Here is a 121,896-nt window from a genome sequence, read left to right on the forward strand (position 1 = left end):
ATCTTCCGTAATGGCGTCCCTGTTGGTCACCTTCGCCGCGCTGACTACGGATTCTTTATTGACAAGACAATCGGCTATGGATACATCCGCAATCCCGATGGAGGAGTGGTAATTATGTTGTTTTTCTTGCCGTTTAGTTTTTCCCTTCCCTTTGCCACCTGCTTGTTGGTTTTCGCTTTACTTTAAATCCTCTCCTTCTGTAGGTGAGCGCTGATTTCATCAAGAGTGGCGAGTTCACACTGGAGAGGATGGGAGTGACGTACAAGGCCAAGGCCCACCTTAGATCTCCCTTTGACCCCGAGAACAAACGTGTGAAAGGCGTCTACAATTGACATTGACTATACAGGAGTGAACATCTCCTCAACTTGGGGCTGAGAAGAGCCGGCCTCAAATTCTGCCATGCAGGTGCAGGTTTTCAATAGTCTCAGGCAAATGGAGAACTTTTATCCATACTGGGCCTGGACGGGTTTTGATGGACTTGATATTAACTTATATTGAGTGATTTGAATATGAAATGAATTTGGGAGCGATATCACAAAAGACCCTTCCTCTTCTCAGGGTGCTTAGCTCATTATTATATAGTAGGTTATTACCTAAAGTAAGTATCTAAGGCAGGGATCACCGACCTTTTGGAAACTGAGAGCTACTTCCTTGGTACTGAGTAATACAAAGGGCTACCGGTTTATGTGAAGAGCCCAATCATGTTAATGATTTTTCACAATAATTAAGTAACAGTTCTGGTAAATATCTGAATCAAGTCTAACATGAAATGTAGATGTAATACATGTATAATTGTTTGTAAAATTCATAGAAAATCACCAATGTTCTATCACTTGTAAGCTCATTGCAGAACAGGCCCGTGGGCTATCATGTGATCTTTGGGGGCTACCTGGTGCCTGCAGGCACCACGTTGCTGAACCCTGATCTAAATTATATTAATTATCTAAAGTACTAAATTAATAGATTACTTTAATTACATAAGCACGAAGATAACTGATTATTTCAGTGCATGACACATTTAGTGCCTGCCAGTTTTAAACATCTAAATATTTTCCGATATTGGAAAAAAAAATGTGTGTATACATACAGTATATATATATATATATATATATATATATATATATATATATATATATATATATATATATATATATATATATATATATATATATATATATATATATATATAATGTTAATAAATGACAATCTGGGTTTGAATAACTGGACTTTTAAGAAAATGTAAAAAAATATATCCTTGGGAGTGAACCAGTTAATACTGAGTTTTCCCATTGACAGGATTAATCTGAAAGGATCAAATAAGCAGCAAACAATCAAGTTAGACCTTTTTGAAACCATGTCATTAAATATTCAAATCAAGCTAATTAGTTTTTCCTCTAGCCAAATAACCCCAAGTTATAACAGCAGCTCACATTGTTGCCGCAATCACTAATTTGTTGTTAATTTCTTGCATGGGAAGCACTTAATTTCATAGCTTTTAGCTAAAATGATCTTTACATATTTACTTTGATTGAATGCAAAAAAAAATGTGTTTCACCTCAGGACAGCTTTAAATTGCATTTTGTCTTCAAGGTACTGTGGTAAATGCTGAAAAAGTAAAGAACAAGAATGTGATTTATGCATAAGTGCACCTACTAAACTGGAATAGAACTCTGTTAATTTCATGTCTTAAAATGCGTTTGAAATGGTGTTTTTGCCAACACAGCGGCATCCACTCTTATCCACCAATTTAATAAAAAATAAGCTATTAGTACACTCTGTGCCCTTCTCCTTATGACAAGCCCAAATTTAATCAAAATGGTTTTGAAGCTGAAAGTATGACAGCTTGACAATCTCAATACGGAGGCTAAGAACAATATCTGTTCTCAGTCAAATGGTAATTTGCCTTTGTGTGGCAGGATGTTTCAAAAGTATATACAGGATAATATAACCTTGTTTCTGGCTCATCCTGGACGCTCTTCCGGTATTACATTCTCCAGTTACACACTACTATTCCTGCAGGCACTTTTGAGTCACATTACAGATGACTTATGTCTATTATGAGAATCATCACTTAAGAACTAAAAAAAAAAAAAAACATTAAGCCACAGTATGACTTGGATGACATTGAACACAAAGACAAAAGCGTATTTGTTTTGACTTAATTACTTTTTGTTACTGTGCAGCGTTAATAAGAACCACGGCGGACTTTCTGTGAAGGACTTGGTGATGAAGGACCTTCTGGTCTAATTATGTGGAAAAATTGTTAACATAAACAAATTAAATTTTAGCATATTCAAGTTTGATTGAGATGACGGTGTCTGTTTTCACCAATCCATTCTTCTTAGAGGCCATTGGGCTTTGGGCTTTTATTGGTTGAATCTTGCCAGTTTGATCGACTGTGGCTTATTGGGTTTGTGTTGAAGCAAGCTGCTGGTCCAGATAGCTTTTCTGCCTGCTGCTGCTTTGTGTATTATCAACACAGTTTGACACATTATAGATTTAATGTAAGTTACTTGCTGGAACTTGAAAGTTCGAGGCACCATGTGGGTCAATCCCACCAGGGACACAAATCAGAGTTATATATAATCTACTGAAACAAGAAAAAAAAAAATCAGTAGTGTGTTAAATGTGCATGCATGTGAGCAGAAAGATTCAGTATTGTGTGAGAGAGTATTTCAGTGTGTGTGCCTTTGGTTTTTGCAACATATTGGGAACCAAATCCTGGGTTTGACTGTTTTTGTGGGAACTTTGTTCACTTCCGGGGACCATTTTGGTTGACCCCACAAGTTCAGACCTCTTTTTGGGGGTCAAGACTTGCTTCTCGAATTTAGGTTTGAATTGAATTTTGGTTAGGGTAAGGGCTATTCAGTAATTTCTGATGGGATTAGAGGTCTCCACAATGGTAGGAAAAAAAAAACTTTTGTGTATTTGTGTGTGCGTGTGTTCCTGTACGGCTGTACTTGTGAGAACCGTTTTGAGTTAGACATAGTGAGGACATTTTGGAGAAGTGAGGACATTTGGGCCGGTCCTCAATAGTTCAGACCTTTTTTGAAGGGTCAAGACTTGCTTTTAGAGTATAGGTTTTAATTGGGCTACGGTTGAGGTCAGGATAAGAATGAAAGCTACGCAATCATTTCTGATGGTTAGGATAAGGTTAGGGGCCACAAAATTCATTATCTCAATGGATGTCCTCAGTATGAGTATAGCCTTTCAAACCCGTGTGTGTGCATGTGTGTTTTATTTTGGTTGGACTTTAAATTCCTTTAATTCGTTTTTAGAGCAAATATGTTTTTACAGATATTCTGTTTTTGAAAAATTTCCTTTTTTTTTTTTTTTTTTTTTTTACTTTTTTGTAGTATTTCTCAAGTGCAAGATTAAAAAAAAAAAATCACTCAGGTAATTGATTGATTGCAATTAATCTGTTAATCTGACACCCCAAACCAAAACAGATACATTTAAAATGAACCCCAAAAGCTCATGTATAATACTGAAACAGGACAATTTTACTTTAATTATCATTATCTTTGTAAATTTAAAAATGATTCTGCAGGCAATGATGTTAGCATTGCTAGTATGTAAGCATCACAGTACAACCCATTAAAACTATGCAGGTATTCTCAAATGTTTAATAATGACAATAAATTTTCCCATGCTTTTACATGCTGTGTTAAACACAATTATTTGACTATATATAAAAAGAAGAAAATGGAGCAGGGCACACAACAGCAGTAAATACCTCTGTAAACACTAAAAACTCATGAATTTTTCTTCATAGCACTTTTGCTTTCTCGCATCAACACAACACTCCAAGGAACAAGACAGTGTGCATTTACTTATACTGTACGCGTCTAATTAAAATATGAAGTCATCACTGAATTCATGGTACGCAGATATTGGATGCAGTGTAAATTTGCCGCACAAGTGGGGCCCTCTTTTTAGGCTGAAAGTGTCATTAGCCCACTTCCTGGCTTGGCTCAGACTGGGGCTACGTCCGGGCGGCTGCTGGGGCGTGCTCCAACCTCGCACGGGTAAGGGGGCTTTTTGAGTGGTGAGGTTATCACAGGTAGTGTCTGTTTATCCCATTCACCCTGGAGAAAGAAGCATATGAGTTGGACACTCGCACTCCCACTCGTCATGTCAGCGGATAAAGCGTAAATGACAAATATGTGGTCAAAAATTTCCAATTTTGAGATGTATTTAAAAAAATACCATCCTTAAGGTCTCTTTTTTTTCATTTATCAGCAGCAAAAAGGTTAAAATTGTACCTGAAGAGTGATTTCGTCATTGCTAACATGTTCTTATCAGACTAGCTAGCTAGTGCATCATGATACACCAGAGAACTTCACAAATACACAATAATGTTATCCATCAACACAAAATCAAGCATACGGCATGTACAAACCTGTAATATTTTTAACTAGTTCAGCTTTTAATGAAATGGTTTCAAGTTATGCCATAAAAATGATGGCAACGCTCCTTTGTTGCGTTTACATGCAAGCATGCTTCTCCCACTGAAATAGGCAGTATGTTAGACTAGATTTTTTTTTAAGCGTATTTTTCACTTGAACAAAATTAGAAGTGGATTGACCTGAACTCAAGGAGAGAATGAGTATTAGAGAGGTTGCAGTCAGGTATTTTGATAACAAAGGTTGTCCACACTTTGATTTCAACTTACCATAGAAATATAAGAAATAGTAAATGTAGTTAAATATTACTGTAAAAATATACTATATGTACAGTTGTGCTCCTGTACAGTACATGTCTAGATTCTACAGTGCATTTTATTCCAGAAAGACAATTAGGTGCCAGTCTAAAAGTTACATTTACACTTGAATAGTTTACTGTCTTTGCAGTATTTAATTTACTTTCTAATTTTATTGTGTTTAGACTAGGACCATATAAGAATAAAATAAACATGTTTTTTGTAAAGCGTTCTTAAAATTTGCTGTGTAAGTTTACATGGCCTAAGGGTAAGACTGGACAATAAATCAAATTTATTTGAATAATCTGTCTTTTTAAAAAGTGAATATTTGAAAATTATAGCTACATCGCCAAATTCAGGTTTTGTAAAAGTGTTGTGGTGCAAGGTGGTTTACAAGATTATAATAAGAGGTTATAATCGTTTCTCGGGGTTTAAGAGTCTCTGGGTCTTTTTGTTCAAGCTATGAATATGTTTACATCGACACTGATTTCAAATCAGTACACATTATTGTCTGAATATTTTTCACAGATTTTTTTTTTTAAGTAAATCAAACTTAAATGTTTGTTAAATGACTGGAAAAAGTCAAGATTTGATTTTTGACCCTATTTCCCAGGTATGTAAACCTACAAGCACATTTTTTTGCCTGCTAACTATTGGTTCAATGTTGATATATACAGTAGTGTTCAGGTTTACATAGTATTGGGATATAAAGTTGTACGATTAAAGAGTTTTATTGTCATATGCATAGTAATACCAAACAATGAAATTCTCTGTTGACGTTCCCAAGCAGACTACATTTCTTAATCGAGGAAATACTAAGGTAGGCAATAAAACAAAACAAAAATTAAAAAAAACTCATTTTAAAAATCTTTCTTGCAAATTACAAATGGTTCTGGTTCCATCTGTTTGCTAAATTGTCTTACTAGTGCTTACAAAGCTGTACTTGGAACTTAAGAATAAGGAATAAACGCTCAAACAATTTTCCATAGACAAGCACTTTTGAAAATGAAAAATTTGGGGGGGATGTTCCTGATATTCCCATTATACCAGTACCTCTCAAAAAGTGGGGCATGTAGGAAAACGTGTACAGTAATGTGTAAAATGTGTCATTACACATCCACGGCACCAGGTAGTGCAGGTCACTTGATTGGCAAAGTCTTTGTTCGAAACTTTTTCAATGCTGTGGACAACAATTTTTTTTTCTAACTCAAATGAATGATTATTGTGATTTACCTTTTTCTGCGGGTTAAAATATTTTAGGTATTGGTGTTATGTTCCGGATTGAGTTACATTTATCACTATCACACATCTATTATCAGCATCAAATGGTTCATTTGGTCAAAAATATTTCTAGTTCGATTGACATGTTGTTTTGTTTTTGTTTGTCCTTTTCAGGCATTTTAATGCATTTTAAGCTATTGTTTTCAGATTCAGAATAAGTTGAAACCCATATACACTCTGTAAAAAGTAATAATTTGAAAGTTGATGCAAATGGCTTATTGTTCATGCTTTTTCATGTTAAAAAGGTTTTAGGTATGTGTGTGTGTATACATACATTATATATATATATATATATATATATATATATATATATATATATATATATATATATATATACGTACAGTATATACACGTTTTATAGAAAATGATCTCATTTATAGTCACCGCAGCAAATTGGTGGGAGCGCAAATTGTTTTCTCTTTGAGAAGCACTAAACTATACTGATCAGGGAATGTGTTTATGTGCTCATTGCAAATTTCACGACCGTGCAATTGGTCAATTTGTTGTGTGTTTGTGAGACTCACAGGAAAGAGGCGCGCAGTGGATTGGTTGCAATGCATGGAGATAGGCGCCGTGTTGTAAAGCGAGTCCAGCACTTGCGTGGCGAAGCCGTCCCACTGCAATCTGGAATATTGCTCTGTCACACCGTCGTCACCACAAACGCATTGATCCTTTCCTTGGAATCTAAAGGATGACACACGAGTCTGGACCTATTGGGAAATGCAGCAACCCGCAGTGGGAGTGAGATTGCACACTACCTGTTAATGAAGCTGAAATATTTGTGGAGGTGATCCAAGTCCACGTGGCTCTTGCACAGTTCCAGCTGAGTACGAGGGTAGTAGTGGATGTAGTTGACGCACATTTCCTCCATGATGCCAAAACCACCCTGAACACTCGCGGAAAACATACACACTATTTAACTTTGCGTGTGTGTGTTTTGCTAAAGGAATGTCGAGAAATGGCTCGTGTTATTAAAGAAATAAAATGCATGAAAGTCATCAATTACTTCTATTGAGAAGCAGTGCGGGGGGGGATGACCCCATGGAAAAGGTTTGTTTTTGTCATGTGAATTGTAATTGCAATAACAATTTTTTTTAAAAATTATTTCATGCAATTTGATTAACTTTTTTTCTGTTTCAGACTAAACAGTAACCCGTATAAACACTGTAAAAAGTTATTAACTGTTTTTGATTTATGTTGCTCTTTTCTTTTGTTAATGTTAAAAAGGATACAGGTTAGGTATACTTATACATTTTTTATAGATAATAAACTTATTTATAGTCAGTGCGTCGGGGTTGGGGGACACATTTTCTTCTCTTTACTGGGAGGGCTTGGCAAAATTGAGATTGAGAAGCACTGGCTTATTCTCAGCAACAAATCAAGATAATATACTAAAAATAACCATTTATTTTAAAATTGAATTGATTTATGTAATTTGTTGCCTGGAATGAGTATTTTAAGCTTGTCTTTAATATTTAATTGACTTCATTTGTTCCTTACAAAGAGTGTGACTAGATTATTTTAAGACTAATACAAATCGAGCAAATCGATCAGATATGTTCGTCAAATTTTCTTGCTACACCAGCAGGTAATCAGATTTGTTTGAACTTGATTTACATTAAAGAATGTGTGCATTTATCCACCACTAAGAAGGTGTATTTTTCAGCGGTGTTAAATTACTATATTCCTTAATTACCTAAAGTAATTACTTGTTAGCCCCTAGAGTAGTAATCATTCAATTGTATTAGTACCTAAACTAATAGTTTACTTTTTAACTAATTTATCAATGTCTTAATTCTACTAAATTGACCAGCGAAGTACCTGATATTGAATGTCTGAATTGGGAAAAAAGAACAAAAAATGGTAAAAATATGTCTTTTGCGTTGAATTAATTAAGATTTAGGATTTGAAAAACGGATAAAAATGAGTTCTGTATTTACATTTTCAAGGAAGATTAGGTTTAATTTTACAAGATAATCAAAGTTTGAAAAAAAAAATAATTTGAAAAAACGCGACACGACCAGTCTGACATTTTTTGCTGCTTTTTTTTCTTTAAAGGTTGACCCACTTTTTTGTGTCATTTAAAGGTTTGTGGCGAGTAGCAACCCTGCCATGCAGTAAACTATAACCATATCTACCTACATGCAGATTTAAAATATAGCCCCATACGATTGCAAATACAGCTGTGAAGTGGCAATTAAGGCTATTCATACTTGTGAATGTCACATGATATAAATTGTGTTCCCATCCAGCCTACAGCCTTGCATTTCAACCTATGTCAATTACACAGTACAGGAGAGTGCGAGTGGGAGTTTTCACTTGATTACAATGAATATAGTAGATAAAATCCTGAAAAATACTCTGCATTGGCATACAACTTTGCTGAATCACACTAACAGCTTTGATTTACTAAATTAATTAATAAAAGATGTATTTAAAAAAATAATTGCATCTTATATATATATATATATATATATATATATATATATATATATATATAATAATTCCTCCCATGAAGCAACATCTGTAAATAACATTGCAAAGCGGTGGTTTTTTTTCACCACAACCACAATAATCGAATTGTGTCCTGGATATCTAAAAGCAGAATTGCTGATGTAGCCTCACCACCCTGTGCAGTATTAAATAGGAGTTAGCCGCATTTGTCGAAATGCCAATTGCATTTGTGTTCTAAATGGCTACTCACCACAGTGGGCCTTTCCCTCTCTTCTGTGTTATAAGTACACTTTGTTATTAGGACATCACCCTGTCAGAAGAAGCATATCATGTTTTTGTTACTATCTTTTAATACCCCAGAAAACAGTATAGTAAAACTAATAATGTTCTGTTATGCCAAATGAAATCCCATATTGTGAAAATATAATATGGTAATGTAAAAATGTATCTGTATATTCCGGTTTTTTTTTCTTTATGAAAGTAAGCAGTGTCTTCATACTCACCGGTAAAACGTTTACCATCTTCCTCAGAACTCGGATAGTCTAGATGAAAAATAAAACAGGCAGAAAGAACCATGTATGTTTACTTATATCAAAGTGTTTGTCGCACAGCCATGTAACTTCACCTTACCAGTCTCACAGAAAGAGATGTATTTGTTAACTCAGTCAATGCCAGGGACGTATTTTCACATTTTTCAAGAGTCCACACATTTAATCCAAATATTTACGTCTCGATTTAATACTTAAGTATCTGGGATGGTCTTATGTATCAATTTAATCCTTAAATATCTGGGATTAAATGTGTCGACTCTTAAACGTGAAAATACGTCCCTGGCATTGAATGCGTTAACATACACATCTCTTTCACATTTAAGAATCGTTTCAATACTTAAGGATCTGGAATTCAATGTCTGGTCTCTCAAAATAACGTGAAAATAAGTCCCTGGCAATGAATGACTTAATCATAAAATGAAAAATAATAGAATATGGCAGAACAATATTGTACTGCAATATCTTTTGTCTTTTTCTTACAGTACGTTACAAGGAGTACTTGACTTAATAATTCATTAGTAGACCTGATACTGTGTGTTTAAAGTAGACTGTCAGAGCTTTGAAAAATGAATGAGTAAATTCCCCTATTTCCTTGTTTCTCAAATTGCATTTATTCAAGGCTCTGGTGCAGAAGACTAATTTTCAGCAAGCGGCCTTTCCGACCTCGGACGGCGTGCGTAAGCAGCCTTAATTTTCCTAATGAGGCTGATTGCAACGACAGAAACGCCGCTCAGGTGGGTTGAATGACATCAACAATGGCAGGAGATGTTAGAGGCAGAAGCGGATGTGCCTCTGCGTCACGCTCGTATGTGGAATTTATCCTCCTTGCGATGGTGATACAAAGAACGTTTGTAGTGTGTGCTTTTGCTTCTTGTGATGTTGAAAGCTTCAGCATATGTTGTCAGAAAGATTCCCGTGGAGATTGTGCTGACTATGTTTGTAAACAATACGATTCCAAGTACTTCTGGGTGGCAGAATGCAACATGAACTGACAATAACTTTTTTTAACCCAAGTTTTAATAAAAACTAAATTCTATTATTTTACCCCATAATGCTATGTTCAAATGTATTAGTAAATGAATACCTTTTTGACCAGTTGCAATAAAAAAAAAGAACATTAGTGAAATTAACATTGGATGACTTTTAGCAGTACTCCAGATGCTTTCTGATTGACACCCAGAGAGTGCCTGTTGTTTGTTAGTTTTCCAGTCAAATGAGACAACACTCTTTGAGGTACTTGAAAGCTTTAACAGATGCAACCCAAGGAGGTCCTCACCCTTACAGCCATCTTACTGAGCTAAAACCTCACTTTATAGGACAATCACATTAAATTCAATGATGAAGCGTTTTCACAAAATCAGGCTAATGTCTCAGATAAGAAAAATATTGATGCATTCTAATTCTACACTGAATCCACTTTAAAATGATGCATAATACATTCAGAGCATTCATTTTTTCAGTGTACTTGATAATTTTTCAATTTTGGGGAGTGGACAGACGTGGTCACGTGATTGAGACATTAAGAAATTATATATTGATATCGTGTACTTTTCCTTCAAAATGATAAATTGTGACCACACCCCCAGATCTGGTGAAACATAACTCTTGCAAAAGGCTCTTAGTTGTCACTCACTTGGTAGTGTGTGCTGAAGTGCTGGTCCTCCTGCACCACCTCCACCTCGTTGCCCCCCCTGACCAAGACAGTGCGCACCCCACGGCCAGCCAAGTGCGTGTGCAGCTGCGACGCGAATATGAAGATCCCGCCCCGAGGTAAGGCCTATTAAAGCAGGTAAGATGATCGTTTTATCCAGCAATAGATTCTGCCACAGCAGTAAAAAACACAAATTGTACTGCAATAAATGACTGAAAACAAACGAATGTAATAGACAAAACGCAATGAATTAACAAGTTAAATACAACTGAACTCTACTTAAATGTAATGAATTATCACTAGAGTGAGCTTGCATAGCACAAATGTTTGTCAAACCATACTTTGAAAACCACTGTACAGTACAATGGTGTTCTTACAGTGCGTGTACACTTGGAAGTGCAGTAGCCAGTGAGATAGAAGGCGTGTTGTTTCGGCGGGACGGCCATGATGGGCGTGTAGACCAAACCCAACTCCATGATCCCGGCGTCGTACCGCCTCAGACTCGGGGTGTAATGTAACCTTATCCCGGATGAGTCACGTCTGCCTGCACGCAACGACGTCTCCGATCGTTATTGTGCTTTACGTGCGGTCCATTTACCCCCTGCAACATATTCGCATGCTCGCAGGGCAGAATAATTTGAGCAGGATATTCATAAGCATTCATGAGTAAATGATTTAAGGCGGACGTTGTTTCTCTCTCGTAGATTTGTTAGAGGGCGTGCGGCCAGGAATGACAGCAGAGGAATCAAGATGTCATAGACTTGAGGCACAAAAAGATGTCATTATGACTAATTCTACACGGTAAAAAATGTTGATGTAGCTATTTTTTTTATTTTTTATGGTTGCACAGAATAAAATCATGTGGATCCAGATATATATTTTTAGGTGAACGTATATTCTGCATAAATGGGTGGTGTAGAAAGTCCATTTAAAAGAAAAAATCAACATTTCCTCAGCACACATTGAAAATCAATAGACTCTGAACACCAGACTTGGAAACTAAACTCATAGAAAAAACAACTCAGATTTGGGAACAAAATTTGTAAATAAAAACTACGAAGAGAGCTTGACGACACTGTGTGAGCTTGAATTGACGTTCTGATGACATGTAACTGAAAACTCAGGGCGCAAATTCTTTCAGACATCAATCGTATATGACATAATAAAGCACAATTACTGACAATGGCAACTGTATAAAAAAGGTACATCAAGGATCAATGCATTCACAACCAGTAAATAGAAGACCTTAGATGACAGATATCTGTATAAAATTGACGAAAATTACAATTGAAAATGACAAATGCATAATTATTTAGCACTGATATGTTTCTTCCTTAAGGTATCTGCTTTTGTACTTTAGTTTGCTTTATTATGTCATATAGGATCGATGCTTGTATTTTACATCAAATTTCTCGGTGGCACTGAGAAACACATCATTTAGTCAAGATTTCAAAACATCATTTCAATTCATACTGACTTTCTAGTTTATCGATTCCAAGATCAGCTCCCAAATCTGAGTTAAGTTTCTCTCTTCGAAGTTAGTTTCTGAGTCTAGTGTTCCAAGATATGTTCTAGTCACTGTTGTTACATTATCCACTTCAGTGGCCTGACTGCTTCTGGTTTCACATTTTCTGTACTCATGGCTAAGCACCCACAGATTCACTAATTCACAGTTTGTGACTATTTTTACCAGTATTTTTATTTTATTTTTCATTTGTGTTTACTTTTGGCGGGGTTTGCTTTGTTTCGAGGGAACTATTTAATGAGCAAACACCTGTTTTTCACTGGAATGTATATTTGAGATTTACCAGCTTTTTCTTGTTTTGTTTTTGGGGGAAAAAAGATCCCAATGCATTGCATAAGCAATGCAAACCTTTGGCTATCCCAGTACCTATCCTCAAATAGCAGAATTGTATTGTTGTTGTAATACAGCAATTCACCAGAAGTTGGCAGTCCTTTGCTGCTGGATGCCCTTTTTGCCCATGAATGACAAGAAAAAGAAAAAAAAAGAAGACAAACTAAGCAATGATGATAAGAGGGTTTTTGTCCGGCATTTGTCTCTCACCGGCAGAGGTGGTTATGCCACTGGTGCATCATTGACCATGCCCATTTTGGCAACGAACAACGGCCCAATAAAAAAATTTGAGTTGGGCATGAAGTGACAATGGAAGCATGGGTAAAATAAAAAGACGGACTGACCATAACAGTCTGGTTCAGCTTGAAAAATGGCAGATTTCCGATGACGCAAAGTGGCTCAAGATTCCTAAAAATGAGGGACCAGCGATATTTTGTAAAATGCTTCTTGACAACTAGATGTCAAGACATTGTTTTGTTGTGCAAATAGATCCATGAGATGATCGTGGAACACATGAGTTTGTCCGTCACTGTGCTGATTGACATCCTCCCACATTAGGAGACCAGAGTGTGATTATCACCACCACCCAGTACATTTGTTTGTCTGTCAACAACATTCAAACGCCACGTTAATGTTGTTTGTGGAACTGGCTGAAGGGGTTGTAACTTATGCTGAGGCACACCTCCCGGAGGTCTGCATCATCATAACAATTCAATAATATACAGTAGTGGGGAAAAAAAACTTGAGCATTTCAATGTAGCACTGTACATCCATATTCTGTGTGCTTCGGCCTTCACTGTGTTGACTACGGTAATACGGTACAGCTGTGGGAGTCTTCGCTAACAAGGTGGAGAGTCCTAAAATATGAAAAAGACAGAATATGTGAACGTGGCACTGAAGGTCACATGAGGAGAGCACACCGTATAGGCTGTAATGACAAGCAAGTGTGGCCAAGATGAAAAGCGTCATCTGGAAAATTCAAAATGAATTGCTCTGTTGGAAATTAGCCCGCAGCTTCTCAAGAACACTCTCCCGCTGCTTGTTCGTGTGCGTGCCTGTATGTGTGTGTGCGTACCAGATATGAGAAGAGGGTTGTGGTAATGGACTTCCAAGCGAAGGAACCTTGAGGAACCTGGCCCACCAATAGGGAGGCCTGCGTCAGGTGGGTAGTAAAATGCCTGGAAACGCACACATACAGCGCGCGCACACACACGGGACACCTTGTTTGAAAAAGGCATTCACATGTCTTTGCTAAAAGCTGAGTGAAATGTGTTGAGCCATATGTACTGTTATTTTCTAATGTAATTATTGTATTTATTTTCTAGGGACAAGCATTGCAATTTAAAAAGTATTGTTTTCAGATTCATAATAAGTTGTAGCCCGTATACACCCTGTAAAAAGTAATCATTTGTTGAAAGTTGTTTTAAATGGCTTATTGTTCATGCTTTTTCATGCTAAAAAGGTTACAGTTTTAAAAAAACTGAATATACACATACAGTTTTAGGTATATGTGTGTGTATATATGTATATATATATATATATATATATATATATATATATATATATATATATATATATATATATATATATATATATATATATATATATATATATATATATATTTATTTATTTATTTATTTATTTATATATATTTTCATATTTTAACTAAAAATTAAGGCTATAGGCTATATTTGCAAATACTTGCCAGGATGCCATTGGCTTCTTTTCAGTTAAGATGGTAAGAAGCTACCCATAATGTGAACCAGCCCTATTTTTAAACTGTGAGCCTATATTTTTTTATTTGAAAGAGAATAAATAGCCTTTAGACTTCCCATGTCCGTCTTTGAGACAAACAGTGCCAAACACAGATCTTGAACAGCGAAATTAAACACAGAACACCATATTAGGTATGTTCTGTTATACCGTCATGGGAAATGCTGCCTGTTTGGCAAATCAAATATAAAATCCAATTTTTCAAAAGTATAAAAGGCAGAGCCACATTTCGACAACGCAAAATGTGTCTCTGCCCAGTTCTTCATGATGTTCCATGAAAAAAAACAAAAACACAAGCCTTTGGGGTATCCACGTCACTATCGTCGGGAAATCTTGATTCAATCTCAATTCATCATTTAATTTTGCACCAGATGCAACCCACATGCTTTTTGCTGACCCAATTGAAGAGTGTTATTTTTATATATTTTATAATGTTGTTTTCCTTATCGGCAAAGCAAAAGAATTTGAGGACTCGCTGTCTCCTCAGCACGTACACACAAAACTTTGTGTTTATTTTTGCAAGGTCGCATTTCTTTGTGTTGTGCTGCCGGGGAGAATTGAACAACGCTATTACGAGGTGATGAAAGAGGCCTGAATATTTCCCACCTAATCTCGTCTTCGCGGCTCACACAAGGCAAGGGAGGCATCCCGCTTGTTGTTGTTTGGCTGACACATAATCCAATCAGAGAGCAGCTCGGCTGGGGAGCGCAGAAATATGGTGACAGGCTCCCCCCCTTCCCCTGTCCTCTTTGTTTTATGTGACACCCCCCGCTGCTTGCTGGCCCACTCAGCTGGTAGCTCCATAGCTTCAGTTAATTGCACCAAATTTCACCTATTTATTACTTAAACGGGTCGACTGCAACAGTTTTCAATCATTTAGATGTGTCACACCACAATCTTTACACCACTATCTTAAATTCCCTCCAAAAATCTTGCAAGACTTATACAAAGTCGAATAAACATTACAAGAAATTTGTGTAGTGATCCTAAGTAGAACTTTTGTGATGTTAAGTTAACACTGTGAGAGCATAGCAAATCACTCACCACAAGTCTTACAAACCCTACGCACCTTTTTCGGTTCTTCTGCAAGTCTTGTGAGACTTGCCCAACCTTTCAAAGCTTCTGAGACTTTTCATGTATGTCATTTCAAGACACATTTTGATACGCTTCAGTAAATTTTATGAGACTCCAGTATATCTCATGAAAATCTTCCAAGAACCCACCAACTTTTGACAGAATTAGGAAAATCATGTGAGACCTAAACAAGTCTCATGAGATTTCACCAAATGTGAGGCTCAAGTTTTATGAGGCCTTAGAAGGTATTGCGAGATTCCAGCAAATCCTGTGAGATGTGTGCAAAGCTTCCTAGCACACCCTGTGAGACTTCTCCAAATTTTATGAGACTCCAGAAAATCTCAGTGACACAACAGTAAATGTTGCAAGACCACAACAATTTTTGATAGAATTTTTAAAATCTGACATGACCCAAGCCAGTCTCTCGATACTTCAACAAATGTGAGGATCTTTACTTTGATTTGATCTTTCACAACTTTTAACTGTAATTTAATCCAAGATGTTGAGCAAGACCTCTGCAAAATGAAATTCATGGGACTCCCAACAAAACCTGAAGGACCTCAAGTCTTATAACACTTCAGCGTTATTTTTTCTGACCTTAAGAAAGTCTGTCAAAACATTAGCAAATCTCATTAATCCTCACCAAATTTGATGAGCTCTCAATACATCTTCCTAAACTTTTGCAATGCTTGCCAGAAATTTGCAAGCACTGCACTGTGTTCTAAACCAGTCGCAAAGGATCTTAACAAATCTCATAAGACTTCAATAAAGCTTCAGCAAAACCTCTGCTCAGGAAGAGCTAAATCTACATTTGGATAAAAAAAAAAATCAAAACAAATTCAACAGAGGGTCTTTATCAATTGTGTACTGTTGGGTTTATTGCCACTGGAGTCCAAAGCCTATTTTAAACCTGTACCTGTTGTATCTGTTTCAGTTTGTTTTTCTCTTTGTGCGTGCGAGGCTATGCAAGCCTTTGTGTGTGCCTGCTTGCATGTGAATTGTCTTCCCACATACCGACTGGCTGTACACCCTTAATAGACTTTGTGCAGACACATCCAGGCTTTCACATTATTTGAGTAGGAGTCAGTCTCCAATGAATACAGTCGAGGATTGCACCAAAAACAAATCTTACAGAATTCCAAGTTCTCTAATTAGGTACTTGTGTAAAGATGACGCTTCTGTTGTTGGGGGAGTTAGAATTCTGGGATTCTCGTAGCTCTTCAAGGCCCTGCTTTGTAAGTTTCTCCCTATTTACGAGGAACGGTGGAAGATTTTTTATGACGAGATCTCGCGAGATTATAACATCGCCTGATTTCTCGTCCCTGCAGAGCACAATATCTTTTTTGTTTTGGTGTTTTTGGGCAGTGGGGTACACAGGGGAATGCGCTTCCTGTTACTGCTCTGCATGACAGTAAAACATGACTCAGAGCAGGCTAAGAAGGCCAATCAAATTAAAAAATAAACCTTACTTTAAGAAATAATGTATGGCCACGCAGAATGTTGCGACAAAGACTGATTTGACTACTTCTACTGTACAAAGTTTTACTCCTGGAATGAGTCATTATATAAACAACACAACATTGTTCTGAAGTCACATTCAATCGCAAGTTGACTGATGCACACTTTGTTTTTGAAAGCTTGACACAGTTGCCGTTCCTACTGATCACTTTTCAACGAACCAAGCTGACTCAAACAGGTGTCCTGTTGTTCTGATGTACCTTTGTTACCTTGGCCAAAATTAATGTGGAGATGAACATTTTTTAACTGAAAAAGTGGTGAGTATATAAAATAAAAATATAAAAGTTGGTCAATCGTTATTGTGGAAATATTTTCAAATTTGTTTTTCACCGAGGTTTACACTTGCATGCTGTTGCATAGTTGTTTTTTTTAACAGTCTTCTCAGTAAAAAGAAAACATTTTGAAAACAGGGAAATTTATATTAGGCATGTTTTTACAGTATATTAGAAATGTTGTGTCTCATCAGCTCCCTACTATTCAGCATAAGTATATCGACATTTTAATTAATCAAATCACTGCATGCATCAGATCTCATCATACCTCAGCCCCCATGGCCCAGGCGGCCAGAACGTGCCGGCAGAAGTTGAGTTTAGCCGGTACCATCTTGTTATCGCAAGAGCCGCTGTACTGGGGAACGTCGCGGTCGTCCGGGGAGCATTCAAACACTTCGATGTGATGCACAATGGCCTCGTTCCCCGAGGTTATCACCGACTCGTACTGAAACAGGAAAGAAATTGTCACTTTACATAAGCCGTAGAATATTAGCGTCCAATAGTATCGCTGTGAGCCTGTCTTCAGCAAAACTAGCAGTTACAGTATTTGACTGTCAAAGTGTCAATATTGCAAAGCATGTTGTATTCAAGCAGACAGATTTGCCCAGGAATGCAATTTGTGGTGTTTCTGCATTTGCCTTGATGTATGCTCCTTCCTGCCAAGCATGACAGTCCATCTGTTGTTTGCTTCCTCCAGATGCTACCCAAAAAAGCCGCAATAATTGCAGCTTGCGCACTATCTCCACCCCTCGGTACCCCCTCGTACCATGACGATGTGATTCTCAACCATGTTTTCAGGCAGCTTGTGGATGGAGCACCAGTAGGTGGTCTCCTGAGTGGGGATGATGACGTCGGGCGCCAGCACGTCCAGCGTCTGCACGTCAGGGGGCAGCGTGGGGGCCGGCGTGTCGGGGCGCAACATCAAGATGCGCTGAATGCCCGTGTGGATGCGGGACAAGTTCAGCTTCTCCGGTGAGGCGAGCGGTTCATCCAAGAGGCCGTAAATGATGTGCACTGTTCCTTCCTGAGAAAAACAAAACAAAAACATTATTAGACTGCTAGAAAAATGGAATTGTGATTGTTAGCTACAATACTAGTTTTAAATGAATGCTTGATAATAGTCCTTTACTCATGTTTTTTCTAGTACTCATATTGTATTATTTAGAATACTAAACTGATTTTGGATGAGAAATTATTGCATCTGTTTTAATAAACGCAATTTAGAGATAACCATTTTAATTATTATCGTAACTTGGGATTAGATCTTCCTCCAGAAGGCCCACAAGCTAAAATGACCGCAGTTTGACACCCCTGATTTAAGCAGAATAAAACTCAAGTGGATAAGAGTGCATTAAAAAAAAGATGCCATTCCTTATTTTATCAAAATAACACTTCACAAAAACACAAAAACAAAGCATTACCTAGCATTACCTTGCAAACCCCAGTGGGTCGCCGCCCCACAATTTGAGAAACACTGTGTTAAATGAATACAAGTTTTGATATTTCTAGAAAACTGTGATTTTTGTTCTCTTGCAATATTGCAATTTTCATTTGTAAACTTGTTTGTAATGTTACCAAAAATATGCTATAGTGACACAAAAATAGCAGAAGTTACACATAGTTGCAGCTATATTATATAAGTAAAGAGTTGCAGTAAAGCAAAATTTGTCATAGTGTAATGAAAAAAGGCATATTAATTTTTTGGCAAAGTTGAAATGATGCTAGAATATTGTAAAACATAGAGTTGTAATATTTTGAGAAAAATTAATTTTACTGAAAGACAACTTTTTTTTTTTTTTTTTTTAATCATATTATGAGCACTGTAGTAAGGGTTGACGAATAAATGTTGTATGACACCTGAACTCCAGTTATGGGAAGTTAAAAGTTGAGTTCATAAATGTGAGAGTGCGTGCAAAACAAAGCTGTAATATTATTAGAAAATATTGTTAGGCAAAGATAAGAAAAAAATGATGTAATTATTACTTGCATTTTATTTTTCTTGCATAGCATGTTTTCCGTAAGATTGCAACTGATTTCTCATCCTATTCTGGCTTCATCTTAAACAATACCTCAGTGGTTTTCAACCTTTTTTCATAAATGACCATGTTCATCCTTTTTGCAAAGGAGTCACTAAAATTGAATTGAGCAATATCTTGCTTCATGTTTCAGTTGTTTTGCTCTTAACTCGAAAAGAAAATCCTACATTTCCTATCATGGCATTAAAAGCATCAAATTAGATTTGCTGACACCTGCAGAAGACCTATGAAAATCTTAAATACCTCCTGAAGTGCCACATTTCCCCAGCGGCAAACGTAGCCCCATTTGAAAACTGCTCCTTTAGCTAATAGCGTAATTTGGCTGCTGAACTAATGTACATCTCTCTGGAGTTGAGTAATGTCACCTCGATGAGGTAGTCTCTGGGGTCACATGTGCTAAAGGGTCTCTTGAAGAGCAAGTAAAAGCCTCCGGACTTCCATTTGGCTTCTATCAGCTCGTAGTCTTGTTGGCTGTCTAGCGTCACTTTACCCTCGCTGTCGCTCCAAGCATCCTGAAAGGAAACACATGGAAAACAAGTGGAGAACATTAGAAATGACGTCAAAGCGACTTTAATACAGTATACTATAGATTTGAATGACTTTGTACGCCCATGAAGATTTTTTTAAGCAAGTTCATTGAAATGTGCATCTCATTATAGTTATGGCTTTATTAATTCATCATTACAGTGTGTGCTTAGGAGCAGCTGCGTCCGTCCGATTGTGTTAAATTTCGCACATTTTTCCTTCTCATTTTAGTCCGGAATAGCACCCAAGATCTATTGCTATACTTGTCTGTGCTTCTCTTATGTAACTCTGCCCAAATATAACAGCTTGCGTACGTCTCATGATCCAACCTTACCTCTTTTATGTCCATCTAAAAACATGTGCACAAATATAGTTGTGGCAGTCATGCATTGACTGTTCTATTTTATGTTTGGTTACTGCTTCAAATTTTGTCTCTGAGAAAATGTGTAGTCTCCATGATGTGGCATTTGCAAAAATGTTAAAAGGTAGATTTTAGAATCGTCTGAGTTTATATTGCTCTTTTATACAGTATCAATCAAAAGTTTGGAAGCACTTCCATATTCACATGAGATTTAGACTATTAACGCTTGATTATGCAAGGTGTGACCTGAAAGTTGTTCCAGAGCTCACAAAGCATCATACTCATCATAGAGCTGAGAAAACACCAAGATGTGCAAATCTCTAACTGTGCTTACTTTGAAGAATCTCAATTATAAAAGGTTTTGTGTTTTAATTTAGTATTGTTGATTTATTAATCCCGTCAATATTCCTTCATAATCTAGATGACTGAAATCAAATGGGAATAAAGGCACTTTATGAGAGATTTTAACTTGGTTTCTACTTTCTGCCGGTATCAGCAAATCTAATTTAATGTCTAGTAATACCATGGCATGAACAGTAGATCTTAAATTTAAAAGAAAATTAATTGGAACACGTAGCAACCTATTGAAAAACTGTGGAAACCCCTTTGCAGAATAAATGCACAGGTTATCGTATACAAAACAACACATTTTATGAGATTATTTTGTGCAAAACAACCCTGAAATTTGGGTCAAGTTGACTGAAATATTGAATTGGTCCTTTACTCACCCATAGTTTTGCTATTTTTAGCCCAACTGTTTTTAATTGCACATTTTTGGAATTGAATGAGTTAATTCACTATTCAGGAAATTTCAAAATACAGTGGACTCTGTGTTACAGCGTCCCTGGCTTAGGTTTTTTGCATGTTGCGATGTGGAATACTACGGTTTTTCATCCCCTCCCTTTTCGGTATTTTCCCGGCTTTGTGACAAAAACAACTGTCATGACCCTAGGGTATTGGCTGTATTTGTGTTGTTTTGTTTCCCTCAGCAGGTGCTTTTAGGTGATTGCATTTATTTTCTGTTGCCGTCACATGATGGAGATGCTGCTCTGCTATTGGTCAGCCTCACTCATTTCAAAATGGCGGACTTGTAAAGCTTTGTTCTAACGCGAGTGATTACAAAACCCTATTTATAGTGCATTTTACTGCTTAATTCAAAGTTGAAAGGGTTAACCATGGGTCCCAAGATTGCTCGTGATGTTAAAGAGAGGATTAAGAAGATGATTTATAAGGAAAAGACGCTGGAGAGAAATACGAAGAAGGTAGCATAACCTAGGCCAGGCTACCCTCACTAGGGAATATGGGCATAAAAAGCGCCACTCAAAGATAAATAAATCTTTTCTATACTTTTTATTTATGATGTTTTCTGTTTGTATACGTGCATATTATATATACGTAGCACTTACTAGACTATTTTTTAATATGTATAATCAATTTTGATGTTTATACCTGGGGTTCCAAACACATTCGCTTTTTAACATAGGTTTGGCCTGCCCATCATACGGTGAATTCGCCTTACGAGCCCAGCCGTGGAACGGATTAATCTTGCAACACGGTGGCCCATAGTATGTTTTAACTATAATCGTAGGTGTCGTTATCATTAACTTATTTTACGTGGGGGGGGCACTTCTCTGGAGGTTGCCATGTCTGCTATAGCTATGGAGAGCAGGAGGACGAGCGTTTATTGCTGCAGTTACCGTAATGCCCATAAATTACACATACTCCCTGGGAGTATGTGTAATTTTTTTCATGTGCCTGTGGCAGTTTTAGGGGTATTATGGTAAATGCAGTAATAAACACGCCTCCTCCTGCTGTCCGTTGCTAAATCTTACACGTCACTTTGAAACTAAACAATGCGGAGGGTGTTTTTAACAACAACAATACTGCCATGATTAGATTGGATTAAATATAATTCAAGTGTTCTTGTGGCAACACTGAAAAAGAATACAATTAAAAGTTTGGCAACAGAAACAGTAGATTTTTCCTTTATACAGGAGAGCAAATTAATTGGAACATGAAGCAACTCTTTGACTTAAGCCCATCTTGTCCATCAAAAATTATAACTAGTCGAGTATTTGTCTCATTATGCTGAATTTTCTTGCACAATGCTGTATGTCTTTATTTTTGTCTGCCGTTATTTTACACACATACAGTATGTATTTTCATTAGTGATGCAATTTTCCAGCAGAGGAGCCAGAGATAAAATAGATGATGTTACACGACCCATCATCTGCTGAATAAAATACGCCTGGAGGTACCATTAGAAATGTAGCTCCAAAGTGTAATAAATCAGACACTGATGGGATAGCACACATTTTGAAAAATTGTTTGGAATCTCTGGTCCATTATGTCATATAACAATCAACTTATAGTGTATTTGTCTTGCAGGATTGAATGTCAGTATGAATAGCTATTTGTCTATGTATGTCCTCCGATTGACTAATAGACTGATATATGGTCTCAGAAGATAAATAATGAAGATTAAAGGATCTCATTCAATTCCCGACTGATTAAAGCATTGATTATGAGGCACGTACAGTCCAACTGTATAAATCATTTGCACTTGCAGCCGTCCTCTAAACGTGTCTGCGCGTTACCAGCAGCGCTTGAAACTGTGGATGAGCACAAGTGATGACGGCGGCGCTGTGCTGAGACCGACGTCCTCCTCCTTCATTACTAGGGTGTCATTTTATGCTCTCTGATGGCCTCCGGCGGAGAGGTCACGTTTTTTCGCAACTGGCCCCATGAGCGCCTTGATTTGTCTCAAACTATTACACACAGCATGATGGAGGTCTGCTTGCTGCACCAAGCAACCACAATGTGACACTTACTGACAAATAACAATCAACAAACTCATATTGTAAAGCTCATATTAATGAGCCCAACAGCAGAATTATTTACCGCTTAGCTAACATCCCCTTGTCCTAACTGTTACATTCTTTCATTGTTATACACTTCACAAATGAGGTAGTCGCGAGGTAGACTTGATCGGAGAGACTCAATACTGTATGCACAGTACTGAATATGCGCCGTTTCAAACGTGTCATTTATATATATTGGGATAGATAGATAGATAGATAGATAGATAGATAGATGGATAGATAGATAGATAGATAGATAGATGAGCTGATTTTATTAAATAAAGGCAACTGCGCTATGTATATACAATCAGCTCAGTATAATCATGTGACATGGCATCACAAGACAATCAATTTGATCACATTTATTTAAAAATGCTGAACAAGCGATATGGATGTCTTAAATTTTATTTTGACAAAAATTCATATGCTCTTTTTTTTCTGTTTTTACGACTGATAATTGCCTTTGACTTTCCTTTTTCAATTCTGCTATTACATTAACTTGGATTATTGGTTTTTTTTAATTATTAGTTTATAAAACATACATTTATCCATCCATTTTCTATTGCTGCTTTTCCTCACTAGGGTCGCTGGCGTTTTGGTGCCTACCCCAGCTGTCTTTAGGCAGTAGATGGGTGACATCCTGAAACTTGTTGCCAGCCAATCGCAGTATTTAGTATTTTTTTTTCTTTAAGTTTATTTAATGTCAGAAAACATGGCAGTCCAATATCATGAAATGTAAAGATTTTTTGTTTTCTATCTTGTCAATTAACTCACCCCAAAGTAACTTTTGCTTCCAGAGTCCCAAAGCAGCAATAGATCAGCATCAGTCAGCTCCCCTCTGTCGGACATACCCAGCACCACACCGTGCTTCAGCTCGGCCACCTTCAGCTGCATATAGATCTCCTGGCGAGCGTAGCTGATGTTCCACGCCAGCTGGAGCCGACCGAGGGGGTCCAGCAGCACCCTGAAGGGCATCGGCAGCGCGGGCGGTGAAAGGTTTGAGGACTTCGAGTCCGGTGGCGACAGCTCCACCACTGTTACGTGTGAGGGAGCCTGGTAGGAGGCCACCAGGATGACCATGAGGGCGGCCAGAGCGGTGAAGTACATGAGAGTGATGTCCTGGAGGCGGAATTCTCTGCTCAGGATCCTCATGTCCAAAACGAGTGAGTCAAGTCTATCAATATTACACTAAAGTATATGAGATGCAACTTCCAAAAGGTTTTCGCAGGTCACGGAAGCTGAACAGTGTCTCTAACTTGTTGTGAGTATCATTCCTCGCTTCATCTCAACCGCTCGTACCCAATCTGTGCTTTTTAAGAGTCTCCTCCCTCAGCGATTTGTCTGTTTTGATGCAGACTAATGCTATTATTTGTTGAGCGCAATTCAATTGTGTCCCAGAAGGCCTCGGGTCAAACTTGATGGTGCATGTCTGCCATACCCTAATTGGTACAAAACCTACCATGGACACTATCAATGACAATCATCAGCATGAATGCTTTGTTCTCTAAACAAAATTCATATATCACATATTTCCTTTAAGAAAAAAAAAAAAGACCTTTTGGCAATGTTATTTAGTTAGGCACCAAGCATTTGTGATGCCATAAACATCTTAATGCTTTTGTAGCTTTCCTCAAGCTGCCCCCTTGGGCGATAAACAACCTAATTGGCCTGCCAATTACGGGTAGATGGACAATATAAAATTGCCTGAAAAGGTTAGCACATCCTCTGAGGGAGCATGTGTACGTGTGTAACAGGTGACCACGTCCTCCACCTCAAATAAAAATACTTGATAGGAAGCAAAATAACATACTGTACATTTCATTTGAAAATTAAATAAGGTGTGAAAAATGTTCTTATGGGATAAACAATCAACGCGGTGAAAAAAGAATAGTGTGAAAAAAACATTTTTTGTGCATTTTTCACTAGAATGGCACTCAAGTAATATATATGATATAGCACATTTTATGTATAAGAAATATAAATATTTAAAATATAAAAATGTCCAACTAAAGTATTTTATTTTTTCATTTACATTCGTGATCAATAAGTTCAATAATATCTAGATGTTCAATAAATCAAATCTAATGTCAAAAAAATGTCTCGGTTGTGTAAATAGTAAAGAGTTCATATCGTCAATTGCAGGTTACATTTAAATCCAGGACACGTCTTCAAATGTTCGCAATACAGACCTGGACTTTATAAATTTAATTTTGTACATGATAACATTGAATTGTCTTTTCCTGGACGAAGGAATAGACTTTCAGGAAATATTAAAAACCAACGACAGGGTTAGGGTTAGTGTACGTTTTCAATAACACAATCAAAATGAATCATATGTGAGGTTCAAGTGTTTTTCCTTTAACGTGTCCTTCGGCTGTCACATGACGCCACATTCATATACGGTGCTCACGTTTGTGCCGATGTGTCAGCAAACAAGGCCAGATGCCATATTTGGGACATTTTCACCGCAGGAAGCAATGCACATAGTGGGGGGGACGGGGGATGGGCACTGAAGATGGGATTTAGAAGAAGAAGGATGACAGAGCTTTGTGCGCATGTTTGATTATATGCGTGCACGTGCTGATGTTTATATGGAAAGCCTTTAGGTTTTTCTGACATTATATTGCACATGATGACAATCCCTGCAGCCAACATGAGAGCAAAAACACATAAACATATGCAAATCAAATGATGTCGTATTCAAATACTGTATATATATATATATATATATATATATATATATATATATATATATATATATATATATATAAAACACAATATACATTTCAGCAATGATCTCGATCTTGAGATTTATATGAAAGAACCTTCTTAAGGTGTCAACTTTCATTTGATCTGAAGTCAGAAGCCTCAAATAGTAATCAAGGTTCATGGAAATAAGAGATTAGTGGATGTTGCGCATTATTAATAAGGTGTTTTTAATCCGGTAAATTAGCTAGTGCGTCCCTGTGAAGCTGTCTCCAATGAAATGGACTTTCTCATATCAAACGTCATTTAACAAATTGGTTTTATAAACAGACATAGTGACCAATAAAAGTGGAAAAAAAAACATGATGTGACCCTTCAGCACAACAATGAATAGAGGCCAGGCATGTTTGGAATATCACCATGGCTGTATATATGTACTTTGGCCCCAAACCCAAAACAACTTTTCAAATAAGGTTGCAATGCATTACTGAGACATTGTCAGTATAGGTTTAAACTTTTTCACTGTTCTTAAATGAAAGTAGGGATCACAAGAAGGTTGTTTTAGTATAAATCCAAAACATGGATCACCAATAACTCAAAACTACCGGTAAAACCCCCTACATTCCCCTGGTTTGGTCGAAGCACACACATATACACACACACACACACACACACACACACACACACACACACACACACACACACACACATATATATATATATATATATATATATATATATATATATATATATATATATATATATATATATATATATATATATATATATATATATATATATATATTTATGAAAACAAATGAAAATAGAATAAAAGCCAATTTCAACCAAACATCACCAATCCAACCTTTCCAGATTCTCGTATTCCTCTCATATTAAATAATTCAACACTATACACCAAGTGCACTAATCTCCATGTCTTTGAGTGTGAATAATGAATGCAATAAAAACTCACACTCATTGGATGTGGAACGTGGCCGGAGAAAAAGATGGACAGGAGGAAAGAGGAGCTGAAAGGAAGTGGCGAGACATTTCAGGATTGGGAAGGGGGGTTGCCAGCTTTCTCACACCCATAGCTGAATAAATGCCTGATCGATTTTGTCGTGAGGAAGTGAACAACCCCTGGGGGGGACAAAAAAGTGTGAGGACATGAGAGTGAGTAAGACACTTGCGTCATGTCATCCACATGAACTTTAAGGAATATTTTTTTCTTTGTGATTGATTTCTGCTAGTGTGCAAAATTATAAGTATATATATATATATATATATTAAGCACTATGTATTCTTGTCTTTTTTTTCTCTGCAAGCTACAGCTTGCTCATTCTGACATTTTATTACAGGCACCCATCTTTCATTCATTTACTTTCCAGCCACATCCGTCTTCTTACTCAGCATCCAACCATTCACTGCCTGCAGACTCAAAGACTCAAAAGGGACTTGTCCCCCTTTTTTTCTTACTCCCACCTTCTCTCTCTCTCGCTCACTCTCTCACCTCTCATATCCAATGTGAGGCTGTGACTAAAGCGCCATCTCCCAGGCTGCTCGCTCATTGAGCATGCTCACTGGCTCTGCCGCCGCATGTTTTCAGTCGGCTCTGCGGGAATCGGTGTGCATTCCTTTATTCTCTTGGCATAAATCCCCTTATAGAGTTTATTTTTGCTACACGAGGGGTAAAGAGATTGCCGAGCCTGTGCTTTGAGAGCTTCTGGATGCGCACAATCCAAGGAACGAAGCCGGACCTCCTCGGACCGTCGTTTTTTTTTCTTTTTTTTGTGACGATGGAGGTGTGGAGTTTTGCTGTCATGCTGTCTCCTCCTCCATCACATATGCCGCTAAGGCAGAGGGGGGTGTTTGCGTAGGAGGCTTTTATTTTGTCCATCAGCCTCTCGTGTTCATCTATACCCCAAAACAACAACCGGAGTGAATGCAAGTGTGTGTGCAAAACTCTAATTGTTTTTTTTAGATTTATTTCTTTATTTTTTTTTGCGATTGGATTCAACAGTTTTGCATGAGTACAATGTGTTTGGGATGGGATTCTAGAGACTAAGACCTCCTATGCACACTCCCAATTGTTTATTTTTTGTAAGTCCAGCTCTTTGTTCTTAATTTAATCTGATTCTTTTGTTTATTTTCTTTTGCATCTTCATCCTCTTATTTTGTGCCGGGTCAACCTGAAGACTTTCTAGCCAGCAATCAACAGCCACTAGCCTCCATGTGACCTGTTTGATTCATCTTATCTCTGAAGGTAAGGCTTAGTTCTTCAGTCTTTTGACTATTGCGGTTCGGTTTATAATGAATACATCCTCAATGTGATTGTTCTCCGTGTTATTTTACGCCCAAAGTAAAGTTTGCAAGGCGGTGGCGCATCAAATTTCAGGACCACGGGCAGCACCAGTGTCTCTCTCAACCCATAATGGGAGACATCTGCTTTCCATCTCCCTGCACACTCCTCAATTTAATCCATAATTGGTTACAGTCCATCCTCACAGCATTGGATGCAGTGCCATTGTGTGTTGTCAGACATGGAGACGAGCACAAAAGCAAGAAATAGTGTGATTAGAGCGAGAGGGTGAGCGAGAGTTGCCACATGCTGACAAAACAGCAGGACTTGTCGGTCATTGCTACTGTAGACAACTGCTAGTCATCCTCTCTTTCTTTTTAAACATTCACCAAGAAGCCAAAGCTACATTCACAGCAAGGTGGCTTTAAACACATTTTGGAATTTTCATCTTGAAATTTGAACAAGGGGTTTTGTCAAGGAGTTAGCATGGTTTATGTAGTAAACGAAAACTAACAAACTATCTAAAGCTAGTATTGAAAATGCAAAATTTGAAAAAAGAAATGTTACTCTAAATGTCCGCCTTCGTTTTCGTCAGTTGATATCATACGTAAGTGTTCAATGTTAATTTTAAATGTATTCACAAGGACAAATCTGTTGTGTGAGGTAGTGAGTTTTTTTTCTTCGTCTTGCATTTAAATTAAAATTACTACTAAAACTATCACAAAATATAGAAACCAACCACATTTCCTTTTTGTATTGAATAACACTCACTGAATGAAAAAAAAAAAGTTCTAAAACCATTTAAAACCTGACTATAATGAAAAATCCAAAACTGGTCTCAACAAAAATGCACAAAACACCAGTTTAGATATGATAGGAAGAGCAACACCTTATTAAATGTTTACATTTACTTATATGTATATATATATATATATATATATATATATATATATATATATATATATATATATATATTCAAGTTGATATACTATATATCATCATCATCATCAGTCATTTTCATACCACTGCAGTAAATAGACCTCTTTATGATGACACCAACGTTTACAGTCCTTCGCATTTTGCTGCCAGTCGGTCTTTGTCTCGGCACTTTCCAGTAAGGAACTTTTTCTTCTGTCATCTCTATGGGCAATGTGACCTTCCCATTTCCATTTCAAATATTTTACTTTTTCAACTGTGTCCACAATCTTGAAACTGCTGTCCAACTACATTTTTCTTGTCGCGTTTGCTGGCACCTAACATTCTTCGTTCCATGCTTCCTTAGCTGATCAGAGTGTTTGTATTCTTTTAGCATTGGTCGTCCATGTTTCATAGCCATAAGTGAGAACAGGAGGAATACACTTTTTGCTAAACATAAGCATATGGGAAGGCTACTTTGATTATTGTGTCTTTGTCCGTGTCAACTTTTGAACAAGGTGTATGTAGCTGTCGATATGAAGTCGTTCCTCAACTCCTTCCTTGATTACTTGTTTACTCGCAAACTGTTTGAACATTTCGTTTTATTTTTGTTCTTCAGAGCTGACCTTTGGCTTTCATTGTCTCATCCGTTTATACGGCATTCTAGTTCATCACTATCGGTGGAGAAAAGAATAATATCACCAGCAAAGCAAAGGTGCCGAAGATAAGCCCAATTAATTCTAACTATGTCTACGACCCAATTGAGTTATTCGAAGATTTCTTCCAGGTAGGCAGCAAACAGTTTAGGAGAAAGAGTGTTGCCTTGCCATACGCCTTTTTCTAATTCAATCTGAACTTCTTCATCATTGACATTTATCGATGTCATTGTGTCGTTATATCGATTTCATGTTAGCTTTGTCCACTCCTTGGTTTTCAAGCATGGGTAAAATCGATTTGGTACTGACTGCGCCAAAAGCCTTTTTATAGTACAGTATGTATATATATATATATATATATATATATATATATATATATATATATATATATATATATATATATATATATATATATATATATATATATAAATTTTTTATTACTATGTGTTCATTTGTACAGTACATATTGGAAATTAAATAATGTTTTGTATTTACAATATTATCTAATGGCTGATCAAATATTGTTTCTTTATTATGAATTTTAAAAAAAATGTCCAAGAAATGTTTTTTTTTTCAACGTCAAATTGTCCACCAGCGATCATTGTCCCTTTTAAGAGGTTGTCCAGCTGCTGGAGAAAAGGCGGGGCTTTTGTTCCCATGGCGACATGCACCAGTGACCCTCTGAATAACCTTGGCCCCCTGGGAGATCAGTCATACCACACACACACACACACACACACACACACACACACACACACACACACACACATTGAACTCCCCCCACGGAGCGTGACTGTGTGTTTTTAATGCTGATGTTTCAGCACAAAACCCTCGGCCATTAGAGAGCTGGACGGAAGATGGGGAGATGAAGGGCGAGGAGGAGGAGGAAGATTGGAGATATCAAAAGAGCTTGATGAAAAAACATGAGGAAAGGTTCAGTGAGAGGAGGAGGAGGAGGGTAACTGAAATATGAAAGAGGTGGGGTGGGGGGTGTAGAACAGTGGTAGAAAAGCAAAGACGTAAATGCAATTACATGTCCACTTGAGTGCTCACACAGCAGCCTTAATTACCTTTAAAACGCACCACAGGGAACGAGCATCATTGCAGACCCACTGTGGACCACATAAAGAAGGGGAAGGATGTGATCATGTTAAACAGCCGCCACCCTGCTACACCCTTCCTCCAAAGCCTGCACCCCCAACCCCCACTCGGCTCCACCCTGCTGTGCTCTCTGATGGAGAGTCCTCATGCGCCTGCCGCTGGTCAGCTGACCTCATCCTACTGAGTGATTGGGGGGCATGGATGTGAGGGATGGGGTGGATAACAGGAAGTAGTGGGAGAGAAGCCGCCGCATTAAATTAGAGCTACAGCGAACATGCACTACATTGTGGTTTATCCTAAGCAACCCTGCTGTAGTCCAAAGTGTTTTTTTTTTTAAAGATGGGCTTTTACAGGATTTTGCAGGATTAGTAGTAGAGAATCTTGAGAAGTCTGCTGAAGGTTTATTATTACCATAACATCTGTCTCTGGTCTTCCATGTTTGACTATGTTACAATATGTTTTTTTAGAACTATGCGAGCGAGTATTATACAGTATTAGTGCTTCAAAGTCATATAATACAATGGTGACCGGGAGAGAGAAAAGGTGTTAAGGTAGACGTTTAAAACTGTCTTTTAATGCTCTAAGCCAGTAGTTTTCAACCTCTTTTCAACGATGTATCCCCTGTGAAATATATTTGCAGTGAGGAATCCTCTAACCAGCGCTGTACACAAGTTGCTTCATGTTCCAATTACCAGGTAATTTATTCTTAATTTGAAAAGGAAAATTGTTTTGTTTGGTTTACCAACGTAATATTGCAGTCAAATGTGTCAATTAAACATATAAGCAAAAACATGTTTAAGTTAGATTTGATAACTGCAGAACCCCTTTTTTGAGGATTTATCTAAACCAGGTAAAATGTAAAACATTCACAAGATATTCATGTATTTCTTATTTGTAATATTATTTTAGTATCTGGCAGGGTTACTTCTCACATTTTTGATGAGTAAGCCCTGAGGGGAACAGGAACATGCAATTTCAGATATTTATATATACTGTATATATGAATTCATTTAGCACCAGTCATTTTTAGACCCTTCTTTAACGAAACACATGAATGTAAATTATAAAAATAAATAGTAAAATAGGTTCTTATGAGAATAAGTAGTATGGAAAATAAGCAACTTTTGAATCAATCAATCACACAATTCAAATGTAGAGTCCTACCACACATGTAATTGAAGTCCCTGTGAAGTTGTTGTGTTTATATTACTTTGTTTACATGACTTTTCAATTATTCCTACTCGTCTTGCCCATTTTGCTGATTTTCCCCATAATGGTCTTTTAAAAAAAAAAAAACTCAACTTTCACTTGACAATCAGTTGTAATACAGCAGTACAGCAACACACACACATGCACGCACACCGGGAAATTACACTGACATATTTCAAAAGCCATACACTTGAACACAGAAAGAACATAAGACACTTACTCTTAAATATTTCTGAGTGGCAGACCGGCGTATGCATTTCAGATGTTGTCATGGTGACTCAAGGCTACTTACTTGCTCATGGACATGTCTACACAGCTATCATTTAACGCTAGTGGTATTTATCTCAGTGTGAACAAATGCAGCAGTATCCATTAGTATTGAATTAATAGTCCAAGTACTACAGAGTGACCAATTTAGGGTGCATCATGACTTTTTCCAGTTGTATGCTAAAAAGGCTCCAGCTAACCTCTGACCCTTAATGAGGGCAAAATAGATGAATAGCATGCGGAGAGTCATCCTGGAGCAAAACAAATAGGAAAAAAAACGCCTTTCGGTTGCTCTAATTTTTAAAGTAGTTGCTGTAACATGCTGCTTTATTTTTATTTTTTTATATTAAATATTTTGAGAGAGGGTTTTTTCCTATAAAAGCACCTGCATTATTCAGTTTAGAAGAAAGGGTTTTAAAAAATACATATTTTGTGTTAACACCTTGAAAAAAGCAATTTGTTTGGACAAAAACAACATAGAAGGTCAATTTTTTTTTTTTTTGCAAGCTTGATATCTGACAGATGTTATTGAAAATTCATTTTTAGATTTAACTTGACCATTTTACATGTGTTCCACTGTGCCAAATGCATATTTAGATATGATTATCTTTGTTTTAGCTTTAATTGTCCCTATCATATTTGACATGCCTGAAAAGTTGCTTCAAGTGCAAAACAGACTCAAAGTTTTTTGAGCAAAGCGCCCACTCAAATAACAAAACAGCAATGGTAAGTCAATCCAGTCGTCATAGTAACACAAGCATCCTTAAGGGTTGTTTTTTTTCCTTGACTTTTTCTTCCTCTAAGCTGTACACTATATATATTTGTTAAGAACGTGTGAACATCCTTCCACTCCATGAAATTCTCTCATTGTGTGTTTTCTTCTTAGAAACACTAAGCCTTGTCCAATTTGTCGAGCAATATTGTATTTGTTATGTTTTTTCATAAGCTTGAGTTGAAATCCTCTCTTAAGCCATTTTACCAACACTGTGATATAATTTAAAACATGTTGCATTGCAATGAGCTATTAAGTAATTGTATACTTTGTGTGTTGTTACTAGTTCGCTTCCTGATGAGAGTACACATGAAAAATAATCCAATAGAATTGGGACATGCATGGAAAGGTTGTAAACAAGCAATTTTTCATCTTTTGGTCAAAATATCGTTGAGATAAACAATTACAGTTTACTTTACACATCCTCTTGCTGAAATCAGTTCAATTTGGTCTCTTTGAAGTCATATAAGTCCATTGGCAGTATGTGCAGTTTATCAGAGGCTAATGCTAATCTCAAAACTCAATGCACCGCTGCTTATTCCTTTTGGTATGGAAATAATAGCAGGAGCATCACACTCATGAATCATGTTTCAAACGCTGTAATTTCTCAGGTGCACTTTGGCCTTAGCTTGCAACTGTCTCTGGATCTCATCTCGCCAAGCTGCTGTTACCATGGGTGAAGAAAACTCCTTCCAATAGACAACTGTTTGCGTCTTTTGAAGCATCTATGATTTTGTTTCATATATCCTTGTCTAGTGGCTTGTATTAGCGTGGCTCAGGCTTATGCTGCAAATAATACGGTGTCATTTTAGCTGTGGTCATAACTATCTGTGCTGATGTCAAGTGTTGTGGTCATCGTGGTGTCAAGAAATAATGTTCTGTGACATGCAGTACTAAGAAGAGTGGCTGTGCGAGTTTATGCATTTGATTATGAAAGAGAAGATTGAAGAAATGAGACACCTGTGCTCATCTGGCCAGTCACTGAGTGTGAAAGCAATGTGAGACCTCTGTGTTCCCACTTTGAAAAGAATCCCATCCATGAAAAATGCTCTCCTACTCTGTTGAATTATTCTGTTTCATTTTTAGTCAGTCGTCACCAAGCTCTGAAAATGTGTAGGCTTTTGTTGGTAAACTATCAAACCGAGCAGGGTTTTGCATTTCAAGTAGCATTATTGTGCAGAAGCTGTATCGTGCGTGTTATTTTTTAAATTCAGTTCCATTGCCAGATTTTTGTGAGTCACCATGTTTTATAGTTAGAGAAGGAGGATGGGAGTTGTTAGCGATTTTCAGATTATGTCAGTAGTCACCTTCATTCCTCGGCCTTCAATTCCTCAGCATCTAAAAAAGAACAAGTCCTTATCATAATATGAGCACATGCTAGTGGTAAGAAAAAAAAAATACTTGAAGCAGTTTTCTTGCCCCTGATACTCTCTTGTCGACACTTTAGAAAAATCATGACAAGAGTATTGTAGCAATTATTGTTAATGCACTGCATGGCAGTAAAGCACATTTTCAGAAGACCAATTAAAACAAACAAACCTTATTTTACTAAAAAAAATATTTAGACATGAATTCGTTGGTCATGCTTTTATTTTCAAAGTTATTTCTGGGAGCATGTTGAAGCATAACAGCTTGACTAGTCTTTCTCTTGCAACATAGCAAATGTCTCGATACAAAGAACACGACATTGTTCTGTAATCACGTTTTAAATCGCCAATTCAGGTCTCTAACAAATGCCTTAATGCATTGATGTTGCTACAAAGACATTGCTTGCCAATGCTGGTGGCCCAAGCTCCATGAGCGCTGCATCTAGCGTAAATTAGCCAGCAGCTAGAAGCGAATTAGCGCTAGTACTCCATATTGGCTGGTGTGATCGATCGATCAATCAATCAATCAATCAATCAACTTATTTAAAGTGCAAAATCACCATACTGCATGGTTTCAACACATTTTATAACATATTACAGATAGAACACTTAATTAAAGAATCAAATGCAGAGAAAAAAAACACAGGTAAGTGGCAATGAAACATAAGAAAAAGATAATGATAAAAATGTTACTGGCTAACTGGGTTATAGTACTGACTAAAAAGATGTGTTTTAAGATGAGATTTAAAAATTGCAATGGGGGAAGCTTTCCTAATATTCAATGGGAAACTATTCCATGAAAAAGGGGCATGGTTGGTAAAAGCCCTATGACGAATTGACATTGAAGGGGTGGCGAGAAGATGTAAGTTTGAAGCTGGGTTATGAATGAGCTGAAGGATTATAATTGGGATGACCAGAAAAAGGGCATTATAGTAGTCCGGCCTCGAGGACACAAGCGCGTATAGAAAAACCTCAGCATTATGAAATGATGAAACAGGGCGAATTTTAGCTACATTACGCCGATGGAAAATTGCTATCTGAGTAATTTACTGGATTTTGAGGCCGAAAGGTCAGAGTAGGATCAAAAATAAATCCAGGGTTTCTTACATGAGTACTCGCAGAAATCCTGGAGTCATCAACATTGAGACAGAGGTTTTCAGACAGAATATTGTGACTTGAAGGCTTAATTATAATCGGTTCTGTTTTTGACGACTTTAACATAAGAAAATTATGACGCAACAAACATTTAATATGGGAAACATATTTGAATTTTGGAGGGGTCATTTGGTTGTAGTGGCATGTAATGGTGCACATCATCAGCATAACAGTGATAATCAAAAACAAATTCTGATATAATCTTACCCAGAGGATGCATGTAATTCCAAAAAATAAGGGGGGCAAGGACAGATCCTTGTGGCACACCCAAAATGTTTGCAAAATATTCAGAGAAACAGGTACTAAGACCAACACCCTGGAACCTATTCGATAGATAAGACCTAGCAGTGTTTTAGCCAATCCAAAAGTATTCTGTGGTCCACAGTAACTGTATAAATAAGAGGAAGATTTGATGCTGACAGCATGACAAACTTGCTGTTCCTCCTGATCATGTTTTAGCAAACTATGCTGACTCAAATGTGCTATTCCAGCCAGCAAATTCAAATCCCTAAATTAATCGGGACATAATTGTCTAAAATAATATGTTTCTATCAAGGAAAATAATGTGCCACTAAACAAGTTTAAATTTAAGTAAAAAATGTTCATCCTCAAATAATTATAAAAGCTCTATAAATTACACACACGTGACTATCACCATTGTCGTTTGACTAATGACCGTGCATTCCCTTATGTCTAAATGATGACTAAACTTTAGAAAGCATGCTCCAACTTGACAGACTTTGACTCACACTCGACGTTACGCGCACTCTTGTGTTGCATCTCCACCTGCGCATCACAGGCATTGTCTTTCGTGGCTGTTCAAAGTCATATGGAAACAGATGCCTGGCGGCGCTTCCCGGGGCGCGGACGCCTCGCATCAGCCGAGGAAAGGGATGCATGGGAGAGGGAAGAGGTTAAACACATAAGAACCACCTGCTTAACGTGTGTGCATTGGAAACACTATTCCCAGCGGGAAGTCATAACTGCGCTGGCGCTATCACAACAAAGGCCTCCTACAATATGTCAGCACAATTTCTCAGAGGCACATTTGACTGATGCTGAACTTATGGACCAATCCTGTTATAGAATACATCAACAATTCACGCATATCGCATTAATATTATTTCCCTTTACGAAATTGTTATATTTATGCAGAAATTCAACCGTATTCATTACTTGGAATAAAAATATGCTGTCTGTAATTAATTTGATAACTAACTTATTTTGAATTTACAAAATTAAAAAGACATTTTTATCATTGCTGTGGACTAAAAATGACTTCACATGTGCTCAGGGCTCAGGTAACTATCAATCACGGCTGAGTTTGTCACATGACCACGGCTGAGCCATAACCTGATCCCTGACAACATTTTCAGCTGACAGCAAATGGAAGAGGATATTTTTAAAGGTATTAATTTTATATGAGATATAATTTGTAATCAAATTAAAGATAGAAAAAATATTACGAACATGGATAAAGAATGTAATGTTTAATAATGTTGAGTTTGAAGAGATCGTAAACTATGTTAGAATGGATCATCATAGCTATATAAATAAAAATGACTTGAGTTGGTGGGATATTGACAATTTGATTTATTAATATAGGCAATCAAGTATATTTCAGTGTTTATGCTCACAAGTTTTCCACTCTGTGGCAGACTGCAAACTGTGTGGTATTAGTACAGTAAAATAAATAAACAAAATGTATAATTTATCCTCATCTAAAAAAATAATTCATCAGCATCACAAGCTTAAATGGATATCAAACATTTCATTTCATTCATTTTCAGCAGAAAATAATATATTTTATCTACAATAAATTTGATAACAAAATTATTTTTCACGTACTGTTAATAACTTTACAAACACGTTTTTCCACTAGCTGTCGATTGAAAATGACATCGGGATATAATTGTGATGAATTGATCAGTGATCATGTCAGGACCTATCATGGCTCAGCTTGCAAAAGTCACATGACCGAACCCAGAAAAAATAATGTTGGGGTTGTTATCTAAGCTTTGGGTATGTTCTTTTCAGTTGACAGAAAGTGAGAAAGTGTCATTTTCAGTCAAGACCAAGTGTCAAAATGTATTTTTAAAGGTATAATTATTCATGGAAAATGATTTTGCTATCAATGAAATGTTGACACAATATTTAATTTCACTGCTGTAAATCCTTTTAAAATTAGATTATTAAGTCCACTTTCTTCACTTTGAACATTAGTAGCAACCTCATTTCTGTCACTGTTCTGTATTCACTGCGCAGTGTAGGAAACAGCATGTACAGGTGACAGAATGTAATTACACGCAATTATATTCCAGTCACTGGAAAATGAAAGGTCATTTGTTTCTGAGAGGTTTCTTATGTGTGCTTTGCATTTTTTTTTCCCGACCAACACTCGTATCAAGAAAAAACAATTTGTGTTTAACTGCCGCAGATAATTTATGAATTTATGAAACATGGGATGGAATAGGCAAAATGAGCTTGCTTATAATTGTGAACAAGTTGCACAATTGTGCAGAAATGAATGTTGATTACTTAACTTACTTTAATTTATTATTTGAAGAAGAAATACTATAATTTGGTGGGACGGTTAGCGCGTCCACCTTCCACTTCAAAAGTCCTGGGTTCATTCCAGCTTCAGCCCCCCTTTAGATGTTCTCCCCTTGTTCACGTGGATTTTCTCTGGGTACTCCAGTTTCCTCCCACAACCCCAAAAATATGCATGATAGGTGAATTAGACACTCCAAATTTCTCCTAGGTGTGTTTGTAAGTGTGAGTGGTCGTTCTTCTCTGTGTGCCATGTGATTGGCTGTAACCAGTTCAATTGCAAGTTGAGGCAGTTGAGGTGAAATGTAATGCAGTGCTTGGTCATGACCAGCAGAGGAGCTGTTAATTCAGTCACGACATTTTTTCTGCTGTATCTAATGAAGTCAGAGTAAAATGATGTCAACCATTTTATGGCACAAGCAAGTGCAGACGATAGAGACTATGAAGTGTGTGACGTCATTCCATCTTGACTTACGATTGGTTGGCAGTCCCAAGGCAGACACTCTGTGAGTGGTTTGAATTAATCTAAATATCTGAGCGTGTTAGAGATCTCGTCTTTGCTCGCAAAACATCCTGGATCTTTTCTCCCGTCTCCCTGTGAGATGTACGACCGCCATTTTTCAGCCTACCATTGTGAATCTTTCACCTGGGATGGCCCAAATCGTACATTTCAGCACAGGCTTAAAAGGCAGCATTAAACTTGGATGTTTATGACCCTGACAAGATTGACTTTTAGGCTCGCCAAAGAGCGGTACTGTACTGTAAAACCTTGGTGCATAGATTTGTCATTATCAGACTCTGTTCAAACCAAAGCATGTTAAAAGTAAAATTACAGCAAAGTAATGAATCCGCATCAATACTATAAATGAACACACATGGACTTATGTACTTAACAAAACAGGTGAAATCGCTGAAAACGATTTATCTTATAGCTTCTTGGCCGAATTGGCCAATTTTTTTTTTTTTTTTTTGCCTTATCAGTGGAGTTGGGACCAGCAATTTTGATGTGCAGAATTTAGATTACTACACAACCGACAGCCCTAATGGACAACTATCAATATTCATATAATGAACAACTGTTAAAACTCATATTTTGTGAAGAGACAATCAGCTATGCAACTAAAGAAAATCATTATTTCATCATTACTTTAAAAGACTGAATGAGAAGGTGTTTCCAAACGTTTGCCTGTATACTATGTAGGTTTTAAAGGGATTTGCTGTACATATATTGGCTCTTTGATCCAGTGCTTCTCAATTATTTTTCGCACTCCCCCAAGAAAAGAAGAAACATTTTGATTAAACACATGGGTCTGTTACCTTTCACAAAGAAATGGACAGGAATTTGACCAGATGCCATACAATACATTGTAAGAGAAAAGTCACTCAAGGAAAGCAGACAGGTGATGTTCTATATACGTCTATATATGTCTTTTTCTGTGGTCATTACATCGCAGGGTGACTGCAGTGCTAGAATGAGTGTCAAATGTGAAATGTGACACCAAGGCAGACTGAATCAGGTGAGGCTGCAGTTGTGCGGACAGGGCACTGTGTCACAGTGCAAAGGTGTCCCTTTGAATCAATTTGTTTCTCTATAATTCACGTTTAATTGAAATCAGTCATCCTGCTGTGCATTTGGCAATTAATCACTAGTTTGCTATTCACACATTTCGCACATCTTGCTGGGTATTATATATGCAGATTTTTTCATCGTCCGAGGATTGCCTTTCCGATAAGGGTTAAGCCCTTTGAACTTTGCCTAGAATTTGTTACCATGATGACCTGGGCAACAGACTGAACACTGACTTCTTCTAAAAGACAAGAATAACTTTTACACAGGTAGAGGCAGCAGTTTGTACACTACACTGTTTGTATGTGGCAGTCAGCCCCAACGTTGCACTAGAACTGATACAACTACAACACTAACTCTTGAATATCAAGCAATCAAGTGTGTTCCATTCATCAGAAGCTAATACTAAACTATGCATCCAACGAAACTCATTGAATGAGGTTTTGGGTTTCAGAACTAGACAAATTCAGAACTAGAGAAGGAAAAAAAAGATTTAGTTCGCTGTTTAGTTTTGCGAACTGCAAAGTAGCTTGATTGAATGATCACTTGTAGATTGAATGAATAATCAGGGGGAAAAAAGAGTCTTGATGGACACGCTCTTTGTAGGAATAGATTGCTTATCTATTCTAAGAAATCACTGAAGAAAAATAGAACAGAGCGGCGGAAGTTCTTCACACAACACTGCTGAACACACATGCATTTGTGCATATGTGTGTTGACAGCCTAAACTTGTAACCGTGCCAGTCTCATTGTTCAGCACCTCGCAAATGTTCCCGCCCCGCTCCGGCTGAGAGCTTGTCAGCGGCCATTATTTCCAGCAAGACCTCCTCTGTGATCTCTGCCATGTTCCATCAAAGCATGGCGCTTTATTCCCGTGTTGTTGTCGGAGTGCGTTAGCGGCGACCGAGGATTGCCGCTAACCTCGTGTCACGACGGTGGCCCAACACCAGCCAAAGAGGAGCTATTAGACATTGTGGATGTGTATGCATGTGTGTGGTATGTGTGCGCTACAATAATGAACTCGGCGGTAACGCGCTGATCAAGTTAAGGAGGCCTCGAGAGAGATGCGTATTGCTGGCCTACTGTGCACAATGACTAATTGCCACATGCATGTTGACATTTTCAATGTGCTTACATGTATGTGGGTTGAAAAATTGTCCCAAAGAGTAAAAGGTTAAACACTTGAAGAAACATCCAAATTCCTACCATGTAGCACCCGTACCTGAGGTGGGTCCACAATGAGGAAACATTTGCCTAAGTAACACTCTAAGCCTTAGAGCAGGGGTGGGCAATTCCAGGCCTCGGGGGCCGGTGTCCTGCATGTTTTCCTGTTTTCTCTCTCAAACGCACCTGATTCAAATGATTAGGATTATTCTCAAGCTCCAGCAGAGCTTGTTGATGAGCTAATGGTTTAAATCAGGTGTGTTAGGGAGAGAAAACTGGAAAACATGCAGGACACCGGCCCTCGAGGGCTGGAGTTGCCCACCCCTGCCTTAGAGTGTTACTTAGGCAAATTTTGAGTGTGTCCTCTTTTTGTTGTTGAGAGGACACACTCAACCATTTAGGTTATTTATTTAGAATGTAACATAATTGTCGTTTTGTTTTGTTAAAAACCACCTTTTGGGGGTTTGTGGGTATTTAATTTGATCTGGCTTTTTGAGTTAGATCAGTGCATCTCAAATATATGATGACAAGCTTCCCCTGGGAAAGACCCCTGGGGCCCCGCCCCACTATTTGAGAAACACTGTTAGATCATCCACCCCAAAATTTGCCGTGATATCCTTTTGACCCAATTTTGGACATTTTTTAACAAAATGTTTTTAAGATTGTGAATTAGCTATTTCTTTCAATTTGGGTTGCTTTTGACACAAAACTCAAAAAACATGTATGTCCAAACTGACCAAAAGTGGGTCGAAAAAGGCACCAACTCAACTTTAAGAAACTTATTCAACCCCAAAATCATTTTGGATCTACCTATTTTGGTGAGGTATTTTGCCCAACTTGGATTACTTCTGAGCGAACATTCTAAAAGCGATTGAATAAAAAAATAATCCAATTTCGATTGTAGAGGCACTGACTGACCCAACTATTTGGGCTTTTTGTTCATGTAATACAACACAATTTGGGTGTCGTTATGATAGAAACACAGTTTTGTTGGGTTGTTTTGAAGGTTGTTCATTTGACCTAATTTTTGGGTTGAATATTTGACTCAAAAGACTCCCAGAAAGGAATTTATTTGAAATGAATCTCTAAGAATTTGGGTCTGTTTTGTCTAAAACAACCCAAAAAATTGGGTAGTTTTAAACAAAACAACCGCCGGAATAGAAAATGGCATCAAATTTACCCAAGCAGTAGATTTCTTGAGTTCAATTGAGTTATTTTCATTTCAATTGTTTGAGTATGTGCAAAAGGTACATATTTGGCTGTCTGGGCAGAAAGGACACAAAGCAACTGTTTGGAAATGTGCTTATGTTCTACAATGTACCTTCTGCTTTAATTTGATCAGTGACCTTCTTGCTGATATTGTAGTTGTGAAATATTCCCTTGTGATTTTTTTTTCAATTGTAGCATTTGCCTGAAAAAATATCAATGCTTTCATCGGCTACGAGACAATGTTGACTTAACTTGCTTGCATTAGTGTTGACTCACAATAATAATCTAACTCTTACCGTATTGTTTGTGGATATGCATATTAGCTCATTATTATTCTATAGCCAAATACAGTTCAGCAGTATTAAAAAGTTTTAGTAACCCATTTGGGAAACAAAGTTGTGACCATTAATTGGCTGCATTATTATCATTTTGTATTCGGTTTTGCCTGTTAACCGTTTCATGTGTTTTTTTTTTTTTTTAATTCTTCATACTCCGGTTGACCAAATGAAAGCACAATACTCTCAACTGATATGACGGAATAAATGTTTGACATCAGTTCCAATGTAAATCATAAGCAAACAGTATGTGTTCTTTGCTGGTTCCTCATACTGGTCTGATTGGTCCACAGTCCGGCTTAGAATCCAGCTGCCTGGGGGGGATATCAGATTTGTCGTGTTAGTGGCCGATTGCATTGCTTCGTGGCCTGAGCCTTGTTATAGAGCAGTATGGAGAGGAATATACAATACAAGGCAGTAAAATCAATGCAAACTGTGTATGCACAGTTAGCTAAAAATATACCGTACAGTATGTTGATGAACTTTGCCTGTTTGCATCCAAAGTGGATATAAAAAGTCGACAAACCCCTGTATTAATGGCAGCTGCTTGTGACTTTTAAATTGACACAGATAAATTGAGTAAAAATGTATCCACCATACGGTGCCTTATAACTTGCACAACTTCATCCCTCAAATATTAATCTTAAATAAAAATAAACCCCTCACCCTTTTATAACATTTGTGCCACTTAATAGTGGCTTCTAAAATTATGTCTGCCTTCCTAAAAAGATGAATTTTAATGTGTTTTTACATTTTTTGCTTCTTTGAAAATCGAAGCAAACACTTTTCAAACACTTGTGAAACCACATTATATCATTTATTTTTACTCTATAAAGATTTTTAAAATGTTGGACTGACTTATAGGCAATCACCTGCCATTTTAACCAGGAGTGTAGTTCACTTATATCCACTTTATGAGGGTGTGTCCTTGTGAAATTATGGTAGCTGCAGATGTTTGCTTGCAGATGAACTCATAGCTTAGCAACAAGCTCACTGTAAGCCACCCACCCACCACAGACACACACACACCCACCACACACACCCCTATTCTTGAAGATCGACTTTTTCCTTAGCAAATATGGATTTTTAACACTTCATGCTCAGTGAGGATCATGTTTTCAGATCTTATTCCCTATGTTTTCCCTTAGCAGAGTTGTAGTTGAAACAAGTTTTTTTTTTTTATTGTTCTTGTTTATTGCACACTATGAGTAGTTTTTCATTTTCATATTTGACCAGCAAACAATCTTTCCCATTTGAAAGAAAGCAGCAAGTCACACCTTGTATTGATTTCTGAGAATGTGCCTTGCAACTGCAATGTGCTGCAATTAATGTTGGATAGCAGTCAGAATGGAAACGTGTCTTGTCATGTCCAATTTAGGATACTAAACTGATTTAGCCATTTTGAGCAGAAATTAATTTGATAAATTATTATTCGTGTTAATTAATATCCTTAAAACACGTTTTTTTCGCTTCTTTTCAACTGAAAATGATACGTGAATCACATGCTGAAGGCTCTGGTTTGGTCATTTGATGACAAGTTGATCTGTGATTGGTCGGAATACATGTGATGTCATTTTCAGTCGACAGCAATTGGAAAAAAGTGTTTTTAAAGGTATTGGATGTGTAAATAAATAATGATGTGTAGTGAATATCATTAAATAAGCTATAGTATCCCTTTCATGGGATATTTATTTTTATACCACAGGTGTTTTTCTGATAATTATGATTATTTGTTGTGATAGTTGTAGTCTACTGCACCTTCATAGGAGCGAAACTGAAATTTCACCGCGATGGTGAAAACATCTCACAGTTAAAAATGACAATTTGCCACTTAGTTATCACACAACCAGGAGTGTGCCATGCATTGGCTAAAATACTGTGAGAATGAATGATATGGATGAAAATGACCCCCCCAAAATGATCAAAATACTATACAAAGGTTAAAGGTTAATTGCAGAGCTAGTAAAAATAATGTGTTGTGTTTATTTTATGGTCTTGTTTTCAGGCCGTAATAGCACTGTTTTAGTGTTTTATCAGCATCCCAACGCGGCATTTTATCTCCCTCTATCCTGTTTCACTTCCTCCCAGCCTCTGCATCCCCTTCAGTCTCTTGTCTTCATTTCATCTCCACTCATCATATCTGTCTCTCATCCTGACCTTCCTTTTTCTCTCTCGCTTTCTCTCCCTCTCTCACGCTTGTTTTTTTTTCTCTTGTTTTTTCCTCTTTTACAGTTGGGTCTCTTTTCTGCTTATCATCTTGCCTGCTTGTAATCAAGCATTCCCCAACAACTTTTATTTCCTCCCCAAACACTTTCAAGTCTGAGCTGACACAGCGAGCAGCACTTGCCAGATGATTCTATTACTTTTATTTGTAACAGCTGGATAATTCAATAAGCGGTGCTGAGATGACACGCTGGTGTAATCTACTTGATGGTGCCTCTCCATTGGGAGCCTTCTGCGCTCTTGTTATTGGCGTCCTGAGCCTCATCTCTATTTTTCTTCTTTCTCTTTGCTTTGTGTAGGCAGTTGATGGAGAGCCATTCGAATGACAGCCGGGACAGTGGTCATCACAGGTGGAATTCTTGCTACGGTCATATTACTCCTTATCATCGCAGTACTGTGTTACTGCAGACTGCAGGTGAGTGTGCATGTATTACAGTCATCAAGGAGAATTTAGTTTGTTTTCATTTTAGTTGCACAAAGGGAAGTTGAGGTTGAATAATTACACAAACGTTTGGCTACATTTTTATGATTTAGCAAGGAAAGAATGCACTGTGTACTTATGTGATTTGCAAAATATGGCACTCACAACCAACTAATGCAGGAGTGGGCAATTCCAGGCCTCGGGGGCCGGTGTCCTGCATGTTTTCCTGTTTTCTCTCTCAAACACACCTGATTCAAATGATTAGGATTATTCTCAAGCTCCAGCAGAGCTTGTTGATGAGCTAATGGTTTAAATCAGGTGTGTTAGGGAGAGAAAACTGGAAAACATGCAGGACACCGGCCCTCGAGGGCTGAAGTTGCCCACCCATGAACTAATGTGATTAGCTGTGAACAAAAGGGTCTTTGTGTCAAGATCTGAAAAAAAAAAAAAAAGTTTTTTACATGTTCTAATCCTACACATAAATCCCTTAAAAATAATATCTAATGACTGGTTAGCACATTCACCTCACATGGGAAAGTCGTGGTTTCGGTTCTGGCTTTGGCTCTCCTGTTTGGAGTTTGCGTGTTCTCCCCATGCCCACGTGGGTTTTTTTCCAGGTACTTCGTTTTCCTCCCACATTCCCCAAAACATGCACGCTAGGTATATTAGACAGTCCAAATTGCCCCTTGGTGTGATTGTGAATGGGAATGGTTGTTTATCTCTGTGTGCTGTGCAATTGGCTGGCAACCAATGAGGCCAGCTGCCCAAAATCAGCTGGGATAGGCAAGCCTCTGACACTTGTGAGGACAAGTGGATGGATGGATGGCTGATATCTAATACATCGAGGTATCTCAAAAATGTATAAAGTTACAGCAGTTTGATTGTTGTTACTGCTGGTTGAAATCCCTATTTTTTTCCCACTATATCTAATATACTGTCAATCGCCTTCAGTAGGAGGAGCATGTTCGCATGTGAAGAGGGGCGTCACCCTCGTGTTTGGGAGATAAGTCACTTTAAATAGATTGAATAAAAACTAAAAATATACTTGTTACAGAAAGAGATTCTGGTACTAAAGATTAACTATATTTTGTGGAAAAAAGCAGTTTAGATGATGGATTACTTTTGCTGCTTTCCAGATCTCATGATGACAACACTGTAAACAACACAGCTGTACGCAAGTCTGTCTTCTGTTTGATTTTGTGCTGGTATCGCAGGCTTATTTGGAGGCAGCTTTACAGGGGCACGCAAACTAGATAGTTGAATAAAAACATGTTAGCAAGAATGTGACTATTAATCCCCAATTTTTTCATGCACTTTGACTCCTATTTTAATCTTTTGGCTGCTTGGAAACAAAAATAGAGACATTAAGGAGAGTATTTTAGATGAAATCTCCAAATTTATATATTTGTCCATACTATCTATACTCACCATTCATGTACTGCCGCCAACGTTGACATTTTTGCCTGAGTGAGTCACTAATACCAAATTACACCAATCTTCTAAAAAAGTTAATGCAAAAAAATCTAACAACTTCTGATTTCTATGCAACAATATTTTACATATCAAAACAAGAAACCTATTGATGAAATTGTGACAAATTTCACTACATTGAACAGGTGTAGAAGTTAAACATCAATTGTACCTGAGGGCGACCTGTCAGCGAATAAGTTCTAATAATGTACAGCACAGGAAGGCAGATTCCTTTTGTCATTTCTGCCACTCACAAAATCGACCAATCTCCATCACGCCCACTAATCATATTTCAATGCCAAAACAAGACACTAATTGAGTTTTAGTAATACAATGCCTGTCCTAAACAGACATTACTTTGTTTCTTGATCACCAGCTCCGGCCTCTTGGACAAAACAATAAAGACGCCCTTAATGTTGATGTCAACATTTTTATTGAACAATAAACTCGAGTACCACAAGAGTGAACAGGCAGAAATGCATCCAAATACGGTTTGACCCAAAGTAACACCAAGCAAACATTATCCAGACCGACCAAAGACATTTTACATTATGAAGCTGTTATAAAGAGAGCTGGACGCCGTGACCCTCTAGAATGGAAAATTAACTTCCAAGATTAGTTGAGGAGAGCGTGGACTAAAACTCATACCTGCACTCAACAAAGTGTGTTTGCATAGTTTTCATTTCACGCCACCCGCATGAAGAAAGGAACATGCGCTGTGAATTACATCAGCCATTCTGCTTCGGTGACTCTCCTGTCTGAGCCTGTGGTAAATCATTCATGAGATTTTTTTTTTTTTCCCGAATTCCCCCCTCACTTGTCATTGTATGTCAGTCTCATTTCCCAGTGAGTAAGTATCCTCTTTTTAACAGTGTCTGATTTCATATGAAACAAACCTCATCTTGTTATGTCATTCTAGTGGGAAGTAGTTTGAGGAAAAAAAAAAAAAAAAAAAGAGTCCTAGAATCATTTTGATAGTGGTTTCCTAATCACACATACAAAACAAAAGCCACTCACTCTCTACTGTGAAATAAAATTTCAAATATTTTCTATAATCAAGGGTAGCATTGATTGAGTGTAAATGAAAATAATCTTTCTATTTAAGGCACATTTTGATTTTTTTAATTGCCAGGCAAATTAACGAGATCTCTTTATTGGCGTCTGATATTATCTGGAAGGATGCCCGGGATTAATCTGCAAGCTAAATTTTGTGAGTCACAAGTAGCAGCCGCAAATGCTTCGCATTGTTTCAAGTGCACTTAAGACCTCAAAATCTAGTCTGTGTATGAATACTGAGAGCTGTTGTCTCTGGGCTGGATATAAAAGAACCCTTGTTGGTTTTTACTAATAAAATATGTGTTTGCAAGTTTAGTTATCTTTGTACATCAAAGTACTTGATCTCATTCAATACATTTACGTTTACAGTACAATAAGGCGTGATGTAGGAGAGTGACATGAAAAAAAAAATGTGTGGATGTGGCTCTCTAGGAACGGGAGTGCCAGGCCTCATCATAAATGTACTGAGAAATATAAATCTTTTTCATTTGTGCAACAGATTTTCATATATATAGGTAGTGCAATTTCCCGTGAAATTACAATGCATCTTGTTCCACTTTTTTACTATGCCGATGCACTATTTTGTTTCATCTTATTCTGTACTATAAAAGCTTTGATTTATAGCTAGCTTCAAAGAGTAGCAGTTGTCCACATGCTGTTTTTTTGTGGAAAAAGGCATATTCCTTAGAAATCAAAACTTAACAAATGTTAAAAAAAAAAAAGCTGTGTCTTGCAAAGCAGACTGAAGTAGTAGGATGTTTCTTTGCAAATCTATGGATTGAAGTGGAAATCATTTTAACAGAATCGAAATCCAATTGTTTTGACACGGCAATTGTTTTGAAATAAAAATGGATTCTGAATCGAAGATTCTCATCCCTATCAATTACCTATTCACATGGTGACTCAAATTGCATGAATCTCCCTTTGTTCCCTGAGAGACGGCGGGGTCCCAAGCTTTAAAACATCCCCAGCCTCCAGATGTCTGTTCCACTGGGCATTAAAAAAAGACCACCTTTTATGAGATCAAGACCTTCTCACACCAACGGAATCCACACAAGTTTTAAATTACTCCTTTGAATGCAAACTATCAATCACTCTGCTCTTAACGGATAAAACTAATACAATAAATTAGAGAGTAAATAAAAGTTTAGCTTTTCTCTATTACAAAATACTTCACTGTCATCTAAACTTAATTGCCAAATTGTAATATTGCTACGATGCTAAAAGCGTAAAAAACTCTCGTTTTCAGTTCCTTCTTTAGTGTTCTTTTGAACACTGGCCTCCTCGTTCCCGTGTATGCATGTAAAATGGTCCAATTATTCTCTCACACCATCTTGTCCCTTGTTCTTGTCTGCAGTATTATTGCTGTAAGAAGGAGGAGTCCGAGTCGGAGGAGGAGGAGCCGGACTTTGCCGTCACGTCGCGCCTGCCGCCGGTCCACTCCAACCACAACATTGTGGCGGCCACGGCCGCCGCCTCCTCCATTCCCAATGGCCCCGCCCTCTTCCCCACCCCACCGCTGGCCAGGAAACTGACGCGTTCGCAGACCTTCTGCCCATCGTGCACCCACTATGAGCTGCCCTTCTACCTGCAGCCCCCTGCTCCCCCGCCGATCCACCACCAAGCCGATGGTCTGAGGAACGGCGGCGAGCGGGTCAGCTACCGCAGCATGCCGCCGCCCCCTCAGCAGCCAGACATGGAACTGCCTGTCCCCGTCAACATTTCCAACTACCGTAAGCCGCACTTGGCCCGCTCGGTCACCATGAGGGACATGTTCACTCGCAGCTGCAGCATCAGCACTGATGTTTAGCCCGGCCCGATGGCTGTGTTCATTGTCATTGTGATCCCTATAGTCCAACCTGGTATCATCTGATGTGGTATGCTTTGGACACGCGACTGGCTCTCAGGACTCAATTTTCTGCGTTCAGGTCGACAAACTCACATCTGGAACGCAAAACACTGAGTTTGCGACTTTAACCGTTGAAGTATTCCAGTTGTTATATAACTTCTTGGCTTGATAACGCTTTTGTAAAAGATTACAAAATGTAATTTATATAGTCAGGCCCCTCTTCTCCGGGATGACATCGCGGTCAGGGATTTTCTCTCTGCCATAGCTGCTACGAAATAAAACAAAGCAAAATATGATTAGGAGCTGTGTTTCCCTGCCATGGAAGGATCTGTCTGCTCCTCCATGCACAGATTATGGAGATTATGAAACATAATTCAGCGCCTGTGGGACGGGGGTGCCTTGTTTTTTGCAGATAGATTTAACTTTGGCTGTGATGTCAAAATGACATAAAGGGCTCGCAGAAGATAAAATTCCTCTATTTATTTTCTCCCAAATCTTTTCAGTGTGCTTCGTAGATGGATGTCCACAGCAGTAGTATAAATCTGTCAGTTATACGCTCACATGACTGTGAATGTCTTATCTATTTAATCTTTCAACACGTTCTCGCAAGAATTTAGTAGAAGATCGTTCAAAACGCTGCACCAAAAAATGTTCATCCACTCAAAACTATATTATAAAATGTATTTTTGCCATAAAAAAATTATTTTGCCACCGCAGCATCGTTGTTTTAGTAATATCATTAGAATTTTGCATTTTATAGCTCTTTATAAGATATGGAACCGCAGTTGGTGACTAATTAAGGCAAGGATCTCTCTTTGGCAATTTCTTAGTGCAACCGCTAACTACAAACCATTTTTAGTGACATCTTAGAATAAAAAATAATTGCTTGATAATGTTGCAGCGCTAGGAACCGTATTTGAGAACTAAATGGGTAAAGGACCAACACTTGGTAACTTCTTTAGGACTAGCAACCCTATTTAAAGTCTTTATAGAGGAAAGAAACCCAATTTAGTACCTGTGTAAAGGTATGCAATCACATTTGGTAACTTTATAAAAAGGATCCATGGCTGTGACAGAGTGACGAATTATACTTGGTGTATCTATAGGCCAACTGACCTTTTCGGTATTTTCACTTTTGAGATTAAGGAATCAGATTTGGTAACATTATGGAGAAAATTAGACATATTTGGCAATATTTTGGACAAAATACCAAAGCTGGTAATTTTATAGCTCAAGGAACCCGATTTGTTTACCATATCGGGCATGGTCTCTGAATTGGTAGCTTAATAGGAGAAGGAACAATATTTGGCACTTTTTGGGAAAACTAACGATATGGGTAATTTCATTTAGTAAAGCACCCAAATAAACACAGATGAATGCACAAAATCATATTTGAAAACCTTTTCTTACCTACAACTACATTTGGCAACCTCACAGTGAAATTAACTTTTCGGTGAAAGTATAAGGCAGGGAACCATAGTTGAGACAAATTAACGCGCATATCCCATTGATTAATTTTATAGGGAGTGGAACGGTATATGGAAACTTAGTTCACTACTTTTTCAGGTAATGATTATACCGTGAAAATAGGCAGCCTATTGCTTTCAACAACAAAGAAACAATGTCAACAAAGTATAGAATAGTATTTGGCTTTTAGAAGGCTGATGAACAAAAAGCATATTACACTTTTACTGATCATGTTTAATTATTTAGAAAATGTTCCTGAAGATGCAACGGAAAGGAATATATTTTCTTGGTTTAGAAATGACGCATATATATATATATATATATATATATATATATATATATATATATATATATATATATATATATATATATATATATATATATATATATATATATATATATATATATATATATATATATATATATATATATATATATATATATATATATATATATACATTTTGTATGAGATCCTCCAGGAAATCCTTCTAAATTCTCATGGGAAGGTAGTTTTTTTTTTTTGTTTTTTTTTTAATGTCACTCATGTGCGAAATCTGCAGCAATAATGCGGAATATATACAATAGTTTTATTTAAAGGATGACAGCATAAACTGGTTTCTGTCACAACCAGGACTGACAAGACATGTTTTACCGCCTAATTATGGATTATTCCTAAAAAACAAACAAACAAAGAGACTCCACTATCCTCTCCCCTATGCCGAAGCTTCGTGAACTCTTCTGACATTTCTTCTTTCTCTTGTCTTTGATTTGTTCATCGACGCTGAAGATTAATTATGTTTGGAAGGCACTTCTCTGAATATTAAACAGGCCAATTTCTCTCTTCTCCTACAACATGTCAGATGAGGAGTATCCCCACTCCACTGACCGGTCTGGCTTGAGGGCTGCCGCTTGGACTAAGATGCAATGGCTTTTGAATTTTGACGGTCTTAATGAATGGAATTAATTATGGCTTGAGAACAAGAGGAAGTGAAAGTGAACGTGACTACACTGGACACACTTCCCTCTTTAAGTGGATGCTATTGCACATCATCTTTCTTTCTCTCTCTCTCGCTCTCTCTCTTTCTCAGTCTCTGTTTATCCTATTTGAGGGAAAGCTATATATGGATTGATTGACGTACTTTCTTGCAAAGACACACACACACACATACAATGCTATGTTTTCCTTGTTAGTGAAGGGATGAGACGGTTGCACAGGGAACCTGGTGCCATAATGAAGGACACAAACTCTATTCTTGTGTTTATTATTCAGATTATTACAGATATGTATTCAAATGCAGTGTTGCTTTTATGTCAGAAGTATTTGAATTACTCTATTCATGAACCAGCTGTACAACTGACATGTTTATGTCCTTGTTTTTAATGGATAACTGATGAACAGAAACGATGTTGATAATAAAATCGTGTTAAAATACATATGATGTCTATGGAGCCGTGAGAATTATTCCATCAAAGTCCAATCGGCAATCATTTAATGATGGCTGATGAATCCAGACACAAATGTAATTTTCTAGCACATTTTTACCTCACAGTAAATGTGAATTCAAAAATACCATATAAAAGGTTTTTTTTCTGTCTGAATGTAGCCTGTTGCAAAAAATGTCATCACAAAGCGGCTATTCATGAGTGTGCCAGGGAGGCTCCTCACACGCCTCCATCTGTCACAGTCTTCTGTGCTATTTCTCATTCATTTTCTCTGACTCACTTGTCTAATAAGTGCATCTATTTCCTCTCCTGGATAGTTATACTTTATATATAAATATATCGTCTGCTTTCTCCTATGACTCAGTCACCTCATAGTTGAAATTACCATATGACATCCAATACATGTTATGGTTATCATTTCCTCATCTTGCTGTTGGTTCATTATCACTCTCATGCATCTTGGTCAAAGCTAGCAATCTTCTCAAACAGGCGTCTTCACCTCAGGGCTGACTGAAGCTGTGCGCAAACTTGCTTCCATCACTGCTGATCTGATCGGAGCTTTGACAGTCCACACTGGGCTCCCATGGTAACATTTAGCTCTCGGCCGTGTCTGCCGTTTGACTTCAAACTCAAAACACTCCCCGGATCACTGGTTTCTGTGTTTAAATATCTCGCGCGGAATAAACAGCTTGTCGCGGACAGCTGTGAAACAAACCAAAATATAGTTTGTTTGTATTGTTTCCTTTGTGAGTAGCGAGGAGGAGCAGATGTGGTCTTGTTAGGAACAAACAGTGACCAGGAAGCAGAAGACAACAATAATCAGACACTAGTTTCAAAAACAGCTGCAGGATGGTGGTTTTAGATCATGATTTATGCACTGATATAACAGGAATGTCACATTTTTTCTCAAAATATTGGCAGGTTTGTTGGTGACAGGTTCACTCTTGAACGTTGACCACTACGTTACCGTGCTGACTAATGTTTAATCCAATTCAAATGATAAAATAGTTTAAAAAAATCAATTCCAATATAAAAGACTGATACTTGGGTCAATTTAACACCACTTTCTTGGCTGCACAAAACAAACCTAGAAATTTAAAACAACCCCAAAAAAAGTAGATCAAATTGTTCCAAGTGGTAAATGGGTCCCTTTAGGGCCCAAATTGGTTTGTTTGTGACCCAACGTGGACTCATGTTTACACCTGTGAATAACTTTGAAGCCTAAAATAACCTATAATCTAAAAACATTTGGGTAAAAATAAAACAAAAAATATTTATGCGTCAAAAAAAAACAACAAAAAAAAACACCCTGAGCGCTCCCAGTCTCCTACACGTACTTTATGGCTAAACATTTGCGGTGACGTCTATGTGGCATGTACAATTTTTTTCCAGGCTTATGGAACATGGTTTTATTTTTTTATTTTTTTCTCCCTGTATTCATTGGATTTTCCTTTCCTCATCTAAATTCTCAGAGTGATTCTTCATCAGAGATTGTGGGTTTGCTTCCAGCTTGGGCATTCCTTTGTGAAGTTTGCCTGTTCTCCCCATTCCTGTGTGGGATATCTTTGATAGTCTGTTTTTTTCTTGTATTTGAGAAATGTGCATGGTAGGTAAATTGGACACTCTAATTTATCCTTAGGTGTGTTTGTGAGAGTGAATGTGTATTTGTCTTTGTGTGCTCTGTGATTGTATGACAACCAATTCAGGGTGTACACTGCCCGATGCACAAACACAGCTGCTATGGACTTCACCACGCAAGCAAATTTATTTACGATTTATGGTTATGATAATGGTTGGATCGGTCACATTGCCTGTGAGGTCACTCCCATTTTGAGCAATAATTGGGTAATTTTCTTAGTGAAATGTTAGGTATAAAGGGGTTCCATTTATTCTATTTAAGATTTCTGCGGTGCATGGATTTGTATTAGCTTTATTTTCCTCCAACATTCCAAAAACACGTTAAGTCTCTTGAAGACTCTAAATTTTGTAGACACTGTAATGTGCACGAAGAGTTGTTTTTGTCGATATGTGCGTTGCAGTCGATTGGCGCCCAGTCCAGTTCCAGACAAGTACTTTCTACTCGCTGTGTTGCAGCGGCGTTTTTACGAGCAATAACATTCAATGTGAGCTCCTCTTTTTAGCTGACAGCTGTCTCAGTTAGTTGTCTAACCAAAGCCTTAAAAAAATCTTTTGAAAATGTTTTGCTCTCATTTCACTGAATTAAAGAAGAGCAATTCGACAGTTTGTATGTATGCAGATAAAATAATTGCTATCATTTATAGACACTACACGTCTTGCGTATGCTGTTTGTGTCGTACTTGTGTAAATAAACATTAACCATTTAGATGCAAATTCATCAGTATAGTGAGCAAAAAGTGCTGTGCTACTTACATTTAGATTTTTTTGAGTATCAACATGTGCCCATCGTTTGTTCACCATTTCTCCAGCAGCAGAATTTAGATGCAACAGCAGAGTAGCTGGGATGCCCATGAATTATGAAAATGATAGATATGAGGCTTGCCAACAAACACAAAACATGTTGCCTTCCCTATAACTACCGTTTTGCAAACGTACAAAGTGCACATACTTTAGGCCTACATGTTTTTTTTTATCACAATTGCAGTAACTTTGGATTTCACTTACAATGACTTTCAACTTATTGTCATTGTGTTTTATTTTAAGTATTTTCCCAGGCTTTTATCCCTGACTTGCTAAAAATCTGTTTAAATTATATAAACTGCAATGGGGCGAAAAACAAAAAAACAAAACAATCTCTCAACGTCAGATATAGTTCTAATTACATTTAGAAAGTGAACCTAATGTTCTGTCCAGTGGGTGTACACTTGAGCATAAACAAACACAGCTGCGCCATACGTATTTGTTGGGAATGTTGTGGAGCAGAACTTTGGTTTAATCTCAGTACTGTTCTCTCAACTGGAGGGGGGCAGGTCTCAGTTCTCCATCCCTCTCACACACACACACACACACACACATACACACACACAAACACACACGATGCCATGCATGAGCCATTAGCAGCCGGTGTGTGTGATCTTTCTAAATGGAGGAAAAGGCCATATCTCCTGTCTGAATTTTTCATCCCCACCCTCTCTGTCTTTGTACATACTGATAAATAAGCAATGAATCTTGCGGACATAAAACTGAATGGACTTGATTTTATGTCCTCCATTGCCAGAAGCGGCACATTTTCTCCATCTTTCCTTCTCGCTCAGTGAAGCTTTTCCTCTTTCTGTGTTTTAGAAGCTAAATCTTTCACCATGTTTCCTTACCCTCCACTTACCCAGTGAACCGTGGTGACAATCTCCAGCTTCCGATGTGCGTTGCAAAAGTCTTATATGTGCTCATGCAAGTGTCTGTTGCATATGCCACTTGACCTTTTGCTTTGTTAATCCACCACAAGTGATTTAGAGTTAGAGCACTGTTGGTGGTGAATCAGTCTGCGAGGCAGCCTTGGAATTCGAGATCTCCGGAGAGGCCTGGGTGAAGATTAACACATGAGTATAAGTCAAAGTGTCGCTCCCGGATAATGCAATATTCGTCTTATTGGGGATAGGCTGCTGTAGGGGCAAAAGAAAGAGAGACATATACGTCAGGGTTTAATAAAATGGTCATTTGTTGCCATCTGGTGGTTGGATTTACACCTCTAATTTACTTTAGCATGATCGCATAAAGATTGTCTCTTTTTTTAACAGTGGCGCATGTTTCTTTTTTCCAAATATAGTCGCAATTTATCATTTTGAAGTTTTATTTATGTCGGCTGCCGTAGTTACTAATCAACTAAGCACCGCCTTTTACGTTTGCTAACCAATCAAATATCAGTGTGTCCATAGCCCGCCAGACATAAACTTCCTGTTTCTCTTTATACGTCTTAAAGCAGGCACGCGAACTCGAATCTTAATGTTAGAGCAAATATGAATTCAGAGCAAGTGTCTGAAAATATCGGGGACCAAAATATGTCAGCAAGCCCGATTTCGACACCAGAAGGGAATGACCAAAAGAGAGCACCGTTGAAAAGGTCAATTTTACGGACGTTCGATGAATGCACAATGAAGTTAGCCTTGAGACGGACATCTGTGTTTTTAAACGATATCGTTAACACGTTTTCTCAATACATCCTCTTTTCTTCGCTGATAAAATATGAAATAGCCATTTAATGTTTTCATCAAAGAATGCTTGCCTAATACGAATAAATTATTTAATTACCATTACAATCACTTGTCATTGTCATTTATTTTGATAATATTTTAAATTAGGAGCCATAAATATGCCAACTATAAAATAAATAAATAAAAATCTGTTGTTCTTGTAGAACTCCTTTCTCAAACTTGAAGAAAGTACACTCCAACTTCAAATCACCGGTAAGCTCCCACCTCAAAGGATTATGATATTATTATTGTTGTTGTTGTCATTATTATTATCTTTTTTTTTTTTTTTGGTCGGTGGGGGATCAAAGGGTCAAGTAACCAACCCTTCTACACTGAGTCCTGAAGAAGAGGTGGAGGAGCTGGAAAAGAGGAGAATGCAACTGGATGCAGAGATTACTCTGCTGGAGTTGGAGTGAGCACAGCTGCTTTAGTTCCTTTAAAATTGAATGTGCATATAATGCATGCACCTTACTTCAGGGGACTGCTCAAAAACAAGCCCCATTAAATTTATCTTCATTCTTCTTCATGGATAAAATAAAGTTGTGTTTTCTCAGAGGGTACAAAGTGGAGGAGCTGGACTGTCACATTGATATGCTGCATGAGTACAACGATATCAAGGACGTTGGACAGTCTCTCCTGGGCAGAATAGGTATGAAAAATGATCATATACACACACTACAGATCAATACTTTGATGAATGTACCTGTAGGTATGAAATGACAATGTACTTTGTGCAGAGGCATTTATATGAATCTGATAAATGGCTCTAAATTATTACATTACACACATTTAAAAACTAAATGCAAGTACCTGAATATTGGAAAATAGAATAGAAATATGAAAAATGGTAATATACACACATTACAGATCAATACTGCATTTGAATATGCAGCTGTATTTAACAGAGATTTTAAGTTGTGAGGGGCGAATTGACCTTTTGGCAACATTAAAAACAAACATAACTCTGGGATTGTGAACATTTGGGACAGCTATTAAGAAAAAACACACTCTTCCTGAAAGTGGTTTGTGAGCCTGGTAGCATTATCATTACCCATCTACTGTAAATGTCATTTTCCAAAAGGTTCATGTCATTTCATGGCCTCACTGAAAAATTGTCATTTAAAAAAAAACACAAAAGACATCCCTTGCATATCCTGTTTCTTAGGGACACAAGTAATTAAATTTAAAAAAATTGTCTGTTAAAAGAAAATACCAAAGATTGTAGTTTTTCCATCTAAATAATGACCAAAATCAAAATCAAGTATTGTTTCTCTTTTTTCACCATGTTTGCTAATAATGTTCAGTGTTTCACAATACAGTATATTACAATAGGACAAAAAAACACAACCCAGCCTTTGAAGACCTAAGCAGTATATGTTAGTAGTGAACATGCACCAACAAAAATTGAACATGAGACATCTTGTCCTGAGTTGGTACTTCCTTTGCAGCCACAATGGGAATCAGGTTGCCCTAGTTTAGTACAAGTGCTATGATATTATACTAAGTTAGTACACTTTGTATAATATATTTTATGTAAAAATAGAGATTTGTTTAGATTTGTGTTGTTCTGGAGTCAGCCAGTAGATGCCACCAGAGTGTTGTTTTCCTCCAGAGGATTCAAATGAAGCCCAAGCACTTACCTATGTACTGTACAACAGAGGTCTCCAACCACCGGTCTGTGGATCAACTGGCACCAAGCCATGTGGGCCGCACCCGAAATAATGTTTTGGAACTGATTTTGTGAAACAGTTCATTCATTTGTGCTTTGTTTGGCTTGATCTTTGTTTGTTGATGCCGCCTCTGGCCGCTGTTGGTATTACATTTTGTAGTGAGAAAGATGGTGTGGTTTAAAGAGCAGCCTGTCAGTGACACACACGTTTAGTCTCTGTGAAATCTGGCCCACAATGTCTCTAAGTTGTACTTTCTTTGAAAGAATGTTGATGTATGATAATATGGCCAACATGTGTTTGTTTGTTGATCCGGCAACTTGTAACTGCCAGGTGTTTCCCTTGAAATTAATAGCTTTTGTAATTCAGTTTGATGATTGACTTAATGTAATTTGTGTACATTTTTGTACATTTTGACCTTACATTTGACTTCACCTCTCTATTTTCCCTCCTCTTTTTTCCTTCCTCTTTTTTTCTTCCCTGTGCACTAGATAGTTTGGGTAATTTTGACATGTTCATACAATTCTTTGGGGTCACGTGATTAGATTTGCCCTACTCCCACAGAAAGCAAGCAGTAAACCAATCAGTCATAGACTGAGTATATGGTATGCTTTTTTTTTAACAGTAATATTAATTATATGCCTTCTAATTGGCTTTACATTTTAATGTTAGCTGTTTCAAGTTCATTGTTAGTTTTCAAGTCATTGTAAATTTGATAACTTCCCTACCTGAAAGAAGTTTGTTTGCCCATGGAAGATTTGATCTCTATTTCATAATCAAGTCATATCTTTATTGTTTCTTTTTTGTAAATGCTACCATAGTTTGACTGTTTATCATGTTTTCCTCAAGAGTTTCAATCCTCACATTAGTTCCTGGCAATGGGTTGTACCAAGTACATTGGCATATGCATTAGCTATAGGATAAAGAAAAATGTACAAACACAAGACAATGTTAATGTAAATCAGTGAAAGTTGTAACATACACAGTTTTACCTTTTGAACAGCCTTAGTTTTGCTCAGGTTTCATTTTCCCCACAGTAAATTAGCTTGTCATAGTTATTTATTTTATCTTTTTAGTTTAACAATAAATAATGTACAGTATTTGTACATGTTCTTCTGGAACTAAAATTTGATTATTTCAAATTATGATACTCAATAATGAAATCCTTTTGTTTTTATACACCACTCCAAGTGCAAGTAACCTAATAATACATTTAGAAAGCTACAATATCTCGCCCGGTGACACAAGACTTCATACAAGGCAGTTGATGCACAGTTTGTCAGCCGCTGTTTTGCTTTGGTTGGAATGCTGATTTCAAATGAATTCCTTCTGTTCCTCTTCAATAATTTCATTGTTTGTAGTAACTTCAATATTTACCTCCTCTTTCCTTTTCACGTGAAATTGAGTCGGAACTGCAGAAACACGTCAGTTTAATATACTGTATTGTAATTACGGTTTACTACTGGTGAATTCTCACTGGAGTTATGGCGCCCCCCAGAGTGCATAGTGCCCTTGCATCTGTTATACTGTATTATCTGATGTGAAGTGTTTAACATTCCAGTGCTGCTTTTATTTAGCCCCGCACTCCACAATAAATAGCTCTTATTATTAATGATGTTGTACTTTTTTTCTCAAATAGGATGATGTAAACCTTTCACTGAATCTGGTTTTATGAGGCAGTGTATGCGTAGATAAGTCATCTTAACTCAAGGTTGTATTCAGATGATTGTGTGGTAAAATGTTTAGAAATAACAAGGTTCAAACGCCTGCTTGAAAATGCGGAAGTTTGTCTAATTTAAGCCTATGTGAGGAAAGCTTGGATGAATCACAGCCAATATCATAGGCGAAGGACTTTTTACCCACTTTTACACTCATGACAAGGTGACCTTTTAACTTGTTCTCTTCATTTCACACGTTTATTTATTTAGTTATATCTTGACACATTACAGTTTTTTGTTAAAGCTTGCTTCTCTCGCAGTGCACTCCAGTCACATCAATAATGAGTCCTTTGTAAATAGAGGTAGCATTTCCCTTTCTGCACAATGACCATCATTTACAACACTTAGACACAATCACCACCTCTGTCCACCATTTACACACATGAGTTCAGTCTAATACAAACACGCAGAAACTTCCTCCCATTTTAAACACACTTTCACAAAGAACCCACGCTTGGACGACGGAGTTTGACGCGCTACACGCCGTCACGCTGGGGGCGCACACGGGTGGGCAGCATGTCGCGAGAGAATGGTGATGTGAGGAGATGCTCTGCAGTACTCGAGACAACTGGCACTTTGTTTCGCAACATGTTCATCTGTCAGCCACGCCATTGTACATCTCGACGGGTGCCCTTTATTTATTTATATATTTTACTACCATAGAATACATGGATGTACTGTAGATGATGATGAAAATGTCCCTGTGGATATCCCTAGGATTTTAAGAGAATCATTTAACATTAGTAATATTATTTACTATATTTAAGTACACATTAATCTTAAGTAGGCATTAAAAGAGATAAAATGCAAACGCATAAAAGATATCTCTATTGATTGTAAATTGAGTAAAATGTATTTTATTTCTAATTGCAGATTAAAGATAACCACAAAACAGGACAAGTCCAAGAAAAATAATTTTGCCTGAAAACAATCCGTTGTGAAATTTTCACTTCCATAATAATTACAAGCAAATTCCAGGATAGAGCCTCCATCCATCTCGTTTCTTTCATCGCTTGTTGCTCAATAGGGTCCTCAAAAGCTTGCTGGTGCCTATCCCAGCCGTCTTCAGGCAGTAGGTGGTTGCCAACCAATCGCGGGGCACACAGACAAACAACCACTCACACTCACAATCACACCGACAGGCAATTTGGAGTGTCCGACATACCTACCATGCATGTTTTTGGAATGTGGGAGGAGACCAGAGTGCTCGAAGAAGCACAGACTGAACATGCAACTCGGCACTGGAAGGCTGGGGTGAGCTGGAATTGAATTCGGGACCTCTGGACTGCGACGCAAACGTGCTAACCAGTCTTCCACCGTGCCGCCCCAGTGAATAACAATAGGTTGAAAATGAACTAAATAAAGCATACATGGGTATGTTGCCTCATTTGCTTTCAGCTATGAAAACATGATGGGGCATAGACAAAGCGTCATCATTGTCTTGTTCCAAATACAATCATTTACCAATGTATGTGTACTGCACATTTAAAAGACAACAAAATGTTGACACCAAATATGCTTTAAAGGCACCCAAAAATACAAAAAGATAAATACTAATTACATTTTTTGTTAAAAATTAGTCATTAGGTTTTTGAACACCAAAGATGTGAGCCTGGTCATTGTTTTGTAGTTTGTTTTAAAAAGACGATGAGTGTTGGGACTTGGAAGGAGAGAGGGGGTGACCCTGCCATGAGGTTTAACCCCTCCTGCTTTTCTATTTCTTGCAGCTGCTCTACGCGGGACCACCACACGAGACCTCTACAGCCACTTTGGACTGGAACTGGAGGACTAACAGTAAAATAATAGTTTGGAACATGCTTAAAAAGTTGAGCAAACGGTTCGCTTTAATTTACTAGGACATGTATTACAACCAGAGTGCATGAGTTACTTAATAATTTATTTAATAATAGTAATATTTAAGATGTTAAGTTATGTGTACCACTGTCACCAACCATTCATTAGGAATTTCAGTTAACACCATCCCACAATGCATCCCACAATTCAAAGTTTGAAGCAAAAATGTATTCTTTGCTTCAAATTAATTTCCGGCATCAATCGAAAAAGCTGTGCAGACAGTACAGATCCCTGGCGCCGTAAGTTACGTCACCGATTCAGTTTGGTTTGCCTGACATGAGTAAAGACAGAGTAGGGTGTGTCCTTATCTGTCTTGAAACAGTTTGTGGGTTTTCACACAGAAATTCAGTGGCTTTTAGTGATGCTGTGTCTACCCCCTTCCACCCACCGAAAGAATAACTATATATAACTAATTTTTTAACTATAACTATATATAATAACTATAGATTTGTCTGTCCGATTGTAAAAGATAACATTGAATCAAGCTTTTAGATTTTATCTTTTAGACTTTGATATTGGTGAAAACACCAGCAACTATTGATAAGGTATAGCAAGAACATCTCACAAGAATGAGTTTGTTCAAGGGCACAAAATGAGTGTAGCGTAAGGTAAACATTCATGTAAATTACTCATTATAAAATCAGTTCACCTGAGGTGGTTATCGATTTTGATTTCTTTGCTACCATTGCTCTCACTGCAGTTAACTGATTTTCTATGGAAGCAACCTGTGGGGTACCACAGGTATGTTATGAAGGGCAGGGCTCAAAATAATTTTTGGGGGGAACGGTTTTGCTGATCAATGATATCAGAAAAGCAAAATTGTCATTTTTAGGAAAACAATTAATCCAAGTATGCAAGGATTCATTAAAACAAAACTAAGACAACAAACAAATGAACAAATGGTTACCTTTTTATTTAAATGATCAACTTTTTATTCTAAAATTAACATGAATAGCATCAAATATTTTTTGTCACTAAACTTTTTCATATAGTTTTCAAACAAATATAAATTTGAGCTCAAAATTATTTCTGTTACAGTATGGTTATTTAGTAAAGCTACTTTGATTAAAGAAGGGTGAGATGCACTCTAATGTAATTTTGACGCATTTATTATGCAGATCTCAAAGAAAAAAAAAATGACTTCCCTGCCATGTTGTTCATTTTCTACATTGTGGAAATAATTATTCTGATTGACATGGAGTTTTAGATGTGCACATTTTTTATTTTATTTAGTTTTACTTCAGACTGGGGATGGGCGAGTAATGCAACCAAGTGTTGTTGTTGGGCGCATACAAGATCTTATTTCAAGGTATCGGTACGCACGATGTGAGTTGATACTGGCTTTGCACACTTTTTTGGAGAAATTTACAATCATGAATTACAAATGACAAATTACAAGAAAATTGAGTCATTTAATCAAATTTAATGGAAAATACATTGTTAGCATAGCTCGGTCTTAGTTTAAATGTTGTGTTTGGGGGACATTTTGTATATCAAAAATACTCTGTGACTTCTCGTGTTGAGAACTCGTACTGATACTGGTCTGAAAAAAGTGGCATTGAACATCCCGACTTCCGACAGATTTGTTTAAATAAATTGCATATTTACTCTTTAAAAATGCACTAGATACAAAAGGCTTGTGGCAGAGTATCAAGAGGTCTAAGAATACTGCATCCATGCTAAAAAGAAAAAAAATCCCTTTGTGTGGGATGGCCAAAGACAAGAGATTGGTCAAATGGAAAAGTAAGTGCAGCATTTTCAAATTTACTCTCTGGCACCTATGAAAAAAGAAGAAGAAAAAAAAAAAACAAGGCTCCAGAAGTTATATTTCTGTTTGCAAAAATGGTGAAAACAGTTGAAAAGACATCGTGCGTACACTTGAACTTGGTTTCATTCGGGCACTTATTTAAAAACATCAACATGCCTAGTTTATCATTGTTTTGAGAGACACTGCAACCTTCTCATGCCATCGACCGTGTCATCTTCTTACTGTGCATGTGCGTACTTGATTCAGGTAGTGGGTAGAAAAACAAAGATTGAATTCCACCTTTTATCATAATTACCAAAAGTTTTAGCCGTTTTCAATGCGACACCTAATATGCCTAACTGACAACATCACATTTACTTTTTGTTAATGCATTTCTTAGATTATTTTTTAATCACTTGTGACCTGCAAGCTGATTTTGAAGAACGTCTGGGTTATTAAGAGTCTCGTTTAAATAATACTCACAAAATGCCAAGCATAGTAAAATTTAATTAACAATATTGCTTGCAATCTCATTTTAACAGAGTGCTGTAAATAGGATTTTTTTTTTTTACATTAGCTAAGTAGAGATTATTTGCTGTTCATTATAGTGTATTGTGGCGGATATTGTAAAATGCATTAAATTGAATCTAAATTCTTGATAATGATTATTATACGTGTTTAAAATAATGGTACTCAAGATTTTTAACAACTTTGACTCAGGGAAGAGAATTTTCTCAAATTGTAAAAGCGCACATGCGCACTAGTGAGCCCAGCGATTCGAAAGCATGCGCAGTTGGCTGCGCTCTTTAAACTCCCTCTCGGTTGCGCGTCAGGGCCTTTTTTACTACCGGGTACAGCACACAAATGCAGCGTGTCATCGAAGAGCAGCGGCGGGTGGCAGCAAGCAAGCAAGCAGGCAAGCAGGCAGGCCGCGCCGCATTTTCCTTCCTGTCAGGCTCCCGTTCCGCCCAACCGTGACGTCGACAGAAATACAAGACCTCGATTGGTCGAGGCCCCTGTCGATCACGCCTTCATTTGCGTTGGGTTCGCGACAAGCTGCCGGCGTTGGGCGGGCGCTTGTTGAGCAAACGGTAAGGTCATTTGAATTACGCCACTTCGAGGGCTTCATCAGTCACAATGAAGCTTGAAAACATATCTCGAGTCGGCACAATGGAAGGATGATGCTTGCCGGGTCAAAGTCGACACGCTCAGCCAGGCCAATCGGAACGGAGACGCTGAGCGATTAACAACGAGAAGAGGGAGGGCGATCCCCGGTGCCCGTATCAGTCTCCGTGCGTCTCTTAGCGCCGCTATCAAGCCGATTCGAGTGGTCGTGTTGCGAGGCGGAGAGGAGGCGACCAGCAGGCTGGCCTGTAAGCCGATCAGGAAGCTTCGCGTCTAGGATTTCCTCATTCGATCATTACATGCTGTGACTGGGCCAGGTGAGAGGCGTTTGTGTGTGTGTGCGTGTAACAAAAGGTTGACGTGATGATGACCGGGGCGCTTGTCCTCTGTCAACCTTCTGGGCGATCATTGCGCTAAACCCATTTGATTGAGAGCGCATTCGGCCGCTCCACCACTCAGGCAGCAAACGGCACATCCGCTGTGTCTTTTCACGCTGCTAAGATTCACCGCAGCCCCACCAAGCATATACCCATCCATTCATCCATCTATCCATCCGTAGCCTTTGCGTCTAAATACCGCATGGCACCACCTCTAGGCTGGACCTGCCCGTCCACACGGTCTCCAGGGGCCCTGTGTAAAAGCGCACATGGCACATTCGGTGCCATCCCACAACTGCAATATGATGCTTCTTTATACGCGCATTTTAGATTTCCTGGTGTACCATCAGCAATAACTGCAGCTGCTCTGTCCGAAACTCTTCGCTTTGCTCATTATTCACTTTGAATGTTCGTGTGTTTGAAAAGAAAGGAGGATGTTTTTTTTTTATGTCATCTCCCTGACTAATATCATAAGAATGCACATTTTCACGGGGTTACAACAGATGCTGCTGCTTTTTCTTTCTGTCGTTGGATGACTGCAGAATAAAAGCTTAACTTCATCCTGCTGTGTTACTGGACACCATCACAACTGTCACTACACGCCTCTGACAGAGAAGAAGTCCATAGTTTCCACATTGCATGCTGGGGACACAAGCTGTTTTCAAAATTAGTCAGGTTATTTCAGATCAAATCCAATTTAATATTTCTAAAAAGCCTCATATTTTAGATGCGTAAACCATCACATTTCATCAGAGCAGGTTGTAATTAGTGTTTTGTGACTTTTCATGACCTTATATTCATTTGGATACAGAATAAGTTTGTTTGTTGTCCCACTGCTTGGTGCCATTTTAGCAGTTGACTATTCTAAATCCGTTTTCCCATTGGAAATACCTTAGTGTGAATTATCTGTCCCAGGGGTCAGACTGTCCTCGCCATAAAATATTTCCTTAACAATTTTAACATTGTTAACAGACAAGTGTAAAAAAAAAAAAAAAAAAAACCCAACCTAAAGTCACTGTATTATGCTGCGTGTAACATTTAATTTGCTTTTGTGAAATATGCATTAGGCAACAAAATACCCCTATTATTATGCACCTCAAGTTGAGCAACCTTTTTGCCACTTGTTGACTGCAAATGACACCATGGTTGCTCAGGTAATGACCAATTAAAACCTTACAAATTTTACAAATATCACATTACCAAACACACAACACAGGTGAGCAATGATTGGTTGGTACCTGACTTACTGTGATGTCATTAACTGTGATATTATTTTTCAGTTTGGCAAAATGGCCGCCCCCGTGAGATAGATCACTATAGATGGATTTTGCTGAATAATTCATATTATATGAATTCAATATCAAGCGGAATACAATGTTTAAACCCCTGAGTGCATAGACTCATTGTAAAGAAAATATTTGACCTGACTTTCCTTTTAGGAGTTTCAGGGTTGGGCCTTAGCTGTGACCTTCAGGTGTGGAGTTGACAACTCCACATACCAAAGCATAAATTTGAGGTTGATTGAAAATTCTAAATTACCAGTCACTGTCAATGCAAAATGATGGCTGTCTGTATTTGGCCTGCATTTCTTTGTGCTGGTTGTCGGCATGTAGCGTGGCCACTTCAGCGGTCCCATTCACAGAACGAAATGTTGACATCACGTCTGGTCATCTGACATAGCAAGAGAAAGTCTTGCCTGAGCTCTTGCCAATATCAGCCTATCAATGATTTGATAAGCTAATTTTTAAGCTATCTCCGTTTTTATGATTGTGCAGGTCCTCCACTTTCCTTTAGTTGAGGTCAGCCTCAAGTTAGTGTGTAACTGAGGCGTATTCCTCTCGAGCAAATTCTAGACTCAAATTTCAAACCAACTGCTGCCAAGTCATTGTTTCAGAATGTGAATGTGTGTGTTTTGCTCAAATAGTGCACAATAAAGAATCGTTATCTCTCATGTAACCTTTCCTCTACTGAGGTGTTTGCTACAAGATGCTTGTCACAGCCTTGACCCTTTCCCGCGCGTATGTTGTTGCAGAATGCTGCGTTTAGCTTGTTGCACTGCCCTGCTGTTCGTCTTGAGGCTGCTGACGGGCCTGCCCTGGTTCCAGGTCCTGCCTGCCATCCTGATCTTCTACCTGGGTAGCGGAGGATGGCGCTCCCTGCGGATTTTCGTCAAAACAATCGGCAGAGACCTGCAGTAAGTTTTGCTTGTGTTGGTTCAGATGTGTGTGAGAAAGCTGTTGAATTTTGTGAGCGTGAGATGAAACGTCACGAGGGAGGAGTATCTCTGTCATGGGCTGCCCAAAAGGATCGGATTAGCTTTTTTCGTAGTTGGTTGTTGTAAAATGGCAGTTGAAAAGTTGGCACCAATAGCCAACATGCTTCAGTATAAAGCTGGGATAGTATTTACCGTTGTCATCAATCATGTTTGTAAAGAATAAAGGATTTTGTGGTTAAACCAGAGTGAACTAACCAGTTGTAATTAACTGAAAGAAATTTTTATACTGCCCACTTTCGATTTGGTACAGTCAGAGAGCTATTCATTTAGCAATGTGCTTATTGTGCTTTAAGTGGTGTTTTAAGATAACATATGATCATCCTTTTATTGATTCCATGGAATTTGAAAGGTCATAGCAGGGCAGGGTAAGACAGCACACAGCAGATTGTTTAAAATGTGGGAAAAAAAAGCATAAAAATAGAAAATTCAAAAGGCATTAAAGATTATGTGACCACAATTTGCACTCAAATGGCCAGATGGAATTCTGTAAAGAATAAAGGGAACGAAATACAACTGAATGGAATGTAAAATGTATTTGTTGCTTAAAGTTAATAAATCAATGAATAACTTATTCAAGTTGAAAATTTAAATAGGAGTAACTAATAATATTTTTTTCTACTGTTGTTATATCCTCCTGAGACCCAGACTATTAATATGTGACCACTGTAGGTCTATATCTTTTGACCAACTAGATCTACCCTACAAAGTTCTATTGTACTCAGCAGAGGACATCCTGGCAATGATGTCCAATGTTTTTGAGTGGAGTTTATTTAACCTTGGTGTCTTGTTAGGACAAAAATGGAAAATGCAACAAAACATATAAAATGGCTGGGTCTCAAGAGGACATGGATCAGATTGTTTTTTTTCCAGGCAATTCGAACTGTGCAATTCATTTTTTTCCCCCGTTTCTTTTTTTTTTTTTTTAAATCCGATCCAAGCCGCTTTGTATGTGGATATACAGTAAATATTTGTCAGCATTATGGACACTCATGTCACGCTCATCCGACCTATACAATGCGTGAATAAGGCCAAAAAATTAATGGACAAAATAAGATTGTAGCAAGAGGTTTGCACTTGCAAACTGTGTGGCGACGTAAATTTTTACATAGGCTGTTATTGTAGACTTATTTGCTCAGGTACACACAGTAAATAGCGCCGATAGAGCGATCATCTGCCAGGCAGATAATTGAAGCCAAAATTTGACATTTTGATAAACATCAGCATTGGCCTTTTTTTAAATATCTGATGGCCGATAATAGACCAAAACTGCTTGCAGTTAACTTTATAAGAGATTCCACTGACCCAGAAAATATTCAGTACCTTCTTTGTTTGAAGGAAAAGTGAAATTTTATTAATATTTTGTCAGTTTGAATTTGTGTTTTATTTCCAGTTGAATAATATTGAAGAGAGTCAGGCGATCCAATAGATTCATTGTCATGTATAGTTGTCCTACACAATAAAATTCTTATTCTGTTTCACTTCCCCGAGCAGCAGACTACATTCCATAATCCAGCAATAAATAAATAGCAATAAATATAGAGAGCTATTTACTTGTTTGAGATTTCATTTAACCCTCTAAGACACACTGGTACCGTGGGAGCTCCCTGAACTTTACATCAAACATATACTTTGTCTAAAATGTATTTTCTAAAAATCAACATTTGCAAAGCTGAAAAGTCTCAATACCTATAGGCTTAAAGACGCGGGGCGGAATATTTAGTGTCCATTTACTGGTGTTATACAAACGCAGCACGCTCAGTACGGCGTCAGAGAGAGACCATACTTTGTAAGCATGCTCCTAGGGAGGAAAAGTGTTAGCAAATACAAATACAATTTGCCATTGGTTTCAGTGCATAATAGCGCAGAACATACAAAGCTTGGGTATATATGCCGGTCTAAATATTACATATTGTCACTTTAAATACATTTTAACATACATTTAACATACATTTTTACTTGACTACAAGTAATCAATATTGGGATCAGCGATGGGGAAAAAATACATATATATGAAAAAATACATATTGTCTATGTCTATCTAATAAATACATCTCGCTGATGTATCAGTAATTGTTTAGGACACTGTCTAATTTCTCTATCTCATTTACACTATTATTCGGCCCTTTGCACTTTTGCTTTGTACATGAAATATCGACTGCAACGTTTCCAGTTTGCCCCTCGAACCGACCCTTTCCTTTTCCACCTGCGCCATAACATTTTATGGTAGGTGTCATTATCGTCGCTATCCTTGGTAACAGATGACCTTTGTGTTTAAAACAGAGATGGAAGTAAGACTTGTCACTCTTGTGCTACATAATCTCACCGTCATTATCATTTCACAACTGTATTGTTTTTATAATACTTCCAAGCGCGCGCACACACACACAAATACAAAATGCAAATTTATGTTTTGAGTTTCAGTTGTTGTCAATTGTGGGGATTTACGTATATATTTATGTATATTGGGCATTGCATGTGGCATGTTTTAAGGTTTCATTCACTATCACTATTGTTATAATATTTTTCTTCAATCATCAACCCCAAAGTTTTGGTTTTATTGGATTGTTAAAAAGTTCCCATTTTTTGTGTCACCCTGTGTGTTTTTGTGTGCATATGTGTGTGCGTGTGTGTATGTATATATGTATATACATGAATATAAATGAACACTGAAATAGTAGTGGTACTGTAGTGCTCTAATAACTAAATTCTGTAAGGAAAGCTTTTCTTTTTTTTTAAATGCAGGTAGTCAGTCATGAAAATAAAATTTAGTGCAGGATAAAGCAACATTCACAATTTTACATATTTGGTTATCGCAATATTTTAGTCAAAACTGTAATGTTACACCTTACCCATTCGTTTTCTTTCTCTATGGTACAACCCTCCGTTTTCTGTATTGGGATACCTTTTAAAAAGTGTCATCGACTGTCAAATATCGCAATTAAGCTCTTGTCGTTCTTTTCAGTGCGGCAGCAGTGCTGTTGCGGGTCAAGATGAACGTCAAACGGCACCTCCGAGAGAAGAACACTATTCCCGCCATTTTTGCTGAGACCGTGCGTCGCCATGCAGATAAAACGGCGTTGATCTTCGAAGGCACCGGCGAAACATGGACCTTCAGAGAGTTAGACGAGTACTCCAACCGAGTGGGCAACCTGCTGCTCCAGCGTGGTTTTAAAGTAAGACAAATCTGTAATTGTTATCTCCCAGCGGTTTTGACATTGCACTCATCTTTTTGTGTCTTCAACCGCAGGAGGGCGATGTGGTGGCCATTTTCATGGAGAACAGGTCTCAGTACGTGGGACTCTGGCTTGGCATGGCCAAGATTGGGGTGGAGGCCGCTCTCATCAATTTCAACTTGAGACTTGAGGCCTTGGTGCACTGTGTAACCATTTCCGATGCCAAAGCTGTGGTGTTTGGATCTGAGCTGACTGATGGTAACGAGAATTTGCGATCTATCATATCAGAAAAGTTAGTAGAGACGCCTCTGCATCCCTTTTTAAAGGCGCCATTCACAATGTGCACTGTATTGATGTCCATTTCTGTGTACGGCTGAGATGTGCAGTATAGAAGAATGAGAGATTTGCCCGAATTAGTTTTTTAACTAACGTTTACTTAACGTAACTTAACTCACGTTTTTCTGGACTCAAAATGCAGGTTACAGTTTTGTTTAAATATCTAAAAGAGATACAGGTGTTGTAAAATGTCTTTGTTCTTTGGCTAAATGCAAATGATAAAATAAGCAAGTAAGCTAATACACAACCTGTCACCTTGTACTCCTGAGCCCATGTTGAGTAATGGTTTAATTAATCGTAATTGTTGGGGGGCGGGGCTTGGACGTTGTGCTTACCCAAGTGGATACAATAAGCAGTATGATTGGACATTTTGTTTCAGTATGATTTAAAGTAATATTTAAATTGTATAATACAATTCATGTGTTTATCATTTTTGTGTTAAAAATAAAATATTTGTTAAAAATAAAAGATGACCATGAAAAACACAAACGCATTAATTAGGAGAAAAAATGCATATTTTAATTATTTCTCAAAAATGTGTCGCACTTCTTAAAGGCTTACTTTAGTAATTTAATCATTTTCAGCAGTAACAACTTAGTATTATGTCTACAATGAACTCATTCATTCCCAAAGACATGTTTTTATATATTTTTAAGAGGTCAGACAATCAATCCCAGGTATCTAAAAAAAAAAAAAAAAAAAACTATAGTACTAAAGTAATGTATTACACACTTGATTAATATATAATATGCCGGTAATCAAATTTAGTTTTTAATTACCTTAAATAAGCAAATGCTTTAGCTCTTAATTTAGTAGCACCCATTTTTAGACATTCCTTTAGCTTAAAAAATACATTGAAAAAGATGTAGATAAGTAACAGATTGAATGGCTGGACTCTTAAAAATGTAAAAAATATGTCTTGGATTGAATGAGCTAACGTCGTTATAGTTTTTTTGAATTCTAATACATTCAAAAACACATTTTGCCCTTTGCTGTCAGCTAAAAATGACATCAAATGTACTTTGGGGCTTAGGTAGCAACAGCAAGGGGTAAAATAAGTTTTTAAGTGTATTAATTGTATGAAAAAATGAATGAAGTTATCAAAAATATTACGTTTTTACTGCTGAAAGTAGCCTAAAAAAATTATGTATTCGTTTAATGCTAGTCTTGACTTCATACCAAATGTCTATTTTCTAATTGCTAATAGAGTATTAAGCATGAGAAACTGTACAGAACTACGTAATCACCAACCAAAAAAAAATCTGAAATATAATGTCATTACCATACCAGCAGTATTTTTACTTTTAAACATTAGATGTCGTAGTAGAGTTGGGAAAACTGCAGCCCAGCATTGCAAAGTGCTCATAAATCAATCTTTGAGTGCCGTCATGGTGCTTTTTGGATGACTGCCTAACGTTAAAATGAAAAAGGTGCTGATTCTCAGCATCCTTGAAGAGTGATTTAAGATGACTCTTCTGGATCGAATCCTCCATTCCGTTTCTTAATGTTTGGATGTATTTTAAAAGGTAATTGTAAAGAACGCTCAAGCCAAGGAAGGAAGGAAGGAAGGAAGATCTTGCTGCACGTGATTGAGCTACTAAATAAATATTGGGTTCCTCGAGTAAGATATTAAACGTGCCTTGTGTCCTCCAGCTGTTTCCGAGATCCACATTTCAATGGGGAAAAGAGTGCAGTTGTTGTGCTCCGGAGACTGGGACCCCAAAAGGGTACCGCTGGGTACCGAGTGGCTCGAGCCGCTGCTGGCCGCTGCTCCTTCCCACCTGCCCAGTCGACCACAACGCTGCTTCACAGGTGAGACTGACACTTCTGGGAAATCTTCCACAGCAGCTCCAACTATCGTTACAAAGTTTGAAAGGTGACATACAATTGAAGATTGACTAAAAAAAATAAATAAATAAAAATGAAAAAGTGAAATAAGTAGAGTTTTTGTTGATAGCTATTTACAAAAATGTTGTCTGTTAGCAAGAGACAATTCAGATTTTTTACATAATACTGCCTTCATACCAAATTTGTGTTTTCCGGCTATTCTGGGCTAATTTCTCTCATTTTTCTCACCTATCATGTCAAAACCAAAAGGAGAGCTGCAGATTAGCGTATTAGCATTAGCTTCTGATAATGCACACATACAGTCTGTGGACGCTAAAATTATCTACACTAGCCATAGACCTTGCGTTGTTACAATTACATAGCATTTGTAAATACATGTAACTAGACAGTCTAAGACAGTGGTTCTCAACCTTTTTTGCAGTGATATGCCCCTTGCAAAATGTCTTTTCAGCCAAGTACCCCTTAACCAGTGCAAAACATGGAGTAAAAACAAAAAACAAACTTAAAATGCCATCGGTTTATGATTTATTGACTATAGAACCTTTCAAACGTCATTTGTATTGGTCCACAAAAAAAATAATTTACAAATAGTTTTCTCTATTGGATCATAGAAGAGGTGTGTAATCAGAAAGAGATCACTTTAGTCATATTTAATCAATATAGTGTCAGGCCTGTTCTCTAAAAGAAATAATTATAAATAAATATTTGTCCACAGAAAAATAATAAACATCAAGCGTCCTCTTTTGGGATAACAGTAGAGATCTCTGCACAAAAATAAATCATTACCTAAATTATTAATAAAAAAATGCCCACAAATATTAATCAACGAGGTGTCAGATCTGTTCTCAAAAAGTAATAACTGTAAAATATTTGTCCACAAAAAATATTCAACTTTGTCATTTTGTGATCACAGTCGAGATCTGTTCACAAAAATAAATAATTAACTTGACAGGTAACGAGAGGAGGCAGTTACAAGTTGGGTCAAACCATTCTAGCGTGGGGGAGAATTTCCTTTTTTTTTTTTAAATAATGAAATTGAATATCCTACCGAACATAAAAATTGTTTTATGAACTTATATTTTCCCTGAAATATTTAATTAATTCAATAATAATTTGTACATGATTTTTTTTTTCTTGTTTGTTTGATTCAAAATCTTGAGTACCCCCAGGAGTTTCTTCAAGTACCCCCAGGGGTACTTATACCCCCATTTGAGAACCACTGGTCCACGCAATGTGACAAACTGCTTCTGCAGTTGAATTATAACCAAAGGCACGCAATGAATTTTAAATTACTTATATAAAATAGTCCCTATTTTACATAACACATCTAGCAGGAAGAAAAAAAACATAGCAACTCTTATCATCCAGGGCAGGGAGAAAAATTATTAAATATAAATATAAATAATATTATGCTAATATTATGCTTTCTTTTGTGACTAATTATGTTTTTTTTTTAATCCAAAGGAGACTTAGGTTAAAGTTCTACCTAAATTATATGAATAAAGAATATAATCAATGTATTACTCACATACTCCTCATCTGCCCTCTTAAACTCCCCTTGTGTAATCAGTGATGACAACAATGCTATTGCAGTGGCAATAAAACATATGACCTTCGCCCATGTTCATACTTGGCACATAATGGTTGGCCCAATAGAATAGAGGTGAAAGTTTGGATCCGTCACTTGAGGGTTTGATCAGAGTGTTTTGCAAATATAAATATATGTGGCGTGTTTTTGGTCTTGGGGCAGCTTTGAATAGACAAAACTTTTTTTTCCAATATAACTGTTGCCTCAAGTAATGATTGAATTTGTAATCAACTGATTTAACTTGGTTAAGTGGTTGCAAAATGGTGGAAAATATGTTCATCTGGACACATGACTGTTGGGCCACTCAAAGTTCACTGACGCTGGCCCAAGCAGTCCAGGACAAATTTAGATTTTTGGCAGAAAAAAAGTACAGACTAACAATTAATCAACCAATTCATGTTCAAAATTTTCATGGATGAAATAGCATTTGTTTAGTCTTTATGTATTTCAATAGGTGTCATTTATATGCAGATTTTTACTATTCATGGGCAGCCTGGCCCGCTATTTGCAAGGATCAACAGTAAATACATTGTTCAAAAAAAAAAAAAAAGCTTTTCCCTTACACTTCATAAGAGGCTATGCATGGCAACACTGAAGTTATAAGGACATAATTCTTGTCATATTTTTTCTTGTCACATTATTTGTTTTACCAGTAGTTAATGGGTGTCCTATTTAACACATTTATTGTTAATTTATGTTGCATTGTGTATTTTATTTTATGTTTTAACTAACTGTGATGCTAGGTTTTGTGTAAAGTAGTGACATCTAGGTCCATTCTTTCCACAAGTTACTTGCATTGCTCACCGAATCATTGCTTGTAAAAAAAAAAATCACAGTTGCTTTTTTTTTTTTTCTTAATGACACTTGCTAGAACTCGAGCCCCTTTATGCTTAATTGTTTTTATTTTATGTTGCTGTAAACACAGGTCAAAAGTAAAAATGAACGGCACATCTCGGTCATTCGTCCAATTATTTATGTACGATTTTTGAAGGGCCAGAATGGGTTAATGAATCAGTCGGGCCCTAATATTCAATATTGAATATATTTTTGTGGCATGTATTCACTCTATAATAGGCATAAAAGTTGCTTGAACTTGAGCCCCTTTATGCTGAATTATTTTGAATGATTCAGAATTTCCAGTTAAAAGACTTGCTGTGTTACTGTATGTCTAATTTAGAAGATATTTTCATTTTACAGGAACTTTACCATGCAACTTGTATCTGTAGAATTTTTCAGCCAGAGTACTGTACTTGAAAACCTAGGACAAGACTAGCATTAAAACATTAAATTACATTGTGATGCCTATTATGTAGTATCTCTCACATACAAAAAAAAACAAAACATGTAAGCCTATTCATGCGAAAAAAAATAACCCCTCTGATCTCACTTTTCCTTTTCCAGATCGCCTCTTCTACATCTACACATCAGGAACCACCGGGATGCCTAAAGCGGCCATTGTTGTGCACAGCAGGTAGAAAACAAATATGCCGCTAAGATAGTGCTGTAAAATCCAAACCAATGTGGCTTTTTATGTGTGACGCACTAAGAGTGTTGTACCAAACACAGTTTTGACTCGACTTGGTCTTTCTCTGGTCAAAGGTATTACCGCATGGCTGCTCTTGTCTATTACGGCTTTAGGATGACACCAAATGACGTCTTGTATGACTGCCTTCCTCTCTACCACTCTGCAGGTAAACAAACTACTGTAGTAGTAGTAGTAAACTAGAGTTTGTGGGGCACTTAACTTTTTGACGGGAAAATGTAAGAAAACAAAGACAAAAAAAACACAAACCTATTAATACATACATTATACACATTATATACATAATACAAACCTATTAATACATATCGTAGTGAGGATATAATATAAATAATATTTTTATATATACAGTTCATACTGGGGTGGGAATCTTTCAATTGCAAAGAATCACGATACTACTACTACTGTATCTTTTTTTTTTTTCAATTTGTGCCGTTGTGGGTGTAACCATAGCCGACTTGCTTCCCTTTTAATGGGAGTAGTTCCTCTCGTTTCTTTTAAATTCAGGTGAAACCATTTTAAAGCATAAGCTGAACATATCACTATTGTGGTAACGCCTTTCAACGCGATTATTTGTTCTGTTGTGCGTCCAATGTTTGCAAACGTGTCAAATAATGCAAATTTGTTGCCAGGTAACATTGTGGGAGTGGGCCAGTGTATAATCCACGGCATGAGTGTCGTCATCAGGAAGAAGTTTTCTGCCTCCCGTTTCTGGGATGATTGCGTCAAGTACAACTGCACAGTAAGCAAGCACACAAATGATTTTTTTTCTATCTTCGTAATGTTAGTCATCGTCTTGCACACTTGACTTCTCACCTCGTCCTTTTCCATCAGATTGTGCAGTACATAGGTGAGATTTGCCGCTACCTGTTGAACCAGCCAGTTCGGGACTCAGAAAGACAGCATCGAGTGCGCATGGCGCTCGGTAACGGCCTGCGTCAATCCATATGGGAGGAATTCATGACGCGCTACAATATTCCACAAATAGCAGAATTCTACGGAGCAACTGAATGCAACTGCAGCCTAGGAAACTTTGACAACAAGGTAGGGCACGAGACGCGCAAGTAACTTCACCATTTGACATGTGGGGAATGGATGTGTCACTTTTGGACCCCGGCTGTCCAGATGGACAAAATGTAGCATGTTTCGTATACATGAATAGTTCGAATTATGAATTGAAACGATATCATGTCTGAATGATGGACCAGAAAAATAGCTTTGATAAACAACTGAAAAAATAATTGGATCAGAAATATTCTCATTCAGATGGACCTGAAGGTCTTGTTCTGATGGTATCAACCCTGTTTCATTTTTGTGGGCAGGGTGTTTATTTGGGAAGCAATATATGTGAAAACACCTTCTAAAATGGGCTATAGCAAACAGGAAAAGGACAGATATTATTGTATTTACACTTGGACTGTCACTATTGAATATTTATGGAATCAATTATGCTATTGATTTTGTAATTGATTAATTGAAAAATTGGATAATTCTATTTTGCATTAAAGTGTGTTGCCAAACATTTATTCAACTGTATATTTAGTATTATTTAGTGAAAAAAAAAAAAAAAATTAAGTAATGCCACACGAGCAATTGATGTTATACAGACCATTTGAAACTGAATTAGTCACTGGTTCAGTCATAGTTTTCCAAAGTACAATCAGATGTTTGTCTTATGATTAAACACAAGATATCATCAGGCTGCTTTCAAGAAAGACTACAGAAATCATAGAATATTTTCTGGCAGGTGAAACCAGAAGATTTGGACCATTTTAGGTTAAACAAGGTCTCTAAACTATTACTGGATTTTTAAAATACAATAAGCAATGTTTTATTTGAAAATTTATATCTTGAGCAATTCATTTTGAAAGCTCAAATTTGCATTCTAGAATCCAGTAAAGTGAGCTGTTAGGCATTTGTATATGCAAATAAAAGACTGATCTGAATGTTATCTCATTGGATAAGTCAAATACCTTCTTAAAGGCTATGAATACCACTTCAGGTGTTTTTTTTTTCCCCCAGCCTTGAGGGCATTAAATACACTAGAGTCTGGAGTATTTAATGCCCTCGAGGGCAGTGACTAGACGGATTTCTCTGAATTCACTAAAGAAAACATTAAGGGTTGAAAAGTTGTAGCTTTCCTGCTGGATGAATATCAGAAGTTAAAACATCAAATCAGTTCTTGCCAAGTCAACGCTGTTTGATACGGAGTCCCTGAACCTTGTGTGAAATGAGAAGTTGAAAATTAAATAAACCTGAAAAGACTTTTTATAGATCCAAAGTCAAAATATCGAGAAAAATTCTCTGACTAAGGCTATCCAATTTAAAATGTCTTTATTATTAGGACAAGTCTTACATCGACACAGAATTTGGAATGCTGCTAAAATTACCCAATTAACCCTTTGTTTTCTCTCAAGTCCCCGTAGGGGCTCTGTTCAAGACGTCATTTCATCTAGCTATTATTCTTAGAATGAGGAAAACAGGTTTTGCACCTTTTAAAGAATTTCCTCACCATTTGATGTTCTAATGTCCTGCAGGTGGGAGCGTGCGGCTTCAACAGTCAAATCCTACCCTTCATCTACCCCATCCGACTAGTGAGGGTAGATGAAGAGACCATGGAGCTTATCCGAGGGCCCGACGGTGTCTGCATCCCCTGTAAACCCGGTGGGTGGCTTTGCTATTTCTGGATGTGGGTGTATGAAAGTTGCGCCTTGCTTGGTCCTGACTTTCCAAATGTTCACCTGTTTAGGCGAGCCTGGTCAACTAGTGGGCAGGATCATTCAGAATGACCCTCTACGCAGATTTGATGGTTATGTCAATCAATCAGCAACCAGCAAGAAGATTGCTCATAGTGTCTTTAAGAAAGGAGACAGCGCATATCTATCTGGTAAGTGTGTAGTGTACTGTAGTATACCATACATGTCCAGTATTGCATATTTAATGTTTCCTCCCCTCACCAGGTGACGTGTTAATCATGGATGAGTGCGGCCACATGTACTTCAAAGACAGGACAGGAGACACGTTCCGCTGGAAAGGAGAGAACGTCTCCACCACTGAGGTGGAAGGGACCCTCAGCAGGCTGCTCGATATGAAAGACGTCGTCGTCTACGGGGTTGAAGTACCTGGTAAAATGTTCACTACTCATACATTTTGTATACCCTCTTCTTGTCTATTAGTTGATGAGAAAGAAGATGGTTCATTTGTTCATACGAGTTCACACAACAGGTTAAAAAACGATTGCTTCCACAGCCCAAAAACTAGCTCTAAAGAATAATAATGCCCAATAATGATATCCCCGAAGTCAGCTGAGATAGGCACCAGCCAGCCCGCGACCCTAGTGAGAATAAGCGGCTATAGAAAACGGGTGGATGGATGGATATTCTATTGATTCTATCGATTTCATCAGTTAATCTTGTGATTGGATAAAATGTATTGCAGAACCATCCTCCCCTATTACTGTTTATTAACCAGTTACTCAGTATTTAGTATTGTTTAGTGTAAAAGGAAAAAAAAAAAGACAAAACTAAGCCACAACTAAGCAATGCTGCATGAGAGAGATTCATGTTGTACTCACCAAACTTTTTGAAAAGAATTCTTAATGGTTCGGTCATTGTTTTTAAAGAAGATCATTTCTCATTTTGACTAAACACAATAACATTAGTCTGCTTTCATCAAAGACCACGGAAATGGGGGAATAATTACAGCTTGAAAGGCCGAAATGGGCAATTTGCACAATAGCTCTAAATTGTTACTCAGTTGTTAAAGTAGCCGTCGATTAATTTGACAATTGATTACTTGTTGATTAATGAATTTGGACAGACGTGTGTGTTTTTCAAATGTAATTTTGATATGAATTGCCTTTGATTCTTCAAATTTGGTGAAATATCAAATCCTCAAAATATTTACTAAAAAGTGTTGGCTGGAATAAAAAAAAAAAAAACACCAAATTTGACCAGTGTGAGGGCACCAGGAATATATGTATCCCTCAAGTATGCTATAAGCTAAGTTAGAAAAAGCTGTACTTTTTTTTTAACAGCTTGGAGTTCCACCATTGGCGAGTAAGACACTGAAAGAATAGTTCAACAGTCTTAACTCATTTAGCCATCATTGCACACATTATATAAATCCAGCTAATACTACAGTCAACGCCAGTGGTTCCCAGGAACAATGCTCTGCTTTTTTGTAGGCGCTGAAGGAAAGGCCGGGATGGCTGCCATTGCTGATCCAAATCACTCCTCTGACCTGGAGAAGTTTGTGAAGGATCTGGAAAAGGCTCTTCCTCCGTACGCCAGGCCGGTCTTCCTCCGCTTTCTTCCTGAAGTCAACAAGACTGGTAAATGCACTCTCACTTGTGAGATTATATCCATCCAACCACCCATCCAGTATCTTGAGCGCTTATTCTCGCGAGGTTGCGGGGGCGCTGGAGCCTATCCCAGCTATCTCGGCCAGCGGGCGGGGTACACCTAAAAACTGGTTACCAGCCCATTGCAGGACGCATCAAGCCAAACAATCATTCACACTCTCAATAACACCTAAGGGCAATTTGGAGTGTCCAATATACCCACCATGCATGTTTTGGGGAATGTGGGAGGAAACTGGAGTACCCACAGAAGGGTTTGGGAAGAACCTGCAAACCCAACACAGAAAAGCCGGAATCGAATTCACGACCTCTGAACCGTGAGGCGAGCAAGCTAAGCAGTCTTCCACCCTGCCGTCTGGAGATGATATATTGGCTTCAATTACTTGCAAAGAAAGAAGTCATACAGATGGACCGTTTAGAAATATTATTTTCCTGAAATAACAATACAAACTTTTTTTGCCTACGAGGCTGAACGCATAAAGAAGCATCCCACAGCCTTTCTCTTGCTCTCAAATTTTCAAAAATCGTCACAACGCAGATGCAACCTTGCATTGCCAGTGTGGTGGGAGTCACTCTGGAAATAGAAAGATGAGGGTGGCACTGCATGGATGGCTGTTTTCATGCCACTAATTCCCCATGTTTATTAAACTCAACTCAAGATGCTTTTATTGCTCAGATTTGCCCTTAAAGGGATAGTGTGTAAGATTTAGACTGTTTGTTATTACAGACAGCAGGAGATGCTGCAGATACTGCATTTACCATTGTCGGTAGCTGTAGCAAACATGGCCTCTCTTCTCATAGCTAATGTGTAAAATGCTCCAAAAAAAAAAAAAAAAATCCTGATTTGATATCAAGCATGAACATTTTTTTTAAGTAATGGAAATACAGTAGTTACTGTGCCTCATAGCAAATTTCTTTTATTTTGAAGTAATTAGTTACTAACTCAGTTACTTTATAAAAGTACAGAGTAATTTATTAACTATTAACTTTTTTTTTAATCCTAACGTTCCAATCTGCATTTGCCTGAAAATGAAAGCCATTACCATTGCTCACTTAATGTGACATTTACAAGCCTGATTCCTGAGCAACTGCGGTGTCCTTTTCAGATGAAAACAAGTGGCAAATCGTTTGTGAAATGGGTGGATTTTGTTCCTTAATTCTAATTGCGCAAACAACATTAATCAGAAAACGACTTTTGATACGGCATAGAAAATATTATTGTAGAAAAAAATAAATGTTTGCCTGGACTTTCCCTTTTGGGAGACTGTAGTGGCCAATGCAGACCAGATACCAAGTACAATTGAATTAAAATGTACAGTGTCATGTGACGTCATTTTTATCTGCTAAAACATAATCAAATAGTGAAATGACTTGTCAATATATGAAAAATAAGGAAAATAAAACACAAAAGTAACACTGTAAGTTGCCTCTGCCCTCAACTGATTTACAGTACGCCTTCCAAACGAAATAGGAAGAAATATTAATCCTCGCACTTAATCTTTGCTCGCTCTCGTGGTTTTCGTGGTTAGCACGTTTGACTTGGAGTTGAAAGGTATCGGGTTACAGTCTAAAATTAAAAGACATCTTTTTTCTGTATACTTTATGATGTATCCTCATTTTTGTGGATTCGTATTGACTTTTTAAAATGCATTTCCTGTCATCCCAGGAACGTTTAAGTTCCAGAAAACAGAGCTTCGACGAGAGGGATTTGACCCCAGAGTGGTATCAGACAGTCTGTACTTCCTGGATTCCAGCAGAGGGCGCTACGTGCAGCTGGACGAGGAGCTGTACCTCTCCATACGTTCAGGGAAACATAAATTGTGATAACCACATCTCCACGTGTATGTATACACACGCTCACACACAAATGGATACAAAAATGAAGAGATTATTTGCGATCAAGAAGGAAATGAAATAGCCACACACATTCCCACATCCCCAGAGCCCTTTTTGGATCGCTACAACACACACAGCAGCGCTCCCTTCATCCTTGCTCAAGTCTCCCTGGCAACCCCTCAGGCTACCTCAGTTAAAACACACACACAGCAACATAAACCCAGTAACCAGATATCTCTGGTGTCTTGAAACCAACCATCAGAACCACACTGAGTCTGTACTGGATCATGAAAGCCTGTTTTTGCTGGAAGCTGTCCGGGACCGCCCAAAAAGTACAAAGAACTTGACGGATGCTGAGAAGGACTGTGACCGAGTGAAGCTGTCTGTTTTCTTGTTTTTTTTTTTTTTTTGTCAAGAGGCGCCAACAAAGCTATTGTAGCGCACTTTGTACATTTTCAACTTTGGCCAACACCAGACAACATGTGGAAAAGACATCAAGGGTTGAAGGCTGAGTGGAGTGCAATAGCCATAAAACACCCCACTGAAGCTGACATGTATCCAGGCTTTCTATTCAAATACGTTGCACCAAATATTTTTTTTTGTTTGCGTAATTAATGACAATGAAAGTTATTTATTTTTGTCATAGCCATGAAAACCTTTTTGTTTGACACCTCAAGCTTTATTTTTAGGCGGAGTTGCGCTGCACGAAGTACTTTTTTCCCATAGATAAAAAGGAATCATGGAGATACACTGAAAACAAAAATAATGAGGATGAATGCTTCATAATCCAATGAACTCAATAAACATGTTGTAATTACAAGGAACAAATACCGTATTTTCCAGACAATAAGCCGCAACAGTATAAAAGCCGCTGAATCAAAAATTAAGCAAAAAATAATAATTTTTATCACGGATAAGCCACACTGGACTATAAGCTGCAGGTCATAACATCAGATATTTGTGCATAGATGGTCCATGGAAGTTGTTTTTTTTTTAATTTATTTTTTAAAAACTTTTTAAAATTGTCTGCTTACAGATACATCCCATCTTCAACAGACTGAACATGCATGTTTAGCACTTACATACTTATATAAAATGGACAAATGTATACATATTTTCAACATAACACAGACAGAATACTGCAGAGTTAAGTAACAGTTCAAAATCAATAATCGATATCGTCTTCTTCTGTCTCCCTTTGTTTAAATTATTATTTTAGTGAACATATAAACACATTGCACATAATTCATATATATCAAATGTACATGTTACAAACATGTATACAGGAACCTATTCAATTTAAAAAAATTTTTTTCATATTTTTAATAATAGGTTTTAAAACTTTTTCCCATAGCCATTGAGTAACATCTTTTCAGTTCCATTTCATAGTTTTCCCTTAAATTGATACCTTGAACATATACACACATTTGTTTTACCAGTGGGTTTGTCTGCTGGTGGCTAGCAAAAAAAAAAAAAAAAGCCGCACCGGACTATAAGTCGCAGGTCTCAAATCATGAGAAAAAAGTTGCATTTTACGGTCCGAAAAATACGGTAATTACCTTTAGGGCTTTTTTTTTTGCGATAAGGTTGCTATTATATTAATACAAATTAACATGCTTACAAATATTCTCAGTTATGTTACCAGCCAAAAGGTGAAAACACCTTTAAGTGTATTCATTTACCCCACAGCCTTGTAGAAATTGGATCTTTGACGTGCCGTAAAATGGCAGATTAAATCAGTCATTTACTGCAAGTCATTCATATATATATCAATGTATATCTTTTTATATATATATATATATATATATATATATGGACAGCTATAGCTATCATTGGCAGTGAATGAGTTAAAATGGTCTCAAACACAGTACAGGGTGAAGAAATTCAAGCCATTAACGCTTAATTGATAATGCACAGCTCTAAAATGATCATAGAACTGAGAAAATACCAAGATGTCCAAAGCTGTTATCTGGACAAAAGAAGTTTTAAAGAATCGCAATTACAAACCTTTTTTTTTTTTAATTAACAATTTTTTGTCTAACAAATAATCCCACCATGTTTTCTTCATATAATAATGAGATAATCCACATCTCCCAAGAACGCCTCTCCCTGCTGCTGAAAAAAGAATCAAAGAAGAAGTACGGAACTAGCTGCAAGTTGATGTTTCATCAAAAGAGTTCAATAATGTCGCTTTAATTGTCGTAACATTACAACACATTTACACAACAACTTATTTTCATATTTTGAGTGTGGTCCTTACATTCCTTTGTGCATAACTGACTTGGGCAATGCAGTTGTTTTGGTCGACTGATCCGTCTCTGTGTGATGATTTAAGTGACGAAAAAGACATGTATGAGCACCTTCAATAGAGCCGAAAAAAAAATCCAAAGGAATTCGGTTCGAGTAGGTAAAACTGGGAAATCCTAAATGTCTGTTTTTATTTATATTTATATTTTATTTGTGTTTGCTGTCTGTCCTCAGAATTTTCATCGTTAACCATTAGCAGAGCACTGTGCCTTACTGTGACTCACAGGCCCGAAACCACTCGAATACGTAGGGTAAAAATATGTTGTGTGGTTGTCAATGTCGCGTCTGTCTTCAAACATTTTGTCCCTTCGTCTTCAAATTGCAATCTTGTGATCCCCTGGGTTTTACTTGTGAGACTCCATCCAACCCACCTTCTTCCTGTTTACATTCTTGCAACCATTAAAAAAAAAAAAAAAGAGTAGAGCCCATGCGGTAAAGTGTGATGCATTTTTAAACATGTGACAAGAAAGTTGTGAAATCACTCTTCAAGACATTTTTTCATCTGCTTAATCACTGAAAAAAAGAAATTCATGGCATCCTCATATTGTGAGGAACCAACACTACTGTACAGCCAAGGGCAAATTTGTCAGCATGAACCCCATTGGCTGCCTTGTTGTCCATATATGTTCTTTCATAAGAGGGACTAAGAATGTACTTGAACAGCAAAAAGTGAAAATCAGACTGATGTATGTCACTGTTGATCTCATGGGAAGGCTTTGAGTGAGGGCTGTAATGATGCTTCCAAAGAGGCGCATGACTAAACAGTCTCACAGGAGAAGCACACTGAAATGGATGGTTTCTTTTTTTAGTTTTTTATGTTCCTAAATTGTTATTTTGAGCAACTGTGTTAATTATATTTTGATTGTTCTATCAATGTGTATTTTGTATTTTCCATTCTTTGTGTTTTTTTTTAATTGGTGCAAAAAGGAAGACAATCCACCACAACCTTAGGATTTGTTTAAGATCTCTGAAATTGTCTCATTTTAAACCATATGCACGTTTTGAAGAGTGTATGGCAGCCCATACTTGTCCATCTTTTAAACCAAAATAGAATCCTGCATTACAAGGGAACGAGTGTGGATTATTTCACAAAAATAATGAATTCTAGCACACTTGATAGGCACCTTTGGTTGAAACCAAGCTGGTTTTGGTTCCGCTTTTGTCTCATGCAAATGCTGAGTTTTAAACGAGGTGAAGAGCTTGCTCCCAACTCCGACACAAACAATACAACGTTGTTTAGAAATTACATTCAATTGCCAATTCAGGGCGCTAAAAAACAGCTTAATTACATTGACATACTGTTTTCACCCAGTGGCTCATGCTTCCTTATAGTTGCGTCTTGCAAAAATTAGCCAGCGCTCACATGCTCCATATAGGCTGCTGTAATAGACGTAAATGGCTTAGCATCTGACTTCCTGTCATTGTTGCCATTCCTACGGATCACTTTTTCACAAAACGCGCTGACTCAAATGTGCTGTTGTATATGGAGAATGATTTGTCCACACTGAAATGTTTCTACAGGTGAAAGTAGCACAGTAAGCACAGTCCAAAGTAAAAAAAAAAAAAAAAAAGATGATAAATGTGTAAAAGTTGGTCATTCAGAATTCAGTGGAAAGGTGCTATTTGGTCTTCTGTGTTTATTTATTTTTAACCAAATACTCGATATTTGATTTGAAATTTTTTGTTAGGATTTACGATTACCGAAAAAAATCTTCAGCATCTGCAGCCCAAATGCGCAACCGTTTTGGTGTTACCTGAGATTTGTGGATTTGATGTTAAGCCCTCCACATCCCGATTTCCATACAGTGCACCATACAGTGTTTTTTGCATACATATTTTTACATTTGAAGGGTGGGCACACTGAGCTGGCATTGCATATATCAAGCGATTTATTAAAGGCCATTATTAAAGGCCAATTGTTGTAACCTAACAGGTTAACCTAATTTTAGTGATTGAGAACAATTTTCAAGACTTCCGGTGAAACTGAACCCAAATTCTGAAGAGCTACTGTATAATGTAGCACTGTTGTCTCCCTACTCACTCACAGCTCTCTTCAACTTGTCCGTGTTTGATTTTTGCACTTTTTTTTTCCTCTGTACCCAAACACATGAAGCCACAAGCAAAAAAAAAACAAACGTGTACACGAGTGCTTTAAAGCTTATTTTTTGTTTAGTTTTGAATTTCCATGTCCCTGCACAGGTGGCAGCTCTCAGCTCATGAAGAGTGTGTGGAATATAAGCGAGTGGAGGTGTGTGAGGTGTGCTGTGTGTGTCAGCACACACACTGAAGTCCTCTTGCTCATCATATTGTCGCATATGTGAATTTCAAGCAAATGAGAAAAGATGTGCTGAAAATGAAAAATGGTGAAATAAAACTATTTAAATTGTTGGTGTGGACTCTAGTACAATATGAGGCTATTTACTACTACTACAGTATTTGCTATTTATTCCTATATTCCATATGGAGCATTTTTATAGGTCTGCATCGGCCATCACAGTCTTTTGCAAACAGCATGTACTATTTGAGGGGCAAAAAAAATACAGTGACACAAAATGATCTACATTTTAATGTAGATGTGTAGACTACATAAAAACTGGATAAAAACATAAAAATAAATGAAAGATCAAGTAGAATCCATGCACAGTTTGTTTCAGGGTAGCATTTACTGATAGGGAAAAAAAAAGTCTGTTAAAATGGTTATTCCTCCTAAGGACATAACATTTATTCCCTGCATTGAATTTCGACTTCCACAGATGCAGTAAATATGTAAATGATACAATTCAAAGTTTATACACCCCATTTTATTTTCTTTTTTTGGTGTGCAATTTAAAAATGGGAACAAGGCACAATGCAATGTTTTTTTTTTTCTTTTCAAGAGATAAAGTAACAATTAAGTTGTTAACATAAATATGCACAACCTTTTAAAACTGGGTGTGTGTTCAGAATTAACCAATCGCGTTCAAACTCATCCTCAGCACACACCTGTCGTCATTTAGCATTTTCACTTTTGATTAAACCTAAATAAAATTCAGATGCCAGTTTAGGCTTTTCTAAAGTTTGTTTTCTTTTCTTGGAATAGCCTGAATGCTCTTTTTTTTCCCCCTTGCGCTACCACTGAAGGCTTTTTCAGACTGTTGATGTTGTTAATTCCTTCCACCTGTCTAAAGACCCCACTTCCTGCCAAAGAAAAACAGCCCCAAAACATCAGCATCATTCACTTGTGTTTGGAAGTTTGGACACTGCTTTCAAAAAATCATCAGAAAATCTCTCAAATACTTGCAAAAATGTTCCAATTCTGATTCATTGACTTATTATCTTTGCCATCATAATTGAGACCCCCCCCAAAAAAAAAAAAAAAAAAAAAAACCACACACACACACACACACTTGTGCGATTTTACTTACTTCGTGTAACATTTTAAATGTTTTACATTCACATTCAAGTTTTCAAACGCTGCAAGCTTTAAGGTGGTGACACTTAGAGGTTCCATATAAAATGCTAGCTTACTTTTCATAACACTGGGCTTCCTGTGTTCACTATGAATGTGGCCCTTTTTTTACAAACTCCACTCCATGGCTAATTATCAACACTCATTTACTGAAAAATAAACATGAGCATTCAGTCACCTAGTTTCATTATATTCTGGTTCCTGGTTAATGTATCTTCACACTTGTATGACAAACAGGAATGTTAAACGCAGCATGTGCTGTTATCGCTTCAGTTTGAATCATGGTGACCGTTTGCTTAACTTCCTGACCACTGGTAAGTAAACCTGTTTTACAGTGGAGTCCTTGATTTGATTTTTCAAATGAACCTATTAGCAAAATCATTAGATGAGTTGGACAAAAAACAAACAAAAAATAAACAAAAACAAAAAAACACAATTGAATGCATGTGTTTACAAAGAAAAAAAATAAAGTTGACTAGTATTAGTAACAAACCCCGCCGCAAAAACCAGTAAGTGATGTCATACCCCAAAACTTTTCCAATTGCCCGTAGCACTGCAAGATATTTCTCATTTTAATACACATGTACATCCTTTCCACCAAGATACCACAAGGTGGCGCCAAATCAATACTTGCAGGGCTTTTTCGTGAGCAATAAAGAAAAGCTTATATTTACTAGCCAATAATTAAACAAAGTAAGAGTAAATGAATCTGCAAATGTGCACAGGACTGTATGTACAACTAAGTTAATTCAAATAAGTTGAGGTGTGCCAAAAAAAAACTATCATATCGGTAACAAGATTCATATTTATTGCAATTCAGAATCGATATAAAATGTCCCCAAATAGGTTTTATTTATAAGTCCACTTCCCGTCCTTTTCCACGCAACCATGCCAGATGCGTCACATGCCAATTGTGTGTTGTGCAGGCCAACTTCAGTATAAATGCACCAAATATAGGGACGTCAAAGTCCATGGCTGTAGTATCACTTTTATTTTGAATTTGGCCTTTGCATTTCTGGTTGCTAGCAGTTAATGCCCCCAAATCTCATCCCTAACTAAATCAAACCAGAGCAATTACAAAAAAAAATCACATTCATCCATCCATCCATCTTCTACCACATTCAATCCTTGTATAATCATGATACAATACGACAAAAATCTCCAGGTTAGCCACTAACCATGTTGTGCACTTGAATGTGGTTGGACATTTTAAACTTGGAATAAAAGTTCCATTTATGCATTAAACATTGATATCTGCAAATATCTAAGCAATGTGGGCTTTATATCAATATAATAAAGTTTATATATTTCAAGAAGAATGATGGGATGATATTACTTTGATATTTTAAATCATTACAACAAAATGCATCAAGTTTCTTAGGTTTACAATAACACATCAAATAGCAACACTCCCATTTTCCATTCTAGTGGTTGGTATATAAGTAAAACAAGAATTGTAAAAGTAGCATTTGTAGTATACCTAATGGTTTTGTGGAGAACGGCACTTTGCTTACAAATCTAAATGTAATAAAAGTTTAAACACACAACAACCACAAAAGACAGGTAATATCTCCATTTGTCATTCTGTCTTGCAAAGCAGACTGGGGAAGAGCATGATGATTCTTTGCACATGTACAGTATAGATTGATTGAATTAAAAATCGTTTTGAAATGAAAATCCACCCTGAATCGAATCGTTGTCCCAAAAATCAAACTTGAATTGCGAGAAAGTCAAACATATCCACTTGTGGAATTTACAAATGATCTAACTATAGATGTATGTAAAGAAACAAGCCACTTTTTTTTTTTAACTCATCAAAGTGCCAGAAAAAAAAGCCAATCCTTATTTTATGACAATTAAACTTCACATGGCAAAAACAAATTCTTTTCCCTGGGGCCATCAACGCCCCCCCTGGCATCGCCTCACGCCCCCCACTATTTGAGAAACACTGGGTTAAGCAGATGTGTGTGGCCTCCAGGGCCATACTTTGCCCACCCCTGTCAGCTACAATAGAAACTCTGAAGGAGAAGTTAGCAGTGTGACCCCAAGTCTCGTGGAACCAAAGCGTTGTGCTTGTGAGGTCCCCACATGAACCTCAGCTGATGCTCCAAACCACAAAGCTCTGATTTATTCCCCCACTGAATTTATCAGAGCCAGACGCTTGTTTGGCTCCCGCAACACTTGGCCCCTGTTTCCTGCTCCCCGCTGCTGCTCAACCGTGATTGGCTGACCACTAGGTGGGTGGATCGTACAGAATAAACAAATATCCACACGGGCACGATTCAAGTCCACTTGGAGCTCACTCGCTCGCTTGACTGTCCTTGCAGCTTGTCCGGCTCCGTCCTTTATTTGGCCCCCTCCCCTGCACGCCACCATGAGTACCGCAGCGGTGGCTGTTGTCATGGTGATGTTGTGTACATCAATGGCGCACAGTGACGTCAGGCCGCAACGAGATTTCAACTTGCAGAGGGTACGTTTCACTTTGTTTTGTTTTGTTTTTTTTCTGTTAACCTTCGACCTGCACCCTGTTGTTTACTCTACTGGCCTTCAGTTGTTTCCTAAAAACAAACAGCTGCTAAGCTACGTTGATATTTTCGATTATTGCCAGTAGTTTACGTCGTAAACTGTCATAAACATACTTAGGAAAAGCATGTTGTTGTCTTTTTTTAAACTTGGTGCTTTTTCGCTCATGTGCAAAGGAAACAACATCTTATAGCAGACTTGTTAAGTGTTTTAAAAGTACTCAAACGACTTCAAGCAAGTTTAAAGTTCTTTCAAAAGTTCTGTTAATGATAACAACATAGAAAAGGCTTATTCAGCAAGTCACTTGTGGGTTCAGGTTTAATCATTGATGTTGATAAATCAATAAATTGGGATAAAATAGTATTTTTAAGTCATTTTATTGAAAATAAAAAAAATCAAGTGGAGAGCTGATGATGATTCAGGTGCTGGTTTTAACATGTCAGAGAAACGATGGGAAAATGTTGATCATTTGGCTCCAAAAAAAAAGCAGTGAAATAAAGATAAACACTTTTTTTTGCATGGAGCTGATAAAAAAAAAAAAAGATGACTCTAAACATTGTCAAAAATTTGGTCACCGATTACTAGTGGATAAAACTTTAAAATATATTTTAAAACAAATTGAACTGAAGTGCCTTATTAAAAACGTAAATTGGATAATTATTATCAGCTAACAATGCTGACTAGCAACCCTGCTAACTAATATTAACCGATGTAGAGAAAAAAATAATTTCTTTCAAATTATTTTGAAGACTTTTTTTTGTACAGTTTTTGCTTAAAAAAAAAGAGAAATAAAATAAATAAAAAAAATATCCTGAAGTCCAGCAGGAGGCTGACTTATTGCTAAATATATTCAGTGTTTCAGAAGCACTGTAAACTGTATACAACAGGAAGCATACTGTATTCCTGTGAATACAGGAACCATCAAAATTATATTTTAAATAATTCTTTGGAATATTTCCTCATAAATTCAATTGTAATTTGTTTTTTATAGCTTGATGTAATGTCTTGATGAAACGTCTATTTATTGTGGAACTCATGTGTTTGCTTAGCATGTTACTAAATTAGCATATTGAAAGGCTTTAAAGGGATAGTGTGTAAGATTTAGACCGTTTTACATTACGGCCAGCAGGAGGTGCTGCAGGTGCAGCATTTACCATTGTCGATAGCTATAACAAACATGGCCACCTATGGAGAAGTGCCACTCCCCATGTAATATAATTTAATGATAACTAGACCTATGATTATATTTAAAACATACTGTTGGTCATCAAGAACACATTCATTTGCAAGTTTCTGAAATTTACAATCATTTAATTCATTCCTTTCTAATGTTAAACGGTCAAAATCTTACACCCCCTCCCTTTAATTGTTTTACTTAGCATATTTAGTACTTTGCTATTTCCTCGAATGTAATGTTGATGATTTTTGTTCATGTGTTAATAATGACGTTTGATTATTTTTGTTTCGTTTGTGGCAAGCATTTTGATGGTTGGCATTTTTGCCAAATGTTGTTAATGTAGTTTGATGACATTTGTTTAGCGGGTTGCTAATTTTAGCTGCCAAAAACTGCTGATACCTCAAATGACCTTGGGTGTTATCTTAAAAGATAACTGCAACATTTGAGAAGAAATGGATAGTATAAACCTATTGATTTTTTTTAATGTTGTCCACTAATGGCCTTTTGAGAATATTTTCCCTGCACGTTTGTGGAATTTTTCAGTCAACAAATGACTCATTATGTGTATGTTTAGTTCGCAGGTAGGTGGTACCGCGTAGGCCTGGCGTATGACTCGGTGAGCTTTGTCCCATACAGAGACAAACTGAGGGTTTCCCTGGGTGTTGTCACAGCCCAGGCGAATGGCAACGTTAACCTCACAATGTGGGACGCCACGTAAGTGTGTCCCACTATGTCTTCTCAGTGAGGCCAGCATTAGTATTACTGAAGATATTTCTTAATATATGATGCTAACTTGACAACGTGGTCTTTACATAGTGTCTGTGCTTGTGTACTAGGCCTGCAGGGTGTCGTAGTAAAATGTACTACTATGAGAAAACAAATATTCCAGGACAGTTCACCTACTTCAGCACACGTAAGTCACCTGACTTTGTATGTATGTATATATGTATATATATACGGTGGGCCCCTGTGTTACGAGATTAATCCGTTTCGCGGTTGTGCTTGTAAGGCGAATTCACCGTATGACGGGCAATCCAAACCTATAATAATTAGGTGGTGCATTTAGAACCCCAGGTAAAAACATCAAACTTGTACGTACATATTAAAAATTGGTACCAAAATAGTATAGTAAGTGCTATGTATATATAATATACATGTATGCAATCAGAAAACATCAATAAATAATATAGAAAGGATTTATTTACCTTTGAGTGGCGCTGGTAAGGGTAGCCTAGGCCTAGGCTAGCTTTGTATTTCTTGATTATCTCCAGCTTCGTTTCCATATAAATCATCTTACTTCTCTCTTTAACATCACTAGCAATCATGGGACCCATGGAGGGGACGAAAAAACTCAATATTTCACATGGCAACATGAAAATAAAGTAAGCCATGGACGCTGTACCACAGTGGTCCACTGTATATGTATATATATATATATATATATATATATATATATATATATATATATATATATATATATATATATATATATATATATATATATATATATATATATATATGTATCCTTCGATACTTTGTACTTCATCTTTCAATAGTGGTTTTTTTTTTAATTCATAAAAAAAGATAGATCTCAGAAACATGCCAAACAAGCAAGTTTGACGAGCCCGTAGCTGACCAAGCATGAAAATAGAGAAGCAGAGTTTACACTCGCGATTCCAAATTTTTACAAGAGCATTTGTAGCATCTTCCCAACGTTCTCTTTCGTCCTCACCTTACTCCTTCACCCGCGCATTCTCACTTGTGTGTGAGATTAATTTGGAGAGACAACAGCTTGGACAAGACTGGCGAGCCAATCAGTCAATCAGCTTACGGGCGCTCTTACAAGACACGTGTTTAACAATGACAGTTTAACTACAACAGCTCAACAAAACAATGTTATAGCAAGGTAAATGACACAGATAACAAGGGAATCAGCGTCATTGATGAAACCCAAAATGTGAGTCATTATCTATGCTTAGGTCACAACATTGTGAAGGACATCACTGTTGTTGAGACGAACTACAACGAATATGCACTGGTGCTCAAACACAAAGTGTTTCACAGAGAGTACACCCAGGTGGCCCTTTACGGTGAGACACACACACGTTGTTAAGTCATTTTGTTCTTTATCGTCGCAATGAATGCACATGTGCTTTTAGGTCGCAATCAGAGGGTGAGAGTCGACGTTCTTCAGAAGTTCAAAGCCCTTGCTTTATCCCGAGGATTTCCAAGAGAATCAATTCTCACCCCGCCACCAGCAGGTAGGAAATGGATGGCGGGGAGGATTGAAGCTACTGAAAATCTTATCAATATGGAGGAAATAGTTAGTAGGGTGTCTTTATACGGTTACCTTTTTCTTTGCCTTTTTGTGGCTTTTTTGTGGCACATTCAAAAGGAGGCACAATTTGAAAAGCAAAAATTCAAATTTACAGAATTAATCATAAGCATACAAAACATATTTTGGGTAGCTTGTTTCTATTGTTTTCTATTGTCTATAGTTTTGGGGCCTTTATCAAGTGTTATTATTGTACTGTACAAAAAAGGGATTTCTTACAAGAATTTTTTTTTTTTTCTTGCAGCTTCTAATTGCAGCACATTTCAAACGTTTGGTATGCTGGGGTAGCTCATAGAAATTTACTTTAAAAAAAGAAAATAGTCAAACTTTAACCCAAAAATATGTTTTTATGTTGATGAAGTCCTTTTTTAAAGCACCACCTTAATGGATTTTGTTGTGTCTTTAAAATTCAGAAAAAAAAAACAGAAAAAAGTTCCGTTTTTAAATGGAGGCCTTTTTTTTTTTTTTACTTTTTTTTCATCACTCACTTCAATAAGAGGGCCATGCCAGACAGATAAAAGAAAAAAACAAATTCCTTGGAAAACAAATGAAAATTATAATATAAAATATTTTAATGTATGTAAAGCATTTTCTACTTTTCTTCTTTTTGGGACTGTTTAACAAAATGATTAAAAAAAAAAAAAAACAATGGGATATGCGATACAATTAAATAAATAAATAAATGATTGGCCAAAAATGATGCCTTGTTTTTCTTTGGCTTTTTGCAACTTTCAGGAAATTTAAATGATTCAAATTGTGACAAAATAATTATGGTACAAGTAATGGTTAGATGAATTCTTTGCTTTGTTTGTTTGATGAGGGCTAAAGCATGTCTTTTTCTTTACTGTTTCCATAAGATTTTATGTGGCATTATTTTTTCAAGAGGGCCAGTAGTTTTCTTAGGACAATAAAAATGTACCTTTTTATTGTAATGTAGAAATAGTGCATTAAAGACACAACACACATGTAAACATGTACAGTATTACAGTTACTGCATTTATAATCGTGTTTTTTTTTCTGACCACCAGAAAACTGCCCCCCATCGCCATCTGGATAAGTGAGTTCATTCATAAACAAATATTGAACGACACATTCCTTTATAGTGTTTCCAGAACCTCTTAATGATAAAGTGGTGTTATATTTTGCAGGTCTTGTGTTGCTTCTCCAATCAATTCAATTGGCATTATACCTGTCGTCTGTTACTGTAAACACCTGTCTTTCAACAATAATCTGATTTATGAGGATGACAATGTAACAAATCTGCTGTTTCATCTTTCTATATATAAATCATGTACAAATGATAACTTTCAAACTGTGTGAGTTGTTATTCTTGTTTCCTACTCGGTGAGGACCATATGACCCAGGACAAGTGGTTTACATGTACGCCTCACGGTTCGCAGATTCGATTCTGACAAGAGCCTTCCTGTACGGAAGTTGCATGTTCACCCCATGCCCGCATGGGTACTTCATTTTCACCCCACTTTCCCCAAAACGTAGATAGAAGATATATTGGACAATCCAAATTGCCCATAGATGTGTTTGTGAGACTGAATTATTGTTTGCCTATGTGTGCCCTGCGGTTCAGATCAGGGTGTCACAGACTGTACAAATCGGCGAGGCTCAATATGCACCACTAGTCGTACGTGCGCGTCCTCTAGTGGTAAGTGAGAGCATTAATTTAAACCTCCCAATCAGTTTTCAATTAGTTCCTTGTAACTTTAGGTACAATAGGTTTGCATTAGTTATTCTAGACCATTTTGTCAAGAGTATACGTTCGTAATTTTAATTTAATTTCTATGTGCAACAAACTGCTAAAATTATGAAGTACAGCTTTATTTTCCTTTTATTTTATTTCCTTTATTTTCCTTTATTTTCATCAGTTTTAACTGTGGATAATGAAGAGACTTACAGTAATAATAACATACTTAAAAATAATACACTTTTTAAGAATAACATCTCACGCCCCCCATCATAAAAAAATTAAAACGTGCATATGAAGTCTGCAAGCAAATGCATAAAGGTTTTTTGGTTGTTTAAATGTTCTAATTTGAATCGTAATTTCCCTAACCTGTAGGCCTACTTTACATGGTCGTTTAGAAAAAAGGCCTAACTGTTTACAAGCCATGCATTGTGTGTGTGTGTGTTTTGTTCATGATCATGTACTTTAATGAAACAATCATAAATTTTACAGACTTTTTTTTTTTTTTTTTTTTTTTTTTAGAAAACGCCTAACTAATCTTCCATATAACTCTACATGGTCATTTAAAATGAAATTTAAAGCCATGGTCATTAAAAATGCATGCGGCCTTTTAACGACGTTGTTTTTTAAAGTCTTGATATGCATGTGTGTTTTTTTTAATCAACTTACTTTACATAGTGTTTTTAATGCCATACCATAGATGACCGTTTTTTCTTGCTAAACATGATTGTTGTTTCATAACAACCTTACATGGTCTTTTTAATGCCTTACTGTATGTACATCACCTTACAATGTAGTCATTAAAAATACTTTAATTGTTCTCATGAATAAAAAAAAACAAAAAACAAAAAAAAGCGATATTACATCATTATATCGTTTTTTTTAATCCTTTAATATACATGAGTATATGTATATATATATATATATATATATATATATATATATATATATATATATATATATATATATATACGTGTTAAAATATTAACGTTACTTGACTAGACAAAAAACCTTTAACTATGTCGTGGGAAAGAATGACATACAATTATTGGTCTTTTTTTTCTTTTTTTTTTTCAGAGAATAGAAGACAATTCTGCATTTGGTCTTTTTTTTCCTCCCCCAAAATATTGGCCTACTATACAAAAACGCCAAAACTGAAATACGGCTTGATTTTCTAATCGTCTGAAAGGCCTAAGAAGTGTAATCACAGTTGATAAAAATATATGTATATTTATAACACGAAAATAGAATAGAGTAAAGTGCGAGACAGTAGTAACTATAGATTTGTTTGCCATTCATTTGTCATCTACTGCAGTTCTTACACTGACCACAAGATGGAAACAGTGTGGCGCCTGAAGAAGACTCCATCTCCAGCCTCAGTTCATTTTTATTTTTTTACAAGCAAACAGAAGTTTGACTTGGTTTGTTGGACGACATGCTTGCCTGCAGGTCATTGAGGACAGGTGCAACGCAAGAGCTTGTGTTCATGTCATTCGCTTTCATTCTTATGGCCTGAAATGGCATGATATTGAAGCGACAATTTGCTCATACACCTTGAAACGTTCATGATAGGTCACCAATCACTTTATTGGGAATCAAACGTTTCCTACTTGAAAACAAACAATGCTGCCATGAATAAAGACTTCCAGTGATGATAACAACCATCATAAATATTCATTCCAACTGCTGCTCATTCTCATGGCTTTTTTTTTTTTTTTTTGTAAAGACCTGCTTGGGTTCTTTCACAATGTACAAAAGCAACTGAGTGTGTTATTGTGAAAATCCAGTTCCACAAAAAAAACACCTGCCATATTTACAAGTTGGCTTCACATAGACATACAAACACAAGCGGAAAAGAGGGCGCAACCGTTGGACATCATGTCATCAGGACAGTACAGCAGATATTCAAACATAACATGACAAGGATGCTTTAGGTTTTTTTTTTTTTCAGATAAGGTTACATTTTCTGAACGACACAGCAGTCCTTGAAAACAATGTGCCAAGTAATACTTGAAATACAGCACGGAATACACAGCTTCAAACATTATCAATGGTAGGTTACGTGACAATACCGATTACATTTCATTATGGGTTGTCTTAGGGCCACTCTGAAAAGAAAATAAGAAAAATACACTGAGCGATTTTATAAGTAAAGATATTGTATTTGTGGGGCAAATTTCATATTTTCCAAAATACTCCTGAAAGCCGAGAAGTTGGATATTTGGGGAAAAAAAGTGTATTTAAAAGTAAGAGAGTAGAATGTATAGTAATTTTACAATTATGAAACTTGAAGATTATATAAACTCATGTTTAAGGTAAACTGGGTTTAACATAGGTATATTTAAATAACTATACATTGTTTTATAGTTACAAGAAATGTTGATTTTTTTTTAGATAAGGTCATTTTTTAAGTCAATTTCTTGAGTATTTGGTGTATTTTTCAAATATATTATGAGCAAAGATTTTACATAAAAAGCAGTATGTATATTCCTGTATAAATGGTATATTACTGTATTTTTGTGATGGTACATACTTATTTTCAGATTACAATGGATTATTTATTTATTTTTACAAAAACTTCCCTTTACAATCTTATTTGACAAGAAAAATATGTCAGAGTGGTCTTTTGTAATGGCTTAATGGAGGTGTAAATTGGGAACAAAATACAGTAAGGGGGTCTTGCATCTTGGTTATATAGTTGAGAAAAATAGTTACACATTGAAGATTAAAATGGACATTTTACTCAACAATGTCCTTTTTAAGTTTAAACTTTTCATAAGAAAGTTGTTTGTTGATTAAAATCTTTATTTACACGGTAAAATGTGGCTAATAATGGCTTAATTGAGGCATGAATCAGAAAAAAATAACAAAGTTGTCTTGCACCTTGTAGCATCTTGGTGGGGAAGCAATAAAATGTACAGTACTTTTTCTTATCTTTTTAGTTTGGCCCTAATTCTCCTTAGTAATTTCAACCATATGAGTGTGAAAGAGTGGCAGGGTAAAAGTTCCAAAAATGGACGGTTGGTTACACTAACAAGGAAGTTGCATTCACAGTGTCTCCTTTTGAAGTAGAAAAGCACCACATGATCTGGAAGTTTGACAGACTTCAAGACAAATGTAATGGGGCACACATCCAATACTTAAAAAAAAAAAAAAAAAAACAGTGAATGAACACAAGTGGGGACTGAAAACAGACCCTTGAGGGACTCCACTTTGGGACATTTTGTGTTCCACTGTTTTTTTTGTCCAAACAGTGTCTGACATCATCAGTTTGTTCGCTTAGCACCTACGGGGCATCACTTGAGGGAGTAAAGCAACTCGGCGGTGTGACAAAGCGCCAGAGGGTGCGCCGACGAGAAATACTGGCAGCACAGCCAGTCCTCCAGCTCGGCGTTGCGCTCGGGCTCCAGCGACCGCTCGGCGAACTTCATCATGAGCAGCGCCCGCTTCACGTCCAGCCAGTTGAGGAGGCCCTCGTGCCGGGCCCCGTCGGCCCTGGGGACGCTGCCGCTCGGCCCGCGCCTCTCCCACTGCTGATCCATCAGGTCCTTCCTGGGGCCCCACAGGAGGCTCTGCAGGATGCGCTTGGCGTCCTGGATGTGGATGCGCTTGATGGGATCCGGTTGGAGCAAGAGCCGAGCCAGCCTCTGGAGGCCGCTGGAGTACAGTGACACGGCCGGGATGGCCGGCAGGTCCTCGCAGAGGTAGTCCTGCTCCTTCAGGGCTGGACTCACCTTCGACAGGAAAACAAATACAATACTGTAGTTACACTCAAGTTTCAAATCTGAATTCCATCATTGGAGAGAAAAAAAGTCAGTTTCCCTCCATCCATATATACAGTATATATACAGTATATATACTGTATATACACAGTATATATACTGTATATATACTTTTCAAGAAAAAGGTTAAGAGAATAAATTATATTCCCAGGTAAGAAATCATTTATCTAAAGTATTCTATAAAAAAAAGTTAAAAAATAAATAAATAATGTCTAATAGCTCCAGTGTCAAACAGGTGTCAAATTCAAGGCCCGGGTGCCAGATCTGGCCCGCCACATCTTTTTATGATGCAAATGCTGATGTAAGTTCAAGTTTCTGGTTAAAATATGAAATTCGCATGATGTCTCCAAGCTTTCCCAAAAAAATTGAGGAAAAAACAAACTATTTAGTTCCCAATCTGTCTTTTGAACAGTTTTCACCGGCCTCTGATTTCAAAAGAATACAAACTTAATATTTCTTATGGGCCTTTGACAGAAACTATAACTACAATGTGGCCCACCGTATGAATTGAGTTCGACACCCCTGATATAGTCGGACATTCCCAGTCTTTATATTCCAGACCAGAGTGACATATTGTCAAGCGATAGTGGTTTTCCTCCGGGGCTCACCTCAAAAGGGTTGGGCTGATGGAGAAGCTCGTAGATCAGAATGCCAGTCTGAAACTCGTCAAATTTGCGGTACTGAGCGGCAGAAACGATCTCGGGCGCCAGGCGCGCGTGGTCCCGCTTGACGCGGGGGTCGGCGCTGGCGGATGCGGCGTCCTCGGCGGAGCGCCGCTTGGCCTTGGCGAAGTTGCTGATGAGGAGGCGGGGGAGCTGCCGCTGATTAAAAGCGCCGCTGGTTTCCGTCTGCGGGGGCGACGGGGCGGGAGGGTGGGGAACCAGGAGGAGGTTCTCCAGGCACAGGTGGCGGTGCGTCACCCCGTGCTCCTTCAGGTGCTCCAGGCCGTGACACAGCTGCAGCAGCAGGAAGCAGACGCGGCGCTCGTAAACCTCCGGTTGGCTTTTGTGGAAGGACTCGAACTCGCGGGCGAAGTCGGCCGCCGTCTGCCGGGGGATCTCGGGCGCGATGACCACCACCCGCTCCCGCTCCGCCTGCCGTCCGCCGGGCTGGGGCGGGGAATCCGACTCTGGCGATGTCGCCGCCCGGTCGGCGGGCAGCATGCTCTGGGGGACGCACGCGAGGAAGTGGCCGCAATCCTGTTGGAGGTTGAAGTGCGGGGGCATACTCTGCTGCACCGACAGGCCGTACAGGTGGCCCTGCTTGGCCTCCGCAGACGGACTCTTGCAGATCTGACCAGGCGGGATGAGGGCGAGGCACAGATGGGAGGGAGAAGAAAAGAAACGAAAGAAAGAAATGTCATTTTTGGTCAATATCTATCGGCTCAAATCCTTCATCAGAGCCATTTTTCCCGATTGCTGAAAAACTTCCACTAAGCAAACGTTAATTACGATATTGTTGATCTTGTCACAGAGATTTACTGGAGTGATTATCTTGTGGTGTGTGCTACAAGACTGTTTATTTTTCTTCCCTTGTGCAGAATTTTGATCATTTTTAGGCAACATCAGGCTACGTCATTTTCACACTCCTGATAGTGTGTTTACTAAGCGGTTGTGCCATGTTGAACTTTGACATGCACCGTCACCATTTGGGTGAAATTTCAGCTCCCAAGTGTGGGTGAAATTTTAGCTCCCAAGTGTATTATTTTAATGCCTTCCCTTTAATGTGAAGTGACTTTGACGTATGGATCAAAGGATTGGACAAAATACCGCACAAGGGTTAACACACAAAGAGCTCTTTTGACTGTCTCCCACCAAAAACAAAAACGCCGGGAGCCAAAAATGACATCTAACAATAAGAAGATAACACTGCATATAAGTAATGATAATAACATTTTAAGTAATAACCCTATGTTGGTCAAGTGAAACTTGCAGACCCCCATAAAAAAATATTACTGTGCCATTATTTTTTTCCTGATTTTCTCACGTGGATCATGCAGTCAGGTGTTGAATTAAGGATAGTTTCACTTAATATAAAATATATATTTGCAAAATACTAGCAAATTAAAATGTTTACAGTATGAGCCAAAAGTTTGGAAAAACCTTTCAAACGACATGGTCAAATCATAGTTGAAAATATACGGTTGTGGACTAAAAGTCATTCCAGGTCAAAAAGTAAAATCCACATCGTAAAGCTCAATGAGAAAATACCAATGGGCGAGTACTGGTACAAAGTGTTGTATGTAAACGAAACTTGGTCTTATTTCAAAGTATTGGTACTTGCTAGTAGCGTCAGTGGTTTTCAGATCATAAAATAGAAATGACTAATGATAAGAATGAAAAATTGCAATTACTTTCATACAATTGGAAGAAAAAAAGTGCTCTCTTGGGAAAGGTAAACCTTTCTTTAAAATGATCCATTGTTTTTTGGGGAAGCTTTGGCATATGAAAAACATTTGGTGAATACTCAGAAGTGGAGTATGAGTCTGAAAAAAATGTGGTATTTCAATTTTGTTTGAATTACTCATTATTTTCCACAGTCATTGAAAGCCACAGCAAAAGGACGAAAGGGCCACATGCGACTCTGGAGCCGCGGGTTGCAGACCTTGGCTTGTAATGGGGAATCTTGTAATCTTATAGTCGGAAAACTGTTTGATATTTATGCGAACGGTCAACAACAAGTCTGTCTGAGCCCAGATTTAAGTCACCACGGGAGGATTGGCAGCAGTCTTATACGCCTTCTTGGAAAGTGGGAGACACAACAAAAGGAGTTGGCCTATGGTTTTAGTTGTTTTTTTTCTTTCCCAGAATTTATTTGATGATAAATTCCACCCGAAGATGAATGAGTGAGCCTTCGGGCATCCAGACCGCAGCTTCAAAAGAGTCACTAACAACTGAGTACACACCCCTCCTCCGGTTGTGTTTACTTTGCGCACCCTCGCGGGACCAACCCATCTGAAGTCTCAAAAACAAATAAAACCGACACCAGATTTTAATCTACAGACCATTCTTAACTTGAAAAATCCCGAATAAAAAATGGGCTGTCCTACAAGAATATTTAATCGGACGTTACAGAGTATTCGGATGAAAACGTTTTTTGTTTGGTGTAAAAACATTAATAAACAGAGCACAATTATGAATGATCAATTGTTACAAATATTTTTTTAAAACTAATAAACTTTGCAGTTTATTACTTTCGAGACAAATTTGCCATTTGAAAATGCACATTTGAGTTAGCATGGTTGAAAAATGACCAGTAGGAACAGCAACTGAGTCAGATTGCCAGCATCAAAGTGTGCTGAGACATTAAAGTTTATCACACCAGTCTATATGGAGCATTCGAGCGCTGCTATCTAGCGGCTAATTAATGTTAGATGTGGTTATAACGGAGGGTTAGGGTAGCAACAAACAAACACTGGCAAAAGCTGTAGGTCACGTTCAATGTCAATGTCAGAATCGGCATAGTTAATTGTTTGTTAAAACCCTGAATATTGAATGTGATTTCAAAATAACGCTGTGCTGTTTATTTCGAAAATTGGGAGCAACAAGTGCAATTGAAAAAACGGTCAAGCTGTTGCGTTGCAACGTGCTACTAGGAACAACTTCAGGAAAAAGCTTTCGAAGACATTTGTGTCCATACTATATTTGGTAAATTAAGGTTTATTTTGAAGTTGGCTTTCTCAACACACTTCTGGCATGTTTTACATTGTTTCTATGGTTGGGTTGACATATTTTACTTGATGTATACACTATGAACATAGTGGGAATCCGGGGCAAGAAAAAACACCTCTAGCAGTTTATTTAACCCAATTGCTCAAGTTATCAAGGACTTGTTTTGGTCGTTGTTTTGAAGTGCTTTCTCTCAGCCCTGAGACAAAACCTAAACAAGAGAACATATACATTACCTTTACGGCGTAGGAGTTGCTGGGGTCAGAAGCACAGGCGGCAGAATAGTAGACAGCGTCCCCCGCATTGCAGCTTGGCTTGTTGGACGTGAGCCTGAACAACGACCAGTTGCTCTCCTCAAACCTCAGCCGGTTCCTCTGCGAGCCCGTGAAGTGCTCCTCGCATTTGAGAGCCAAGCGTCGCAGGGACTCCGCGTACAAGCCGCCTAGCTTGGAGTACACGCCCTCCCGGCTGTCTATGTTGCTCAGGAGGGTCTGCAGCTGCAAACTGGAACCCAGGTTGGGTGTGGGCCCCGCTTCTGAGGTTGTAAAGGGCGCGCTGAGCTGAGGGGAGGAGGAGCAGGTGATGCTACTTCGGCAGTGGACACCTAATCGTCCATGATTCTTGAAAGGATCGTCCAATGCCCGAGATCTGGAGGTTCGGGAGAGTGGGGCATGACAGCGCTCCAGAGACTCATTGGAAGAGAAAACAGGTCTCGGGTCGACTGGACTGGAGGGTAAACTGGCCCGGCAGCTGGAGTCATTGGGTCTGCACACGTTGTTTTCCGAGCCGGTGAACGGGAGGCGTGGGTAGGCTCGGACAAAAGCTTTGGAAGCCGCACTATCGGGGGCTGACACGGTGCGGTTGACCACTTTTTTTTCCGGCAGTGGGGGTGGCTGGTTAGCCGTGATGCTAAAAGTTGGAAGGCGCGGAGAACCTGCCGGCGCCGCCGCTGGACTTTTCAGGAACGGAGAAGAGCAGGACAAGCGCGATCCATCCCGTGAACCTGGGGAGAGATGGAAGATCAAACTTTCAGTCAAGCATCCGTAAGATTTCAGCATCCACTTCCTGCAGACAATATTTTTCTTCCTAATTCATCTCAGTTAAAATCCAGTTACCTCTTGCCTGTTGAAGAACCGGAAACTTCCACAGACCAGGACTCATATTGACGTCCCAAACTCCGTCTTCCGAACACGCTTGAGACATTGGTAAATTGAGACTACGTGGTGACTTTTAGCGCCGGAGGAGTCAGATACTGAGATAATTGTGTGGTGCGGCCTCCAGTAACTGCGCGGAGGATGTAGCCAATCCCTTTTTCCCCCTCGTTATCGGACTCCATAATTATCTCTTCAAACAAGGCTGGAAGCCAGGAAGTCACAGGATAGCACAAGACTTTTTTTTTTAATCTAAAAAACATATGTGACATTCTGGTTGTTCCCTGTCTCAGGTCTTTGGCGAGGTAATAAAAATGGTTTCTGGCGGCTTGTCTCAGTCACAACATTGTGTGAAAGAGGAAGCGATAAGATGACAGACAGCCGCAATAAAACCTTGGGAGTTCCTCTACTTGTCTGTGTGCAGTTGCTCTGGACAAAGTGCATCGGGACAGTCAAACATAGTCGCAAATACTTCCTTATTGGCACTTGGACACTAACTAGTTACAAATGTATGAATTAAAAGTATGAATTAAAAAGGAACTCACCAATTTGCAAAACGTTCAGTTACATGGAGAAGTGCGTATTTTATCTGATGATATTAACTTAAATTTGCAGTGTTTATTCTGCAAAATATTCAAATACCACTTCAACTTGTCTATGAGAACTGCAATAAAGTATTTATGTCATTAGATGTTTAATGTCACTAGAATCTGACGCCTCTCAGCCATTTCAGCCCACCTTATTTACTGACATTTTGATACAGTTGAAAAATATTTAGTTTGGTCATGTGGCGTTCATATGTTGACCTTTGGGCCCTTGGGAGGTCAATTTCAGTCGATAGTAAGAAGCAAAATGGCCACCCCTGATATGAATAAAAACCAAGCAGTAAAATCTACCCGGTTTGATCGATCTAAGGGGGCTTCCATTTTGTCACTTGCCTGTTTTGTTTGTTTCCATGTTGTGTTGACATGATGGTACCAGAAGAGTTTTTTAAGTAATGTTTTGTTTTGTTTTTTTTAAGAGAGAAGACTTGAAAGATTAATATAGGGCTGTCAGTATCACATATTTTCAAAATATTTTCTTTGTTTTATAATCTACTGAGGTTGAACATAATTTGGAGTGTATACAACTACAGTACTCATTTATAATCTTCTATACAAATTTATAGATAATATTTTTAGATAGCACCATCCAAGGTCATCAAAGATTAACTATAATTTATTTAACAAATGCATGCTGTTATATGTACTGTAAATTGTTTTTAAAGTCATTCACTGATCATGTTTCAAAAATATAACCTGAGTAAAATTGAGAGTGAAACTGCCTGTTATGGGGTCAATAATTTCCTCTTCTTTGTAGTCTTCTTGATGAGCAGATTGGCTGGGCATGTTTTGTGCTTGACTGCCCCCTACTGGTTAAAATTTAATTTAAAATGAAACTCCTAAATCAGTATTTTTAAGCACACAAACGTCACCAGCCATTTGGCCACTAGGTGGTGCATCCAAACAAGCAATGGAGCCATATGTCAAGACAGTCTTTGCATATGTCTTCTTTTTCCTTTGCCAAGTTCCAGTGCAGTATGCCTGTTCCACTTTGCAATTACTGAAAAAAATTGAGAATGATCCCAAACTTTTGTCTCTCACTTTCTGCCATAACAACAATGCATACCTCTGCAAGAATGGTCTGTCATTATTATTATTAAGACTATTATTAGTACTAGTATTGTTAGTATAAGTTGTATTAGTTAAGGTCTATCCAGGATATTTTAGTCAATCATTTTAAAGTCCTCACCTGACCTGGTCAACTTCTTTTCACAGCCCGAAAAATAAATTGTTTATATATTCACAAATATAACTTTTAAAAGCATCCGCTGAAACATTATTTGGGGGCTTGCAAGTAACGACATACACTCATTTATATAAGAAAAACTGGTTGATATCACCGAGGGTTCAAAAAAAGAGTGCAAAAGGTATGTGTTAAGCAACTTTACACATTTCCTTGTATTTATTAGACTATAAAAAGCTTTGACTTCAGTAGAAATTTGTGTGCATGCCTGACCTTGTTTTTCATTATGACTCCAGAGTTCACTTCTTCTTTGTCTGTTGTCTAACCGCAAAAGCAAAGATGACCATGTAGTTTCACTTTAATAGCCACTTTTCACCACTGCACTGGCTTTAGTTCTCTCAGGTCGGGGCTTTAAGCTTTTCACCTTAAAATTGTACTGCAGGGAAACTGCAGAAACCATTGAATGCATCGGTTGTAATGAGAAGCTATAACCTATATTTACTTCTCGATGAATTTTATTGGAGAGGAAACAACAAAAAGACAACAAGAAATTGCTGCAGCTAAGTGAAGACGTGGAACATATACAGTATAACAAACCAACAGTCCTCAGCCCGGTACAGATCCGTGGATCAACTGGCACTGGGTTGCATGGGCCGCACCCGAAATAATGAATTATTTCTGTGTTATGCATTTTCCGAGTCTGAAAACTGGCTGAATTCTCTTGTATTCGGCACTTGAGTGCCAAAATTGCACTCACAAAGAAGTAAAATGAGTAAGAATCAGACGTCTTTGGAAAGGGGAACCGACCCAGCCAAGAGACAGGAGACGAGTTGACAATTTTGAAGAAAAAGAAAGCATTTCACAGGCAATACCAGGAGTCCTACTTGAAATAATGATTTCTCATTGTAAGGACTTCCAACCGCTACTTCCCAGCCAAAAAGGACCGACAAACTGACAAAGAATGGAACTCGACCTATTTGTTAACAAACCAGGTGAATCAAGCATGGCTGTGCAAGATGATGAGCTTGCGAGTGAAGGCAACCTTAAAAGTATCTGTGTGAAAAGAGAAACAAGCTAATCGCTGCTATTACTTTGGGGCTAATGGTGAGTTTATATTTTATGTGCACTTTATATTTACCACTAAAATTCTCAAGCGTTGACCGGTCCATGGTGACAAAAAGGTTGGGGACCCTTGCTGTAGAACATCTATTAGCATCAGGCGCTTATGCACAGCCAACAGGTTAAGCTAACATCTGCTTGTTCATTTCAGGTGACCTCAAATGTTAAACTAAAAAACAAAACAACAACAAATGCACTTTTGAGCCTTGGCAAATGATAAAACTTGTAAATAAATGACCTGAGTTTCAAATGTTCAAGTCCAACAACTGATTACAAACACTTACACATGGTTTACATTACCTACTACTCATCACTAAGTAATAAAACAATCGGTTGAGTGGAAACCATATAATGGAAAAAGGCGACTCACCTGCATCAGAAATCAGACTGTCGGTGGAGGCAGTGGGTAGGCCGGCGCTGCCCAAGTCTCGAGGGGACGTGGCGGCACTCTCAAGCGAGCCGAGCTGGACGCAGCGGTTCAGCTCCATGTTGCTGCTGCTCAAGTGGCCAGACACTCTGTGGCAAAGACAGACAAGAAGAAGGCTCAAAACCACAGCACAATCACATTTTATTTTTTCATATTCACTTCCTGATTCCGCACAATAATTGTATCCTCCAACTTCCCACCAGCGCTTCTGAAAAAGGCGCACGTGCCCATTTTCCAATCAAGGCGACCAATTAAGGAGAGTGACAGCCACTCACGTGTGTAATCAGTGGCGCTAATGGCTGGAGCAAACAGCATTCCATCCCAGCCCTCCCTTGCCTCTATTACAAAACGACTCATGCCTCCATCAATCTCACGGCCTTTGCCTTCATTTCTGTCATAAATCAGTGGACAAAGATGACGAAATTAAGGTACAGTTTCTCAAAGGTTTCTGCTGTTATTTTAGACTCCAAAGAAGTCGCCGTGAAGGCGTATAAAGCAAAGGCATGTCTGTGCACGCCTGTGGACGATGTGTTTCCAAAACATCAGATTTTCAATGTGGAAAGAATGTCTGACGCCGCCCGGTAGCCGTGAGAGGATGAGCATGGCCCTGCAAGTCTCCAACAAGGTTTGGTTTTGGTTTAAGACAATAAAATGACAGTTTTCAAAAATGACAGAAAACTATGAAAAAATGTTATGTATTTTTTTTTTCCGACTGCCAGGTACTGGGTATTTACTACAGTGGTTCTCAAACTTTTTTCACTTATCTTTTCAGCCATGTACCACGAGGCAGTGCAAAGCATTTTTACATGAAGAAAAAAAGGAATTAAAACAGTGCTGTCCCATTCATGCCTGCCTTATTAATTTTTGGAACTACTTTTGTCGTGATATTTCTAAGCATAACTAATCCAGAAGACAGATTTTGTCATGTCATCAGTCTGATTTCCTTCATCTGCTGGGAAATTGTGTCACAAATGACATTGTGTATCAGTAATAAAACAAAAAAAAAAAGCTAAAGGCATGGAACATTACCGTAATAGAATTAGGCAGCAAGTTGCATATTCTAATTAATTTGCTCATAATTTGAAAAGAAACATGCACTACAGTATGTCTCTTTACATAATTTAAAACCATTAATTAAATTGCTGATTGCAGCTGAAATCCTTTTCAAATCACACACATCCTCTGAGGTACCTTTATGTATCCCCATTTGAGAATCACTCGTCTTTTAAATACAAGAGTTTACTTGTACTCAAATATATTATTTCATTATATTTGGAGTTATTTCATTATTTTTTTACTATAGTCTTAGCATTTTAATTTCTTTAAATTAGCTGTAATTTATTGTACAGATGCATTTTTGAAACGTTAAATTGTATGGATGCATTTTAATAAAGGCAAATAATTATTTTATGCACATTCGCCATTGTTTTCCAACAAAAATCAATTATAAAATATAACGTAAAAATTATTTAGGCAATAATGCATGATGTCAACATAAGTCCAACGTGTGGAAAGAAGAGTATTCACATATTTGATAAATTAGCATGGCTGTAACAATTTGTTTACAGGCATGATTTTTTTAATGATACTTTATAATGTATCAGATAAAATAACAAAAGAAATAAAACTGCAATGGATGCATAAGAAGTTTGATTTTGAAAAATAACAGAAATTAGCTTCATTTTTTTAAATGTCATTTTTCAAGTACAAAAACTAAAAGGCAACATGTCACAACACAAAAATGCACAAGTCACCAGGATGTTTGTGGCAGTTATTTTTGGGATGTCTGCTTTTAGCCCAAACAGCACTTAATCAACATCCTAATTGCACATTTCCTCCTAACAGATCTCAACACTTCCCTTTGCTATAAAAAGATGCCACACAAGCTTGTCATTTACAATTCTATGACCGCGCTGACCCGATTTTACAGCTATGAATTCCCCATTACTTACTACACACTGCGGAAAAGTGATAGGAACGGAAAGACCGTGCGATTACATGGAACTGTTGTACAACACTGAATCATAACCAAAGAAAGAGGAGTGTGTGAAAGGTTATCTTGCCTGACATTAAAAACATGACACATTGTATGGAGATTTGAGCAAGGTGGAGCTTGGAAAGAATTTGGGCTTACATAGAATTTCAGAGGAGGGCCACAATGTGATGCAACACCTTGATACAAATGTGCAAGCTTTATAAAAGTTATAAGACTAGGCTCCACCAGGGGATGTTGTTCTTGGGAAAAGTTATGATTGTAGGACTGCACTGAATGATCCTAAGATTCTGTTTTTATTATTTTGGCCCTTTATCTAAAGTGAATCATGTGAATCTGAATCTGTTAACTTTATTATTTTAAAATAAGTCATGCAAAAAAAAAAAAAAAAAAGCTAAACCTGAGTTAAAGATTTGATGCTATAGTTAGTGCTTGGCAGAAATCATGTCTGACAACATGTAAGACACTACCTTGAACTCCTACATTTTGTCGAGCTTCAGATGTTTATTTTCCATAACATGTTGCAATAAATATGAAATCTCCAATCTTAGGAGCCTTTCTGATAATGTGTGACAGAAAGTCCTCCAAGAGTAAACTTGGCATTAGTATCCCCCTTGGTTTTTGTGGTTCCGCAGCTCTTTCTTTTGGAATGAGTCATGAAAAATGAGCTTGAACTTCCTGATGCTCTTTGAGCTTAGGTCTTGTGTTAGATCACGCATAACATGCTTTGTTTGAAATAAATAGTTCATCTTTATTTGGAGAAGTAGAAAAATGGAAGAAAAAAACTGTAAAATAACAATCCCCCCCCCCTCCCAAAAAAAAAGTCAGAATCAGCAAAGCAGTTCATTAAAAAAAAAAAAAAAATGCTCAAAAAGGTTTGGCAAGGGGTCTCATTCAAATCGCTTTAATTGCTTTAATTTTTAAGCCCATTATTAAGCCATTTAATAATACACCCACTGAATAGCCCACTGACCGAAACTCTGAGAAGAGTTGCTGAAGCCTCGAATGACAAAACAAAACATATCCAGATAGTTTGCCTTTTAATTCTCACAAATTTAGAAGAATCATTTTTGGTTTGTTGCAATTTAATTGCACAAATATAGGAAAAGATAGCGATTGTCTGTCTTGGAAGTAAGTTAAAAAAAAAAGGAATAAGCTGTTTAAAGATTTTTAATTTAATGGAGGTCTGGTTATATCCTGCATTTTTAAATTGCAAAATTGCGTGCAACTTTATCTGGAAAATCACAACTCTTGCCAATAGAATTCCGAATTGTACAAACCTTGTTAAAAACACCCTCTTCTCATTTTCTCATTTCTCATTTCTTGTCTTGGATTTCCCCGAAGCATGCAGATGTACCTTGTGGTTGGGCAAGTGAAGATTTTAAACACAATTCAGGCAACATCCCTAAACCAAAAGACAAAGCGTCCTACCTCATGATGAAGAGACTGGACTGGCAGGCTCCACCCCAAAATAAACAACAAGCTTCAGGATCAGCCTTTTAGCTGTCTAAAGCCCCCACCGAAGATGTAACCTAACCCAGGCACCACCCTTGCCATTGCTGTATTTAAAGCTTCCAAATCAAGCGCTCCTATACGCCAGCGCTCAAATGGCGAGTGATGAATTCCTGATCTATTAATTCGACTTCTATTGATGGACGCTGTCACTGCCAGTTTGGGACAGTTTGGGTGTTGCCCCGGGCAACAATCTGTTCAGCAGATCCCCCCTCCCTTTGGCAATCTTCAGCTGATTTGCTCTTGAAGCGTTTTACGATCTTTTACAACCTCACGCACTGAGTATACACACACCTACAGATGACTGAAGAGTTAGAAGCCAGGACTAATGCAAAGGCACAATTGACAAAAAAAGTGCACTTTTACGGTGTAACCAAAGCCCCATTTCCTACTCCTCAAACCATCTGTGGCTTTTAAATGATTCAACACATCATCATGCGTCAAAGGGCACATGCAAATGCATCAACTTGTTGGGTAAAGACTATAAAAAATACTCAAATAAATACAAACGAAAGTACACAACCAACAGATGCTCGGTGGTATAACGAGCATTCCACAAGCAATGTTAACCGGCAAAAAAATATTGTCATTAAATTTTCACATACGATTGGCAACACTGTCAAAACATTTGCAATGACCAATCACAGCTTGCCTGTTTTCTGAATTTGGACATGTTATGCTCGCAAGATGAACAGTGATTGGTCTGAGCCCTGAGCAACTGCAATGTCATTTTTATTTGATAGCAAGTGGCAAAATAACAGACATTGCTGCTGACAAGTGTTGGGGATCAAAAAAGTCTACCAAGTCAGGTAAGTTAACTTTAAAAATAAATTAAACAAAAAAATAATAAAGATCTCTCTTATAGCATGTTTGCACCATCATTTTCTCCGCGGACCTCTCTTACTGACATATGTGATGTGGCAATGGTGGCAGAAATAGACTCCACCCCAAAAAAAATCATCATTTTCATTTAAAAAAAAAAAGTGACCAAAATGAAGTCACATTACTTAACCCTAACCCTAACCCTAACCCAAAGTAAACTTGTATATCACAACAGGAACCACCTCGCTGTAGGTTACTCGACTCAGTACTCATGGAATAATATTGAAGCATCGTCTGTAAGTGAGCCTGAATTAAGACACTATTATATGTACGATGTATATATAACTTAATGTTTGTTGACCTTATATGGTAATTGCTAGCATGCTAAGGCTTTTTACAATTGCTAAACGTTTAGCACAGGAAAATGTTTTTGCTGTAAAAGATAATAAATTCAAGATTAGTAAATTATTATGAAACAAATGTATATACTTTTTTCATTGTGGGAATCATCCGATTTTCAAAAATTTGAAAGAAATCAAGAGCTGTGCAAAGGTTAAAATGTCTTTTCAAAACACACTTTGTGTTCTGAGAGAATTTCTTTTTTTTGACAATGTTTTCAAATAGGTCTTGTTTAAAATCAATAATCATTATCATTGACAAGAAAGAACCGTATTCCCACAATGCCATTATTAATAAATCTGTTTCAGTCTTGTCTAGTTAATTAGCAGATAAATTATGAGAATCATGTAAACTGCTAATTTAAATTGAGCGAAACCAAATAACCCTCTCTGATACTAACTTCAAAATATGGTTGTACGTTTTTTTTTTTTTTTTTTTCCTTACTTCGTCAGCATAATTTAAATTACGCTCCAAATTCTAAGCACTTCAACTTGACGAAATTGCACGATTTAACTTTGTTCTCCCTCTTTTTTTTTTTAACACCTCAGTGTATCAAGCTGCAGCCAAAACAAAGGTCACCATTTAACAGTGAGTTAATCAAATTGAAAAAACAATAACTCACATTACGATCATGAATAGAACAAGGCGTGCATTGAGGAGGGATGATGTGTTTGAATGGAGACAAAATGAAGCTGCCACAGTGAGTGTCGCACAGTTGACCGCGGTCAGCTACTGTATATATGCGGCATCAACACTATCCACGTCCTATCAGCGAGCAAAATGTATTTACGCTGTCAGGATTAAGTGCCCGTCGTGAGCGCTAAATTATGTAGTATGCGCAAAGCAGAGCGGTGTCACGAATGAATCACAGCGCCATTAATGCTAATGCACAGTCGCAAGTAGGGACAGTGAAGGACAGGAATGTCAATTCCCGTTAATAAGACGCTCCTGCATTTGGTTTACAGTATGTTTACAGTAGAGAAGAATGTCATTCACTCACTAGTGAAATGGTGTCACCTTCAGAAGTAAGATTGTTTCTCGACCCCATTCGTCCGAGAACACCAGATTTTATCTGCTCCCTTGAGCAAAGTAAGATCAAGCTCTGGATGACAGACCATTTTAGTGTGATTTTATCTTCCAAATGTTGGTAGATGCTGGATTATTGATTATCTGATGTACCGTAAAAATCGCCATGTATAATATTCCCTCGCCCCAAAATTATAAAGCATCTTTCTTTTCTCTTGACTTATGATATACCCCGATTTGCTGGCAAATACCAATAAAATAAATACATGAATCCAGTTTTTAAAAAATGCTCTTTTCGTATAGCTACTATTGAGCCTTTCAAAGTATTTTTTATAATCGTTTTTGAAATCATTGAGTCTTTTCGAATCTTTTCATAATTTTAGCAGTGCCAGACAAATAAGGATTTTTTTTAATGTAATTTATTACATATATTAAATAAAACATTTTTTTAAATTAATTAATTAATTTTTTAACAAAAAGACATTAGTTTGGGTGCAAGAATTTAGAATAATTCTTTGCATGGGTCTCCAATCATTGCAAGCAAAAATAAATATTAACTTTGTTTGGAATGACATGTCCAAGAAATTAAGTCAAATTTCAGAACAATGAAAACAAATTTCATTAAACATATTTCAAGATGCAAAGTTATGGTATAGATTTCTGTGCAATAAATAATGACACCATTGTTACTTGTACACACCTGCTGTAAATGATTAAAGTACATGAAGGTAAAAGTTAAAGTAATAGGCAAATATCAGCCATTTGGCTGATTATTTTAAGGACAAAATCGATCAGACTGTAAATTTAGGTATTATTTGAAATTTCTCTAATCTTTTTTTAAATGTATCTCCATTTGTAACTACATTTAAATGTAAGTTTATTTACAGTATGTGAAGTATATAGAGTTACGTTGCTTATGAAATGTGCTGCATATCAGTTTCTATTTCTTTTTTTTCCCCCCAACAACACCTAGGTACAGTTTAGATGGTGGGAAATGTCTAAACTATAGGAACATTTTCTTATTATAATATTCATGCCCCTATGCAAGTTTTATGGGTTTGAGAATTTTACAGAAAGTGGAATCTAAAACTACAACACAGCAGTCAAGGCAACATAGTCCAAAACTCCACTAGGAATCCTTAACCCTTTTATTTTACAACCACAGGAGTTATGAGTACAACTGTATTTTTATACCCTGGGCACTCAGGCATTGGAAAAGGTGCAGATTTTACCTCAAGGGAACAGACTGATCCTATGCTGCCTTCAGAAGTCAAATTGCGGTTCTTACGATAGTACAATATAACATTGAAAGGTTGATTCTTACCTGTGCTGTTTCTTGGGTGGAGGCGGCGGAGGCGGTTGATTGGCCTCATGGCTGACCGATCCTTGCCTCCCAGCTGCCAGAGGCTCCGCTGAGCTCTCGTGTTGCTTGGCCGGCATGCTCCCGCTCCGCTTGGCCTCTTCCACTGCGACGGCAGGCTCGCCATCCCCCTGACAGGCACCGTTGTTAGGCAGGGGAGGGGGGGCCGTGCCTGGCTCTGTGGTCGGAGGGGGGCTGCTCGGGGCCTTGTTGCAGACTCTGGACTCCTTCCAAACAGCAGCGCCATTGACCGGGCTTGTCACACGAGATGTTGTCCGGGGATTAGTAGTCAGCGTCTTCTTTTCAGCTTCTTTCCGCTCTCTATCCTCCTCCTCCTCCTCTTCCTCATCAATACGACAGTTCCAGGCGGAGCTGTGGTGGTGTTGCTTGTGCCAACGCTCAGATGCTGCGGGGCCGGGGTTTTCGGGTTGGACCTTGACGTGTCCCTCTTTGGAAGTAACCACGAAAAGCATAGAGAGTTCGGGAAGGGGAACGGGAGACGATAGGGACGGAGACAGGCTAGAGGCGCCCAGTCTGGGAAGGTCCGGAAGGGGAACCGGCGAAGAGATGGATGGTGACAGACTGGAAGTGCCCAGTTTGGGTGAGCGGGTGGTCCTTTTGGGCGGAATAGGTGGGCTAGATTGAGGCCTGGGGTGTAGCGAGGGGGCGAGGTTGGGTTCTGTAACCAAGGAGGGGGCACTGCGGCTGGGGCTGGGCCAGCGGAAGGCAGTGCTGCTGGGGTCCTGCTGTACTGTGGGGCTTAAGTGGCACTGGGTGCCGATGGCTGAATCGGGGCTGCTCAGGTAGAACATCCTGTTGTTCTCCCCTGTGTGAGTAGCCATCACAGTGATGGTTGCCCGGTGGCTTTCTCCTGAGTGTTCCGAGTTGTTAGTCTGGTCTGGGGACCCCAACTGGGATTGGGCTCCATGTCCCTGGGGTCGGCGCTTTTTCTTTGTGCTCTCTGCGTAAATGGGCTCAGAGTCTGGGGGAGAAGTCAGACACACCGCTTGCGGGCTTTGGGGGCTCCCAACAGAAGCCTCTGTCACAGGCAGTGAATCTGTGCTGCTTCCAAAGGAGGAGGAGGAGGAATCTAATGGACTGTTTTGTTTGGACAAGACAGGAGGTGAGTGGATGGATGTCCGACTGTTATTTAGAGTGTCCAGAGATAAAGCTGAGGTTAGGGAAGTGGCGGAAGTGCTGGATGTCTTGGCGGGTAGCACAGTAGTGCTCCTATAGCTGATGCCGTTGCTATATGATTTGGCAGGACTGGTTGGACCAACATCCGCAGAATTCCGATGAAAAAAATTTGCTCTTTTTGCTGCACTACCTGGGTTATAAGTGCTCATGGTGCTAGGAGAGGTGGTATTATTCTGCTCCCTGCAGGTGTCTTCATTGACCTGAGTAAAATTGCCTTCATCTTGGGTGACCAACATGTTGCTAATGATCATGGAGTCTTTGGACAAGGAAGCAAAGCAAAAGTCAGTCTTGGCGGCAGGACTTTGAAGAGTTGACTCTTTCAGGCCCTTACTACAGTTACTACTATTAATGTAAAGGGAGGATAGATCCAGGATCTTTTTCAGGCCTAAATGCTCCACTGGACTCTTTGTGTTTTTCTGTCAAACACAAACAAATGTTAAAGAAAATCAACATACAGTATGACAGACATTTACATTAAAAAAAAATAAATAAAAATCACCTGTTCTATGTTCATGTTGACATCGGGCATTGAGTCGCCTTTGTCCATGCTCATCATGGTGGGCTTGACGGCGATAGTGGGCTTGCTGTAGGGTGAAGGCGCCGTCACTGCGTCGTCGTCATCGCCTCCGCTCTTCGGACACGCGGCGGCGGGCACGTCGCCTGCCGGGTGGCCTGCGCTTTCGTGGGCGCTGAGCTGGTGGAAGCAGTTCTTGCAGGAGCCGGGTTTCCACACGTGTTCTGCAAAGTCGCTGCACACTGACATCTTCGGCTTCGCTCGATCAGCGGAAGGTCAGAAGCGGCGGTGGAGCGTTGCGGCATGGATGGGACATTCTCTCATTGCTGCCAAGGTTGTGGTGGATTAGGGAGGAAGGGGAAAAAGAGATCACCAGTTTAAAATAAGTAGTTATATTTTGATCAACCTACAAGTACAATCGTGTCGTCATCCGATTCTTCCGAGCAACACGGTTATTTTTGAGCAAAGCATCAAAGAGGTGCTATTTTTTGCTATGGCGTGGTCATATGATGTGTCACATCAAAGCCTGTCATTTAGTCTTACAAAAAATATTTAGTCATTTTATGAAGCGCTTTAGTCTAATGAAATATATTAGTAGTATGTGGGCTTTCAACTGAAGCCTGATACATAATTATAACTAGAGCTATAAAATGGTCGTCGCATCAAGGGCCAAACTGGGGTACTGGGATTAGGCATGGGCCAATAACCATCTTGACGATTTAGCATTATGTTAAAAAGCCATGGTTCCAAATACTGTCTAATACCAGTAAACAGTATGTTTTCTTTTCATGTTTTAATAAAACAAAGGGGGCAATTAAATAGGGCAAAATATGATTGGCTGATTGCAGAGTTGACTCAACAAGCTTCCTCCTTGAAAATAATTAGATAGCAATTACTTTCTTGGTATGCATGGAGGATAAGGAGGTCTTTGTCTTAACCCATTCGAACATTAGCATCACGGTGGAGAACATAACACCTTTGTATGTCTAAACCAAGAAATACACTGCATTTTGATGACGTTGCCATTTCTGGGAGATGACTGAACGCAACTATCAATCAAAATCATGTTGTGACGCCAGGCACGCACTTTGTGGCTTTTTTGGATTTTACAGGATGGCTCTTAAACGCAATTTCAAAAAGGCCTACCAAAGTGCTCATTTTTCACCCAAAACACATATTTATTCTCAAGCTATTGGTAGCCAATTGGTAGCCAGGATTATGCTAAAAGTAAGTGTCATATGATCAGAATTTTGAAGACAATCATTGAGTCCACAAAAAAAATCAGTGATCTGTCAGAAGATGAATCACCATATTTATTTCAACAACTTAGTTATTTACTGTTCAGTCAACTCCCATTATTCACAGGAGACTAGGATTAGACTGTCCCACAAAGAACTATATTTTGTATACAGTATTTGGAAATGTATGGGGGGGGGGGGGGGCAATAAAAGCCTGAAATGTTTCTCAAAAACACTGATTAGCATTTTTTTGGGGGGGGGATTTTCAATCTATAGAAATATGAACTCTTGAATTATTGCCGCTGGAAGCTCAGAACGTCCCTGAAGTGAACAGGACTGCATCTGCTGTAATGTTTTATTTTGCAGGTGCAATCATTTGCGACAGTCAACAAATTATGACATCATAGCCAATCACCAATTTTGCAGAAATGCAAAGTATCTGACGAAAAAATCCATCTGATCAAATCTGTGCGGTCCAGCCAAAACAACTCAAGTTTGCGGACCACGAGAAAATGCGATAAGAAAGACCCTATTAGATTTGGTGCGGATCCAGAAGAACTCAGTAGATAATGCATCATCCTCATGCCAAACATTCAGAGGAGGGTATTTATGAAGGTGTACTATTTGATGCCAAGTGCTACTGTAACCGGAATCTGTTATTGGAGATGAAAACTATCCATCATCTCTTCCAGAGTAAAAACAGCAACAAGGGAGCTTGATCGCAGACATCCATTAGGATATAAATGTCATCTGCGGATGTAACCTAAGAAGTGCTGGCATTTCTTGTTCCCATGGCTTACTAAATTAGAGGCCATGCGCTGCTTGTTGAAGCAAAAAAAATAAAAAATTGCTTGTTGTGAACCCTGGTGACATAAAAGCCCTCCCGGGTCGTCGGCAGCCCCCGACAAGCTGCAAGAAGGACGAGGCTCAAACATCCCGGAGGTTGGAATGTAAGGAATGTCCAAAGGGCGCAAGTCTCACCAGGGTGAATCTCACACTCTGAAAAAAAAAAAAACCTCCTCCTCTTCTAAACACACTCAAGAGTCAGAGCACATGTGTGAGTGTCCTTGCACAAACAAAGGCTACCTCCTTCCGCCTGTTGAACAGGAGCGACAGCGACAGGATCAACATCACTTCACAAGGAGCATTTGTTGCCTGGCATCTCTCTTTATTTTTCCTTAGCCTGCTTTAATTACCTTTCAACAAGGTGTTGCACTCACACACGCGCACAATTAGAAGAGCCCTCAAAACACTCCCAAACATGTTTTTGAATTCAAGACGGATATCCAAAGGACTCCTGAGAAAACACAATTGTGTAGATTTAGGAAGTAGGCGTTTTCCTTTTGGTTTAAAAAATACAAAGTAATTAATTGATGTTTACATTTGACTTTTTTCCATCTGACTCACTTAAAGTTTGCCATGTTTATTTAGTTGTGTTTGTGATGACAGGGAGAACATCGCCTATCAACCTCGCTTTACGCAGTCCAACCCAAACGATGACTGATCAGACGCTAACGTTTGGTTTTGCCATTCCTTTGGCTGTGGTTTTAAAATGGTTTTTACTGTCTTCAGCTCACCGCTATAAAAGTTGACTTGACGTTCGCTTGTATGACAAACATGCAAAACAACAACAACAACAAAACAGTACAAGAGTACCAGAATCACTTGAAGTAATGGACTCAGCAGTCAAAATATCATTTTTGGTCATTTCAAACCTAATTTATTCCATTTTTTGCCAATCACTCTCACAGTGGTGCTGATGAGAGACCGCTGAAAGTACCAGAATCGCTCAAAGTGAGTATGGAGAGATCAGATTTTTTTACACGGGTTACAGCTTAGTCTAAAACAGAAAAAAATAACCAAGTGCATCAAAATGCCTGCAATTAAGTAAAAAGATAAATTAATTGATGAAAAAAAACCAATGTAAATTCTCATTTTACTGCAATGACGCTTCACATGACAAAAACAAAGCCTTTTCCCTTGGGTTATCCACACCCCCCCTGGCATCAACTCAAATCTTGATGCAGGTGAACTTAGTAGCATTCTAAAGGAGTTCTGCAGCATTGTCATTAACTTGGTGGATCTGTCATTTCCCTTTTTCAACAGCCAATCAAACAACAGAGCAAGATAAAGACGAGAGTATCGCCCAACATTTTTGTGCGCTGTCTGTTCTTTTCCCTCCAAAGAAAAACTCCCACTACGTCTCTATTTGGGTCATTCGGACATCTGCCAGCATGTTCAAGGATGTTTGTTTGATGACAGCTAGACCCTACTGCCGACATTCCTCACACTTCCTCAAGCTCAAGGTCCAATATTTCTCACTTCCTCTTACAAAAAAGCAGCAGACGGTCAATCACATGACAACGTCCAAAATAACAGAAATATGAATGTGTTAAGACGTCACCAGGAGGCACACTTGCTAACCAGAAAATTGCACGAGAATGCTGAGTGATGCTGCCACTCAGTCAAAATGCAAAATCAAGACTAAAAAGTATGACTGGAACACTCATTGGTATAATCACACCATACCTGAGCATTCCTGACTGAACGTGACATTGATGTAAATGGAATGGATTTCTAATGGGGCTACTTTGCGGCACGTCAAAAGAAATATGCAAAACCCAAAGCTTAGTTCACCCATTCTAACAACAAGGAAGACAAAATAGTAGCATTCACACCTGCTGTTATCTCAACAATTTCTGAAAAAAAGACATGGCTCACAACTCACGACTGACCCTTGACAAGTCACGGTGACTCAAAGTGCATTTCCAGAAAGCAACCACAATTCTGATTGGGGTCTTAAGATGGGAAAAAAAGTGCCATATATATCACTTTTAAAAAGACGCCTGAGCCAACAATTAATTACAACAAACATGCTGGCTGATGGGGTGCAATAAAAAGGTAGAAAGAGCTCGAGGGGCTTATCAACACACAACAGCTGCTCAAACTGCACTTGGTTGGTTGTTTAGTCACTTACCGTACTAAAAATAATTTGAAGTCTATATTAGATATATGAGGTGGGAAATAGGATTAAACAAACGTTAACTATATTCACTGGACATTTGAGAATGAGAATTCGCCAAATATAGCCCAGCAGTGAGGAGTTGCCCACTCCCGCTACAAAGTGCAGCACAATACAGTTTGAATGGAGCGCTCGAATAAATTATTCAAGTTGTTTTGTTTTTCAAACAGTGGGCAAACGCATTGGTGGCGTTATCAATTGTCGGCAAAAAAACGGTTTGTAAAGTGTTGACAACGTGAATTCAACTTTACCCACTAGGCGTTTATGCATCACCCATGCTTGATTAGGAAAAAAGGGGAAAAGAGAGGTAAAGCCACACACCTATGTTACAAACGTCTTTTCAAATTGACCAAGACACTTGAGTGCAGAAGTACATTATCTATGAATTATTAGCTAGAATTGACCGGAAGCTTACCTGCTCGGACTTTCTTGGTTTTGCCTGGCAACAAGAAATCAAGCACACTAAACCCCCCAAACTAGCCCACAGAATAAAAGTCGCGTGTTAGAATTCCTCCTGGTCCTGGAGCACTGCTAAATCCGTCTTGAGTCTTGGTGACTGTCCTATCCCGAAGGCGACAGGTTCTAAAGGCGCTGGACTGCTTGTTCTTGTGGTTGCGGGCGTGCACGTTGCTGCTGTTTGCTTGAATGACTGTGAATCAATGTGAGTGTGCTGTGCAGAGGTGCAGCACCAATCCTCTGCAGCAGTTTGAAGGGAGGACGGAAGGATGGAGGGAGGGAGGGAGGGAGGGAGGGAGTGGGAGGAGCCCACAGCAGCCATGCTGTCTCACCACTGGTGGCTTTTTATTACCTCCACCAAGGAAAGGGTTGTGTTAATTCCCTGCCTCTTTCTTCATGTTGATTTGGTAACACACCCCAAAAAGTTTTATTCGCATGATGAATTGGCGTGTACAAGAGCTGCACTAATTATTAATCAAATATGCAGAACCGACCAATCTATTATTTATCAAATTAAATACTCTCAAATTCCACGACTTAGTCAAATCCAAAACGGCAGAAATATTGTATGAACAAATCAACTTTGTCGCAGTATTCAGAAGCGATTAAAAATTCGACAGGTTTGCTCTTATAGATAAAGGGGCACATGTGTCTTTAAAAATAGACAAGAACAAACATAAAGCAAGCGTGTGTCTCTGTTAAAGGTTTTCACATATGGAATAACTTTGAAGCTGAATTGAAAAGATGTGGATCACTCACTTGTGTTCAAAAACAGATTTAGTAAATATAAAAATCTGTACACTTATAAACGTTTTTTTTCCCAATATGTTTGCATATTTGAAAATATTTAATAAGACACGCTAATACTGGCATTAATTTATTTCTACATCTATTGAGGAGGGTTTGTTTGAGATACGAATACTGTAATCTACTACAGTATTCACATCACATGAGATGAGAAGTTTTTGTACGTGCATGCATTTGCATGACACATTTGTCCACCCGGGCAGTCAATATTTTTTCTTATTTATTTATTTATTATATATTTTTATTTATTTATTAAATTTACATTAAATATTAATTTGAAAACTAATACTGGTACAAAAGATGTAATTTTCCATATTATTTTATGAACCTAAAACCACCAGTGTGTACTTGGTAACGATCAGTACCAAAATCTCAAGAATCACATGACTCCAGTAGTTTCATTC

At 37.9% G+C, this 121,896-nt stretch overlaps 7 protein-coding genes across 13 annotated transcripts in view; 5 read left to right on the forward strand and 2 right to left on the reverse strand.

The window, feature by feature from the left end:
* The window catches only part of sardh (sarcosine dehydrogenase), a 45,054-nt gene extending 43,945 nt beyond the window's left edge, over positions 1-1,109 (forward strand). The window contains exons 21-22 of the mRNA XM_088435887.1: positions 1-108; positions 204-1,109. The exon at positions 1-108 is cut by the window's left edge and continues 28 nt beyond it. Of these exons, the coding sequence (XP_088292013.1) occupies positions 1-108; positions 204-332 (237 nt within the window). The 3' untranslated portion in view covers positions 333-1,109. The remainder of the gene's footprint in view (positions 109-203) is intronic.
* A 2,391-nt stretch (positions 1,110-3,500) lies between these two features.
* dbh (dopamine beta-hydroxylase (dopamine beta-monooxygenase)) lies at positions 3,501-24,087 on the reverse strand. The gene is made up of 12 exons (XM_088434177.1): positions 23,689-24,087; positions 19,533-19,679; positions 17,898-18,155; positions 17,400-17,576; positions 13,570-13,672; positions 11,017-11,183; positions 10,622-10,765; positions 8,941-8,979; positions 8,688-8,747; positions 6,742-6,869; positions 6,508-6,667; positions 3,501-4,088 (listed from the first exon to the last, which is right to left on the reverse strand). The coding sequence occupies exons 1-12, from the start codon at positions 24,064-24,066 to the stop codon at positions 3,975-3,977; spliced, it is 1,875 nt and encodes a 624-aa protein (XP_088290303.1). The 5' UTR covers positions 24,067-24,087; the 3' UTR covers positions 3,501-3,974.
* A 3,080-nt stretch (positions 24,088-27,167) lies between these two features.
* Positions 27,168-51,010, forward strand: fam163ba (family with sequence similarity 163 member B, genome duplicate a). 6 transcript variants are annotated; one of them, XM_088434111.1, is made up of 5 exons: positions 27,168-27,568; positions 27,816-27,883; positions 31,232-31,286; positions 44,709-44,824; positions 48,714-51,010. In XM_088434111.1, exons 4-5 carry the CDS (start codon positions 44,732-44,734, stop codon positions 49,164-49,166), a joined length of 546 nt encoding a protein of 181 aa, XP_088290237.1. In that variant the 5' UTR covers positions 27,168-27,568; positions 27,816-27,883; positions 31,232-31,286; positions 44,709-44,731; the 3' UTR covers positions 49,167-51,010. The 6 variants fall into 6 exon arrangements, with proteins under 6 accessions (XP_088290237.1, XP_088290239.1, XP_088290236.1 ...); XM_088434113.1 differs by having other exon boundaries at positions 27,168-27,422; XM_088434110.1 differs by lacking the exon at positions 31,232-31,286 and having other exon boundaries at positions 27,168-27,570.
* A 4,687-nt stretch (positions 51,011-55,697) lies between these two features.
* On the forward strand, positions 55,698-62,181 carry swi5 (SWI5 homologous recombination repair protein). The gene is made up of 5 exons (XM_088435505.1): positions 55,698-56,151; positions 56,446-56,494; positions 56,590-56,693; positions 56,836-56,930; positions 61,394-62,181. Exons 1-5 carry the CDS (start codon positions 56,048-56,050, stop codon positions 61,456-61,458), a joined length of 417 nt encoding a protein of 138 aa, XP_088291631.1. The 5' UTR covers positions 55,698-56,047; the 3' UTR covers positions 61,459-62,181.
* A 2,128-nt stretch (positions 62,182-64,309) lies between these two features.
* slc27a4 (solute carrier family 27 member 4) lies at positions 64,310-86,420 on the forward strand. The gene is made up of 14 exons (XM_088435434.1): positions 64,310-64,709; positions 66,802-66,963; positions 70,007-70,217; positions 70,292-70,475; positions 72,207-72,365; positions 75,391-75,460; positions 75,589-75,680; positions 76,162-76,271; positions 76,364-76,573; positions 78,067-78,193; positions 78,279-78,416; positions 78,490-78,654; positions 79,716-79,862; positions 81,556-86,420. Exons 2-14 carry the CDS (start codon positions 66,803-66,805, stop codon positions 81,711-81,713), a joined length of 1,932 nt encoding a protein of 643 aa, XP_088291560.1. The 5' UTR covers positions 64,310-64,709; position 66,802; the 3' UTR covers positions 81,714-86,420.
* A 3,339-nt stretch (positions 86,421-89,759) lies between these two features.
* On the forward strand, positions 89,760-94,827 carry ptgdsa (prostaglandin D2 synthase a). The gene is made up of 7 exons (XM_088435274.1): positions 89,760-89,950; positions 91,755-91,894; positions 92,017-92,093; positions 93,160-93,270; positions 93,340-93,441; positions 94,544-94,572; positions 94,664-94,827. Exons 1-6 carry the CDS (start codon positions 89,855-89,857, stop codon positions 94,570-94,572), a joined length of 555 nt encoding a protein of 184 aa, XP_088291400.1. The 5' UTR covers positions 89,760-89,854; the 3' UTR covers positions 94,664-94,827.
* A 1,953-nt stretch (positions 94,828-96,780) lies between these two features.
* prag1 (PEAK1 related, kinase-activating pseudokinase 1) lies at positions 96,781-120,874 on the reverse strand. 2 transcript variants are annotated; one of them, XM_088435953.1, is made up of 7 exons: positions 120,645-120,874; positions 115,955-116,295; positions 114,223-115,871; positions 107,090-107,235; positions 102,901-103,667; positions 99,605-100,288; positions 96,781-98,948 (listed from the first exon to the last, which is right to left on the reverse strand). In XM_088435953.1, exons 2-7 carry the CDS (start codon positions 116,216-116,218, stop codon positions 98,511-98,513), a joined length of 3,948 nt encoding a protein of 1,315 aa, XP_088292079.1. In that variant the 5' UTR covers positions 116,219-116,295; positions 120,645-120,874; the 3' UTR covers positions 96,781-98,510. The 2 variants fall into 2 exon arrangements, with proteins under 2 accessions (XP_088292079.1, XP_088292080.1); XM_088435954.1 differs by lacking the exon at positions 120,645-120,874 and having other exon boundaries at positions 115,955-116,380.
* Between the last annotated feature and the right edge of the window lie 1,022 nt (positions 120,875-121,896).

Source organism: Hippichthys cyanospilos, chromosome 15, assembly GCF_059441005.1.
Source record: "Hippichthys cyanospilos isolate Australia breed blue-spotted pipefish chromosome 15, RoL_Hcya_1.0, whole genome shotgun sequence".
In the NCBI taxonomy this organism is placed as follows: Eukaryota; Metazoa; Chordata; class Actinopteri; order Syngnathiformes; family Syngnathidae; genus Hippichthys; species Hippichthys cyanospilos.

Excerpts from the sequence above, each read along its gene's own strand:
- fam163ba (XM_088434109.1), top strand. The coding sequence starts at position 44,732 with ATGACAGCCGGGACAGTGGTCATCACAGGTGGAATTCTTGCTACGGTC. Across the intron at positions 44,825-48,713 it reads TGTGTTACTGCAGACTGCAG|TATTATTGCTGTAAGAAGGA; the intron begins GTGAGTGTGCAT and ends TCTTGTCTGCAG.
- slc27a4 (XM_088435434.1), top strand. The coding sequence starts at position 66,803 with ATGCTGCGTTTAGCTTGTTGCACTGCCCTGCTGTTCGTCTTGAGGCTG. Across the intron at positions 75,681-76,161 it reads TCCTCTCTACCACTCTGCAG|GTAACATTGTGGGAGTGGGC; the intron begins GTAAACAAACTA and ends ATTTGTTGCCAG. Across the intron at positions 79,863-81,555 it reads TCCTGAAGTCAACAAGACTG|GAACGTTTAAGTTCCAGAAA; the intron begins GTAAATGCACTC and ends CTGTCATCCCAG.
- swi5 (XM_088435505.1), top strand. The coding sequence starts at position 56,048 with ATGAATTCAGAGCAAGTGTCTGAAAATATCGGGGACCAAAATATGTCA. Across the intron at positions 56,152-56,445 it reads AAGAGAGCACCGTTGAAAAG|AACTCCTTTCTCAAACTTGA; the intron begins GTCAATTTTACG and ends TTGTTCTTGTAG. Across the intron at positions 56,694-56,835 it reads ATTACTCTGCTGGAGTTGGA|AGGGTACAAAGTGGAGGAGC; the intron begins GTGAGCACAGCT and ends GTGTTTTCTCAG.
- dbh (XM_088434177.1), bottom strand. The coding sequence starts at position 24,066 with ATGAGGATCCTGAGCAGAGAATTCCGCCTCCAGGACATCACTCTCATG. Across the intron at positions 11,184-13,569 it reads CAACCCTCTTCTCATATCTG|GCAGACGTGACTCATCCGGG; the intron begins GTACGCACACAC and ends CGTTGCGTGCAG. Across the intron at positions 8,980-10,621 it reads ACTTCAGCACACACTACCAA|ACTATCCGAGTTCTGAGGAA; the intron begins GTGAGTGACAAC and ends TTTTTCATCTAG.
- ptgdsa (XM_088435274.1), top strand. The coding sequence starts at position 89,855 with ATGAGTACCGCAGCGGTGGCTGTTGTCATGGTGATGTTGTGTACATCA. Across the intron at positions 92,094-93,159 it reads GTTCACCTACTTCAGCACAC|GTCACAACATTGTGAAGGAC; the intron begins GTAAGTCACCTG and ends ATCTATGCTTAG. Across the intron at positions 93,271-93,339 it reads CACCCAGGTGGCCCTTTACG|GTCGCAATCAGAGGGTGAGA; the intron begins GTGAGACACACA and ends ATGTGCTTTTAG.
- prag1 (XM_088435953.1), bottom strand. The coding sequence starts at position 116,218 with ATGTCAGTGTGCAGCGACTTTGCAGAACACGTGTGGAAACCCGGCTCC. Across the intron at positions 103,668-107,089 it reads CAGTCTGATTTCTGATGCAG|GTTCACGGGATGGATCGCGC; the intron begins GTGAGTCGCCTT and ends ATCTCTCCCCAG. Across the intron at positions 100,289-102,900 it reads GCAACTCCTACGCCGTAAAG|ATCTGCAAGAGTCCGTCTGC; the intron begins GTAATGTATATG and ends CCGCCTGGTCAG.